We start from the raw sequence: 144,179 nt of genomic DNA, 5'->3' as shown, positions 1-144,179 counted from the left end.
TGTAGAAAATGCAAGTGGACATTCGGAGCACTAAGATTGTAATAGAGGAAAAAGGGATATCTCCAATTAAAAACTACACAGAAGCGTTCTCTGAAACCCCTTTCTGTTCTCCGAATTCAACTAACAGAGATGAGCCTTACTTTTGAAGGAGCAGTTCTGAAACACTCTTTGGGTAGAAACTGCCAGTGGATATTCGGAGCGCTAAGTGTGTAATAGTCCAAAAAGGAGTATCTTCAACTAAATACTACACAGAAGCATTCAGTGAAACTTCTTTCTGTTCTGTGCATTCAACTAAGAGAGTTGAACCTTACATTTGATTGAGCCGTTCTGAAACACTCTTTCTGTAGAAACTGCAATTGGACATTCTGAGCGCTAAGAGGCCTATATTGGGAAAAATAATATCTTCAAATAAAAATTACACGGAAGCATTGTTTGAAACTTATTTCTGATATGTGCATTCAGCTAACAGAGTTAAACCATACTTTTGATTGCACAGTTCAGGACACTCTTTCTGTAGAAAATGCAAGTGGACATTCGGAGCGCTAAGAGGGTAATAGTGGAAAAAGGGATATATTCAAATATAAACTACACAGTAGCATTCTGTGAAACTCCTTTCTCTTCTGTGCATTCAACTAACAGTGTTGAACCTTACTTTTGATTGAGCCGTTCTGAAACACTCTTTCTGTAGAAACTGCAATTGGACATTCTAAGCGTAAAGAGGCCTACATTGGGAAAAAGATTATCTTCAAATAAAAACTACACAGATGCATTCTGTGAAACTTATTTCTGATCTGTAAATTCAGTTAACAGAGCTAAACCATATTTTTGATTGAGCAGTTGTGAAACACTCTTTTTGTAGAAAATGCAAGTGGACATTCGGAGCGCTAAGATTGTAATAGAGGAAAAAGGAATATCTCCAATTAAAAACTACACAGAAGCATTCTCTGAAACCCCTTTCTGTTCTCCGCATTCAACTAACAGAGTTGAGCCTTACTTTTGAAGGAGCAGTTCTGAAACACTCTTTGTGTAGAAACTGCCAGTGGATATTCGGAGCGCTAAGTGGGTAATAGTCCAAAAAGTAGTATCTTCAACTAAATACTACACAGAAGCATTCTGTGAAACTTCTTTCTGTTCTGTGCATTCAACTAAGAAAGTTGAACCTTACATTTGATTGAGCCGTTCTGAAACACTCTTTCTGTAGAAACTGCTATTGGACATTCTGAGCGCTAAGAGGCCTATATTGGGAAAAATAATATCTTCAAATAAAAACTACACAGAAGCATTGTTTGAAACTTATTTCTGATATGTGCATTCAGCTAACAGAGTTAAGCCATACTTTTGATTGCGCAGTTCAGAACACTCTTTCTGTAGAAAATGCAAGTGGACATTCGGAGCGCTAAGAGGGTAATAGTGGAAAAAGGAATATATTCAAATATAAACTACACAGAAGCATTCTGTGAAACTTCCTTCTGTTCTGTGCATTCAACTACCAGGGTTGAACCTTACTTTTGATTGAGCCGTTCTGAAACACTCTTTCTGTAGAAACTGCAATTGGACATTCTGAGCGCTAAGAGGCCTATATTGGGAAAAAGAATATCTACAAATAAAAACTACACAGAAGCATTCTGTGAAACTTCTTTCTGTTCTGTTCATTCAACTAAAAGAGTTGAACCTTAGTTTTGATTGAGCCTTTCTGAAACACTCTTTCTGTAGAAAATGCAAGTGGAAATTGGGAGCGCTAAGAGGGTAATAGTGGAAAAAGGAATGTCTTCAAATATAAACTACACAGAATCATTCTGTGAAACTTCTTTCTGATCTGTGCATTCAGCTAACAGAGTTAAGCCATACTTTTGATTGAGCAGATCTGAAAACTCTTTCTGTAGAAAATGCAACTGGACATTTGGAGCGCTAAGAGGGTAGTAGTGGAAAAAGAATATATTCAAATATAAACTACAAAGAAGCGTTCTGTGAAACTTCTTTGTGATCTGAGCATTCAGCTAACAGAGTTAAACCATACTTTTGATTGAGCAGTTTTGAAACACTCTGTCTGTAGAAAATGCAACTGGACATTCGTAGCGCTAAGTGGGTAATAGTGGAAAAAAGAATATGTTCAAATATAAACTACACAGAAGCATTGTATGAAACTTCTTTCTGTTCTGTGCTTTCAACTAACAGAGTTGAACCTTACTTTTGATTTTTGCCGTTCTGAAACACTCTTTCTGTAGAAACTGCAATTGGACATTCTGAGCCCTAAGAGGCCTATATTGGGAAAAAAAATATCTTCAAATAAAAACTACACAGAAGCATTGTGTGAAACTTATTTCTGATATGTGCATTCAGCTAACAGAGTTAAACCATACTTTTGATTGCGCAGTTCCGAACACTCTTTCTGTAGAAAATGCAAGTGGACATTCGGAGCGCAAAGAGGGTAATATTGGAAAAAGGAATATATTCAAATATAAACTACAGAGTAGCATTCTGTGAAACTTCTTTCTGTTCTGTGCATTCAACTAACATCGTTGAACCTTACTTTTGATTGAGCCGTTCTGAAACACTCTTTCTGTAGAAACTGCAATTGGACATTCTAAGCGCTAAGAGGCCTACATTGGGAAAAATAATATCTTCAAATAAAAACTACACAGATGCATTCTGTGAAACTTATTTCTGATCTGTAAATTCAGTTAACAGAGCTAAACCATATTTTTGATTGAGCAGTTATGAAACAATCTTTTTGTAGAAAATGCAAGTGGACATTCGGAGCACTAAGATTGTAATAGAGGAAAAAGGGATATCTCCAATTAAAAACTACACAGAAGCGTTCTCTGAAACCCCTTTCTGTTCTCCGAATTCAACTAACAGAGATGAGCCTTACTTTTGAAGGAGCAGTTCTGAAACACTCTTTGTGTAGAAACTGCCAGTGGATATTCGGAGCGCTAAGTGTGTAATAGTCCAAAAAGGAGTATCTTCAACTAAATACTACACAGAAGCATTCAGTGAAACTTCTTTCTGTTCTGTGCATTCAACTAAGAGAGTTGAACCTTACATTTGATTGAGCCGTTCTGAAACACTCTTTCTGTAGAAACTGCAATTGGACATTCTGAGCGCTAAGAGGCCTATATTGGGAAAAATAATATCTTCAAATAAAAATTACACGGAAGCATTGTTTGAAACTTATTTCTGATATGAGCATTCAGCTAACAGAGTTAAACCATACTTTTGATTGCACAGTTCAGAACACTCTTTCTGTAGAAAATGCAAGTGGACATTCGGAGCGCTAAGAGGGTAATAGTGGAAAAAGGGATATATTCAAATATAAACTACACAGTAGCATTCTGTGAAACTCCTTTCTCTTCTGTGCATTCAACTAACAGTGTTGAACCTTACTTTTGATTGAGCCGTTCTGAAACACTCTTTCTGTAGAAACTGCAATTGGACATTCTAAGCGTAAAGAGGCCTACATTGGGAAAAAGATTATCTTCAAATAAAAACTACACAGATGCATTCTGTGAAACTTATTTCTGATCTGTAAATTCAGTTAACAGAGCTAAACCATATTTTTGATTGAGCAGTTGTGAAACACTCTTTTTGTAGAAAATGCAAGTGGACATTCGGAGCGCTAAGATTGTAATAGAGGAAAAAGGAATATCTCCAATTAAAAACTACACAGAAGCATTCTCTGAAACCCCTTTCTGTTCTCCGCATTCAACTAACAGAGTTGAGCCTTACTTTTGAAGGAGCAGTTCTGAAACACTCTTTGTGTAGAAACTGCCAGTGGATATTCGGAGCGCTAAGTGGGTAATAGTCCAAAAAGTAGTATCTTCAACTAAATACTACACAGAAGCATTCTGTGAAACTTCTTTCTGTTCTGTGCATTCAACTAAGAAAGTTGAACCTTACATTTGATTGAGCCGTTCTGAAACACTCTTTCTGTAGAAACTGCTATTGGACATTCTGAGCGCTAAGAGGCCTATATTGGGAAAAATAATATCTTCAAATAAAAACTACACAGAAGCATTGTTTGAAACTTATTTCTGATATGTGCATTCAGCTAACAGAGTTAAGCCATACTTTTGATTGCGCAGTTCAGAACACTCTTTCTGTAGAAAATGCAAGTGGACATTCGGAGCGCTAAGAGGGTAATAGTGGAAAAAGGAATATATTCAAATATAAACTACACAGAAGCATTCTGTGAAACTTCCTTCTGTTCTGTGCATTCAACTACCAGGGTTGAACCTTACTTTTGATTGAGCCGTTCTGAAACACTCTTTCTGTAGAAACTGCAATTGGACATTCTGAGCGCTAAGAGGCCTATATTGGGAAAAAGAATATCTACAAATAAAAACTACACAGAAGCATTCTGTGAAACTTCTTTCTGTTCTGTTCATTCAACTAAAAGAGTTGAACCTTAGTTTTGATTGAGCCTTTCTGAAACACTCTTTCTGTAGAAAATGCAAGTGGAAATTGGGAGCGCTAAGAGGGTAATAGTGGAAAAAGGAATGTCTTCAAATATAAACTACACAGAATCATTCTGTGAAACTTCTTTCTGATCTGTGCATTCAGCTAACAGAGTTAAGCCATACTTTTGATTGAGCAGATCTGAAAACTCTTTCTGTAGAAAATGCAACTGGACATTTGGAGCGCTAAGAGGGTAGTAGTGGAAAAAGAATATATTCAAATATAAACTACAAAGAAGCGTTCTGTGAAACTTCTTTGTGATCTGAGCATTCAGCTAACAGAGTTAAACCATACTTTTGATTGAGCAGTTTTGAAACACTCTGTCTGTAGGAAATGCAACTGGACATTCGTAGCGCTAAGTGGGTAATAGTGGAAAAAAGAATATGTTCAAATATAAACTACACAGAAGCATTGTATGAAACTTCTTTCTGTTCTGTGCTTTCAACTAACAGAGTTGAACCTTACTTTTGATTTTTGCCGTTCTGAAACACTCTTTCTGTAGAAACTGCAATTGGACATTCTGAGCCCTAAGAGGCCTATATTGGGAAAAAAAATATCTTCAAATAAAAACTACACAGAAGCATTGTGTGAAACTTATTTCTGATATGTGCATTCAGCTAACAGAGTTAAACCATACTTTTGATTGCGCAGTTCCGAACACTCTTTCTGTAGAAAATGCAAGTGGACATTCGGAGCGCAAAGAGGGTAATATTGGAAAAAGGAATATATTCAAATATAAACTACAGAGTAGCATTCTGTGAAACTTCTTTCTGTTCTGTGCATTCAACTAACATCTTTGAACCTTAATTTTGATTGAGCCGTTCTGAAACACTCTTTCTGTAGAAACTGCAATTGGACATTCTAAGCGCTAAGAGGCCTACATTGGGAAAAAGAATATCTTCAAATAAAAACTACACAGATGCATTCTGTGAAACTTATTTCTGATCTGTAAATTCAGTTAACAGAGCTAAACCATATTTTTGATTGAGCAGTTATGAAACAATCTTTTTGTAGAAAATGCAAGTGGACATTCGGAGCACTAAGATTGTAATAGAGGAAAAAGGGATATCTCCAATTAAAAACTACACAGAAGCATTCTCTGAAACCCCTTTCTGTTCTCCGCATTCAACTAACAGAGTTGAGCCTTACTTTTGAAGGAGCAGTTCTGAAACACTCTTTGTGTAGAAACTGCCAGTGGATATTCGGAGCGCTAAGTGTGTAATAGTCCAAAAAGGAGTATCTTCAACTAAATACTACACAGAAGCATTCAGTGAAACTTCTTTCTGTTCTGTGCATTCAACTAAGAGAGTTGAACCTTACATTTGATTCAGCCGTTCTGAAAAACTCTTTCTGTAGAAACTGCAATTGGACATTCTGAGCGCTAAGAGGCCTCTATTGGGAAAAATAATATCTTCAAATAAAAATTACCCAGAAGCATTGTTTGAAACTTATTTCTGATACGTGCATTCAGCTAACAGAGTTAAACCATACTTTTGATTGCGCAGTTCAGAACACTCTTTCTGTAGAAAATGCAAGTTGACATTCGGAGCGCTAAGAGGGTAATAGTGGAAAAAGGAATATATTCAAATATAAACTACACAGTAGCATTCTGTGAAACTTCTTTCTGTTCTGTGCATTCAACTAAGAGCGTTGAACCTTACTTTTGACTGAGCCGTTGTGAAACACTCTTTCTGTACAAACTGCAATTGGACATTCTAAGCGCTAAGAGGCCTACATTGGGAAAAAGAATATCTTCAAATAAAAACTACACAGATGCATTCTGTGAAACTTATTTCTGATCTGTAAATTCAATTAACAGAGCTAAAACATATTTTTGATTGAGCAGTTATGAAACACTCTTTTTGTAGAAAATGCAAGTGGACATTCGGAGCGCTAAGATTGTAATAGAGGAAAAAGGAATATCTCCAATTAAAAACTACACAGAAGCATTCTCTGAAACCCCTTTCTGTTCTCCGCATTCAACTAACAGAGTTGAGCCTTACTTTTGAAGGAGCAGTTCTGAAACACTCTTTGTGTAGAAACTGCCAGTGCATATTCGGAGCGCTAAGTGGGTAATAGTCCAAAAAGTAGTATCTTCAACTAAATACTACACAGAAGCATTCTGTGAAACTTCTTTCTGTTCTGTGCATTCAACTAAGAAAGTTAAACCTTACATTTGATTGAGCCGTTCTGAAACACTCTTTCTGTAGAAACTGCAATTGTACATTCTGAGCGCTAAGAGGCCTATATTGGGAAAAATAATATCTTCAAATAAAAACTACACAGAAGCATTGTTTGAAACTTATTTCTGATATGTGCATTCAGCTAACAGAGTTAAACCATACTTTTGATTGCGCAGTTCAGAACACTCTTGATGTAGAAAATGCAAGTTGACATTCGGAGCGCTAAGAGGGTAATAGTGGAAAAAGGAATATATTCAAATATAAACTACACAGAAGCATTCTGTGAAACTTCTTTCTGTTCTGTGCATTCAACTACCAGGGTTGAACCTTACTTTTGATTGAGCCGTTCTGAAACACTCTTTCTGTAGGAACTGCAATTGGACATTCTGAGCGCTAAGAGGCCTATATTGGGAAAAAGAATATCTACAAATAAAAACTACACAGAAGCATTCTGTGAAACTTCTTTCTGTTCTGTTCATTCAACTAAAAGAGTTGAACCTTAGTTTTGATTGAGCCGTTCTGAAACACTCTTTCTGTAGAAAATGCAAGTGGAGATTCGGAGCGCTAAGAGGGTAATAGTGGAAAAAGGAATGTCTTCAAATATAAACTACACAGAATCATTCTGTGAAACTTCTTTCTGATCTGTGCATTCAGCTAACAGAGTTAAACCAAACTTTTGATAGAGCAGATCTGAACACTCTTTCTGTAGAAAATGCAACTGGACATTTGGAGCGCTAAGAGGGTAGTAGTGGAAAAAGGAATATATTCAAATATAAATTACACAGAAGCATTCTGTGAAACTTCTTTCTGATCTGAGCATTCAGCTAACAGATTTAAACCATACTTTTGATTGAGCAGTTTTGAAACACTCTGTCTGTAGAAAATGCAACTGGACATTCGTAGCGCTAAGTGGGTAATAGTGGAAAAAAGAATATGTTCAAATATAAACTACACAGAAGCATTGTATGAAACATCTTTCTGTTGTGTGCATTCAGCTAACAGAGTTGAACCTTACTTTTGATTGAGCCGTTCTGGAACACTCTTTCTGTAGAAACTGCAATTGGACATTCTGAGCGCTAAGAGGCCTATATTGGGAAAAATAATATCTTCAAATAAAAACTACACAGAAGCATTGTGTGAAACTTATTTCTGATGTGTGCATTCAGCTAACAGAGTTAAACCATACTTTTGATTGCGCAGTTCCGAACACTCTTTCGGTAGAAAATGCTAGTGGACATTCGGAGCGCTAAGAGGGTAATAGTGGAAAAAGGAATATATTCAAATATAAACTACACAGTAGCATTCTGTGAAACTTCTTTCTGTTCTGTGCATTCAACTAAAAGAGTTGAACCTTAATTTTGATTGAGCCGTTCTGAAACATTCTTTTTGTAGAAACTGCAATTGGACATTCTAAGCGCTAAGAGGCCTACACTGGGAAAAAGAATATCTTCAAATAAAAACTACACAGATGCATTCTGTGAAACTTATTTCTGATCTGTAAATTCAGTTAACAGAGCTAAACAATATTTTTGATTGAGCCGTTATGAAACAATCTTTTTGTAGAAAATGCAAGTGGACATTCGGAGCACTAAGATTGTAATAGAGGAAAAAGGGATAACTCCAATTAAAAACTACACAGAAGCATTCTCTGAAACCCCTTTCTGTTCTCCGAATTCAACTAACAGTGTTGAGCCTTAGCATGCTCTGAAACCCCTTTCTGTTCTCCGGATTCAACTAACAGAGTTGAGCCTTACTTTTGAAGGAGCAGTTCTGAAACACTCTTTGTGTAGAAACCGCCAGTGGATATTCGGAGCGCTAAGTGTGTAATAGTCCAAAAAGGAGTATCTTCAACTAAATACTACACAGAAGCATTCAGTGAAACTCCTTTCTGTTCTGTGCATTCAACTAAGAGAGTTGAACCTTACATTTGATTGAGCCGTTCTGAAACACTCTTTCTGTAGAAACTGCAATTGGACATTCTGAGCGCTAAGAGGCCTATATTGGGAAAAATAATATCTTCAAATAAAAATTACACAGAAGCATTGTTTGAAACTTATTTCTGATATGTGCATTCAGCTAACAGAGTTAAACCATACTTTTGATTGCGCTGTTCAGAACACTCTTTCTGTAGAAAATGCAAGTGGACATTCGGAGCGGTAAAAGGGTAATAGTGGAAAAAGGGATATATTCAAATATAAACTACACAGTAGCATTCTGTGAAACTTCTTTCTCTTCTGTGCATTCAACTAACAGTGTTGAACCTTACTTTTGATTGAGCCGTTCTGAAACACTCTTTCTGTAGAAACTGCAATTGGACATTCTAAGCGTTAAGAGGCCTACATTGGGAAAAAAATATCTTCAAATAAAAACTACACAGATGCATTCTGTGAAACTTATTTCTGATCTGTAAATTGAGTTAACAGAGCTAAAACATATTTTTGATTGAGCAGTTATGAAACACTCTTTTTGTAGAAAATGCAAGTGGACATTCGGAGCGCTAAGATTGTAATAGAGGAAAAAGGAATATCTCCAATTAAAAACTACACAGAAGCATTCTCTGAAACCCCTTTCTGTTCTCCGCATTCAACTAACAGAGTTGAGCCTTACTTTTGAAGGAGCAGTTCTGAAACACTCTTTGTGTAGAAACTGCCAGTGGATATTCGGAGCGCTAAGTGGGTAATAGTCCAAAAAGGAGTATCTTCAACTAATTACTACACAGAAGCATTCTGTGAAACTTTTTTCTGTTCTGTGCATTCAACTAAGAAAGTTGAACCTTACATTTGATTGAGCCGTTCTGAAACACTCTTTCTGTAGAAACTGCTATTGGACATTCTGAGCGCTAAGCGGCCTATATTGGGAAAAATAATATCTTCAAATAAAAACTACACAGAAGCATTGTTTGAAACTTATTTCTGATATGTGCATTCAGCTAACAGAGTTAAACCATACTTTTGATTGTGCAGTTCAGAACACTCTTTCTGTAGAAAATGCAAGTGTACATTCGGAGCGCTAAGAGGGTAATAGTGGAAAAAGGAATATATTCAAATATAAACTACACAGAAGCATTCTGTGAAACTTCCTTCTGTTCTGTGCATTCAACTACCAGGGTTGAACCTTACTTTTGATTGAGCCATTCTGAAACACTCTTTCTGTAGAAACTGCAATTGGACATTCTGAGAGCTAAGAGGCCTATATTGGGAAAAAGAATATCTACAAATAAAAACTACACAGAAGCATTCTGTGAAACTTCTTTCTGTTCTGTTCATTCAACTAAAAGATCTGAACCTTAGTTTTGATTGAGCCGTTCTGAAACACTCTTTCTGTAGAAAATGCAAGTGGAGATTCGGAGCGCTAAGAGGGTAATAGTGGAAAAAGGAATGTCTTCAAATATAAACTACACGGAATCATTCTGTGAAACTTCTTTCTGATCTGTGCATTCAGCTAACAGAGTTAAACCATACTTTTGATAGAGCAGATCTGAACACTCTTTCTGTAGAAAATGCAACTGGACATTTGGAGCGCTAAGAGGGTAGTAGTGGAAAAAGGAATATATTTAAATATAAACTACACAGAAGCATTCTGTGAAACTTCTTTCTGATCTGAGCATTCAGCTAACAGAGTTAAACCATACTTTTGATTGAGCAGTTTTGAAACACTCTGTCTGTAGAAAATGCAACTGGACATTCGTAGCGCTAAGTGGGTAATAGTGGAAAAAAGAATATGTTCAAATATAAACTACACAGAAGCATTGTATGAAACATCTTTCTGTTCTGTGCATTCAGCTAACAGAGTTGAACCTTACATTTGATTGAGCCGTTCTGGAACACTCTTTCTGTAGAAACTGCAATTGGACATTCTGAGCGCTAAGAGGCCTATATTGGGAAAAATAATATCTTCAATTAAAAACTACACAGAAGCATTGTGTGAAACTTATTTCTGATGTGTGCATTCAGCTAACAGAGTTAAAACATACTTTTGATTGCGCAGTTCCGAACACTCTTTCTGTAGAAAATGCTAGTGGACATTCGGAGCGCTAAGAGGGTAATATTGGAAAAAGGAATATATTCAAATATAAACTACACAGTAGCATTCTGTGAAACTTCTTTCTGTTCTGTGCATTCAACTAACAGAGTTGAACCTTACTTTAGATTGAGCCGTTCTGAAACATTCTTTTTGTAGAAACTGCAATTGGACATTCTAAGCGCTAAGAGGCCTACACTGGGAAAAAGAATATCTTCAAATAAAAACTACACAGATGCATTCTGTGAAACTTATTTCTGATCTGTAAATTCAGTTAACAGAGCTAAACCATATTTTTGATTGAGCAGTTATGAAGCAATCTTTTTGTAGAAAATGCAAGTGGACATTCGGAGCACTAAAATTGTAATAGAGGAAAAAGGGATATCTCCAATTAAAAACTACACAGAAGCATTCTCTGAAACCCCTTTCTGTTCTCCGCATTCAACTAACAGATTTGAGCATTACTTTTGAAGGAGCAGTTCTGAAACTCTCTTTGTGTAGAAACTGCCAGTGGATATTCGGAGCGCTAAGTGGGTAATAGTCCAAAAAGTAGTATCTTCAACTAAATACTACACAGAAGCATTCTGTGAAACATTTTTCTGTTCTGTGCATTCAACTAAGAAAGTTGAACCTTACATTTGATTGAGCCGTTCTGAAACACTCTTTCTGTAGAAACTGCAATTGGACATTCTGAGCGCCAAGAGGCCAATATTGGGAAAAATAATATCTTCAAATAAAAACTACACAGAAGCATTGTTTGAAACTTATTTCTGTTATGTGCATTAAGCTAACAGAGTTAAACCATACTTTTGATTGCGCAGTTCAGAACACTCTTTCTGTAGAAAATGCAAGTGGACATTCGGAGCGCTAAGAGGGTAATAGTGGAAAAAGGAATATTTTCAAATATAAACTAAACAGAAGCATTCTGTGAAACTTCCTTCTGTTCTGTGCATTCAACTACCAGGGTTGAACCTTACTTTTAATTGAGCCGTTCTGAAACACTCTTTCTGTAGAAACTGCAATTGGACATTCTGAGCGCTAAGAGGCCTATATTGGGACAAAGAATATCTACAAATAAAAACTACACAGAAGCATTCTGTGAAACTTCTTTCTGTTCTGTTCATTCAACTAAAAGATTTGAACCTTAGTTTTGATTGAGCCGTTCTGAAACACTCTTTCTGTAGAAAATGCAAGTGGAGATTCGGAGCGCTAAGAGGGTAATAGTGGAAAAAGGAATGTCTTCAAATATAAACTACACAGAATCATTCTGTGAAACTTCTTTATTATCTGTGCATTCAGGTAACAGAGTTAAACCATACGTTTGATAGAGCAGATCTGAACACCCTTTCTGTTGAAAATGCAACTGGACATTTGGAGCGCTAAGAGGGTAGTAGTGGAAAAAGGAATATATTCAAATATAAACTACACAGAAGCATTCTGTGAAACTTCTTTCTGATCTGAGCATTCAGCTAACAGAGTTAAACCATACTTTTGATTGAGCAGTTTTGAAACACTCTGTCTGTAGAAAATGCAACTGGACATTCGTAGCGCTAAGTGGGTAATAGTGGAAAAAAGAATATGTTCAAATATAAACTACACAGAAGCATTGTATGAAACATCCTTCTGTTCTGTGCATTCAGCTAACAGATTTGAACCTTACTTTTGATTGAGCCGTTCTGGAACACTCTTTCTGTAGAAACTGCAATTGGACATTCTGAGCGCTAAGAGGCCTATATTGGGAAAAAAAATATCTTCAAATAAAAACTACACAAAAGTATTGTGTGAAACTTATTTCTGATGTGTGCATTCAGCTAACAGAGTTAAACCATACTTTTGATTGCGCAGTTCCGAACACTCTTTCTGTAGAAAATGCAAGTGGAGATTCGGAGCGCTAAGAGGGTAATAGTGGAAAAAGGAATATATTCAAATATAAACTACACAGTAGCATTTTGTGAAACTTCTTCCTGTTCTGTGCATTCAACTAACAGAGTTGAACCTTACTTTTCATTGAGCCGTTCTGAAAAATTCTTTTTGTAGAAACTGCAATTGGACATTCTAAGCGCTAAGAGGCCTACACTGGGAAAAAGAATATCTTCAAATAAAAACTACACAGATGCATTCTGTGAAACTTATTTCTGATCTGTAAATTCAGTTAACAGAACTAAACCATATTTTTGATTGAGCAGTTATGAAACAATCTTTTTGTAGATAATGCAAGTGGACATTCGGAGCACTAAGATTGTAATAGAGGAAAAAGGGATATCTCCAATTAAAAACTACACAGAAGCATTCTCTGAAACCCCTTTCTGTTCTCCGAATTCAACTAACAGAGTTGAGCCTTACTTTTGAAGGAGCAGTTCTGAAACACTCTTTGTGTAGAAAGTGCCAGTGGATATTCGGAGCGCTAAGTGTGTAATAGTCCAAAAAGGAGTATCTTCAACTAAATACTACACAGAAGCATTCAGTGAAACCTATTTCTGTTCTGTGCATTCAACTAAGAGAGTTGAACCTTATATTTGATTGAGACGTTCTGAAACACTCTTTCTGTAGAAACTGCAATTGGACCTTCTGAGCGCTAAGAGGCCTATATTGGGAAAAATAATATCTTCAAATAAAAATTACACAGAAGCATTGTTTGAAACTTATTTCTGATATGTGCATTCAGCTAACAGAGTTAAACCATACTTTTGATTGCGCAGTTCAGAACACTCTTTCTGTAGAAAATGCAAGTGGACATTCGGAGCGCTAAGAGGGTAATAGTGGAAAAAGGAATATATTCAAATATAAACTACACAGTAGCATTCTGTGAAACTTCTTTCTCTTCTGTGCATTCAATTAACAGTGTTGAACCTTACTTTTGATTGAGCCGTTCTGAAACACTCTTTCTGTAGAAATTGCAATTGGACATTCTAAGCGCTAAGAGGCCTACATGGGGAAAAAGAATATCTTCAAATAAAAACTACACAGATGCATTCTGTGAAACTTATTTCTGATCTGTAAATTCAGTTAACAGAGCTAAACCATGTTTTTGATTGAGCAGTTGTGAAATACTCTTTTTTGTTGAAAATGCAAGTGGACATTCGGAGCGCTAAGATTGTAATAGAGGAAAAAGGAATATCTCCAATTAAAAATTACACAGAAGCATTCTCTGAAACCCCTTTCTGTTCTCCGCATTCAACTAACAGAGTTGAGCCTTACTTTTGAAGGAGCAGTTATGAAACACTCTTTGTGTAGAAACTGCCAGTGGATATTCGGAGCGCTAAGTGTGTAATAGTCCAAAAAGGAGTATCTTCAACTAAATACTACACAGAAGCATTTTGTGAAACTTCTTTCTGTTCTGTGCATTCAACTAAGAGATTTGAACCTTACATTTGATTGAGCCGTTCTGAAACACTCTTTCTTTAGAAACTGCAATTGGACATTCTGAGCGCTAAGAGGCCTATATTGGGAAAAATAATATCTTCAAATAAAAACTACACAGAAGCATTGTTTGAAACTTATTTCTGAAATGTGCATTCAGCTAACAGAGTTAAACCATACTTTTGATTGCGCAGTTCAGAACACTCTTTCTGTAGAAAATGCAAGTGGACATTCGGAGCGCTAAGAGGGTAATAGTGGAAAAAGGAATATATTCAAATATAAACTACACAGAAGCATTCTGTGAAACTTCCTTCTGTTCTGTGCATTCAACTACCAGGGTTGAAACTTACTTTTGATTGAGCTGTTCTGAAACACTCTTTCTGTAGAAACTGCAATTGGACATTCTGAGCGCTAAGAGGCCTATATTGGGAAAAAGAATGTCTACAAATAAAAACTACACAGAAGAATTGTGTGAAACTTCTTTCTGTTCTGTTTGTTCAACTAAAAGAGTTGAACCTTAGTTTTGATTGAGCCGTTCTGAAACACTCTTTCTGTAGAAAATGCAAGTGGAGATTCGGAGCGCTAAGAGGGTAATAGTGGAAAAAGGAATGTCTTGAAATATAAACTACACAGAATCATTCTGTGAAACTTCTTTCTGATCTGTGCATTCAGCTAACAGAGTTAAACCATACTTTTGATAGAGCAGATCTGAACACTCTTTCTGTAGAAAATGCAACTGGACATTTGGAGCGCTAAGAGGGTAGTAGTGGAAAAAGGAATATATTCAAATATAAACTACACAGAAGCATTCTGTGAAACTTCTTTCTGATCTGAGCATTCAGCTAACAGAGTTAAACCATACTTTTGATTGAGCAGTTTTGAAACACTCTGTCTGTAGAAAATGCAACTGGACATTCGTAGCGCTAAGTGGGTAATAGTGGAAAAAAGAATATGTTCAAATATAAACTACACAGAAGCATTGTATGAAAATTCTTTCTGTTCTGTGCATTCAACTAACAGAGTTGAACCTTACTTTTGATTGAGCCGTTCTGAAACACTCTTTCTGTAGAAACTGCAATTGGACATTCTGAGCGCTAAGAGGCCTATATTGGGAAAAAGAATGTCTACAAATAAAAACTACACAGAAGAATTGTGTGAAACTTCTTTCTGTTCTGTTTGTTCAACTAAAAGAGTTGAACCTTAGTTTTGATTGAGCCGTTCTGAAACACTCTTTCTGTAGAAACTGCAATTGGACATTCTGAGCGCTAAGAGGCCTATATTGGGAAAAATAATATCTTCAATTAAAAACTACACAGAAGCATTGTGTGAAACTTATTTCTGATGTGTGCATTCAGCTAACAGAGTTAAACCATACTTTTGATTGCGCAGTTCCGAACACTCTTTCTGTAGAAAATGCAAGTGGAGATTCGGAGCGCTAAGAGGGTAATAGTGGAAAAAGGAATATATTCAAATATAAACTACACAGTAGCATTCTGTGAAACTTCTTTCTGTTCTGTGCATTCAACTAACAGAGTTGAACCTTACTTTTGATTGAGCCGTTCTGAAACATTCTTTATGTAGAACCTGCAATTGGACATTCTAAGCGCTAAGAGGCCTACACTGGGAAAAAGAATATCTTCAAATAAAAACTACACAGATGCATTCTGTGAAACTTATTTCTGATCTGTAAATTCAGTTAAGAGAGCTAAACCATATTTTTGATTGAGCAGTTATGAAACAATCTTTTTGTAGAAAATGCAAGTGGACATTCGGAGCACTAAGATTGTAATAGAGGAAAAAGGGATATCTCCAATTAAAAACTACACAGAAGCATTCTCTGAAACCCCTTTCTGTTCTCCGCATTCAACTAACAGATTTGAGCCTTACTTTTGAAGGAGCAGTTCTGAAACACTCTTTGTGTAGAAACTGCCAGTGGATATTCGGAGCGCTAAGTGGGTAATAGTCCAAAAAGTAGTATCTTCAACTAAATACTATACAGAAGCATTCTGTGAAACATTTTTCTGTTCTGTGCATTCAACTAAGAAAGTTGAACCTTACATTTGATTGAGCTGTTCTGAAACACTCTTTCTGTAGAAACTGCAATTGGACATTCTGAGCGCCAAGAGGCCAATATTGGGAAAAATAATATCTTCAAATAAAAACTACACAGAAGCATTGTTTGAAACTTATTTCTGATATGTGCATTCAGCAAACAGAGTTAAACCATACTTTTGATTGCGCAGTTCAGAACACTCTTTCTGTAGAAAATGCAAGTGGACATTCGGAGCGCTAAGAGGGTAATAGTGGAAAAAGGAATATTTTCAAATATAAACTACACAGAAGCATTCTGTGAAACTTCCTTCTGTTCTGTGCATTCAACTACCAGGGTTGAACCTTACTTTTAATTGAGCCGTTCTGAAACACTCTTTCTGTAGAAACTGCAATTGGACATTCTGAGCGCTAAGAGGCCTATATTGGGACAAAGAATATCTACAAATAAAAACTACACAGAAGCATTCTGTGAAACTTCTTTCTGTTCTGTTCATTCAACTAAAAGATTTGAACCTTAGTTTTGATTGAGCCGTTCTGAAACACTCTTTCTGTAGAAAATGCAAGTGGAGATTCGGAGCGCTAAGAGGGTAATAGTGGAAAAAGGAATGTCTTCAAATATAAACTACACAGAATCATTCTGTGAAACTTCTTTCTTATCTGTGCATTCAGCTAACAGAGTTAAACCATACGTTTGATAGAGCAGATCTGAACACCCTTTCTGTTGAAAATGCAACTGGACATTTGGAGCGCTAAGAGGGTAGTAGTGGAAAAAGGAATATATTCAAATATAAACTACACAGAAGCATTCTGTGAAACTTCTTTCTGATCTGAGCATTCAGCTAACAGAGTTAAACCATACTTTTGATTGAGCAGTTTTGAAACACTCTGTCTGTAGAAAATGCAACTGGACATTCGTAGCGCTCAGTGGGTAATAGTGGAAAAAAGAATATGTTCAAATATAAACTACACAGAAGCATTGTATGAAACATCCTTCTGTTCTGTGCATTCAGCTAACAGAGTTGAACCTTACTTTTGATTGAGCCGTTCTGGAACACTCTTTCTGTAGAAACTGCAATTGGACATTCTGAGCGCTAAGAGGCCTCTATTGGGAAAAAAAATATCTTCAAATAAAAACTACACAAAAGCATTGTGTGAAACTTATTTCTGATGTGTGCATTCAGCTAACAGAGTTAAACCATACTTTTGATTGCGCAGTTCCGAACACTCTTTCTGTAGAAAATGCTAGTGGACATTTGGAGCGCTAAGAGGGTAATAGTGGAAAAAGGAATATATTCAAATATAAACTACACAGTAGCATTTTGTGAAACTTCTTCCTGTTCTGTGCATTCAACTAACAGAGTTGAACCTTACTTTTCATTGAGCCGTTCTGAAACATTCTTTTTGTAGAAACTGCAATTGGACATTCTAAGCGCTAAGAGGCCTACACTGGGAAAAAGAATATCTTCAAATAAAAACTACACAGATGCATTCTGTGAAAGTTATTTCTGATCTGTAAATTCAGTTAACAGAGCTAAACCATATTTTTGATTGAGCAGTTATGAAACAATCTTTTTGTAGGAAATGCAAGTGGACATTCGGAGCACTAAGATTGTAATAGAGGAAAAAGGGATATCTCCAATTAAAAACTACACAGAAGCATTCTCTGAAACCCCTTTCTGTTCTCCGAATTCAACTAACAGAGTTGAGCCTTACTTTTGAAGGAGCAGTTCTGAAACACTCTTTGTGTAGAAACTGCCAGTGGATATTCGGAGCGCTAAGTGTGTAATAGTCCAAAAAGGAGTATCTTCAACTAAATACTACACAGAAGCATTCAGTGAAACCTATTTCTGTTCTGTGCATTCAACTAAGAGAGTTGAACCTTACTTTTGATTGAGCCTTTCTGAAACACTCTTTCTGTAGAAACTGCAATTGGACATTCTGAGCGCTAAGAGGCCTCTATTGGGAAAAATAATATCTTAAAATAAAAACTACACAGAAGCATTGTGTGAAACTTATTTCTGATATGTTGATTAAGCTAACAGAGTTAAACCATACTTTTGATTGCGCAGTTCTGAACACTCTTTCTGTAGAAAATGCAAGTGGACATTCGGAGCGCTAAGAGGGTAATAGTGGAAAAAGGAGTATATTCAAATATAAACTACACAATAGCATTCTGTGAAAATTCTTTCTGTTCTGTGCATTCAACTAACAGAGTTGAACCTTACTTTTGATTGAGCCGTTCTGAAACACTCTTTCTGTAGAAACTGCAATTGGACATGCTAAGCGCTAAGAGGCCTCTATTGGGAAAAATAATATCTTCAAATAAATCTACACAGAAGCATTGTGTGAAACTTATTTCTGATATGTTGATTAAGCTAACAGAGTTAAACCATACTTTTGATTGCGCAGTTCTGAACACTCTTTCTGTAGAAAATGCAAGTGGACATTCGGAGCGCTAAGAGGGTAATAGTGGAAAAAGGAGTATATTCAAATATAAACTACACAATAGCATTCTGTGAAAATTCTTTCTGTTCTGTGCATTAAACTAACAGAGTTGAACCTTACTTTTGATTGAGCCGTTCTGAAACACTCTTTCTGTAGAAACTGCAATTGGACATGCTAAGCGCTAAGAGGCCTACATTGGGAAAAAGAATATCTTCAAATAAAAACTACACAGATGCATTCTGTGAAACTTATTTCTGATCTGTAAATTCAGTTAACAGAGATAAAACATATTTTTGATTGAGCAGTTATGAAACACTCTTTTTGTAGAAAATGCAAGTGGAGATTCGGAGCGCTAAGAGGGTAATAGTGGAAAAAGGAATGTCTTCAAATATAAACTACACAGAATCATTCGATGAAACTTCCTTCTGATCTGTGCATTCAGCTAACAGAGTTAAACCATACTTTTGATTGAGCAGATCTGAACACTCTTTCTGTAGAAAATGCAACTGGACATTTGGAGCGCTAAGAGCGTAGTAGTGGAAAAAGGAATATATTCAAATATAAACTACACAGAAGCATTCTGTCAAACTTCTTTCTGATCTGAGCATTCAGCTAACAGAGTTAAACCATACTTTTGATTGAGCAGATTTGAAACACTCTGTCTGTAGAAAATGCAACTGGACATTCATAGCGCTAAGTGGGTAATAGTGGAAAAAAGAATATGTTCAAATATAAACTACACAGAAGCATTGTATGAAACTTCTTTCTGTTCTGTGCATTCAACTAACAGAGTTGAACCTTACTTTTGATTGAGCCGTTCTGAAACACTCTTTCTGTAGAAACTGCAATTGGACATTCTGAGCGCTAGGAGGCCTATATTGGGAAAAAGAATGTCTACAAATAAAAACTACACAGAAGAATTGTGTGAAACTTCTTTCTGTTCTGTTTGTTCAACTAAAAGAGTTGAACCTTAGTTTTTATTGAGGCGTTCTGAAACACTCTTTCTGTAGAAAATGCAAGTGGAGATTCGGAGCCCTAAGAGGGTAATAGGGGAAAAAGGAATGTCTCCAAATATAAACTACACAGAAACATTCTGTGAAATTTCTTTCTGATCTGTGCATTCAGCTAACAGAGTTAAACCATACTTTTCATTGAGCAGAACTGAACACTCTTTCTGTAGAAAATGCAACTGGACATTTGGAGCGCTAAGAGAGTAGTAGTGGAAAGAGGAATATATTCAAATATAAACTACACAGAAGCATTCTGTGAAACTTCTTTCTGATCTGAGCATTCAGCTAACAGAGTTAAACCATACTTTTGATTGAGCAGTTTTGAAACACTCTGTCTGTAGAAAATGCAACTGGACATTCGTAGCGCTAAGTGGGTAATAGTGGAAAAAAGAATATGTTCAAATATAAACTACACAGAAGCATTGTATGAAACTTCTTTCTGTTCTGTGCATTCAACTAACAGAGTTGAACCTTACTTTTGATTGAGCCGTTCTGAAACACTCTTTCTGTAGAAACTGCAATTGGACATTCTGAGCGCTAAGAGGCCTCTATTGGGAAAAATAATATCTTCAAATAAAAACTACACAGAAGCATTGTGTGAAACTTATTTCTGATATGTTCATTAAACTAACAGAGTTAAACCATACTTTTGATTGCGCAGTTCTGAACACTCTTTCTGTAGAAAATGCAAGAGGACATTCGGAGCGCTAAGAGGGTAATAGTGGAAAAAGGAATATATTCAAATATAAACTACACAGTAGCATTCTGTGAAAATACTTTCTGTTCTGTGCATTCAACTAACAGAGTTCAACCTTACTTTTGATTGAGCCGTTCTGAAACACTCTTTCTGTAGAAACTGCAATTGGACATACTAAGCGCTAAGAGGCCTACATTGGGAAAAAGAATATCTTCAAATAAAAACTACACAGATGCATTCTGTGAAACTTATTTCTGATCTGTAAATTCAGTTAACAGAGATAAAACATATTTTTGATTGAGCAGTTATGAAACACTCTTTTTGTAGAAAATGCAAGTGGAGATTCGGAGCGCTAAGAGGGTAATAGTGGAAAAAGGAATGTCTTCAAATATAAACTACACAGAATCATTCGATGAAACTTCCTTCTGATCTGTGAATTCAGCTAACAGAGTTAAACCATACTTTTGATTGAGCAGATCTGAACACTCTTTCTGTAGAAAATGCAACTGGACATTTGGAGCGCTAAGAGCGTAGTAGTGGAAAAAGGAATATATTCAAATATAAACTACACAGAAGCATTCTGTCAAACTTCTTTCTGATCTGAGCATTCAGCTAACAGAGTTAAACCATACTTTTGATTGAGCAGTTTTGAAACACTCTGTCTGTAGAAAATGCAACTGGACATTCATAGCGCTAAGTGGGTAATAGTGGAAAAAAGAATATGTTCAAATATAAACTACACAGAAGCATTGTATGAAACTTCTTTCTGTTCTGTGCATTCAACTAACAGAGTTGAACCTTACTTTTGATTGAGCCGTTCTGAAACACTCTTTCTGTAGAAACTGCAATTGGACATTCTGAGCGCTAGGAGGCCTATATTGGGAAAAAGAATGTCTACAAATAAAAACTACACAGAAGAATTGTGTGAAACTTCTTTCTGTTCTGTTTGTTCAACTAAAAGAGTTGAACCTTAGTTTTTATTGAGGCGTTCTGAAACACTCTTTCTGTAGAAAATGCAAGTGGAGATTCGGAGCCCTAAGAGGGTAATAGGGGAAAAAGGAATGTCTCCAAATATAAACTACACAGAAACATTCTGTGAAATTTCTTTCTGATCTGTGCATTCAGCTAACAGAGTTAAACCATACTTTTCATTGAGCAGAACTGAACACTCTTTCTGTAGAAAATGCAACTGGACATTTGGAGCGCTAAGGGAGTAGTAGTGGAAAAAGGAATATATTCAAATATAAACTACACAGAAGCATTCTGTGAAACTTCTTTCTGATCTGAGCATTCAGCTAACAGAGTTAAACCATACTTTTGATTGAGCAGTTTTGAAACACTCTGTCTGTAGAAAATGCAACTGGACATTCGTAGCGCTAAGTGGGTAATAGTGGAAAAAAGAATATGTTCAAATATAAACTACACAGAAGCATTGTATGAAACTTCTTTCTGTTCTGTGCATTCAACTAACAGAGTTGAACCTTACTTTTGATTGAGCCGTTCTGAAACACTCTTTCTGTAGAAACTGCAATTGGACATTCTGAGCGCTAAGAGGCCTCTATTGGGAAAAATAATATCTTCAAATAAAAACTACACAGAAGCATTGTGTGAAACTTATTTCTGATATGTTCATTAAGCTAACAGAGTTAAACCATACTTTTGATTGCGCAGTTCTGAACACTCTTTCTGTAGAAAATGCAAGAGGACATTCGGAGCGCTAAGAGGGTAATAGTGGAAAAAGGAATATATTCAAATATAAACTACACAGTAGCATTCTGTGAAAATACTTTCTGTTCTGTGCATTCAACTAACAGAGTTGAACCTTACTTTTGATTGAGCCGTTCTGAAACACTCTTTCTGTAGAAACTGCAATTGGACATACTAAGCGCTAAGAGGCCTACATTGGGAAAAAGAATATCTTCAAATAAAAACTACACAGATGCATTCTGTGAAACTTATTTCTGATCTGTATACTCAGTTAACAGAGATAAAACATATTTTTGATTGAGCAGTTATGAAACACTCTTTTTGTAGAAAATGCAAGTGGAGATTCGGAGCGCTAAGAGGGTAATAGTGGAAAAAGGAATGTCTTCAAATATAAACTACACAGAATCATTCGGTGAAACTTCTTTCTGATCTGTGCATTCAGCTAAAAGAGTTAAACCATACTTTTGATTGAGCAGATCTGAACACTCTTTCTGTAGAAAATGCAACTGGACATTTGGAGCGCTAAGAGCGTAGTAGTGGAAAAATTAATATATTCAAATATAAACTACACAGAAGCATTCTGTGAAACTTCTTTCTAATCTGAGCATTCAGCTAACAGAGTTAAACCATACTTTTGATTGAGCAGTTTTGAAACACTCTGTCTGAAGAAAATGCAACTGGACATTCGTAGCGCTAAGTGGGTAATAGTGGAAAAAAGAATATGTTCAAATATAAACTACACAGAAGCATTGTATGAAACTTCTTTCTGTTCTGTGCATTCAACTAACAGAGTTGAACCTTTCTTTTGATTGAGCCGTTCTGAAACACTCTTTCTGTAGAAACTGCAATTGGACATTCTGAGCGCTAGGAGGCCTATATTGGGAAAAAGAATGTCTACAAATAAAAACTACACAGAAGAATTGTGTGAAACTTCTTTCTGTTCTGTTTGTTCAACTAAAAGAGTTGAACCTTAGTTTTGATTGAGCCGTTCTGAATCACTCTTTCTGTAGAAAATGCAAGTGGAGATTCGGAGCTCTAAGAGGGTAATAGTGGAAAAAGGAATGTCTCCAAATATAAACTACACAGAATAATTCTGTGAAACTTCTTTCTGATCTGTGCATTCAGCTAACAGAGTTAAACCATACTTTTGATTGAGCAGATCTGAACACTCTTTCTGTAGAAAATGCAACTGGACATTTGGAGCGCTAAGAGAGTAGTAGTGGAAAAAGGAATATATTCAAATATAAACTACACAGAAGCATTCTGTGAAACTTCTTTCTGATCTGAGCATTCAGCTAACAGAGTTAAACCATACTTTGGATTGAGCAGTTTTGAAACACTCTGTCTGTAGAAAATGCAACTGGACATTCGTAGCGCTAAGTGGGTAATAGTGGAAAAAAGAATATGTTCAAATATAAACTACACAGAAGCATTGTATGAAACTTCTTTCTGTTCTGTGCATTCAACTAACAGAGTTGAACCTTACTTTTGATTGAGCCGTTCTGAAACACTCTTTCTGTAGAAACTGCAATTGGACATTCTGAGCGCTAGGAGGCCTATATTGGGAAAAAGAATGTCTACAAATAAAAACTACACAGAAGAATTGTGTGAAACTTCTTTCTGTTCTGTTTGTTCAACTAAAAGAGTTGAACCTTAGTTTTGATTGAGCCGTTCTGAATCACTCTTTCTGTAGAAAATGCAAGTGGAGATTCGGAGCGCTAAGAGGGTAATAGTGGAAAAAGGAATGTCTCCAAATATAAACTACACAGAATAATTCTGTGAAACTTCTTTCTGATCTGTGCATTCAGCTAACAGTGTTAAACCATACTTTTGATTGAGCAGATCTGAACACTGTTTCTGTAGAAAATGCAACTGGACATTTGGAGCCCTAAGAGAGTAGTAGTGGAAAAAGGAATATATTCAAATATAAACTACAAAGAAGCATTCTGTGAAACTTCTTTCTGATCTGAGCATTCAGCTAACAGAGTTAAACCATACTTTTGATTGAGCAGTTTTGAAACACTCTGTCTGTAGAAAATGCAACTGGACATTCGTAGCGCTAAGTGGGTAATAGTGGAAAAAAGAATATGTTCAAATATAAACTACACAGAAGCATTGTATGAAACTTCTTTCTGTTCTGTGCATTCAACTAACAGAGTTGAACCTTACTTTTGATTGAGCCGTTCTGAAACACTCTTTCTGTAGAAACTGCAATTGGACATTCTGAGCGCTAAGAGGCCTCTATTGGGAAAAATAATATCTTCAAATAAAAACTACACAGAAGCATTGTGTGAAACTTATTTCTGATATGTTCATTAAGCTAACAGAGTTAAACCATACTTTTGATTGCGCAGTTCTGAACACTCTTTCTGTAGAAAATGCAAGTGGACATTCGGAGCGCTAAGAGGGTAATAGTGGAAAAAGGAATATATTCAAATATAAACTACACAGTAGCATTCTGTGAAAATTCTTTCTGTTCTGTGCATTCAACTAACAGAGTTGAACCTTACTTTTGATTGAGCCGTTCTGAAACACTCTTTCTGTAGAAACTGCAATTGGACATGCTGAGCGCTAAGAGGCCTACATTGGGAAAAAGAATATCTTCAAATAAAAACTACACAGATGCATTCTGTGAAACTTATTTCAGATCTGTAAATTCAGTTAACAGAGATAAAACATATTTTTGATTGAGCAGTTATGAAACACTCTTTTTGTAGAAAATGCAAGTGGAGATTCGGAGCGCTAAGAGGGTAATAGTGGAAAAAGGAATGTCTTCAAATATAAACTACACAGAATCATTTGGTGAAACTTCTTTCTGATCTGTGCATTCAGCTAACAGAGTTAAACCATACTTTTGATTGAGCAGATCTGAACACTCTTTCTGTAGAAAATGCAACTGGACATTTGGAGCGCTAAGAGCGTAGTAGTGGAAAAAGGAATATATTCAAATATAAACTACACAGAAGCATTCTGTGAAACTTCTTTCTGATCTGAGCATTCAGCTAACAGAGTTAAACCATACTTTTGATTGAGCAGTTTTGAAACACTCTGTCTGTAGAAAATGCAACTGGACATTCGTAGCGCTAAGTGGGTAATAGTGGAAAAAAGTATATGTTCAAATATAAACTACACAGAAGCATTGTATGAAACTTCTTTCTGTTCTGTGCATTCAACTAACAGAGTTGAACCTTACTTTTGATTGAGCCGTTCTGAAACACTCTTTCTGTAGAAACTGCAATTGGACATTCTGAGCGCTAGGAGGCCTATATTGGGTAAAAGAATGTCTACAAATAAAAACTACACAGAAGAATTGTGTGAAACTTCTTTCTGTTCTGTTTGTTCAACTAAAAGAGTTGAACCTTAGTTTTTATTGAGGCGTTCTGAAACACTATTTCTGTAGAAAATGCAAGTGGAGATTCGGAGCGCTAAGAGGGTAATAGTGGAAAAAGGAATGTCTCCAAATATAAACTACACAGAATCATTCTGTGAAACTTCTTTCTGATCTGTGCATTCAGCTAACAGAGTTAAACCATACTTTTGATTGAGCAGATCTGAACACTCTTTCTGTAGAAAATGCAACTGGACATTTGGAGCGCTAAGAGAGTAGTAGTGGAAAAAGGAATATATTCAAATATAAACTACACAGAAGCATTCTGTGAAACTTCTTTCTGATCTGAGCATTCAGCTAACAGAGTTAAACCATACTTTTGATTGAGCAGATCTGAACACACTTTCTGTAGAAAATGCAACTGGACATTTGGAGCGCTAAGAGCGTAGTAGTGGAAAAAGGAATATATTCAAATATAAACTACACAGAAGCATTCTGTGAAAATTCTTTCTGATCTGAGCATTCAGCTAACAGAGTTAAACCATACTTTTGATTGAGCAGTTTTGAAACACTCTGTCTGTGGAAAATCCAACTGGACATTCGTAGCGCTAAGTGGGTAATAGTGGAAAAAAGAATATGTTAAAATATAAACTACACAGAAGCATTGTATGAAACCTCTTTCTGTTCTGTGCATTCAACTAACAGAGTTGAACCTTACTTTTGATTGAGCCGTTCTGAAACACTCTTTCTGTAGAAACTGCAATTGGACATTCTGAGCGCTAGGAGGCCTATATTGGGAAAAAGAATGTCTACAAATAAAAACTACACAGAAGAATTGTGTGAAACATCTTTCTGTTCTGTTTGTTCAACTAAAAGAGTTGAACCTTAGTTTTGATTGAGCCGTTCTGAAACAGTCTTTCTGTAGAAAATGCAAGTGGAGATTCGGAGCGCTAAGAGGGTAATAGTGGAAAAAGGAATGTCTCCAAATATAAAGTACACAGAATCATTCTGTGAAACTTCTTTCTGATCTGTGCATACAGCTAACAGAGTTAAACCATACTTTTGATTGAGCAGATCTGAACACTCTTTCTGTAGAAAATGCAACTGGACATTTTGAGCGCTAAGAGAGTAGTAGTGGAAAAAGGAATATATTCAAATATAAACTACACAGAAGCATTCTGTGAAACTTCTTTCTGATCTGAGCATTCAGCTAACAGAGTTAAACCATACATTTGATTGAGCAGTTTTGAAACACTCTGTCTGTAGAAAATGCAACTGGACATTCGTAGCGCTAAGTGGGTAATAGTGGAAAAAAGAATATGTTCAAATATAAACTACACAGAAGCATTGTATGAAACTTCTTTCTGTTCTGTGCATTCAACTAACAGAGTTGAACCTTACTTTTGATTGAGCCTTTCTGAAACACTCTTTCTGTAGAGACTGCAATTGGACATTCTGAGCGCTAAGAGGCCTATATTGGGAAAAATAATATCTTCAAATAAAAACTACACAGAAGCATTGTGTGAAACTTATTTCTGATATGTTCATTAAGCTAACAGAGTTAAACCATACTTTTGATTGCGCACTTCTGAACACTCTTTCTGTAGAAAATGCAAGTGGACATTCGGAGCGCTAAGAGGGTAATAGTGGAAAAAGGAATATATTCAAATATAAACTACACAGTAGCATTCTGTGAAAATTCTTTCTGTTCTGTGCATTCAACTAACAGAGTTGAACCTTACTTTTGATTGAGCCGTTCTGAAACACTCTTTCTGTAGAAACTGCAATTGGACAAGCTGAGCGCTAAGAGGCCTACATTGGGAAAATGAATATCTTCAAATAAAAACTACACAGATGCATTCTGTGAAACTTATTTCAGATCTGTAAATTCAGTTAACAGAGATAAAACATATTTTTGATTGAGCAGTTATGAAACACTCTTTTTGTAGAAAATGCAAGTGGAGATTCGGAGCGCTAAGAGGGTAATAGTGGAAAAAGGAATGTCTTCAAATATAAACTACACAGAATCATTCGGTGAAACTTCTTTCTGATCTGTGCATTCAGCTAACAGAGTTAAACCATACTTTTGATTGAGCAGATCTGAACACTCTTTCTGTAGAAAATGCAACTGGACATTTGGAGCGCTAAGAGCGTAGTAGTGGAAAAAGGAATATATTCAAATATAAACTACACAGAAGCATTCTGTGAAACTTCTTTCTGATCTGAGCATTCAGCTAACAGAGTTAAACCATACTTTTGATTGAGCAGTTTTGAAACACTCTGTCTGTAGAAAATGCAACTGGACATTCGTAGCGCTAAGTGGGTAATAGTGGAAAAAAGTATATGTTCAAATATAAACTACACAGAATCATTGTATGAAACTTCTTTCTGTTCTGTGCATTCAACTAACAGAGTTGAACCTTACTTTTGATTGAGCCGTTCTGAAACACTCTTTCTGTAGAAACTGCAATTGGACATTCTGAGCGCTAGGAGGCCTATATTGGGTAAAAGAATGTCTACAAATAAAAACTACACAGAAGAATTGTGTGAAACTTCTTCCTGTTCTGTTTGTTCAACTAAAAGAGTTGAACCTTAGTTTTTATTGAGGCGTTCTGAAACACTATTTCTGTAGAAAATGCAAGTGGAGATTCGGAGCGCTAAGAGGGTAATAGTGGAAAAAGGAATGTCTCCAAATATAAACTACACAGAATCATTCTGTGAAACTTCTTTCTGATCTGTGCATTCAGCTAACAGAGTTAAACCATACTTTTGATTGAGCAGATCTGAACACTCTTTCTGTAGAAAATGCAACTGGACATTTGGAGCGCTAAGAGAGTAGTAGTGGAAAAAGGAATATATTCAAATATAAACTACACAGAAGCATTCTGTGAAACTTCTTTCTGATCTGAGCATTCAGCTAACAGAGTTAAACCATACTTTTGATTGAGCAGTTTTGAAACACTCTGTCTGTAGAAAATGCAACTGGACATTCGTAGCGCTAAGTGGGTAATAGTGGAAAAAAGAATATGTTCAAATATAAACTACACAGAAGCATTGTATGAAACTTCTTTCTGTTCTGTGCATTCAACAAACAGAGTTGAACCTTACTTTTGATTGAGCCTTTCTGAAACACTCTTTCTGTAGAAACTGCAATTGGACATTCTGAGCGCTAAGAGGCCTATAATGGGAAAAATAATATCTTCAAATAAAAACTACACAGAAGCATTGTGTGAAACTTATTTCTGATATGTTCATTAAGCTAACAGAGTTAAGCCATACTTTTGATTGCGCAGTTCTGAACACTCTTTCTGTAGAAAATGCAAGTGGACATTCGGAGCGCTAAGAGGGTAATTGTGGAAAAAGAATATATTCAAATATAAACTACACAGTAGCATTCTGTGAAAATTCTTTCTGTTCTGTGCATTCAACTAACAGAGTTGAACCTTACTTTTGATTGAGCCTTTCTGAAACACTCTTTCTGAAGAAACTGCAATTGGACATACTAAGCGCTAAGAGGCCTACATTGGGAAAAAGAATATCTTCAAATAAAAACTACACAGATGCATTCTGTGAAACTTATTTCTGATCTGTAAACTCAGTTAACAGAGATAAAACATATTATTGATTGAGCAGTTATGAAACACTCTTTTTGTAGAAAATGCAAGTGGAGATTCGGAGCGCTAAGAGGGTAATAGTGGAAATCGGAATGTCTTCAAATATAAACTACACAGAATCATTCGGTGAAACTTCTTTCTGATCTGTGCATTCAGCTAAAAGGGTTCAACCATACTTTTGATTGAGCAGATCTGAACACTCTTTCTGTAGAAAATGCAACTGGACATTTGGAGCGCTAAGAGCGTAGTAGTGGAAAAATTAATATATTCAAATATAAACTACACAGAAGCATTCTGTGAAACTTCTTTCTGATCTGAGCATTCAGCTAACAGAGTTAAACCATACTTTTGATTGAGTAGTTTTGAAACACTCTGTCTGTAGAAAATGCAACTGGACATTCGTAGCGCTAAATGGGTAATAGTGGAAAAAAGAATATGTTCAAATATAAACTACACAGAAGCATTGTATGAAACATCTTTCTGTTCTGTGCATTCAACTGACAGAGTTGAACCTTACTTTTGATTGAGCCGTTCTGAAACAATCTTTCTGTAGAAACTGCAATTGGACATTCTGAGCGCTAGGAGGCCTATATTGGGAAAAAGAATGTCTACAAATAAAAACTACACAGAAGAATTGTGTGAAACTTCTTTCTGTTCTGTTTGTTCAACTAAAAGAGTTGAACCTTAGTTTTGATTGAGCCGTTCTGAAACACTCTTTCTGTAGATAATGCAAGTGGAGATTCGGAGTTCTAAGAGGGTAATAGTGGAAAAAGGAATGTCTCCAAATATAAACTACACAGAATCATTCTGTGAAATTTCTTTCTGATCTGTGCATTCAGCTAACAGAGTTAAACCATACTTTTGAATGAGCAGATCTGAACACTCTTTCTGTAGAAAATGCAACTGGACATTTGGAGCGCTAAGAGAGTAGTAGTGGAAAAAGGAATATATTCAAATATAAACTACACAGAAGCATTCTGTGAAACTTCTTTCTGAACTGAGCATTCAGCTAACAGAGTTAAACCATACTTTTGATTGAGCAGGTTTGAAACACTCTGTCTGTAGAAAAGGCAACTGGACATTCGTAGCGCTAAGTGGGTAATAATGGAAAAAAGAATATGTTCAAATATAAACTACACAGAAGCATTGTATGAAACTTCTTTCTGTTCTGTGCATTCAACTAACAGAGTTGAACCTTACATTTGATTGAGCCTTTCTGAAACACTCTTTCTGTAGAAACTGCAATTGGACATTCTGAGTGCTAAGAGGCCTCTATTGGGAAAAATAATATCTTCAAATAAAAACTACACAGAAGCATTGTGTGAAACTTATTTCTGATATGTTCATTAAGCTAACAGAGTTAAACCATACTTTTGATTGCGCAGTTCTGAACACTCTTTCTGTAGAAAATGCAAGTGGACATTCGGAGCGCTAAGAGGGTAATAGTGGAAAAAGGAGTATATTCAAATATAAACTACACAATAGCATTCTGTGAAAATTCTTTCTGTTCTGTGCATTCAACTAACAGAGTTGAACCTTACTTTTGATTGAGCCGTTCTGAAACACTCTTTCTGTAGAAACTGCAATTGGACATGCTAAGCGCTAAGAGGCCTACATTGGGAAAAAGAATATCTTCAAATAAAAACTACACAGATGCATTCTGTGAAACTTATTTCTGATCTGTAAATTCAGTTAACAGAGATAAAACATATTTTTGATTGAGCAGTTATGAAACACTCTTTTTGTAGAAAATGCAAGTGGAGATTCGGAGCGCTAAGAGGGTAATAGTGGAAAAAGGAATGTCTTCAAATATAAACTACACAGAATCATTCGGTGAAACTTCTTTCTGATCTGTGCATTCAGCTAACAGAGTTAAACCATACTTTTGATTGAGCAGATCTGAACACTCTTTCTGTAGAAAATGCAACTGGACATTTGGAGCGCTAAGAGCGTAGTAGTTGAAAAAGGAATATATTCAAATATAAACTACACAGAAGCATTCTGTGAAACTTCTTTCTGATCTGAGCATTCAGCTAACAGAGTTAAACCATACTTTTGATTGAGCAGTTTTGAAACACTCTGTCTGTAGAAAATGCAACTGGACATTCGTAGCGCTAAGTGGGTAATAGTGGAAAAAAGAATACGTTCAAATATAAACTACACAGAAGCATTGTATGAAACTAATTTCTGTTCTGTGCATTCAACTAACAGAGTTGAACCTTACTTTTGATTGAGCCGTTCTGAAACACTCTTTCTGTAGAAACTGCAATTGGACATTCTGAGCGCTAAGAGGCCTCTATTGGGAAAAATAATATCTTCAAATAAAAACTACACAGAAGCATTGTGTGAAACTTATTACTGATATGTACATTAAGCTAACAGAGTTAAACCATACTTTTGATTGCGCAGTTCTGAACACTCTTTCTGTAGAAAATGCAAGTGGACATTCGGAGCGCTAAGAGGGTAATAGTGGAAAAAGGAATATAATCAAATATAAACTACACAGTAGCATTCTGTGAAAATTCTTTCTGTTCTGTGCATTCAACTAACAGAGTTGAACCATACTTTTGATTGAGCCTTTCTGAAACACTCTTTCTGTAGAAACTGCAATAGGACATACTAAGCGCTAAGAGGCCTACATTGGGAAAAAGAATATCTTCAAATAAAAACTACACAGATGCATTCTGTGAAACTTATTTCTGATCTGTAAACTCAGTTAACAGAGATAAAACATATTTTTGATTGAGCAGTTATGAAACACTCTTTTTGTAGAAAATGCATGTGGAGATTCGGAGCGCTAAGTGGGTAATAGTGGAAAAAGGAATGTCTTCAAATATAAACTACACAGAATCATTCGGTGAAACTTCTTTCTGATCTGTGCATTCAGCTAAAAGAGTTAAACCATACTTTTGATTGAGCAGATCTGAACACTCTTTCTGTAGAAAATGCAACTGGACATTTGGAGCGCTAAGAGCGTAGTAGTGGAAAAATTAATATATTCAAATATAAACTACACAGAAGCATTCTGTGAAACTTCTTTCTGATCTGAGCATTCAGCTAACAGAGTTAAACCATACTTTTGATTGAGCAGTTTTGAAACACTCTGTCTGGAGAAAATGCAACTGTACATTCGTAGCGCTAAGTGGGTAATAGTGGAAAAAAGAATATGTTCAAATATAAACTACACAGAAGCATTGTATGAAACTTCTTTCTGTTCTTTGCGTTCAACTAACAGAGTTGAACCTTACTTTTGATTGAGCCGTTCTGAAACACTCTTTCTGTAGAAACTGCAATTGGACATTCTGAGCGCTAGGAGGCCTATATTGGGAAAAATAATGTCTACAAATAAAAACTACACAGAAGAATTGTGTGAAACTTCTTTCTGTTCTGTTTGTTCAACTAAAAGAGTTGAACCTTAGTTTTTATTGAGGCGTTCTGAAACAGTCTTTCTGTAGAAAATGCAAGTGGAGATTCGGAGCGCTAAGAGGGTAATAGTGGAAAAAGGAATGTCTCCAAATATAAACTACACAGAATCATTCTGTGAAACTTCTTTCTGATCTGTGCATTCAGCTAACAGAGTTAAACCATACTTTTGATTGAGCAGATCTGAACACTCTTTCTGTAGAAAATGCAACTGGACATTTGGAGCGCTAAGAGAGTAGTAGTGGAAAAAGGAATATATTCAAATATAAACTACACAGAAGCATTCTGTGAAACTTCTTTCTGATCTGAGCATTCAGCTAACAGAGTTAAACCATACTTTTGATTGAGCAGGTTTGAAACACTCTGTCTGTAGAAAAGGCAACTGGACATTCGTAGCGCTAAGTGGGTAATAATGGAAAAAAGAATATGTTCAAATATAAACTACACAGAAGCATTGTATGAATCTTCTTTCTGTTCTGTGCATTCAACTAACAGAGTTGAACCTTACATTTGATTGAGCCTTTCTGAAACACTCTTTCTGTAGAAACTGCAATTGGACATTCTGAGCGCTAAGAGGCCTCTATTGGGAAAAATAATATCTTCAAATAAAAACTACACAGAAGCATTGTGTGAAACTTATTTCTGATATGTTCATTAAGCTAACAGAGTTAAACCATACTTTTGATTGCGCAGTTCTGAACACTCTTTCTGTAGAAAATGCAAGTGGACATTCGGAGCGCTAAGAGGGTAATAGTGGAAAAAGGAGTATATTCAAATATAAACTACACAATAGCATTCTGTGAAAATTCTTTCTGTTCTGTGCATTCAACTAACAGAGTTGAACCTTACTTTTGATTGAGCCGTTCTGAAACACTCTTTCTGTAGAAACTGCAATTGGACATGCTAAGCGCTAAGAGGCCTACATTGGGAAAAAGAATATCTTCAAATAAAAACTACACAGATGCATTCTGTGAAACTTATTTCTGATCTGTAAATTCAGTTAACAGAGATAAAACATATTTTTGATTGAGCAGTTATGAAACACTCTTTTTGTAGAAAATGCAAGTGGAGATTCGGAGCGCTAAGAGGGTAATAGTGGAAAAAGGAATGTCTTCAAATATAAACTACACAGAATCATGCGGTGAAACTTCTTTCTGATCTGTGCATTCAGCTAACAGAGTTAAACCATACTTTTGATTGAGCAGATCTGAACACTCTTTCTGTAGAAAATGCAACTGGACATTTGGAGCGCTAAGAGCGTAGTAGTTGAAAAAGGAATATATTCAAATATAAACTACACAGAAGCATTCTGTGAAACTTCTTTCTGATCTGAGCATTCAGCTAACAGAGTTAAACCATACTTTTGATTGAGCAGTTTTGAAACACTCTGTCTGTAGAAAATGCAACTGGACATTCGTAGCGCTAAGTGGGTAATAGTGGAAAAAAGAATATGTTCAAATATAAACTACACAGAAGCATTGTATGAAACTAATTTCTGTTCTGTGCATTCAACTAACAGAGTTGAACCTTACTTTTGATTGAGCCGTTCTGAAACACTCTTTCTGTAGAAACTGCAATTGGACATTCTGAGCGCTAAGAGGCCTCTATTGGGAAAAATAATATCTTCAAATAAAAACTACACAGAAGCATTGTGTGAAACTTATTACTGATATGTTCATTAAGCTAACAGAGTTAAACCATACTTTTGATTGCGCAGTTCTGAACACTCTTTCTGTAGAAAATGCAAGTGGACATTCGGAGCGCTAAGAGGGTAATAGTGGAAAAAGGAATATATTCAAATATAAACTACACAGTAGCATTCTGTGAAAATTCTTTCTGTTCTGTGCATTCAACTAACAGAGTTGAACCTTACTTTTGATTGAGCCTTTCTGAAACACTCTTTCTGTAGAAACTGCAATAGGACATACTAAGCGCTAAGAGGCCTACATTGGGAAAAAGAATATCTTCAAGTAAAAACTACACAGATGCATTCTGTGAAACTTATTTCTGATCTGTAAACTCAGTTAACAGAGATAAAACATATTTTTGATTGAGCAGTTATGAAACACTCTTTTTGTAGAAAATGCATGTGGAGATTCGGAGCGCTAAGTGGGTAATAGTGGAAAAAGGAATGTCTTCAAATATAAACTACACAGAATCATTCGGTGAAACTTCTTTCTGATCTGTGCATTCAGCTAAAAGAGTTAAACCATACTTTTGATTGAGCAGATCTGAACACTCTTTCTGTAGAAAATGCAACTGGACATTTGGAGCGCTAAGAGCGTAGTAGTGGAAAAATTAATATATTCAAATATAAACTACACAGAAGCATTCTGTGAAACTTCTTTCTGATCTGAGCATTCAGCTAACAGAGTTAAACCATACTTTTGATTGAGTAGTTTTGAAACACTCTGTCTGTAGAAAATGCAACTGGACATTCGTAGCGCTAAATGGGTAATAGTGGAAAAAAGAATATGTTCAAATATAAACTACACAGAAGCATTGTATGAAACATCTTTCTGTTCTGTGCATTCAACTGACAGAGTTGAACCTTACTTTTGATTGAGCCGTTCTGAAACAATCTTTCTGTAGAAACTGCAATTGGACATTCTGAGCGCTAGGAGGCCTATATTGGGAAAAAGAATGTCTACAAATAAAAACTACACAGAAGAATTGTGTGAAACTTCTTTCTGTTCTGTTTGTTCAACTAAAAGAGTTGAACCTTAGTTTTGATTGAGCCGTTCTGAAACACTCTTTCTGTAGATAATGCAAGTGGAGATTCGGAGTTCTAAGAGGGTAATAGTGGAAAAAGGAATGTCTCCAAATATAAACTACACAGAATCATTCTGTGAAATTTCTTTCTGATCTGTGCATTCAGCTAACAGAGTTAAACCATACTTTTGAATGAGCAGATCTGAACACTCTTTCTGTAGAAAATGCAACTGGACATTTGGAGCGCTAAGAGAGTAGTAGTGGAAAAAGGAATATATTCAAATATAAACTACACAGAAGCATTCTGTGAAACTTCTTTCTGAACTGAGCATTCAGCTAACAGAGTTAAACCATACTTTTGATTGAGCAGGTTTGAAACACTCTGTCTGTAGAAAAGGCAACTGGACATTCGTAGCGCTAAGTGGGTAATAATGGAAAAAAGAATATGTTCAAATATAAACTACACAGAAGCATTGTATGAAACTTCTTTCTGTTCTGTGCATTCAACTAACAGAGTTGAACCTTACATTTGATTGAGCCTTTCTGAAACACTCTTTCTGTAGAAACTGCAATTGGACATTCTGAGTGCTAAGAGGCCTCTATTGGGAAAAATAATATCTTCAAATAAAAACTACACAGAAGCATTGTGTGAAACTTATTTCTGATATGTTCATTAAGCTAACAGAGTTAAACCATACTTTTGATTGCGCAGTTCTGAACACTCTTTCTGTAGAAAATGCAAGTGGACATTCGGAGCGCTAAGAGGGTAATAGTGGAAAAAGGAGTATATTCAAATATAAACTACACAATAGCATTCTGTGAAAATTCTTTCTGTTCTGTGCATTCAACTAACAGAGTTGAACCTTACTTTTGATTGAGCCGTTCTGAAACACTCTTTCTGTAGAAACTGCAATTGGACATGCTAAGCGCTAAGAGGCCTACATTGGGAAAAAGAATATCTTCAAATAAAAACTACACAGATGCATTCTGTGAAACTTATTTCTGATCTGTAAATTCAGTTAACAGAGATAAAACATATTTTTGATTGAGCAGTTATGAAACACTCTTTTTGTAGAAAATGCAAGTGGAGATTCGGAGCGCTAAGAGGGTAATAGTGGAAAAAGGAATGTCTTCAAATATAAACTACACAGAATCATTCGGTGAAACTTCTTTCTGATCTGTGCATTCAGCTAACAGAGTTAAACCATACTTTTGATTGAGCAGATCTGAACACTCTTTCTGTAGAAAATGCAACTGGACATTTGGAGCGCTAAGAGCGTAGTAGTTGAAAAAGGAATATATTCAAATATAAACTACACAGAAGCATTCTGTGAAACTTCTTTCTGATCTGAGCATTCAGCTAACAGAGTTAAACCATACTTTTGATTGAGCAGTTTTGAAACACTCTGTCTGTAGAAAATGCAACTGGACATTCGTAGCGCTAAGTGGGTAATAGTGGAAAAAAGAATACGTTCAAATATAAACTACACAGAAGCATTGTATGAAACTAATTTCTGTTCTGTGCATTCAACTAACAGAGTTGAACCTTACTTTTGATTGAGCCGTTCTGAAACACTCTTTCTGTAGAAACTGCAATTGGACATTCTGAGCGCTAAGAGGCCTCTATTGGGAAAAATAATATCTTCAAATAAAAACTACACAGAAGCATTGTGTGAAACTTATTACTGATATGTACATTAAGCTAACAGAGTTAAACCATACTTTTGATTGCGCAGTTCTGAACACTCTTTCTGTAGAAAATGCAAGTGGACATTCGGAGCGCTAAGAGGGTAATAGTGGAAAAAGGAATATAATCAAATATAAACTACACAGTAGCATTCTGTGAAAATTCTTTCTGTTCTGTGCATTCAACTAACAGAGTTGAACCATACTTTTGATTGAGCCTTTCTGAAACACTCTTTCTGTAGAAACTGCAATAGGACATACTAAGCGCTAAGAGGCCTACATTGGGAAAAAGAATATCTTCAAATAAAAACTACACAGATGCATTCTGTGAAACTTATTTCTGATCTGTAAACTCAGTTAACAGAGATAAAACATATTTTTGATTGAGCAGTTATGAAACACTCTTTTTGTAGAAAATGCATGTGGAGATTCGGAGCGCTAAGTGGGTAATAGTGGAAAAAGGAATGTCTTCAAATATAAACTACACAGAATCATTCGGTGAAACTTCTTTCTGATCTGTGCATTCAGCTAAAAGAGTTAAACCATACTTTTGATTGAGCAGATCTGAACACTCTTTCTGTAGAAAATGCAACTGGACATTTGGAGCGCTAAGAGCGTAGTAGTGGAAAAATTAATATATTCAAATATAAACTACACAGAAGCATTCTGTGAAACTTCTTTCTGATCTGAGCATTCAGCTAACAGAGTTAAACCATACTTTTGATTGAGCAGTTTTGAAACACTCTGTCTGGAGAAAATGCAACTGTACATTCGTAGCGCTAAGTGGGTAATAGTGGAAAAAAGAATATGTTCAAATATAAACTACACAGAAGCATTGTATGAAACTTCTTTCTGTTCTTTGCGTTCAACTAACAGAGTTGAACCTTACTTTTGATTGAGCCGTTCTGAAACACTCTTTCTGTAGAAACTGCAATTGGACATTCTGAGCGCTAGGAGGCCTATATTGGGAAAAATAATGTCTACAAATAAAAACTACACAGAAGAATTGTGTGAAACTTCTTTCTGTTCTGTTTGTTCAACTAAAAGAGTTGAACCTTAGTTTTTATTGAGGCGTTCTGAAACAGTCTTTCTGTAGAAAATGCAAGTGGAGATTCGGAGCGCTAAGAGGGTAATAGTGGAAAAAGGAATGTCTCCAAATATAAACTACACAGAATCATTCTGTGAAACTTCTTTCTGATCTGTGCATTCAGCTAACAGAGTTAAACCATACTTTTGATTGAGCAGATCTGAACACTCTTTCTGTAGAAAATGCAACTGGACATTTGGAGCGCTAAGAGAGTAGTAGTGGAAAAAGGAATATATTCAAATATAAACTACACAGAAGCATTCTGTGAAACTTCTTTCTGATCTGAGCATTCAGCTAACAGAGTTAAACCATACTTTTGATTGAGCAGGTTTGAAACACTCTGTCTGTAGAAAAGGCAACTGGACATTCGTAGCGCTAAGTGGGTAATAATGGAAAAAAGAATATGTTCAAATATAAACTACACAGAAGCATTGTATGAATCTTCTTTCTGTTCTGTGCATTCAACTAACAGAGTTGAACCTTACATTTGATTGAGCCTTTCTGAAACACTCTTTCTGTAGAAACTGCAATTGGACATTCTGAGCGCTAAGAGGCCTCTATTGGGAAAAATAATATCTTCAAATAAAAACTACACAGAAGCATTGTGTGAAACTTATTTCTGATATGTTCATTAAGCTAACAGAGTTAAACCATACTTTTGATTGCGCAGTTCTGAACACTCTTTCTGTAGAAAATGCAAGTGGACATTCGGAGCGCTAAGAGGGTAATAGTGGAAAAAGGAGTATATTCAAATATAAACTACACAATAGCATTCTGTGAAAATTCTTTCTGTTCTGTGCATTCAACTAACAGAGTTGAACCTTACTTTTGATTGAGCCGTTCTGAAACACTCTTTCTGTAGAAACTGCAATTGGACATGCTAAGCGCTAAGAGGCCTACATTGGGAAAAAGAATATCTTCAAATAAAAACTACACAGATGCATTCTGTGAAACTTATTTCTGATCTGTAAATTCAGTTAACAGAGATAAAACATATTTTTGATTGAGCAGTTATGAAACACTCTTTTTGTAGAAAATGCAAGTGGAGATTCGGAGCGCTAAGAGGGTAATAGTGGAAAAAGGAATGTCTTCAAATATAAACTACACAGAATCATGCGGTGAAACTTCTTTCTGATCTGTGCATTCAGCTAACAGAGTTAAACCATACTTTTGATTGAGCAGATCTGAACACTCTTTCTGTAGAAAATGCAACTGGACATTTGGAGCGCTAAGAGCGTAGTAGTTGAAAAAGGAATATATTCAAATATAAACTACACAGAAGCATTCTGTGAAACTTCTTTCTGATCTGAGCATTCAGCTAACAGAGTTAAACCATACTTTTGATTGAGCAGTTTTGAAACACTCTGTCTGTAGAAAATGCAACTGGACATTCGTAGCGCTAAGTGGGTAATAGTGGAAAAAAGAATATGTTCAAATATAAACTACACAGAAGCATTGTATGAAACTAATTTCTGTTCTGTGCATTCAACTAACAGAGTTGAACCTTACTTTTGATTGAGCCGTTCTGAAACACTCTTTCTGTAGAAACTGCAATTGGACATTCTGAGCGCTAAGAGGCCTCTATTGGGAAAAATAATATCTTCAAATAAAAACTACACAGAAGCATTGTGTGAAACTTATTACTGATATGTTCATTAAGCTAACAGAGTTAAACCATACTTTTGATTGCGCAGTTCTGAACACTCTTTCTGTAGAAAATGCAAGTGGACATTCGGAGCGCTAAGAGGGTAATAGTGGAAAAAGGAATATATTCAAATATAAACTACACAGTAGCATTCTGTGAAAATTCTTTCTGTTCTGTGCATTCAACTAACAGAGTTGAACCTTACTTTTGATTGAGCCTTTCTGAAACACTCTTTCTGTAGAAACTGCAATAGGACATACTAAGCGCTAAGAGGCCTACATTGGGAAAAAGAATATCTTCAAGTAAAAACTACACAGATGCATTCTGTGAAACTTATTTCTGATCTGTAAACTCAGTTAACAGAGATAAAACATATTTTTGATTGAGCAGTTATGAAACACTCTTTTTGTAGAAAATGCATGTGGAGATTCGGAGCGCTAAGTGGGTAATAGTGGAAAAAGGAATGTCTTCAAATATAAACTACACAGAATCATTCGGTGAAACTTCTTTCTGATCTGTGCATTCAGCTAAAAGAGTTAAACCATACTTTTGATTGAGCAGATCTGAACACTCTTTCTGTAGAAAATGCAACTGGACATTTGGAGCGCTAAGAGCGTAGTAGTGGAAAAATTAATATATTCAAATATAAACTACACAGAAGCATTCTGTGAAACTTCTTTCTGATCTGAGCATTCAGCTAACAGAGTTAAACCATACTTTTGATTGAGCAGTTTCGAAACACTCTGTCTGGAGAAAATGCAACTGTACATTCGTAGCGCTAAGTGGGTAATAGTGGAAAAAAGAATATGTTCAAATATAAACTACACAGAAGCATTGTATGAAACTTCTTTCTGTTCTTTGCGTTCAACTAACAGAGTTGAACCTTACTTTTGATTGAGCCGTTCTGAAACACTCTTTCTGTAGAAACTGCAATTGGACATTCTGAGCGCTAGGAGGCCTATATTGGGAAAAATAATGTCTACAAATAAAAACTACACAGAAGAATTGTGTGAAACTTCTTTCTGTTCTGTTTGTTCAACTAAAAGAGTTGAACCTTAGTTTTTATTGAGGCGTTCTGAAACAGTCTTTCTGTAGAAAATGCAAGTGGAGATTCGGAGCGCTAAGAGGGTAATAGTGGAAAAAGGAATGTCTCCAAATATAAACTACACAGAATCATTCTGTGAAACTTCTTTCTGATCTGTGCATTCAGCTAACAGAGTTAAACCATACTTTTGATTGAGCAGATCTGAACACTCTTTCTGTAGAAAATGCAACTGGACATTTGGAGCGCTAAGAGAGTAGTAGTGGAAAAAGGAATATATTCAAATATAAACTACACAGAAGCATTCTGTGAAACTTCTTTCTGATCTGAGCATTCAGCTAACAGAGTTAAACCATACTTTTGATTGAGCAGTTTTGAAACACTCTGTCTGTAGAAAATGCAACTGGACATTCGTAGCGCTAAGTGGGTAATAGTGGAAAAAAGAATATGTTCAAATATAAACTACACAGAAGCATTGTATGAAACTTCTTTCTGTTCTGTGCATTCAACTAACAGAGTTGAACCTTACTTTTGATTGAGCCTTTCTGAAACACTCTTTCTGTAGAAACTGCAATTGGACATTCTGAGCGCTAAGAGGCCTCTATTGGGAAAAATAATATCTTCAAATAAAAACTACACAGAAGCATTGTGTGAAACTTATTTCTGATATGTTCATTAAGCTAACAGAGTTAAACCATACTTTTGATTGCGCAGTTCTGAACACTCTTTCTGTAGAAAATGCAAGTGGACATTCGGAGCGCTAAGAGGGTAATAGTGGAAAAAGGAGTATATTCAAATATAAACTACACAATAGCATTCTGTGAAAATTCTTTCTGTTCTGTGCATTCAACTAACAGAGTTGAACCTTACTTTTGATTGAGCCGTTCTGAAACACTCTTTCTGTAGAAACTGCAATTGGACATGCTAAGCGCTAAGAGGCCTACATTGGGAAAAAGAATATCTTCAAATAAAAACTACACAGATGCATTCTGTGAAACTTATTTCTGATCTGTAAATTCAGTTAACAGAGATAAAACATATTTTTGATTGAGCAGTTATGAAACACTCTTTTTGTAGAAAATGCAAGTGGAGATTCGGAGCGCTAAGAGGGTAATAGTGGAAAAAGGAATGTCTTCAAATATAAACTACACAGAATCATTCGGTGAAACTTCTTTCTGATCTGTGCATTCAGCTAACAGAGTTAAACCATACTTTTGATTGAGCAGATCTGAACACTCTTTCTGTAGAAAATGCAACTGGACATTTGGAGCGCTAAGAGAGTAGTAGTGGAAAAAGGAATATATTCAAATATAAACTACACAGAAGCATTCTGTGAAACTTCTTTCTGATCTGAGCATTCAGCTAACCGAGTTAAACCATACTTTTGATTGAGCAGTTTTGAAACACTCTGTCTGTAGAAAATGCAACTGGACATTCGTAGCGCTAAGTGGGTAATAGTGGAAAAAAGAATATGTTCAAATATAAACTACACAGAAGCATTGTATGAAACTTCTTTCTGTTCTGTGCATTCAACTAACAGAGTTGAACCTTACTTTTGATTGAGCCTTTCTGAAACACTCTTTCTGTAGAAACTGCAATTGGACATTCTGAGCGCTAAGAGGCCTCTATTGGGAAAAATAATATCTTCAAATAAAAACTACACAGAAGCATTGTGTGAAACTTATTTCTGATATGTTCATTAAGCTAACAGAGTTAAACCATACTTTTGATTGCGCAGTTCTGAACACTCTTTCTGTAGAAAATGCAAGTGGACATTCGGAGCGCTAAGAGGGTAATAGTGGAAAAAGGAGTATATTCAAATATAAACTACACAATAGCATTCTGTGAAAATTCTTTCTGTTCTGTGCATTCAACTAACAGAGTTGAACCTTACTTTGGATTGAGCCGTTCTGAAACACTCTTTCTGTAGAAACTGCAATTGGACATGCTAAGCGCTAAGAGGCCTACATTGGGAAAAAGAATATCTTCAAATAAAAACTACACAGATGCATTCTGTGAAACTTATTTCTGATCTGTAAATTCAGTTAACAGAGATAAAACATATTTTTGATTGAGCAGTTATGAAACACTCTTTTTGTAGAAAATGCAAGTGGAGATTCGGAGCGCTAAGAGGGTAATAGTGGAAAAAGGAATGTCTTCAAATATAAACTACACAGAATCATTCGGTGAAACTTCTTTCTGATCTGTGCATTCAGCTAACAGAGTTAAACCATACTTTTGATTGAGCAGATCTGAACACTCTTTCTGTAGAAAATGCAACTGGACATTTGGAGCGCTAAGAGAGTAGTAGTGGAAAAAGGAATATATTCAAATATAAACTACACAGAAGCATTCTGTGAAACTTCTTTCTGATCTGAGCATTCAGCTAACAGAGTTAAACCATACTTTTGATTGAGCAGTTTTGAAACACTCTGTCTGTAGAAAATGCAACCGGACATTCGTAGCGCTAAGTGGGTAATAGTGGAAAAAAGAATATGTTCAAATATAAACTACACAGAAGCATTGTATGAAACTTCTTTCTGTTCTGTGCATTCAACTAACAGAGTTGAACCTTACTTTTGATTGAGCCTTTCTGAAACACTCTTTCTGTAGAAACTGCAATTGGACATTCTGAGCGCTAAGAGGCCTCTATTGGGAAAAATAATATCTTCAAATAAAAACTACACAGAAGCATTGTGTGAAACTTATTTCTGATATGTTCATTAAGCTAACAGAGTTAAACCATACTTTTGATTGCGCAGTTCTGAACACTCTTTCTGTAGAAAATGCAAGTGGACATTCGGAGCGCTAAGAGGGTAATAGTGGAAAAAGGAGTATATTCAAATATAAACTACACAATAGCATTCTGTGAAAATTCTTTCTGTTCTGTGCATTCAACTAACAGAGTTGAACCTTACTTTTGATTGAGCCGTTCTGAAACACTCTTTCTGTAGAAACTGCAATTGGACATGCTAAGCGCTAAGAGGCCTACATTGGGAAAAAGAATATCTTCAAATAAAAACTACACAGATGCATTCTGTGAAACTTATTTCTGATCTGTAAATTCAGTTAACAGAGATAAAACATATTTTTGATTGAGCAGTTATGAAACACTCTTTTTGTAGAAAATGCAAGTGGAGATTCGGAGCGCTAAGAGGGTAATAGTGGAAAAAGGAATGTCTTCAAATATAAACTACACAGAATCATTCGGTGAAACTTCTTTCTGATCTGTGCATTCAGCTAACAGAGTTAAACCATACTTTTGATTGAGCAGATCTGAACACTCTTTCTGTAGAAAATGCAACTGGACATTTGGAGCGCTAAGAGAGTAGTAGTGGAAAAAGGAATATATTCAAATATAAACTACACAGAAGCATTCTGTGAAACTTCTTTCTGATCTGAGCATTCAGCTAACAGAGTTAAACCATACTTTTGATGGAGCAGTTTTGAAACACTCTGTCTGTAGAAAATGCAACCTGACATTCGTAGCGCTAAGTGGGTAATAGTGGAAAAAAGAATATGTTCAAATATAAACTACACAGAAGCATTGTATGAAACTTCTTTCTGTTCTGTGCATTCAACTAACAGAGTTGAACCTTACTTTTGATTGAGCCTTTCTGAAACACTCTTTCTGTAGAAACTGCAATTGGACATTCTGAGCGCTAAGAGGCCTCTATTGGGAAAAATAATATCTTCAAATTAAAACTACACAGAAGCATTGTGTGAAACTTATTTCTGATATGTTCATTAAGCTAACAGAGTTAAACCATACTTTTGATTGCGCAGTTCTGAACACTCTTTCTGTAGAAAATGCAAGTGGACATTCGGAGCGCTAAGAGGGTAATAGTGGAAAAAGGAGTATATTCAAATATAAACTACACAATAGCATTCTGTGAAAATTCTTTCTGTTCTGTGCATTCAACTAACAGAGTTGAACCTTACTTTTGATTGAGCCGTTCTGAAACACTCTTTCTGTAGAAACTGCAATTGGACATGCTAAGCGCTAAGAGGCCTACATTGGGAAAAAGAATATCTTCAAATAAAAACTACACAGATGCATTCTGTGAAACTTATTTCTGATCTGTAAATTCAGTTAACAGAGATAAAACATATTTTTGATTGAGCAGTTATGAAACACTCTTTTTGTAGAAAATGCAAGTGGAGATTCGGAGCGCTAAGAGGGTAATAGTGGAAAAAGGAATGTCTTCAAATATAAACTACACAGAATCATTCGGTGAAACTTCTTTCTGATCTGTGCATTCAGCTAACAGAGTTAAACCATACTTTTGATTGAGCAGATCTGAACACTCTTTCTGTAGAAAATGCAACTGGACATTTGGAGCGCTAAGAGAGTAGTAGTGGAAAAAGGAATATATTCAAATATAAACTACACAGAAGCATTCTGTGAAACTTCTTTCTGATCTGAGCATTCAGCTAACAGAGTTAAACCATACTTTTGATTGAGCAGTTTTGAAACACTCTGTCTGTAGAAAATGCAACCGGACATTCGTAGCGCTAAGTGGTTAATAGTGGAAAAAAGAATATGTTCAAATATAAACTACACAGAAGCATTGTATGAAACTTCTTTCTGTTCTGTGCATTCAACTAACAGAGTTGAACCTTACTTTTGATTGAGCCTTTCTGAAACACTCTTTCTGTAGAAACTGCAATTGGACATTCTGAGCGCTAAGAGGCCTCTATTGGGAAAAATAATATCTTCAAATAAAAACTACACAGAAGCATTGTGTGAAACTTATTTCTGATATGTTCATTAAGCTAACAGAGTTAAACCATACTTTTGATTGCGCAGTTCTGAACACTCTTTCTGTAGAAAATGCAAGTGGACATTCGGAGCGCTAAGAGGGTAATAGTGGAAAAAGGAGTATATTCAAATATAAACTACACAATAGCATTCTGTGAAAATTCTTTCTGTTCTGTGCATTCAACTAACAGAGTTGAACCTTACTTTTGATTGAGCCGTTCTGAAACACTCTTTCTGTAGAAACTGCAATTGGACATGCTAAGCGCTAAGAGGCCTACATTGGGAAAAAGAATATCTTCAAATAAATACTACACAGATGCATTCTGTGAAACTTATTTCTGATCTGTAAATTCAGTTAACAGAGATAAAACATATTTTTGATTGAGCAGTTATGAAACACTCTTTTTGTAGAAAATGCAAGTGGAGATTCGGAGCGCTAAGAGGGTAATAGTGGAAAAAGGAATGTCTTCAAATATAAACTACACAGAATCATTCGGTGAAACTTCTTTCTGATCTGTGCATTCAGCTAACAGAGTTAAACCATACTTTTGATTGAGCAGATCTGAACACTCTTTCTGTAGAAAATGCAACTGGACATTTGGAGCGCTAAGAGAGTAGTAGTGGAAAAAGGAATATATTCAAATATAAACTACACAGAAGCATTCTGTGAAACTTCTTTCTGATCTGAGCATTCAGCTAACAGAGTTAAACCATACTTTTGATGGAGCAGTTTTGAAACACTCTGTCTGTAGAAAATGCAACTGGACATTCGTAGCGCTAAGTGGGTAATAGTGGAAAAAAGAATATGTTCAAATATAAACTACACAGAAGCATTGTATGAAACTTCTTTCTGTTCTGTGCATTCAACTAACAGAGTTGAACCTTACTTTTGATTGAGCCTTTCTGAAACACTCTTTCTGTAGAAACTGCAATTGGACATTCTGAGCGCTAAGAGGCCTCTATTGGGAAAAATAATATCTTCAAATAAAAACTACACAGAAGCATTGTGTGAAACTTATTTCTGATATGTTCATTAAGCTAACAGAGTTAAACCATACTTTTGATTGCGCAGTTCTGAACACTCTTTCTGTAGAAAATGCAAGTGGACATTCGGAGCGCTAAGAGGGTAATAGTGGAAAAAGGAGTATATTCAAATATAAACTACACAATAGCATTCTGTGAAAATTCTTTCTGTTCTGTGCATTCAACTAACAGAGTTGAACCTTACTTTTGATTGAGCCGTTCTGAAACACTCTTTCTGTAGAAACTGCAATTGGACATGCTAAGCGCTAAGAGGCCTACATTGGGAAAAAGAATATCTTCAAATAAAAACTACACAGATGCATTCTGTGAAACTTATTTCTGATCTGTAAATTCAGTTAACAGAGATAAAACATATTTTTGATTGAGCAGTTATGAAACACTCTTTTTGTAGAAAATGCAAGTGGAGATTCGGAGCGCTAAGAGGGTAATAGTGGAAAAAGGAATGTCTTCAAATATAAACTACACAGAATCATTCGGTGAAACTTCTTTCTGATCTGTGCATTCAGCTAACAGAGTTAAACCATACTTTTGATTGAGCAGATCTGAACACTCTTTCTGTAGAAAATGCAACTGGACATTTGGAGCGCTAAGAGAGTAGTAGTGGAAAAAGGAATATATTCAAATATAAACTACACAGAAGCATTCTGTGAAACTTCTTTCTGATCTGAGCATTCAGCTAACAGAGTTAAACCATACTTTTGATTGAGCAGTTTTGAAACACTCTGTCTGTAGAAAATGCAACTGGACATTCGTAGCGCTAAGTGGGTAATAGTGGAAAAAAGAATATGTTCAAATATAAACTACACAGAAGCATTGTATGAAACTTCTTTCTGTTCTGTGCATTCAACTAACAGAGTTGAACCTTACTTTTGATTGAGCCTTTCTGAAACACTCTTTCTGTAGAAACTGCAATTGGACATTCTGAGCGCTAAGAGGCCTCTATTGGGAAAAATAATATCTTCAAATAAAAACTACACAGAAGCATTGTGTGAAACTTATTTCTGATATGTTCATTAAGCTAACAGAGTTAAACCATACTTTTGATTGCGCAGTTCTGAACACTCTTTCTGTAGAAAATGCAAGTGGACATTCGGAGCGCTAAGAGGGTAATAGTGGAAAAAGGAGTATATTCAAATATAAACTACACAATAGCATTCTGTGAAAATTCTTTCTGTTCTGTGCATTCAACTAACAGAGTTGAACCTTACTTTTGATTGAGCCGTTCTGAAACACTCTTTCTGTAGAAACTGCAATTGGACATGCTAAGCGCTAAGAGGCCTACATTGGGAAAAAGAATATCTTCAAATAAATACTACACAGATGCATTCTGTGAAACTTATTTCTGATCTGTAAATTCAGTTAACAGAGATAAAACATATTTTTGATTGAGCAGTTATGAAACACTCTTTTTGTAGAAAATGCAAGTGGAGATTCGGAGCGCTAAGAGGGTAATAGTGGAAAAAGGAATGTCTTCAAATATAAACTACACAGAATCATTCGGTGAAACTTCTTTCTGATCTGTGCATTCAGCTAACAGAGTTAAACCATACTTTTGATTGAGCAGATCTGAACACTCTTTCTGTAGAAAATGCAACTGGACATTTGGAGCGCTAAGAGAGTAGTAGTGGAAAAAGGAATATATTCAAATATAAACTACACAGAAGCATTCTGTGAAACTTCTTTCTGATCTGAGCATTCAGCTAACAGAGTTAAACCATACTTTTGATTGAGCAGTTTTGAAACACTCTGTCTGTAGAAAATGCAACTGGACATTCGTAGCGCTAAGTGGGTAATAGTGGAAAAAAGAATATGTTCAAATATAAACTACACAGAAGCATTGTATGAAACTTCTTTCTGTTCTGTGCATTCAACTAACAGAGTTGAACCTTACTTTTGATTGAGCCTTTCTGAAACACTCTTTCTGTAGAAACTGCAATTGGACATTCTGAGCGCTAAGAGGCCTCTATTGGGAAAAATAATATCTTCAAATAAAAACTACACAGAAGCATTGTGTGAAACTTATTTCTGATATGTTCATTAAGCTAACAGAGTTAAACCATACTTTTGATTGCGCAGTTCTGAACACTCTTTCTGTAGAAAATGCAAGTGGACATTCGGAGCGCTAAGAGGGTAATAGTGGAAAAAGGAGTATATTCAAATATAAACTACACAATAGCATTCTGTGAAAATTCTTTCTGTTCTGTGCATTCAACTAACAGAGTTGAACCTTACTTTGGATTGAGCAGTTCTGAAACACTCTTTCTGTAGAAACTGCAATTGGACATGCTAAGCGCTAAGAGGCCTACATTGGGAAAAAGAATATCTTCAAATAAAAACTACACAGATGCATTCTGTGAAACTTATTTCTGATCTGTAAATTCAGTTAACAGAGATAAAACATATTTTTGATTGAGCAGTTATGAAACACTCTTTTTGTAGAAAATGCAAGTGGAGATTCGGAGCGCTAAGAGGGTAATAGTGGAAAAAGGAATGTCTTCAAATATAAACTACACAGAATCATTCGGTGAAACTTCTTTCTGATCTGTGCATTCAGCTAACAGAGTTAAACCATACTTTTGATTGAGCAGATCTGAACACTCTTTCTGTAGAAAATGCAACTGGACATTTGGAGCGCTAAGAGAGTAGTAGTGGAAAAAGGAATATATTCAAATATAAACTACACAGAAGCATTCTGTGAAACTTCTTTCTGATCTGAGCATTCAGCTAACAGAGTTAAACCATACTTTTGATGGAGCAGTTTTGAAACACTCTGTCTGTAGAAAATGCAACTGGACATTCGTAGCGCTAAGTGGGTAATAGTGGAAAAAAGAATATGTTCAAATATAAACTACACAGAAGCATTGTATGAAACTTCTTTCTGTTCTGTGCATTCAACTAACAGAGTTGAACCTTACTTTTGATTGAGCCTTTCTGAAACACTCTTTCTGTAGAAACTGCAATTGGACATTCTGAGCGCTAAGAGGCCTCTATTGGGAAAAATAATATCTTCAAATAAAAACTACACAGAAGCATTGTGTGAAACTTATTTCTGATATGTTCATTAAGCTAACAGAGTTAAACCATACTTTTGATTGCGCAGTTCTGAACACTCTTTCTGTAGAAAATGCAAGTGGACATTCGGAGCGCTAAGAGGGTAATAGTGGAAAAAGGAGTATATTCAAATATAAACTACACAATAGCATTCTGTGAAAATTCTTTCTGTTCTGTGCATTCAACTAACAGAGTTGAACCTTACTTTTGATTGAGCCGTTCTGAAACACTCTTTCTGTAGAAACTGCAATTGGACATGCTAAGCGCTAAGAGGCCTACATTGGGAAAAAGAATATCTTCAAATAAAAACTACACAGATGCATTCTGTGAAACTTATTTCTGATCTGTAAATTCAGTTAACAGAGATAAAACATATTTTTGATTGAGCAGTTATGAAACACTCTTTTTGTAGAAAATGCAAGTGGAGATTCGGAGCGCTAAGAGGGTAATAGTGGAAAAAGGAATGTCTTCAAATATAAACTACACAGAATCATTCGGTGAAACTTCTTTCTGATCTGTGCATTCAGCTAACAGAGTTAAACCATACTTTTGATTGAGCAGATCTGAACACTCTTTCTGTAGAAAATGCAACTGGACATTTGGAGCGCTAAGAGAGTAGTAGTGGAAAAAGGAATATATTCAAATATAAACTACACAGAAGCATTCTGTGAAACTTCTTTCTGATCTGAGCATTCAGCTAACAGAGTTAAACCATACTTTTGATTGAGCAGTTTTGAAACACTCTGTCTGTAGAAAATGCAACTGGACATTCGTAGCGCTAAGTGGGTAATAGTGGAAAAAAGAATATGTTCAAATATAAACTACACAGAAGCATTGTATGAAACTTCTTTCTGTTCTGTGCATTCAACTAACAGAGTTGAACCTTACTTTTGATTGAGCCTTTCTGAAACACTCTTTCTGTAGAAACTGCAATTGGACATTCTGAGCGCTAAGAGGCCTCTATTGGGAAAAATAATATCTTCAAATAAAAACTACACAGAAGCATTGTGTGAAACTTATTTCTGATATGTTCATTAAGCTAACAGAGTTAAACCATACTTTTGATTGCGCAGTTCTGAACACTCTTTCTGTAGAAAATGCAAGTGGACATTCGGAGCGCTAAGAGGGTAATAGTGGAAAAAGGAGTATATTCAAATATAAACTACACAATAGCATTCTGTGAAAATTCTTTCTGTTCTGTGCATTCAACTAACAGAGTTGAACCTTACTTTTGATTGAGCCATTCTGAAACACTCTTTCTGTAGAAACTGCAATTGGACATGCTAAGCGCTAAGAGGCCTACATTGGGAAAAAGAATATCTTCAAATAAAAACTACACAGATGCATTCTGTGAAACTTATTTCTGATCTGTAAATTCAGTTAACAGAGATAAAACATATTTTTGATTGAGCAGTTATGAAACACTCTTTTTGTAGAAAATGCAAGTGGAGATTCGGAGCGCTAAGAGGGTAATAGTGGAAAAAGGAATGTCTTCAAATATAAACTACACAGAATCATTCGGTGAAACTTCTTTCTGATCTGTGCATTCAGCTAACAGAGTTAAACCATACTTTTGATTGAGCAGATCTGAACACTCTTTCTGTAGAAAATGCAACTGGACATTTGGAGCGCTAAGAGAGTAGTAGTGGAAAAAGGAATATATTCAAATATAAACTACACAGAAGCATTCTGTGAAACTTCTTTCTGATCTGAGCATTCAGCTAACAGAGTTAAACCATACTTTTGATTGAGCAGTTTTGAAACACTCTGTCTGTAGAAAATGCAACTGGACATTCGTAGCGCTAAGTGGGTAATAGTGGAAAAAAGAATATGTTCAAATATAAACTACACAGAAGCATTGTATGAAACTTCTTTCTGTTCTGTGCATTCAACTAACAGAGTTGAACCTTACGTTTGATTGAGCCTTTCTGAAACACTCTTTCTGTAGAAACTGCAATTGGACATTCTGAGCGCTAAGAGGCCTCTATTGGGAAAAATAATATCTTCAAATAAAAACTACACAGAAGCATTGTGTGAAACTTATTTCTGATATGTTCATTAAGCTAACAGAGTTAAACCATACTTTTGATTGCGCAGTTCTGAACACTCTTTCTGTAGAAAATGCAAGTGGACATTCGGAGCGCTAAGAGGGTAATAGTGGAAAAAGGAGTATATTCAAATATAAACTACACAATAGCATTCTGTGAAAATTCTTTCTGTTCTGTGCATTCAACTAACAGAGTTGAACCTTACTTTTGATTGAGCCGTTCTGAAACACTCTTTCTGTAGAAACTGCAATTGGACACGCTAAGCGCTAAGAGGCCTACATTGGGAAAAAGAATATCTTCAAATAAAAACTACACAGATGCATTCTGTGAAACTTATTTCTGATCTGTAAATTCAGTTAACAGAGATAAAACATATTTTTGATTGAGCAGTTATGAAACACTCTTTTTGTAGAAAATGCAAGTGGAGATTCGGAGCGCTAAGAGGGTAATAGTGGAAAAAGGAATGTCTTCAAATATAAACTACACAGAATCATTCGGTGAAACTTCTTTCTGATCTGTGCATTCAGCTAACAGAGTTAAACCATACTTTTGATTGAGCAGATCTGAACACTCTTTCTGTAGAAAATGCAACTGGACATTTGGAGCGCTAAGAGAGTAGTAGTGGAAAAAGGAATATATTCAAATATAAACTACACAGAAGCATTCTGTGAAACTTCTTTCTGATCTGAGCATTCAGCTAACAGAGTTAAACCATACTTTTGATTGAGCAGTTTTGAAACACTCTGTCTGTAGAAAATGCAACTGGACATTCGTAGCGCTAAGTGGGTAATAGTGGAAAAAAGAATATGTTCAAATATAAACTACACAGAAGCATTGTATGAAACTTCTTTCTGTTCTGTGCATTCAACTAACAGAGTTGAACCTTACTTTTGATTGAGCCTTTCTGAAACACTCTTTCTGTAGAAACTGCAATTGGACATTCTGAGCGCTAAGAGGCCTCTATTGGGAAAAATAATATCTTCAAATAAAAACTACACAGAAGCATTGTGTGAAACTTATTTCTGATATGTTCATTAAGCTAACAGAGTTAAACCATACTTTTGATTGCGCAGTTCTGAACACTCTTTCTGTAGAAAATGCAAGTGGACATTCGGAGCGCTAAGAGGGTAATAGTGGAAAAAGGAGTATATTCAAATATAAACTACACAATAGCATTCTGTGAAAATTCTTTCTGTTCTGTGCATTCAACTAACAGAGTTGAACCTTACTTTTGATTGAGCCGTTCTGAAACACTCTTTCTGTAGAAACTGCAATTGGACATGCTAAGCGCTAAGAGGCCTACATTGGGAAAAAGAATATCTTCAAATAAATACTACACAGATGCATTCTGTGAAACTTATTTCTGATCTGTAAATTCAGTTAACAGAGATAAAACATATTTTTGATTGAGCAGTTATGAAACACTCTTTTTGTAGAAAATGCAAGTGGAGATTCGGAGCGCTAAGAGGGTAATAGTGGAAAAAGTAATGTCTTCAAATATAAACTACACAGAATCATTCGGTGAAACTTCTTTCTGATCTGTGCATTCAGCTAACAGAGTTAAACCATAATTTTGATTGAGCAGATCTGAACACTCTTTCTGTAGAAAATGCAACTGGACATTTGGAGCGCTAAGAGAGTAGTAGTGGAAAAAGGAATATATTCAAATATAAACTACACAGAAGCATTCTGTGAAACTTCTTTCTGATCTGAGCATTCAGCTAACAGAGTTAAACCATACTTTTGATTGAGCAGTTTTGAAACACTCTGTCTGTAGAAAATGCAACTGGACATTCGTAGCGCTAAGTGGGTAATAGTGGAAAAAAGAATATGTTCAAATATAAACTACACAGAAGCATTGTATGAAACTTCTTTCTGTTCTGTGCATTCAACTAACAGAGTTGAACCTTACTTTTGATTGAGCCTTTCTGAAACACTCTTTCTGTAGAAACTGCAATTGGACATTCTGAGCGCTAAGAGGCCTCTATTGGGAAAAATAATATCTTCAAATAAAAACTACACAGAAGCATTGTGTGAAACTTATTTCTGATATGTTCATTAAGCTAACAGAGTTAAACCATACTTTTGATTGCGCAGTTCTGAACACTCTTTCTGTAGAAAATGCAAGTGGACATTCGGAGCGCTAAGAGGGTAATAGTGGAAAAAGGAGTATATTCAAATATAAACTACACAATAGCATTCTGTGAAAATTCTTTCTGTTCTGTGCATTCAACTAACAGAGTTGAACCTTACTTTTGATTGAGCCGTTCTGAAACACTCTTTCTGTAGAAACTGCAATTGGACACGCTAAGCGCTAAGAGGCCTACATTGGGAAAAAGAATATCTTCAAATAAAAACTACACAGATGCATTCTGTGAAACTTATTTCTGATCTGTAAATTCAGTTAACAGAGATAAAACATATTTTTGATTGAGCAGTTATGAAACACTCTTTTTGTAGAAAATGCAAGTGGAGATTCGGAGCGCTAAGAGGGTAATAGTGGAAAAAGGAATGTCTTCAAATATAAACTACACAGAATCATTCGGTGAAACTTCTTTCTGATCTGTGCATTCAGCTAACAGAGTTAAACCATACTTTTGATTGAGCAGATCTGAACACTCTTTCTGTAGAAAATGCAACTGGACATTTGGAGCGCTAAGAGAGTAGTAGTGGAAAAAGGAATATATTCAAATATAAACTACACAGAAGCATTCTGTGAAACTTCTTTCTGATCTGAGCATTCAGCTAACAGAGTTTAACCATACTTTTGATTGAGCAGTTTTGAAACACTCTGTCTGTAGAAAATGCAACTGGACATTCGTAGCGCTAAGTGGGTAATAGTGGAAAAAAGAATATGTTCAAATATAAACTACACAGAAGCATTGTATGAAACTTCTTTCTGTTCTGTGCATTCAACTAACAGAGTTGAACCTTACTTTTGATTGAGCCTTTCTGAAACACTCTTTCTGTAGAAACTGCAATTGGACATTCTGAGCGCTAAGAGGCCTCTATTGGGAAAAATAATATCTTCAAATAAAAACTACACAGAAGCATTGTGTGAAACTTATTTCTGATATGTTCATTAAGCTAACAGAGTTAAACCATACTTTTGATTGCGCAGTTCTGAACACTCTTTCTGTAGAAAATGCAAGTGGACATTCGGAGCGCTAAGAGGGTAATAGTGGAAAAAGGAGTATATTCAAATATAAACTACACAATAGCATTCTGTGAAAATTCTTTCTGTTCTGTGCATTCAACTAACAGAGTTGAACCTTACTTTTGATTGAGCCGTTCTGAAACACTCTTTCTGTAGAAACTGCAATTGGACATGCTAAGCGCTAAGAGGCCTACATTGGGAAAAAGAATATCTTCAAATAAAAACTACACAGATGCATTCTGTGAAACTTATTTCTGATCTGTAAATTCAGTTAACAGAGATAAAACATATTTTTGATTGAGCAGTTATGAAACACTCTTTTTGTAGAAAATGCAAGTGGAGATTCGGAGCGCTAAGAGGGTAATAGTGGAAAAAGGAATGTCTTCAAATATAAACTACACAGAATCATTCGGTGAAACTTCTTTCTGATCTGTGCATTCAGCTAACAGAGTTAAACCATACTTTTGATTGAGCAGATCTGAACACTCTTTCTGTAGAAAATGCAACTGGACATTTGGAGCGCTAAGAGAGTAGTAGTGGAAAAAGGAATATATTCAAATATAAACTACACAGAAGCATTCTGTGAAACTTCTTTCTGATCTGAGCATTCAGCTAACAGAGTTAAACCATACTTTTGATTGAGCAGTTTTGAAACACTCTGTCTGTAGAAAATGCAACTGGACATTCGTAGCGCTAAGTGGGTAATAGTGGAAAAAAGAATATGTTCAAATATAAACTACACAGAAGCATTGTATGAAACTTCTTTCTGTTCTGTGCATTCAACTAACAGAGTTGAACCTTACTTTTGATTGAGCCTTTCTGAAACACTCTTTCTGTAGAAACTGCAATTGGACATTCTGAGCGCTAAGAGGCCTCTATTGGGAAAAATAATATCTTCAAATAAAAACTACACAGAAGCATTGTGTGAAACTTATTTCTGATATGTTCATTAAGCTAACAGAGTTAAACCATACTTTTGATTGCGCAGTTCTGAACACTCTTTCTGTAGAAAATGCAAGTGGACATTCGGAGCGCTAAGAGGGTAATAGTGGAAAAAGGAGTATATTCAAATATAAACTACACAATAGCATTCTGTGAAAATTCTTTCTGTTCTGTGCATTCAACTAACAGAGTTGAACCTTACTTTTGATTGAGCCGTTCTGAAACACTCTTTCTGTAGAAACTGCAATTGGACATGCTAAGCGCTAAGAGGCCTACATTGGGAAAAAGAATATCTTCAAATAAAAACTACACAGATGCATTCTGTGAAACTTATTTCTGATCTGTAAATTCAGTTAACAGAGATAAAACATATTTTTGATTGAGCAGTTATGAAACACTCTTTTTGTAGAAAATGCAAGTGGAGATTCGGAGCGCTAAGAGGGTAATAGTGGAAAAAGGAATGTCTTCAAATATAAACTACACAGAATCATTCGGTGAAACTTCTTTCTGATCTGTGCATTCAGCTAACAGAGTTAAACCATACTTTTGATTGAGCAGATCTGAACACTCTTTCTGTAGAAAATGCAACTGGACATTTGGAGCGCTAAGAGAGTAGTAGTGGAAAAAGGAATATATTCAAATATAAACTACACAGAAGCATTCTGTGAAACTTCTTTCTGATCTGAGCATTCAGCTAACAGAGTTAAACCATACTTTTGATTGAGCAGTTTTGAAACACTCTGTCTGTAGAAAATGCAACTGGACATTCGTAGCGCTAAGTGGGTAATAGTGGAAAAAAGAATATGTTCAAATATAAACTACACAGAAGCATTGTATGAAACTTCTTTCTGTTCTGTGCATTCAACTAACAGAGTTGAACCTTACTTTTGATTGAGCCTTTCTGAAACACTCTTTCTGTAGAAACTGCAATTGGACATTCTGAGCGCTAAGAGGCCTCTATTGGGAAAAATAATATCTTCAAATAAAAACTACACAGAAGCATTGTGTGAAACTTATTTCTGATATGTTCATTAAGCTAACAGAGTTAAACCATACTTTTGATTGCGCAGTTCTGAACACTCTTTCTGTAGAAAATGCAAGTGGACATTCGGAGCGCTAAGAGGGTAATAGTGGAAAAAGGAGTATATTCAAATATAAACTACACAATAGCATTCTGTGAAAATTCTTTCTGTTCTGTGCATTCAACTAACAGAGTTGAACCTTACTTTTGATTGAGCCGTTCTGAAACACTCTTTCTGTAGAAACTGCAATTGGACATGCTAAGCGCTAAGAGGCCTACATTGGGAAAAAGAATATCTTCAAATAAAAACTACACAGATGCATTCTGTGAAACTTATTTCTGATCTGTAAATTCAGTTAACAGAGATAAAACATATTTTTGATTGAGCAGTTATGAAACACTCTTTTTGTAGAAAATGCAAGTGGAGATTCGGAGCGCTAAGAGGGTAATAGTGGAAAAAGGAATGTCTTCAAATATAAACTACACAGAATCATTCGGTGAAACTTCTTTCTGATCTGTGCATTCAGCTAACAGAGTTAAACCATACTTTTGATTGAGCAGATCTGAACACTCTTTCTGTAGAAAATGCAACTGGACATTTGGAGCGCTAAGAGAGTAGTAGTGGAAAAAGGAATATATTCAAATATAAACTACACAGAAGCATTCTGTGAAACTTCTTTCTGATCTGAGCATTCAGCTAACAGAGTTAAACCATACTTTTGATTGAGCAGTTTTGAAACACTCTGTCTGTAGAAAATGCAACTGGACATTCGTAGCGCTAAGTGGGTAATAGTGGAAAAAAGAATATGTTCAAATATAAACTACACAGAAGCATTGTATGAAACTTCTTTCTGTTCTGTGCATTCAACTAACAGAGTTGAACCTTACTTTTGATTGAGCCTTTCTGAAACACTCTTTCTGTAGAAACTGCAATTGGACATTCTGAGCGCTAAGAGGCCTCTATTGGGAAATTGAATATCTTCAAATAAAAACTACACAGAAGCATTGTGTGAAACTTATTTCTGATATGTTCATTAAGCTAACAGAGTTAAACCATACTTTTGATTGCGCAGTTCTGAACACTCTTTCTGTAGAAAATGCAAGTGGACATTCGGAGCGCTAAGAGGGTAATAGTGGAAAAAGGAGTATATTCAAATATAAACTACACAATAGCATTCTGTGAAAATTCTTTCTGTTCTGTGCATTCAACTAACAGAGTTGAACCTTACTTTTGATTGAGCCGTTCTGAAACACTCTTTCTGTAGAAACTGCAATTGGACATGCTAAGCGCTAAGAGGCCTACATTGGGAAAAAGAATATCTTCAAATAAAAACTACACAGATGCATTCTGTGAAACTTATTTCTGATCTGTAAATTCAGTTAACAGAGATAAAACATATTTTTGATTGAGCAGTTATGAAACACTCTTTTTGTAGAAAATGCAAGTGGAGATTCGGAGCGCTAAGAGGGTAATAGTGGAAAAAGGAATGTCTTCAAATATAAACTACACAGAATCATTCGGTGAAACTTCTTTCTGATCTGTGCATTCAGCTAACAGAGTTAAACCATACTTTTGATTGAGCAGATCTGAACACTCTTTCTGTAGAAAATGCAACTGGACATTTGGAGCGCTAAGAGAGTAGTAGTGGAAAAAGGAATATATTCAAATATAAACTACACAGAAGCATTCTGTGAAACTTCTTTCTGATCTGAGCATTCAGCTAACAGAGTTAAACCATACTTTTGATTGAGCAGTTTTGAAACACTCTGTCTGTAGAAAATGCAACTGGACATTCGTAGCGCTAAGTGGGTAATAGTGGAAAAAAGAATATGTTCAAATATAAACTACACAGAAGCATTGTATGAAACTTCTTTCTGTTCTGTGCATTCAACTAACAGAGTTGAACCTTACTTTTGATTGAGCCTTTCTGAAACACTCTTTCTGTAGAAACTGCAATTGGACATTCTGAGCGCTAAGAGGCCTCTATTGGGAAATTGAATATCTTCAAATAAAAACTACACAGAAGCATTGTGTGAAACTTATTTCTGATATGTTCATTAAGCTAACAGAGTTAAACCATACTTTTGATTGCGCAGTTCTGAACACTCTTTCTGTAGAAAATGCAAGTGGACATTCGGAGCGCTAAGAGGGTAATAGTGGAAAAAGGAGTATATTCAAATATAAACTACACAATAGCATTCTGTGAAAATTCTTTCTGTTCTGTGCATTCAACTAACAGAGTTGAACCTTACTTTTGATTGAGCCGTTCTGAAACACTCTTTCTGTAGAAACTGCAATTGGACATGCTAAGCGCTAAGAGGCCTACATTGGGAAAAAGAATATCTTCAAATAAAAACTACACAGATGCATTCTGTGAAACTTATTTCTGATCTGTAAATTCAGTTAACAGAGATAAAACATATTTTTGATTGAGCAGTTATGAAACACTCTTTTTGTAGAAAATGCAAGTGGAGATTCGGAGCGCTAAGAGGGTAATAGTGGAAAAAGGAATGTCTTCAAATATAAACTACACAGAATCATTCGGTGAAACTTCTTTCTGATCTGTGCATTCAGCTAACAGAGTTAAACCATACTTTTGATTGAGCAGATCTGAACACTCTTTCTGTAGAAAATGCAACTGGACATTTGGAGCGCTAAGAGAGTAGTAGTGGAAAAAGGAATATATTCAAATATAAACTACACAGAAGCATTCTGTGAAACTTCTTTCTGATCTGAGCATTCAGCTAACAGAGTTAAACCATACTTTTGATTGAGCAGTTTTGAAACACTCTGTCTGTAGAAAATGCAACTGGACATTCGTAGCGCTAAGTGGGTAATAGTGGAAAAAAGAATATGTTCAAATATAAACTACACAGAAGCATTGTATGAGACTTCTTTCTGTTCTGTGCATTCAACTAACAGAGTTGAACCTTACTTTTGATTGAGCCTTTCTGAAACACTCTTTCTGTAGAAACTGCAATTGGACATTCTGAGCGCTAAGAGGCCTCTATTGGGAAATTGAATATCTTCAAATAAAAACTACACAGAAGCATTGTGTGAAACTTATTTCTGATATGTTCATTAAGCTAACAGAGTTAAACCATACTTTTGATTGCGCAGTTCTGAACACTCTTTCTGTAGAAAATGCAAGTGGACATTCGGAGCGCTAAGAGGGTAATAGTGGAAAAAGGAGTATATTCAAATATAAACTACACAATAGCATTCTGTGAAAATTCTTTCTGTTCTGTGCATTCAACTAACAGAGTTGAACCTTACTTTTGATTGAGCCGTTCTGAAACAATCTTTCTGTAGAAACTGCAATTGGACATGCTAAGCGCTAAGAGGCCTACATTGGGAAAAAGAATATCTTCAAATAAATACTACACAGATGCATTCTGTGAAACTTATTTCTGATCTGTAAATTCAGTTAACAGAGATAAAACATATTTTTGATTGAGCAGTTATGAAACACTCTTTTTGTAGAAAATGCAAGTGGAGATTCGGAGCGCTAAGAGGGTAATAGTGGAAAAAGGAATGTCTTCAAATATAAACTACACAGAATCATTCGGTGAAACTTCTTTCTGATCTGTGCATTCAGCTAACAGAGTTAAACCATACTTTTGATTGAGCAGATCTGAACACTCTTTCTGTAGAAAATGCAACTGGACATTTGGAGCGCTAAGAGAGTAGTAGTGGAAAAAGGAATATATTCAAATATAAACTACACAGAAGCATTCTGTGAAACTTCTTTCTGATCTGAGCATTCAGCTAACACAGTTAAACCATACTTTTGATTGAGCAGTTTTGAAACACTCTGTCTGTAGAAAATGCAACTGGACATTCGTAGCGCTAAGTGGGTAATAGTGGAAAAAAGAATATGTTCAAATATAAACTACACAGAAGCATTGTATGAAACTTCTTTCTGTTCTGTGCATTCAACTAACAGAGTTGAACCTTACTTTTGATTGAGCCTTTCTGAAACACTCTTTCTGTAGAAACTGCAATTGGACATTCTGAGCGCTAAGAGGCCTCTATTGGGAAAAATAATATCTTCAAATAAAAACTACACAGAAGCATTGTGTGAAACTTATTTCTGATATGTTCATTAAGCTAACAGAGTTAAACCATACTTTTGATTGCGCAGTTCTGAACACTCTTTCTGTAGAAAATGCAAGTGGACATTCGGAGCGCTAAGAGGGTAATAGTGGAAAAAGGAGTATATTCAAATATAAACTACACAATAGCATTCTGTGAAAATTCTTTCTGTTCTGTGCATTCAACTAACAGAGTTGAACCTTACTTTTGATTGAGCCGTTCTGAAACACTCTTTCTGTAGAAACTGCAATTGGACATGCTAAGCGCTAAGAGGCCTACATTGGGAAAAAGAATATCTTCAAATAAAAACTACACAGATGCATTCTGTGAAACTTATTTCTGATCTGTAAATTCAGTTAACAGAGATAAAACATATTTTTGATTGAGCAGTTATGAAACACTCTTTTTGTAGAAAATGCAAGTGGAGATTCGGAGCGCTAAGAGGGTAATAGTGGAAAAAGGAATGTCTTCAAATATAAACTACACAGAATCATTCGGTGAAACTTCTTTCTGATCTGTGCATTCAGCTAACAGAGTTAAACCATACTTTTGATTGAGCAGATCTGAACACTCTTTCTGTAGAAAATGCAACTGGACATTTGGAGCGCTAAGAGAGTAGTAGTGGAAAAAGGAATATATTCAAATATAAACTACACAGAAGCATTCTGTGAAACTTCTTTCTGATCTGAGCATTCAGCTAACAGAGTTAAACCATACTTTTGATTGAGCAGTTTTGAAACACTCTGTCTGTAGAAAATGCAACTGGACATTCGTAGCGCTAAGTGGGTAATAGTGGAAAAAAGAATATGTTCAAATATAAACTACACAGAAGCATTGTATGAAACTTCTTTCTGTTCTGTGCATTCAACTAACAGAGTTGAACCTTACTTTTGATTGAGCCTTTCTGAAACACTCTTTCTGTAGAAACTGCAATTGGACATTCTGAGCGCTAAGAGGCCTCTATTGGGAAAAATAATATCTTCAAATAAAAACTACACAGAAGCATTGTGTGAAACTTATTTCTGATATGTTCATTAAGCTAACAGAGTTAAACCATACTTTTGATTGCGCAGTTCTGAACACTCTTTCTGTAGAAAATGCAAGTGGACATTCGGAGCGCTAAGAGGGTAATAGTGGAAAAAGGAGTATATTCAAATATAAACTACACAATAGCATTCTGTGAAAATTCTTTCTGTTCTGTGCATTCAACTAACAGAGTTGAACCTTACTTTTGATTGAGCCGTTCTGAAACACTCTTTCTGTAGAAACTGCAATTGGACATGCTAAGCGCTAAGAGGCCTACATTGGGAAAAAGAATATCTTCAAATAAAAACTACACAGATGCATTCTGTGAAACTTATTTCTGATCTGTAAATTCAGTTAACAGAGATAAAACATATTTTTGATTGAGCAGTTATGAAACACTCTTTTTGTAGAAAATGCAAGTGGAGATTCGGAGCGCTAAGAGGGTAATAGTGGAAAAAGGAATGTCTTCAAATATAAACTACACAGAATCATTCGGTGAAACTTCTTTCTGATCTGTGCATTCAGCTAACAGAGTTAAACCATACTTTTGATTGAGCAGATCTGAACACTCTTTCTGTAGAAAATGCAACTGGACATTTGGAGCGCTAAGAGAGTAGTAGTGGAAAAAGGAATATATTCAAATATAAACTACACAGAAGCATTCTGTGAAACTTCTTTCTGATCTGAGCATTCAGCTAACAGAGTTAAACCATACTTTTGATTGAGCAGTTTTGAAACACTCTGTCTGTAGAAAATGCAACTGGACATTCGTAGCGCTAAGTGGGTAATAGTGGAAAAAAGAATATGTTCAAATATAAACTACACAGAAGCATTGTATGAAACTTCTTTCTGTTCTGTGCATTCAACTAACAGAGTTGAACCTTACTTTTGATTGAGCCTTTCTGAAACACTCTTTCTGTAGAAACTGCAATTGGACATTCTGAGCGCTAAGAGGCCTCTATTGGGAAAAATAATATCTTCAAATAAAAACTACACAGAAGCATTGTGTGAAACTTATTTCTGATATGTTCATTAAGCTAACAGAGTTAAACCATATTTTGATTGCGCAGTTCTGAACACTCTTTCTGTAGAAAATGCAAGTGGACATTCGGAGCGCTAAGAGGGTAATAGTGGAAAAAGGAGTATATTCAAATATAAACTACACAATAGCATTCTGTGAAAATTCTTTCTGTTCTGTGCATTCAACTAACAGTGTTGAACCTTACTTTTGATTGAGCCGTTCTGAAACACTCTTTCTGTAGAAACTGCAATTGGACATGCTAAGCGCTAAGAGGCCTACATTGGGAAAAAGAATATCTTCAAATAAAAACTACACAGATGCATTCTGTGAAACTTATTTCTGATCTGTAAATTCAGTTAACAGAGATAAAACATATTTTTGATTGAGCAGTTATGAAACAGTCTTTTTGTAGAAAATGCAAGTGGAGATTCGGAGCGCTAAGAGGGTAATAGTGGAAAAAGGAATGTCTTCAAATATAAACTACACAGAATCATTCGGTGAAACTTCTTTCTGATCTGTGCATTCAGCTAACAGAGTTAAACCATACTTTTGATTGAGCAGATCTGAACACTCTTTCTGTAGAAAATGCAACTGGACATTTGGAGCGCTAAGAGAGTAGTAGTGGAAAAAGGAATATATTCAAATATAAACTACACAGAAGCATTCTGTGAAACTTCTTTCTGATCTGAGCATTCAGCTAACAGAGTTAAACCATACTTTTGATTGAGCAGTTTTGAAACACTCTGTCTGTAGAAAATGCAACTGGACATTCGTAGCGCTAAGTGGGTAATAGTGGAAAAAAGAATATGTTCAAATATAAACTACACAGAAGCATTGTATGAAACTTCTTTCTGTTCTGTGCATTCAACTAACAGAGTTGAACCTTACTTTTGATTGAGCTTTTCTGAAACACTCTTTCTGTAGAAACTGCAATTGGACATTCTGAGCGCTAAGAGGCCTCTATTGGGAAAAATAATATCTTCAAATAAAAACTACACAGAAGCATTGTGTGAAACTTATTTCTGATATGTTCATTAAGCTAACAGAGTTAAACCATACTTTTGATTGCGCAGTTCTGAACACTCTTTCTGTAGAAAATGCAAGTGGACATTCGGAGCGCTAAGAGGGTAATAGTGGAAAAAGGAGTATATTCAAATATAAACTACACAATAGCATTCTGTGAAAATTCTTTCTGTTCTGTGCATTCAACTAACAGAGTTGAACCTTACTTTTGATTGAGCCGTTCTGAAACACTCTTTCTGTAGAAACTGCAATTGGACATGCTAAGCGCTAAGAGGCCTACATTGGGAAAAAGAATATCTTCAAATAAAAACTACACAGATGCATTCTGTGAAACTTATTTCTGATCTGTAAATTCAGTTAACAGAGATAAAACATATTTTTGATTGAGCAGTTATGAAACACTCTTTTTGTAGAAAATGCAAGTGGAGATTCGGAGCGCTAAGAGGGTAATAGTGGAAAAAGGAATGTCTTCAAATATAAACTACACAGAATCATTCGGTGAAACTTCTTTCTGATCTGTGCATTCAGCTAACAGAGTTAAACCATACTTTTGATTGAGCAGATCTGAACACTCTTTCTGTAGAAAATGCAACTGGACATTTGGAGCGCTAAGAGAGTAGTAGTGGAAAAAGGAATATATTCAAATATAAACTACACAGAAGCATTCTGTGAAACTTCTTTCTGATCTGAGCATTCAGCTAACAGAGTTAAACCATACTTTTGATTGAGCAGTTTTGAAACACTCTGTCTGTAGAAAATGCAACTGGACATTCGTAGCGCTAAGTGGGTAATAGTGGAAAAAAGAATATGTTCAAATATAAACTACACAGAAGCATTGTATGAAACTTCTTTCTGTTCTGTGCATTCAACTAACAGAGTTGAACCTTACTTTTGATTGAGCCTTTCTGAAACACTCTTTCTGTAGAAACTGCAATTGGACATTCTGAGCGCTAAGAGGCCTCTATTGGGAAAAATAATATCTTCAAATAAAAACTACACAGAAGCATTGTGTGAAACTTATTTCTGATATGTTCATTAAGCTAACAGAGTTAAACCATACTTTTGATTGCGCAGTTCTGAACACTCTTTCTGTAGAAAATGCAAGTGAACATTCGGAGCGCTAAGAGGGTAATAGTGGAAAAAGGAGTATATTCAAATATAAACTACACAATAGCATTCTGTGAAAATTCTTTCTGTTCTGTGCATTCAACTAACAGAGTTGAACCTTACTTTTGATTGAGCCGTTCTGAAACACTCTTTCTGTAGAAACTGCAATTGGACATGCTAAGCGCTAAGAGGCCTACATTGGGAAAAAGAATATCTTCAAATAAAAACTACACAGATGCATTCTGTGAAACTTATTTCTGATCTGTAAATTCAGTTAACAGAGATAAAACATATTTTTGATTGAGCAGTTATGAAACACTCTTTTTGTAGAAAATGCAAGTGGAGATTCGGAGCGCTAAGAGGGTAATAGTGGAAAAAGGAATGTCTTCAAATATAAACTACACAGAATCATTCGGTGAAACTTCTTTCTGATCTGTGCATTCAGCTAACAGAGTTAAACCATACTTTTGATTGAGCAGATCTGAACACTCTTTCTGTAGAAAATGCAACTGGACATTTGGAGCGCTAAGAGAGTAGTAGTGGAAAAAGGAATATATTCAAATATAAACTACACAGAAGCATTCTGTGAAACTTCTTTCTGATCTGAGGATTCAGCTAACAGAGTTAAACCATACTTTTGATTGAGCAGTTTTGAAACACTCTGTCTGTAGAAAATGCAACTGGACATTCGTAGCGCTAAGTGGGTAATAGTGGAAAAAAGAATATGTTCAAATATAAACTACACAGAAGCATTGTATGAAACTTCTTTCTGTTCTGTGCATTCAACTAACAGAGTTGAACCTTACTTTTGATTGAGCCTTTCTGAAACACTCTTTCTGTAGAAACTGCAATTGGACATTCTGAGCGCTAAGAGGCCTCTATTGGGAAAAATAATATCTTCAAATAAAAACTACACAGAAGCATTGTGTGAAACTTATTTCTGATATGTTCATTAAGCTAACAGAGTTAAACCATACTTTTGATTGCGCAGTTCTGAACACTCTTTCTGTAGAAAATGCAAGTGGACATTCGGAGCGCTAAGAGGGTAATAGTGGAAAAAGGAGTATATTCAAATATAAACTACACAATAGCATTCTGTGAAAATTCTTTCTGTTCTGTGCATTCAACTAACAGAGTTGAACCTTACTTTTGATTGAGCCGTTCTGAAACACTCTTTCTGTAGAAACTGCAATTGGACATGCTAAGCGCTAAGAGGCCTACATTGGGAAAAAGAATATCTTCAAATAAAAACTACACAGATGCATTCTGTGAAACTTATTTCTGATCTGTAAATTCAGTTAACAGAGATAAAACATATTTTTGATTGAGCAGTTATGAAACACTCTTTTTGTAGAAAATGCAAGTGGAGATTCGGAGCGCTAAGAGGGTAATAGTGGAAAAAGGAATGTCTTCAAATATAAACTACACAGAATCATTCGGTGAAACTTCTTTCTGATCTGTGCATTCAGCTAACAGAGTTAAACCATACTTTTGATTGAGCAGATCTGAACACTCTTTCTGTAGAAAATGCAACTGGACATTTGGAGCGCTAAGAGAGTAGTAGTGGAAAAAGGAATATATTCAAATATAAACTACACAGAAGCATTCTGTGAAACTTCTTTCTGATCTGAGCATTCAGCTAACAGAGTTAAACCATACTTTTGATTGAGCAGTTTTGAAACACTCTGTCTGTAGAAAATGCAACTGGACATTCGTAGCGCTAAGTGGGTAATAGTGGAAAAAAGAATATGTTCAAATATAAACTACACAGAAGCATTGTATGAAACACCTTTCTGTTCTGTGCATTCAACTAACAGAGTTGAACCTTACTTTTGATTGAGCCTTTCTGAAACACTCTTTCTGTAGAAACTGCAATTGGACATTCTGAGCGCTAAGAGGCCTCTATTGGGAAAAATAATATCTTCAAATAAAAACTACACAGAAGCATTGTGTGAAACTTATTTCTGATATGTTCATTAAGCTAACAGAGTTAAACCATACTTTTGATTGCGCAGTTCTGAACACTCTTTCTGTAGAAAATGCAAGTGGACATTCGGAGCGCTAAGAGGGTAATAGTGGAAAAAGGAGTATATTCAAATATAAACTACACAATAGCATTCTGTGAAAATTCTTTCTGTTCTGTGCATTCAACTAACAGAGTTGAACCTTACTTTTGATTGAGCCGTTCTGAAACACTCTTTCTGTAGAAACTGCAATTGGACATGCTAAGCGCTAAGAGGCCTACATTGGGAAAAAGAATATCTTCAAATAAAAACTACACAGATGCATTCTGTGAAACTTATTTCTGATCTGTAAATTCAGTTAACAGAGATAAAACATATTTTTGATTGAGCAGTTATGAAACACTCTTTTTGTAGAAAATGCAAGTGGAGATTCGGAGCGCTAAGAGGGTAATAGTGGAAAAAGGAATGTCTTCAAATATAAACTACACAGAATCATTCGGTGAAACTTCTTTCTGATCTGTGCATTCAGCTAACAGAGTTAAACCATACTTTTGATTGAGCAGATCTGAACACTCTTTCTGTAGAAAATGCAACTGGACATTTGGAGCGCTAAGAGAGTAGTAGTGGAAAAAGGAATATATTCAAATATAAACTACACAGAAGCATTCTGTGAAACTTCTTTCTGATCTGAGCATTCAGCTAACAGAGTTAAACCATACTTTTGATTGAGCAGTTTTGAAACACTCTGTCTGTAGAAAATGCAACTGGACATTCGTAGCGCTAAGTGGGTAATAGTGGAAAAAAGAATATGTTCAAATATAAACTACACAGAAGCATTGTATGAAACTTCTTTCTGTTCTGTGCATTCAACTAACAGAGTTGAACCTTACTTTTGATTGAGCCTTTCTGAAACACTCTTTCTGTAGAAACTGCAATTGGACATTCTGAGCGCTAAGAGGCCTCTATTGGGAAAAATAATATCTTCAAATAAAAACTACACAGAAGCATTGTGTGAAACTTATTTCTGATATGTTCATTAAGCTAACAGAGTTAAACCATACTTTTGATTGCGCAGTTCTGAACACTCTTTCTGTAGAAAATGCAAGTGGACATTCGGAGCGCTAAGAGGGTAATAGTGGAAAAAGGAGTATATTCAAATATAAACTACACAATAGCATTCTGTGAAAATTCTTTCTGTTCTGTGCATTCAACTAACAGAGTTGAACCTTACTTTTGATTGAGCCGTTCTGAAACACTCTTTCTGTAGAAACTGCAATTGGACATGCTAAGCGCTAAGAGGCCTACATTGGGAAAAAGAATATCTTCAAATAAAAACTACACAGATGCATTCTGTGAAACTTATTTCTGATCTGTAAATTCAGTTAACAGAGATAAAACATATTTTTGATTGAGCAGTTATGAAACACTCTTTTTGTAGAAAATGCAAGTGGAGATTCGGAGCGCTAAGAGGGTAATAGTGGAAAAAGGAATGTCTTCAAATATAAACTACACAGAATCATTCGGTGAAACTTCTTTCTGATCTGTGCATTCAGCTAACAGAGTTAAACCATACTTTTGATTGAGCAGATCTGAACACTCTTTCTGTAGAAAATGCAACTGGACATTTGGAGCGCTAAGAGAGTAGTAGTGGAAAAAGGAGTATATTCAAATATAAACTACACAGAAGCATTCTGTGAAACTTCTTTCTGATCTGAGCATTCAGCTAACAGAGTTAAACCATACTTTTGATTGAGCAGTTTTGAAACACTCTGTCTGTAGAAAATGCAACTGGACATTCGTAGCGCTAAGTGGGTAATAGTGGAAAAAAGAATATGTTCAAATATAAACTACACAGAAGCATTGTATGAAACTTCTTTCTGTTCTGTGCATTCAACTAACAGAGTTGAACCTTACTTTTGATTGAGCCTTTCTGAAACACTCTTTCTGTAGAAACTGCAATTGGACATTCTGAGCGCTAAGAGGCCTCTATTGGGAAAAATAATATCTTCAAATAAAAACTACACAGAAGCATTGTGTGAAACTTATTTCTGATATGTTCATTAAGCTAACAGAGTTAAACCATACTTTTGATTGCGCAGTTCTGAACACTCTTTCTGTAGAAAATGCAAGTGGACATTCGGAGCGCTAAGAGGGTAATAGTGGAAAAAGGAGTATATTCAAATATAAACTACACAATAGCATTCTGTGAAAATTCTTTCTGTTCTGTGCATTCAACTAACAGAGTTGAACCTTACTTTTGATTGAGCCGTTCTGAAACACTCTTTCTGTAGAAACTGCAATTGGACATGCTAAGCGCTAAGAGGCCTACATTGGGAAAAAGAATATCTTCAAATAAAAACTACACAGATGCATTCTGTGAAACTTATTTCTGATCTGTAAATTCAGTTAACAGAGATAAAACATATTTTTGATTGAGCAGTTATGAAACACTCTTTTTGTAGAAAATGCAAGTGGAGATTCGGAGCGCTAAGAGGGTAATAGTGGAAAAAGGAATGTCTTCAAATATAAACTACACAGAATCATTCGGTGAAACTTCTTTCTGATCTGTGCATTCAGCTAACAGAGTTAAACCATACTTTTGATTGAGCAGATCTGAACACTCTTTCTGTAGAAAATGCAACTGGACATTTGGAGCGCTAAGAGAGTAGTAGTGGAAAAAGGAATATATTCAAATATAAACTACACAGAAGCATTCTGTGAAACTTCTTTCTGATCTGAGCATTCAGCTAACAGAGTTAAACCATACTTTTGATTGAGCAGTTTTGAAACACTCTGTCTGTAGAAAATGCAACTGGACATTCGTAGCGCTAAGTGGGTAATAGTGGAAAAAAGAATATGTTCAAATATAAACTACACAGAAGCATTGTATGAAACTTCTTTCTGTTCTGTGCATTCAACTAACAGAGTTGAACCTTACTTTTGATTGAGCCTTTCTGAAACACTCTTTCTGTAGAAACTGCAATTGGACATTCTGAGCGCTAAGAGGCCTCTATTGGGAAAAATAATATCTTCAAATAAAAACTACACAGAAGCATTGTGTGAAACTTATTTCTGATATGTTCATTAAGCTAACAGAGTTAAACCATACTTTTGATTGCGCAGTTCTGAACACTCTTTCTGTAGAAAATGCAAGTGGACATTCGGAGCGCTAAGAGGGTAATAGTGGAAAAAGGAGTATATTCAAATATAAACTACACAATAGCATTCTGTGAAAATTCTTTCTGTTCTGTGCATTCAACTAACAGAGTTGAACCTTACTTTTGATTGAGCCGTTCTGAAACACTCTTTCTGTAGAAACTGCAATTGGACATGCTAAGCGCTAAGAGGCCTACATTGGGAAAAAGAATATCTTCAAATAAAAACTACACAGATGCATTCTGTGAAACTTATTTCTGATCTGTAAATTCAGTTAACAGAGATAAAACATATTTTTGATTGAGCAGTTATGAAACACTCTTTTTGTAGAAAATGCAAGTGGAGATTCGGAGCGCTAAGAGGGTAATAGTGGAAAAAGGAATGTCTTCAAATATAAACTACACAGAATCATTCGGTGAAACTTCTTTCTGATCTGTGCATTCAGCTAACAGAGTTAAACCATACTTTTGATTGAGCAGATCTGAACACTCTTTCTGTAGAAAATGCAACTGGACATTTGGAGCGCTAAGAGAGTAGTAGTGGAAAAAGGAGTATATTCAAATATAAACTACACAGAAGCATTCTGTGAAACTTCTTTCTGATCTGAGCATTCAGCTAACAGAGTTAAACCATACTTTTGATTGAGCAGTTTTGAAACACTCTGTCTGTAGAAAATGCAACTGGACATTCGTAGCGCTAAGTGGGTAATAGTGGAAAAAAGAATATGTTCAAATATAAACTACACAGAAGCATTGTATGAAACTTCTTTCTGTTCTGTGCATTCAACTAACAGAGTTGAACCTTACTTTTGATTGAGCCTTTCTGAAACACTCTTTCTGTAGAAACTGCAATTGGACATTCTGAGCGCTAAGAGGCCTCTATTGGGAAAAATAATATCTTCAAATAAAAACTACACAGAAGCATTGTGTGAAACTTATTTCTGATATGTTCATTAAGCTAACAGAGTTAAACCATACTTTTGATTGCGCAGTTCTGAACACTCTTTCTGTAGAAAATGCAAGTGGACATTCGGAGCGCTAAGAGGGTAATAGTGGAAAAAGGAGTATATTCAAATATAAACTACACAATAGCATTCTGTGAAAATTCTTTCTGTTCTGTGCATTCAACTAACAGAGTTGAACCTTACTTTTGATTGAGCCGTTCTGAAACACTCTTTCTGTAGAAACTGCAATTGGACATGCTAAGCGCTAAGAGGCCTACATTGGGAAAAAGAATATCTTCAAATAAAAACTACACAGATGCATTCTGTGAAACTTATTTCTGATCTGTAAATTCAGTTAACAGAGATAAAACATATTTTTGATTGAGCAGTTATGAAACACTCTTTTTGTAGAAAATGCAAGTGGAGATTCGGAGCGCTAAGAGGGTAACAGTGGAAAAAGGAATGTCTTCAAATATAAACTACACAGAATCATTCGGTGAAACTTCTTTCTGATCTGTGCATTCAGCTAACAGAGTTAAACCATACTTTTGATTGAGCAGATCTGAACACTCTTTCTGTAGAAAATGCAACTGGACATTTGGAGCGCTAAGAGAGTAGTAGTGGAAAAAGGAATATATTCAAATATAAACTACACAGAAGCATTCTGTGAAACTTCTTTCTGATCTGAGCATTCAGCTAACAGAGTTAAACCATACTTTTGATTGAGCAGTTTTGAAACACTCTGTCTGTAGAAAATGCAACTGGACATTCGTAGCGCTAAGTGGGTAATAGTGGAAAAAAGAATATGTTCAAATATAAACTACACAGAAGCATTGTATGAAACTTCTTTCTGTTCTGTGCATTCAACTAACAGAGTTGAACCTTACTTTTGATTGAGCCTTTCTGAAACACTCTTTCTGTAGAAACTGCAATTGGACATTCTGAGCGCTAAGAGGCCTCTATTGGGAAAAATAATATCTTCAAATAAAAACTACACAGAAGCATTGTGTGAAACTTATTTCTGATATGTTCATTAAGCTAACAGAGTTAAACCATACTTTTGATTGCGCAGTTCTGAACACTCTTTCTGTAGAAAATGCAAGTGGACATTCGGAGCGCTAAGAGGGTAATAGTGGAAAAAGGAGTATATTCAAATATAAACTACACAATAGCATTCTGTGAAAATTCTTTCTGTTCTGTGCATTCAACTAACAGAGTTGAACCTTACTTTTGATTGAGCCGTTCTGAAACACTCTTTCTGTAGAAACTGCAATTGGACATGCTAAGCGCTAAGAGGCCTACATTGGGAAAAAGAATATCTTCAAATAAAAACTACACAGATGCATTCTGTGAAACTTATTTCTGATCTGTAAATTCAGTTAACAGAGATAAAACATATTTTTGATTGAGCAGTTATGAAACACTCTTTTTGTAGAAAATGCAAGTGGAGATTCGGAGCGCTAAGAGGGTAATAGTGGAAAAAGGAATGTCTTCAAATATAAACTACACAGAATCATTCGGTGAAACTTCTTTCTGATCTGTGCATTCAGCTAACAGAGTTAAACCATACTTTTGATTGAGCAGATCTGAACACTCTTTCTGTAGAAAATGCAACTGGACATTTGGAGCGCTAAGAGAGTAGTAGTGGAAAAAGGAATATATTCAAATATAAACTACACAGAAGCATTCTGTGAAACTTCTTTCTGATCTGAGCATTCAGCTAACAGAGTTAAACCATACTTTTGATTGAGCAGTTTTGAAACACTCTGTCTGTAGAAAATGCAACTGGACATTCGTAGCGCTAAGTGGGTAATAGTGGAAAAAAGAATATGTTCAAATATAAACTACACAGAAGCATTGTATGAAACTTCTTTCTGTTCTGTGCATTCAACTAACAGAGTTGAACCTTACTTTTGATTGAGCCTTTCTGAAACACTCTTTCTGTAGAAACTGCAATTGGACATTCTGAGCGCTAAGAGGCCTCTATTGGGAAAAATAATATCTTCAAATAAAAACTACACAGAAGCATTGTGTGAAACTTATTTCTGATATGTTCATTAAGCTAACAGAGTTAAACCATACTTTTGATTGCGCAGTTCTGAACACTCTTTCTGTAGAAAATGCAAGTGGACATTCGGAGCGCTAAGAGGGTAATAGTGGAAAAAGGAGTATATTCAAATATAAACTACACAATAGCATTCTGTGAAAATTCTTTCTGTTCTGTGCATTCAACTAACAGAGTTGAACCTTACTTTTGATTGAGCCGTTCTGAAACACTCTTTCTGTAGAAACTGCAATTGGACATGCTAAGCGCTAAGAGGCCTACATTGGGAAAAAGAATATCTTCAAATAAAAACTACACAGATGCATTCTGTGAAACTTATTTCTGATCTGTAAATTCAGTTAACAGAGATAAAACATATTTTTGATTGAGCAGTTATGAAACACTCTTTTTGTAGAAAATGCAAGTGGAGATTCGGAGCGCTAAGAGGGTAATAGTGGAAAAAGGAATGTCTTCAAATATAAACTACACAGAATCATTCGGTGAAACTTCTTTCTGATCTGTGCATTCAGCTAACAGAGTTAAACCATACTTTTGATTGAGCAGATCTGAACACTCTTTCTGTAGAAAATGCAACTGGACATTTGGAGCGCTAAGAGAGTAGTAGTGGAAAAAGGAATATATTCAAATATAAACTACACAGAAGCATTCTGTGAAACTTCTTTCTGATCTGAGCATTCAGCTAACAGAGTTAAACCATACTTTTGATTGAGCAGTTTTGAAACACTCTGTCTGTAGAAAATGCAACTGGACATTCGTAGCGCTAAGTGGGTAATAGTGGAAAAAAGAATATGTTCAAATATAAACTACACAGAAGCATTGTATGAAACTTCTTTCTGTTCTGTGCATTCAACTAACAGAGTTGAACCTTACTTTTGATTGAGCCTTTCTGAAACACTCTTTCTGTAGAAACTGCAATTGGACATTCTGAGCGCTAAGAGGCCTCTATTGGGAAAAATAATATCTTCAAATAAAAACTACACAGAAGCATTGTGTGAAACTTATTTCTGATATGTTCATTAAGCTAACAGAGTTAAACCATACTTTTGATTGCGCAGTTCTGAACACTCTTTCTGTAGAAAATGCAAGTGGACATTCGGAGCGCTAAGAGGGTAATAGTGGAAAAAGGAGTATATTCAAATATAAACTACACAATAGCATTCTGTGAAAATTCTTTCTGTTCTGTGCATTCAACTAACAGAGTTGAACCTTACTTTTGATTGAGCCGTTCTGAAACACTCTTTCTGTAGAAACTGCAATTGGACATGCTAAGCGCTAAGAGGCCTACATTGGGAAAAAGAATATCTTCAAATAAAAACTACACAGATGCATTCTGTGAAACTTATTTCTGATCTGTAAATTCAGTTAACAGAGATAAAACATATTTTTGATTGAGCAGTTATGAAACACTCTTTTTGTAGAAAATGCAAGTGGAGATTCGGAGCGCTAAGAGGGTAATAGTGGAAAAAGGAATGTCTTCAAATATAAACTACACAGAATCATTCGGTGAAACTTCTTTCTGATCTGTGCATTCAGCTAACAGAGTTAAACCATACTTTTGATTGAGCAGATCTGAACACTCTTTCTGTAGAAAATGCAACTGGACATTTGGAGCGCTAAGAGAGTAGTAGTGGAAAAAGGAATATATTCAAATATAAACTACACAGAAGCATTCTGTGAAACTTCTTTCTGATCTGAGCATTCAGCTAACAGAGTTAAACCATACTTTTGATTGAGCAGTTTTGAAACACTCTGTCTGTAGAAAATGCAACTGGACATTCGTAGCGCTAAGTGGGTAATAGTGGAAAAAAGAATATGTTCAAATATAAACTACACAGAAGCATTGTATGAAACTTCTTTCTGTTCTGTGCATTCAACTAACAGAGTTGAACCTTACTTTTGATTCAGCCTTTCTGAAACACTCTTTCTGTAGAAACTGCAATTGGACATTCTGAGCGCTAAGAGGCCTCTATTGGGAAAAATAATATCTTCAAATAAAAACTACACAGAAGCATTGTGTGAAACTTATTTCTGATATGTTCATTAAGCTAACAGAGTTAAACCATACTTTTGATTGCGCAGTTCTGAACACTCTTTCTGTAGAAAATGCAAGTGGACATTCGGAGCGCTAAGAGGGTAATAGTGGAAAAAGGAGTATATTCAAATATAAACTACACAATAGCATTCTGTGAAAATTCTTTCTGTTCTGTGCATTCAACTAACAGAGTTGAACCTTACTTTTGATTGAGCCGTTCTGAAACACTCTTTCTGTAGAAACTGCAATTGGACATGCTAAGCGCTAAGAGGCCTACATTGGGAAAAAGAATATCTTCAAATAAAAACTACACAGATGCATTCTGTGAAACTTATTTCTGATCTGTAAATTCAGTTAACAGAGATAAAACATATTTTTGATTGAGCAGTTATGAAACACTCTTTTTGTAGAAAATGCAAGTGGAGATTCGGAGCGCTAAGAGGGTAATAGTGGAAAAAGGAATGTCTTCAAATATAAACTACACAGAATCATTCGGTGAAACTTCTTTCTGATCTGTGCATTCAGCTAACAGAGTTAAACCATACTTTTGATTGAGCAGATCTGAACACTCTTTCTGTAGAAAATGCAACTGGACATTTGGAGCGCTAAGAGAGTAGTAGTGGAAAAAGGAATATATTCAAATATAAACTACACAGAAGCATTCTGTGAAACTTCTTTCTGATCTGAGCATTCAGCTAACAGAGTTAAACCATACTTTTGATTGAGCAGTTTTGAAACACTCTGTCTGTAGAAAATGCAACTGGACATTCGTAGCGCTAAGTGGGTAATAGTGGAAAAAAGAATATGTTCAAATATAAACTACACAGAAGCATTGTATGAAACTTCTTTCTGTTCTGTGCATTCAACTAACAGAGTTGAACCTTACTTTTGATTGAGCCTTTCTGAAACACTCTTTCTGTAGAAACTGCAATTGGACATTCTGAGCGCTAAGAGGCCTCTATTGGGAAAAATAATATCTTCAAATAAAAACTACACAGAAGCATTGTGTGAAACTTATTTCTGATATGTTCATTAAGCTAACAGAGTTAAACCATACTTTTGATTGCGCAGTTCTGAACACTCTTTCTGTAGAAAATGCAAGTGGACATTCGGAGCGCTAAGAGGGTAATAGTGGAAAAAGGAGTATATTCAAATATAAACTACACAATAGCATTCTGTGAAAATTCTTTCTGTTCTGTGCATTCAACTAACAGAGTTGAACCTTACTTTTGATTGAGCCGTTCTGAAACACTCTTTCTGTAGAAACTGCAATTGGACATGCTAAGCGCTAAGAGGCCTACATTGGGAAAAAGAATATCTTCAAATAAAAACTACACAGATGCATTCTGTGAAACTTATTTCTGATCTGTAAATTCAGTTAACAGAGATAAAACATATTTTTGATTGAGCAGTTATGAAACACTCTTTTTGTAGAAAATGCAAGTGGAGATTCGGAGCGCTAAGAGGGTAATAGTGGAAAAAGGAATGTCTTCAAATATAAACTACACAGAATCATTCGGTGAAACTTCTTTCTGATCTGTGCATTCAGCTAACAGAGTTAAACCATACTTTTGATTGAGCAGATCTGAACACTCTTTCTGTAGAAAATGCAACTGGACATTTGGAGCGCTAAGAGAGTAGTAGTGGAAAAAGGAATATATTCAAATATAAACTACACAGAAGCATTCTGTGAAACTTCTTTCTGATCTGAGCATTCAGCTAACAGAGTTAAACCATACTTTTGATTGAGCAGTTTTGAAACACTCTGTCTGTAGAAAATGCAACTGGACATTCGTAGCGCTAAGTGGGTAATAGTGGAAAAAAGAATATGTTCAAATATAAACTACACAGAAGCATTGTATGAAACTTCTTTCTGTTCTGTGCATTCAACTAACAGAGTTGAACCTTACTTTTGATTGAGCCTTTCTGAAACACTCTTTCTGTAGAAACTGCAATTGGACATTCTGAGCGCTAAGAGGCCTCTATTGGGAAAAATAATATCTTCAAATAAAAACTACACAGAAGCATTGTGTGAAACTTATTTCTGATATGTTCATTAAGCTAACAGAGTTAAACCATACTTTTGATTGCGCAGTTCTGAACACTCTTTCTGTAGAAAATGCAAGTGGACATTCGGAGCGCTAAGAGGGTAATAGTGGAAAAAGGAGTATATTCAAATATAAACTACACAATAGCATTCTGTGAAAATTCTTTCTGTTCTGTGCATTCAACTAACAGAGTTGAACCTTACTTTTGATTGAGCCGTTCTGAAACACTCTTTCTGTAGAAACTGCAATTGGACATGCTAAGCGCTAAGAGGCCTACATTGGGAAAAAGAATATCTTCAAATAAAAACTACACAGATGCATTCTGTGAAACTTATTTCTGATCTGTAAATTCAGTTAACAGAGATAAAACATATTTTTGATTGAGCAGTTATGAAACACTCTTTTTGTAGAAAATGCAAGTGGAGATTCGGAGCGCTAAGAGGGTAATAGTGGAAAAAGGAATGTCTTCAAATATAAACTACACAGAATCATTCGGTGAAACTTCTTTCTGATCTGTGCATTCAGCTAACAGAGTTAAACCATACTTTTGATTGAGCAGATCTGAACACTCTTTCTGTAGAAAATGCAACTGGACATTTGGAGCGCTAAGAGAGTAGTAGTGGAAAAAGGAATATATTCAAATATAAACTACACAGAAGCATTCTGTGAAACTTCTTTCTGATCTGAGCATTCAGCTAACACAGTTAAACCATACTTTTGATTGAGCAGTTTTGAAACACTCTGTCTGTAGAAAATGCAACTGGACATTCGTAGCGCTAAGTGGGTAATAGTGGAAAAAAGAATATGTTCAAATATAAACTACACAGAAGCATTGTATGAAACTTCTTTCTGTTCTGTGCATTCAACTAACAGAGTTGAACCTTACTTTTGATTGAGCCTTTCTGAAACACTCTTTCTGTAGAAACTGCAATTGGACATTCTGAGCGCTAAGAGGCCTCTATTGGGAAAAATAATATCTTCAAATAAAAACTACACAGAAGCATTGTGTGAAACTTATTTCTGATATGTTCATTAAGCTAACAGAGTTAAACCATACTTTTGATTGCGCAGTTCTGAACACTCTTTCTGTAGAAAATGCAAGTGGACATTCGGAGCGCTAAGAGGGTAATAGTGGAAAAAGGAGTATATTCAAATATAAACTACACAATAGCATTCTGTGAAAATTCTTTCTGTTCTGTGCATTCAACTAACAGAGTTGAACCTTACTTTTGATTGAGCCGTTCTGAAACACTCTTTCTGTAGAAACTGCAATTGGACATGCTAAGCGCTAAGAGGCCTACATTGGGAAAAAGAATATCTTCAAATAAAAACTACACAGATGCATTCTGTGAAACTTATTTCTGATCTGTAAATTCAGTTAACAGAGATAAAACATATTTTTGATTGAGCAGTTATGAAACACTCTTTTTGTAGAAAATGCAAGTGGAGATTCGGAGCGCTAAGAGGGTAATAGTGGAAAAAGGAATGTCTTCAAATATAAACTACACAGAATCATTCGGTGAAACTTCTTTCTGATCTGTGCATTCAGCTAACAGAGTTAAACCATACTTTTGATTGAGCAGATCTGAACACTCTTTCTGTAGAAAATGCAACTGGACATTTGGAGCGCTAAGAGAGTAGTAGTGGAAAAAGGAATATATTCAAATATAAACTACACAGAAGCATTCTGTGAAACTTCTTTCTGATCTGAGCATTCAGCTAACAGAGTTAAACCATACTTTTGATTGAGCAGTTTTGAAACACTCTGTCTGTAGAAAATGCAACTGGACATTCGTAGCGCTAAGTGGGTAATAGTGGAAAAAAGAATATGTTCAAATATAAACTACACAGAAGCATTGTATGAAACTTCTTTCTGTTCTGTGCATTCAACTAACAGAGTTGAACCTTACTTTTGATTGAGCCTTTCTGAAACACTCTTTCTGTAGAAACTGCAATTGGACATTCTGAGCGCTAAGAGGCCTCTATTGGGAAAAATAATATCTTCAAATAAAAACTACACAGAAGCATTGTGTGAAACTTATTTCTGATATGTTCATTAAGCTAACAGAGTTAAACCATACTTTTGATTGCGCAGTTCTGAACACTCTTTCTGTAGAAAATGCAAGTGGACATTCGGAGCGCTAAGAGGGTAATAGTGGAAAAAGGAGTATATTCAAATATAAACTACACAATAGCATTCTGTGAAAATTCTTTCTGTTCTGTGCATTCAACTAACAGAGTTGAACCTTACTTTTGATTGAGCCGTTCTGAAACACTCTTTCTGTAGAAACTGCAATTGGACATGCTAAGCGCTAAGAGGCCTACATTGGGAAAAAGAATATCTTCAAATAAAAACTACACAGATGCATTCTGTGAAACTTATTTCTGATCTGTAAATTCAGTTAACAGAGATAAAACATATTTTTGATTGAGCAGTTATGAAACACTCTTTTTGTAGAAAATGCAAGTGGAGATTCGGAGCGCTAAGAGGGTAATAGTGGAAAAAGGAATGTCTTCAAATATAAACTACACAGAATCATTCGGTGAAACTTCTTTCTGATCTGTGCATTCAGCTAACAGAGTTAAACCATACTTTTGATTGAGCAGATCTGAACACTCTTTCTGTAGAAAATGCAACTGGACATTTGGAGCGCTAAGAGAGTAGTAGTGGAAAAAGGAATATATTCAAATATAAACTACACAGAAGCATTCTGTGAAACTTCTTTCTGATCTGAGCATTCAGCTAACAGAGTTAAACCATACTTTTGATTGAGCAGTTTTGAAACACTCTGTCTGTAGAAAATGCAACTGGACATTCGTAGCGCTAAGTGGGTAATAGTGGAAAAAAGAATATGTTCAAATATAAACTACACAGAAGCATTGTATGAAACTTCTTTCTGTTCTGTGCATTCAACTAACAGAGTTGAACCTTACTTTTGATTGAGCCTTTCTGAAACACTCTTTCTGTAGAAACTGCAATTGGACATTCTGAGCGCTAAGAGGCCTCTATTGGGAAAAATAATATCTTCAAATAAAAACTACACAGAAGCATTGTGTGAAACTTATTTCTGATATGTTCATTAAGCTAACAGAGTTAAACCATACTTTTGATTGCGCAGTTCTGAACACTCTTTCTGTAGAAAATGCAAGTGGACATTCGGAGCGCTAAGAGGGTAATAGTGGAAAAAGGAGTATATTCAAATATAAACTACACAATAGCATTCTGTGAAAATTCTTTCTGTTCTGTGCATTCAACTAACAGAGTTGAACCTTACTTTTGATTGAGCCGTTCTGAAACACTCTTTCTGTAGAAACTGCAATTGGACATGCTAAGCGCTAAGAGGCCTACATTGGGAAAAAGAATATCTTCAAATAAAAACTACACAGATGCATTCTGTGAAACTTATTTCTGATCTGTAAATTCAGTTAACAGAGATAAAACATATTTTTGATTGAGCAGTTATGAAACACTCTTTTTGTAGAAAATGCAAGTGGAGATTCGGAGCGCTAAGAGGGTAATAGTGGAAAAAGGAATGTCTTCAAATATAAACTACACAGAATCATTCGGTGAAACTTCTTTCTGATCTGTGCATTCAGCTAACAGAGTTAAACCATACTTTTGATTGAGCAGATCTGAACACTCTTTCTGTAGAAAATGCAACTGGACATTTGGAGCGCTAAGAGAGTAGTAGTGGAAAAAGGAATATATTCAAATATAAACTACACAGAAGCATTCTGTGAAACTTCTTTCTGATCTGAGCATTCAGCTAACAGAGTTAAACCATACTTTTGATTGAGCAGTTTTGAAACACTCTGTCTGTAGAAAATGCAACTGGACATTCGTAGCGCTAAGTGGGTAATAGTGGAAAAAAGAATATGTTCAAATATAAACTACACAGAAGCATTGTATGAAACTTCTTTCTGTTCTGTGCATTCAACTAACAGAGTTGAACCTTACTTTTGATTGAGCCTTTCTGAAACACTCTTTCTGTAGAAACTGCAATTGGACATTCTGAGCGCTAAGAGGCCTCTATTGGGAAAAATAATATCTTCAAATAAAAACTACACAGAAGCATTGTGTGAAACTTATTTCTGATATGTTCATTAAGCTAACAGAGTTAAACCATACTTTTGATTGCGCAGTTCTGAACACTCTTTCTGTAGAAAATGCAAGTGGACATTCGGAGCGCTAAGAGGGTAATAGTGGAAAAAGGAGTATATTCAAATATAAACTACACAATAGCATTCTGTGAAAATTCTTTCTGTTCTGTGCATTCAACTAACAGAGTTGAACCTTACTTTTGATTGAGCCGTTCTGAAACACTCTTTCTGTAGAAACTGCAATTGGACATGCTAAGCGCTAAGAGGCCTACATTGGGAAAAAGAATATCTTCAAATAAAAACTACACAGATGCATTCTGTGAAACTTATTTCTGATCTGTAAATTCAGTTAACAGAGATAAAACATATTTTTGATTGAGCAGTTATGAAACACTCTTTTTGTAGAAAATGCAAGTGGAGATTCGGAGCGCTAAGAGGGTAATAGTGGAAAAAGGAATGTCTTCAAATATAAACTACACAGAATCATTCGGTGAAACTTCTTTCTGATCTGTGCATTCAGCTAACAGAGTTAAACCATACTTTTGATTGAGCAGATCTGAACACTCTTTCTGTAGAAAATGCAACTGGACATTTGGAGCGCTAAGAGAGTAGTAGTGGAAAAAGGAATATATTCAAATATAAACTACACAGAAGCATTCTGTGAAACTTCTTTCTGATCTGAGCATTCAGCTAACAGAGTTAAACCATACTTTTGATTGAGCAGTTTTGAAACACTCTGTCTGTAGAAAATGCAACTGGACATTCGTAGCGCTAAGTGGGTAATAGTGGAAAAAAGAATATGTTCAAATATAAACTACACAGAAGCATTGTATGAAACTTCTTTCTGTTCTGTGCATTCAACTAACAGAGTTGAACCTTACTTTTGATTGAGCCTTTCTGAAACACTCTTTCTGTAGAAACTGCAATTGGACATTCTGAGCGCTAAGAGGCCTCTATTGGGAAAAATAATATCTTCAAATAAAAACTACACAGAAGCATTGTGTGAAACTTATTTCTGATATGTTCATTAAGCTAACAGAGTTAAACCATACTTTTGATTGCGCAGTTCTGAACACTCTTTCTGTAGAAAATGCAAGTGGACATTCGGAGCGCTAAGAGGGTAATAGTGGAAAAAGGAGTATATTCAAATATAAACTACACAATAGCATTCTGTGAAAATTCTTTCTGTTCTGTGCATTCAACTAACAGAGTTGAACCTTACTTTTGATTGAGCCGTTCTGAAACACTCTTTCTGTAGAAACTGCAATTGGACATGCTAAGCGCTAAGAGGCCTACATTGGGAAAAAGAATATCTTCAAATAAAAACTACACAGATGCATTCTGTGAAACTTATTTCTGATCTGTAAATTCAGTTAACAGAGATAAAACATATTTTTGATTGAGCAGTTATGAAACACTCTTTTTGTAGAAAATGCAAGTGGAGATTCGGAGCGCTAAGAGGGTAATAGTGGAAAAAGGAATGTCTTCAAATATAAACTACACAGAATCATTCGGTGAAACTTCTTTCTGATCTGTGCATTCAGCTAACAGAGTTAAACCATACTTTTGATTGAGCAGATCTGAACACTCTTTCTGTAGAAAATGCAACTGGACATTTGGAGCGCTAAGAGAGTAGTAGTGGAAAAAGGAATATATTCAAATATAAACTACACAGAAGCATTCTGTGAAACTTCTTTCTGATCTGAGCATTCAGCTAACAGAGTTAAACCATACTTTTGATTGAGCAGTTTTGAAACACTCTGTCTGTAGAAAATGCAACTGGACATTCGTAGCGCTAAGTGGGTAATAGTGGAAAAAAGAATATGTTCAAATATAAACTACACAGAAGCATTGTATGAAACTTCTTTCTGTTCTGTGCATTCAACTAACAGAGTTGAACCTTACTTTTGATTGAGCCTTTCTGAAACACTCTTTCTGTAGAAACTGCAATTGGACATTCTGAGCGCTAAGAGGCCTCTATTGGGAAAAATAATATCTTCAAATAAAAACTACACAGAAGCATTGTGTGAAACTTATTTCTGATATGTTCATAAAGCTAACAGAGTTAAACCATACTTTTGATTGCGCAGTTCTGAACACTCTTTCTGTAGAAAATGCAAGTGGACATTCGGAGCGCTAAGAGGGTAATAGTGGAAAAAGGAGTATATTCAAATATAAACTACACAATAGCATTCTGTGAAAATTCTTTCTGTTCTGTGCATTCAACTAACAGAGTTGAACCTTACTTTTGATTGAGCCGTTCTGAAACACTCTTTCTGTAGAAACTGCAATTGGACATTCTGAGCGCTAAGAGGCCTATATTGGGAAAAAGAATGTCTACAAATAAAAACTACACAGAAGAATTGTGTGAAACTTCTTTCTGTTCTGTTTGTTCAACTAAAAGAGTTGAGCCTTAGTTTTGATTGAGCCGTTCTGAAACACTCTTTCTGTAGATAATGCAAGTGGAGATTCGGAGCGCTAAGAGGGTAATAGTGGAAAAAGGAATGTCTCCAAATATAAACTACACAGAATCATTCTGTGAAACTTCTTTCTGATCTGTGCATTTAGCTAACAGAGTTAAACCACACTTTTGATTGAGCAGATCTGAACACTCTTTCTGTAGAAAATGCAAGTGGACATTCGGAGCGCTAAGAGGGTAATAGTGGAAAAAGGAGTATATTCAAATATAAACTACACAATAGCATTCTGTGAAAATTCTTTCTGTTCTGTGCATTCAACTAACAGAGTTGAACCTTACTTTTGATTGAGCCTTTCTGAAACACTCTTTCTGTAGAAACTGCAATAGGACATACTAAGCGCTAAGAGGCCTACATTGGGAAAAAGAATATCTTCAAATAAAAACTACACAGATGCATTCTGTGAAACTTATTTCTGATCTGTAAACTCAGTTAACAGAGATAAAACATATTTTTGATTGAGCAGTTATGAAACACTCTTTTTGTACAAAATGCAAGTGGAGATTCGGAGCGCTAAGTGGGTAATAGTGGAAAAAGGAATGTCTTCAAATATAAACTACACAGAATCATTCGGTGAAACTTCCTTCTGATCTGTGCATTCAGCTAACAGAGTTAAACCGTACTTTTGATTGAGCTGATCTGAACACTCTTTCTGTAGAAAATGCAACTGGACATTTTGAGCGCTAAGAGCGTAGTAGTGGAAAAAGGAATATATTCAAATATAAACTACACAGAAGCATTCTGTGAAACTTCTTTCTGATCTGAGCATTCAGCTAACAGAGTTAAACCATACTTTTGATTGAGCAGTTTTGAAACACTCTGTCTGTAGAAAATGCAACTGGACATTCGTAGCGCTAAGTGGGTAATAGTGGAAAAAAGAATATGTTCAAATATAAACTACACAGAAGCATTGTATGAAACTTCTTTCTGTTCTGTGCATTCAACTAACAGAGTTGAACCTTACTTTTGATTGAGCCGTTCTGAAACACTCTTTCTGTAGAAACTGCAATTGGACATTCTGAGCGCTAGGAGGCCTATATTGGGAAAAAGAATGTCTACAAATAAAAACTACACAGAAGAATTGTGTGAAACTTCTTTCTGTTCTGTTTGTTCAACTAAAAGAGTTGAACCTTAGTTTTTATTGAGGCGTTCTGAAACACTCTTTCTGTAGAAAATGCAAGTGGAGATTCGGAGCGCTAAGAGGGCAATAGTGGAAAAAGGAATGTCTCCAAATATAAACGACACAGAATCATTCTGTGAAACTTCTTTCTGATCTGTGCATTCAGCTAACAGAGTTAAACCATACTTTTGATTGAGCAGATCTGAACACTCTTTCTGTAGAAAATGCAACTGGACATTTGGGGCGCTAAGAGAGTAGTAGTGGAAAAAGGAATATATTCAAATATAAACTACACAGAAGCATTCTGTGAAACTTCTTTCTGATCTGAGCATTCAGCTAACAGAGTTAAACCATACTTTTGATTGAGCAGTTTTGAAACACTCTGTCTGTAGAAAATGCAACTGGACATTCGTAGCACTAAGTGGGTAAGAGTGGAAAAAAGAATATGTTCAAATATAAACTACACAGAAGCATTGTATGAAACTTCTTTCTGTTCTGTGCATTCAACTAACAGAGTTGAACCTTACTTTTGATTGAGCCGTTCTGAAACACTCTTTCTGTAGAAACTGCAATTGGACCTTCTGAGCGCTAAGAGGCCTATATTGGGAAAAAGAATGTCTACAAATAAAAACTACACAGAAGAATTGTGTGAAACTTCTTTCTGATATGTTCATTAAGCTAACAGAGTTAAACCATACTTTTGATTGCGCAGTTCTGAACACTCTTTCTGTAGAAAATGCAAGTGGACATTCGGAGCGCTAAGAGGGTAATAGTGGAAAAAGGAGTATATTCAAATATAAACTACACAATAGCATTCTGTGAAAATTCTTTCTGTTCTGTGCATTCAACTAACAGAGTTGAACCTTACTTTTGATTGAGCCGTTCTGAAACACTCTTTCTGTAGAAACTGCAATTGGACATGCTAAGCGCTAAGAGGCCTACATTGGGAAAAAGAATATCTTCAAATAAAAACTACACAGATGCATTCTGTGAAACTTATTTCTGATCTGTAAATTCAGTTAACAGAGATAAAACATATTTTTGATTGAGCAGTTATGAAACACTCTTTTTGTAGAAAATGCAAGTGGAGATTCGGAGCGCTAAGAGGGTAATAGTGGAAAAACGAATGTCTTCAAATATAAACTACACAGAATCATTCGGTGAAACTTCCTTCTGATCTGTGCATTCAGCTAACAGAGTTAAACCATACTTTTGATTGAGCAGATCTGAACACTCTTTCTGTAGAAAATGCAACTGGACATTTTGAGCGCTAAGAGCGTAGTAGTGGAAAAAGGAATATATTCAAATATAAACTACACAGAAGCATTCTGTGAAACTTCTTTCTGATCTGAGCATTCAGCTAACAGAGTTAAACCATACTTTTGATTGTGCAGTTTTGAAACACTCTGTCTGTAGAAAATGCAACTGGACATTCGTAGCGCTAAGTGGGTAATAGTGGAAAAAAGAATATGTTCAAATATAAACTACACAGAAGCATTGTATGAAACTTCTTTCTGTTCTGTGCATTCAACTAACAGAGTTGAACCTTACTTTTGATTGAGCCGTTCTGAAACACTCTTTCTGTAGAAACTGCAATTGGACATTCTGAGCGCTAGGAGGCCTATATTGGGAAAAAGAATGTCTACAAATAAAAACTACACAGAAGAATTGTGTGAAACTTCTTTCTGTTCTGTTTGTTCAACTAAAAGAGTTGAACCTTAGTTTTGATTGAGCCGTTCTGAAACACTCTTTCTGTAGATAATGCAAGTGGAGATTCGGAGCGCTAAGAGGGTAATAGTGGAAAAAGGAATGTCTCCAAATATAAACTACACAGAATCATTCTGTGAAACTTCTTTCTGATCTGTGCATTCAGCTAACAGAGTTAAACCACACTTTTGATTGAGCAGATCTGAACACTCTTTCTGTAGAAAATGCAAGTGGACATTCGGAGCGCTAAGAGGGTAATAGTGGAAAAAGGAGTATATTGAAATATAAACTACACAATAGCATTCTGTGAAAATTCTTTCTGTTCTGTGCATTCAACTAACAGAGTTGAACCTTACTTTTGATTGAGCCTTTCTGAAACACTCTTTCTGTAGAAACTGCAATAGGACATACTAAGCGCTAAGAGGCCTACATTGGGAAAAAGAATATCTTCAAATAAAAACTACACAGATGCATTCTGTGAAACTTATTTCTGATCTGTAAACTCAGTTAACAGAGATAAAACATATTTTTGATTGAGCAGTTATGAAACACTCTTTTTGTAGAAAATGCATGTGGAGATTCGGAGCGCTAAGTGGGTAATAGTGGAAAAAGGAATGTCTTCAAATATAAACTACACAGAATCATTCGGTGAAACTTCCTTCTGATCTGTGCATTCAGCTAACAGAGTTAAACCATACTTTTGATTGAGCAGATCTGAACACTCTTTCTGTAGAAAATGCAACTGGACATTTTGAGCGCTAAGAGCGTAGTAGTGGAAAAAGGAATATATTCAAATATAAACTACACAGAAGCATTCTGTGAAACTTCTTTCTGATCTGAGCATTCAGCTAACAGAGTTAAACCATACTTTTGATTGTGCAGTTTTGAAACACTCTGTCTGTAGAAAATGCAACTGGACATTCGTAGCGCTAAGTGGGTAATAGTGGAAAAAAGAATATGTTCAAATATAAACTACACAGAAGCATTGTATGAAACTTCTTTCTGTTCTGTGCATTCAACTAACAGAGTTGAACCTTACTTTTGATTGAGCCGTTCTGAAACACTCTTTCTGTAGAAACTGCAATTGGACATTCTGAGCGCTAGGAGGCCTATATTGGGAAAAATAATGTCTACAAATAAAAACTACACAGAAGAATTGTGTGAAACTTCTTTCTGTTCTGTTTGTTCAACTAAAAGAGTTGAACCTTAGTTTTGATTGAGCCGTTCTGAAACACTCTTTCTGTAGATAATGCAAGTGGAGATTCGGAGCGCTAAGAGGGTAATAGTGGAAAAAGGAATGTCTCCAAATATAAACTACACAGAATCATTCTGTGAAACTTCTTTCTGATCTGTGCATTCAGCTAACAGAGTTAAACCATACTTTTGATTGAGCAGATCTGAACACTCTTTCTGTAGAAAATGCAACTGGACATTTCGAGCGCTAAGAGAGTAGTAGTGTAAAAAGGAATATATTCAAATATAAACTACACAGAAGCATTCTGTGAAACTTCTTTCTGATCTGAGCATTCAGCTAACAGAGTTAAACCATACTTTTGATTGAGCAGTTTTGAAACACTCTGTCTGTAGAAAATGCAACTGGACATTTGTAGCGCTAAGTGGGTAATATTGGAAAAAAGAATATGTTCAAATATAAACTACACAGAAGCATTGTATGAAACTTCTTTCTGTTCTGTGCATTCAACTAACAGAGTTGAACCTTACTTTTGATTGAGCCTTTCTGAAACACTCTTTCTGTAGAAACTGCAATTCGACATTCTGAGCGCTAAGAGGTCTATATTGGGAGAAAGAATGTCTACAAATAAAAACTACACAGAAGAATTGTGTGAAACTTCTTTCTGATATGTTCATTAAGCTAACAGAGTTAAACCATACTTTTGATTGCGCAGTTCTGAACACTCTTTCTGTAGAAAATGCAAGTGGACATTCGGAGCGCTAAGAGGGTAATAGTGGAAAAAGGAGTATATTCAAATATAAACTACACAATAGCATTCTGTGAAAATTCTTTCTGTTCTGTGCATTCAACTAACAGAGTTGAACCTTACTTTTGATTGAGCCGTTCTGAAACACTCTTTCTGTAGAAACTGCAATTGGACATGCTAAGCGCTAAGAGGCCTACATTGGGAAAAAGAATATCTTCAAATAAAAACTACACAGATGCATTCTGTGAAACTTATTTCTGATCTGTAAATTCAGTTAACAGAGATAAAACATATTTTTGATTGAGCAGTTATGAAACACTCTTTTTGTACAAAATGCAAGTGGAGATTCGGAGCGCTAAGAGGGTAATAGTGGAAAAAGGAATGTCTTCAAATATAAACTACACAGAATCATTCGGTGAAACTTCCTTCTGATCTGTGCATTCAGCTAACAGAGTTAAACCGTACTTTTGATTGAGCAGATCTGAACACTCTTTCTGTAGAAAATGCAACTGGACATTTTGAGCGCTAAGAGCGTAGTAGTGGAAAAAGGAATATATTCAAATATAAACTACACAGAAGCATTCTGTGAAACTTCTTTCTGATCTGAGCATTCAGCTAACAGAGTTAAACCATACTTTTGATTGAGCAGTTTTGAAACACTCTGTCTGTAGAAAATGCAACTGGACATTCGTAGCGCTAAGTGGGTAATAGTGGAAAAAAGAATATGTTCAAATATAAACTACACAGAAGCATTGTATGAAACTTCTTTCTGTTCTGTGCATTCAACTAACAGAGTTGAACCTTACTTTTGATTGAGCCGTTCTGAAACACTCTTTCTGTAGAAACTGCAATTGGACATTCTGAGCGCTAGGAGGCCTATATTGGGAAAAAAAATGTCTACAAATAAAAACTATACAGAAGAATTGTGTGAAACTTCTTTCTGTTCTGTTTGTTCAACTAAAAGAGTTGAACCTTAGTTTTTATTGAGGCGTTCTGAAACACTCTTTCTGTAGAAAATGCAAGTGGAGATTCGGAGCGCTAAGAGGGTAATAGTGGAAAAAGGAATGTCTCCAAATATAAACGACACAGAATCATTCTGTGAAACTTCTTTCTGATCTGTGCATTCAGCTAACAGAGTTAAACCATACTTTTGATTGAGCAGATCTGAACACTCTTTCTGTAGAAAATGCAACTGGACATTTGGGGCGCTAAGAGAGTAGTAGTGGAAAAAGGAATATATTCAAATATAAACTACACAGAAGCATTCTGTGAAACTTCTTTCTGATCTGAGCATTCAGCTAACAGAGTTAAACCATACTTTTGATTGAGCAGTTTTGAAACACTCTGTCTGTAGAAAATGCAACTGGACATTCGTAGCGCTAAGTGGGTAATAGTGGAAAAAAGAATATATTCAAATATAAACTACACAGTAGCATTCTGTGAAACTACTTTCTGTTCTGTTCATTGAACTAAAAGAGTTGAACCTTAGTTTTGATTGAGCCGTTCTGAAACACTCTTTCTGTAGAAACTGCAATTGGACATTCTGAGCGCTAAGAGGCCCATATTGGGAAAAAGAATGTCTACAAATAAAAACTACACAGAAGAATTGTGTGAAACTTCTTTCTGATATGTTCATTAAGCTAACAGAGTTAAACCATACTTTTGATTGCGCAGTTCTGAACACTCTTTCTGTAGAAAATGCAAGTGGACATTCGGAGCGCTAAGAGGGTAATAGTGGAAAAAGGAGTATATTCAAATATAAACTACACAATAGCATTCTGTGAAAATTCTTTCTGTTCTGTGCATTCAACTAACAGAGTTGAACCTTACTTTTGATTGAGCCGTTCTGAAACACTCTTTCTGTAGAAACTGCAATTGGACATGCTAAGCGCTAAGAGGCCTACATTGGGAAAAAGAATATCTTCAAATAAAAACTACACAGATGCATTCTGTGAAACTTATTTCTGATCTGTAAATTCAGTTAACAGAGATAAAACATATTTTTGATTGAGCAGTTATGAAACACTATTTTTGTAGAAAATGCAAGTGGAGATTCGGAGCGCTAAGAGGGTAATAGTGGAAAAAGGAATGTCTTCAAATATAAACTACACAGAATCATTCGGTGAAACTTCCTTCTGATCTGTGCATTCAGCTAACAGAGTTAAACCATACTTTTGATTGAGCAGATCTGAACACTCTTTCTGTAGAAAATGCAACTGGACATTTTGAGCGCTAAGAGCGTAGTAGTGGAAAAAGGAATATATTCAAATATAAACTACACAGAAGCATTCTGTGAAACTTCTTTCTGATCTGAGCATTCAGCTAACAGAGTTAAACCATACTTTTGATTGAGCAGTTTTGAAACACTCTGTCTGTAGAAAATGCAACTGGACATTCGTAGCGCTAAGTGGGTAATAGTGGAAAAAAGAATATGTTCAAATATAAACTACACAGAAGCATTGTATGAAACTTCTTTCTGTTCTGTGCATTCAACTAACAGAGTTGAACCTTACTTTTGATTGAGCCGTTCTGAAACACTCTTTCTGTAGAAACTGCAATTGGACATTCTGAGCGCTAGGAGGCCTATATTGGGAAAAATAATGTCTACAAATAAAAACTACACAGAAGAATTGTGTGAAACTTCTTTCTGTTCTGTTTGTTCAACTAAAAGAGTTGAACCTTAGTTTTTATTGAGGCGTTCTGAAACACTCTTTCTGTAGAAAATGCAAGTGGAGATTCGGAGCGCTAAGAGGGTAATAGTGGAAAAAGGAATGTCTCCAAATATAAACGACACAGAATCATTCTGTGAAACTTCTTTCTGATCTGTGCATTCAGCTAACAGAGTTAAACCATACTTTTGATTGAGCAGATCTGAACACTCTTTCTGTAGAAAATGCAACTGGACTTTTGGGGCGCTAAGAGAGTAGTAGTTGAAAAAGGAATATATTCAAATATAAACTACACAGAAGCATTCTATGAAACTTCTTTCTGATCTGAGCATTCAGCTAACAGAGTTAAACCATACTTTTGATTGAGCAGTTTTGAAACACTCTGTCTGTAGAAAATGCAACTGGACATTCGTAGCGCTAAGTGGGTAATAGTGGAAAAAAGAATGTGTTCAAATATAAACTACACAGAATCATTGTATGAAACTTCTTTCTGTTCTGTGCATTCAACTAACAGAGTTGAACCTTACTTTTGATTGAGCCTTTCTGAAACACTCTTTCTGTAGAAACTGCAATTGGACATTCTGAGCGCTAAGAGGCCTCTATTGGGAAATTGAATATCTTCAAATAAAAACTACACAGAAGCATTGTGTGAAACTTATTTCTGATATGTTCATTAAGCTAACAGAGTTAAACCATACTTTTGATTGCGCAGTTCTGAACACTCTTTCTGTAGAAAATGCAAGTGGACATTCGGAGCGCTAAGAGGGTAATAGTGGAAAAAGGAGTATATTCAAATATAAACTACACAATAGCATTCTGTGAAAATTCATTCTGTTCTGTGCATTCAACTAACAGAGTTGAACCTTACTTTTGATTGAGCCGTTCTGAAACACTCTTTCTGTAGAAACTGCAATTGGACATGCTAAGCGCTAAGAGGCCTACATTGGGAAAAAGAATATCTTCAAATAAAAACTACACAGATGCATTCTGTGAAACTTATTTCTGATCTGTAAATTCAGTTAACAGAGATAAAACATATTTTTGATTGAGCAGTTATGAAACACTCTTTTTGTAGAAAATGCAAGTGGAGATTCGGAGCGCTAAGTGGGTAATAGTGGAAAAATGAATGTCTTCAAATATAAACTACACAGAATCATTCGGTGAAACTTCTTTCTGATCTGTGCATTCAGCTAACAGAGTTAAACCATACTTTTGATTGAGCAGATCTGAACACTCTTTCTGTAGAAAATGCAACTGTATATTTGGAGCGCTAAGAGCGTAGTAGTGGAAAAAGGAATATATTCAAATATAAACTACACAGAAGCATTCTGTGAAACTTCTTTCTGATCTGAGCATTCAGCTAACAGAGTTAAACCATACTTTTGATTGAGCAGTTTTGAAACACTCTGTAGAAAATGCAACTTGACATTCGTAGCGCTAAGTGGGTAATAGTGGAAAAAAGAATATGTTCAAATAAAAACTACACCGAAGCATTGTATGAAACTTCTTTCTGTTCTGTGCATTCAACTAACAGAGTTGAACCTTACTTTTGATTGAGCCGTTCTGAAACACTCTTTCTGTAGAAACTGCAATTGGACATTCTGAGCGCTAAGAGGCCTATATTGGGAAAAAGAATGTCTACAAATAAAAACTACACAGAAGAATTTTGTGAAACTTCTTTCTGTTCTGTTTGTTCAACTAAAAGAGTTGAACCTTAGTTTTGATTGAGCCGTTCTGAAACACTCTTTCTGTAGAAAATGCAAGTGGAGATTCGGAGCGCTAAGAGGGTAATAGTGGAAAAAGGAATGTCTCCAAATATAAACTACACAGAATCATTCTGTGAAACTTCTTTCTGATCTGTGCATTCAGCTAACAGAGTTAAACCATACTTTTGATTGAGCAGATCTGAACACTCTTTCTGTAGAAAATGCAACTGGACATTTGGAGCGCTAAGAGAGTAGTAGTGGAAAAAATAATATATTCATATATAAACTACACAGAAGCATTCTGTGAAACTTCTTTCTGATCTGAGCATTCAGCTAACTGAGTTAAACCATACTTTTGATTGAGCAGTTTTGAAACACTCTGTCTGTAGAAAAGGCAACTGGACATTCGTAGCGCTAAGTGGGTAAAAGAGGAAAAGAGAATATGTTCAAATATAAACTACACAGAAGCATTGTATGAAACTTCTTTCTGTTCAGTGCATTCAACTAACAGAGTTGAACCTTACTTTTGATTGAGCCGTTCTGAAACACTCTTTCTGTAGAAACTGCAATTGGACATTCTGAGTGCTAAGAGGCCTCTATTGGGAAAAATAATATCTTCAAATAAAAACTACACAGAAGCATTGTGTGAAACATATTTCTGATATGTTCATTAAGCTAACAGATTTAAACCATACTTTTGATTGCGCAGTTCTGAACACTCTTTCTGTAGAAAATGCAAGTGGACATTCGGAGCGCTAAGAGGGTAATAGTGGAAAAAGGAGTATATTCAAATATAAACTACACAATAGAATTCTGTGAAAATTCTTTCTGTTCTGTGCATTCAACTAACAGAGTTGAACCTTACTTTTGATTGAGCCGTTCTGAAACACTCTTTCTGTAGAAACTGCAATTGGACATGCTAAGCGCTAAGAGGCCTACATTGGGAAAAAGAATATCTTCAAATAAAAACTACACAGATGCATTCTGTGAAACTTATTTCTGATCTGTAAATTCAGTTAACAGAGATAAAACATATTTTTGATTGAGCAGTTATGAAACACTCTTTTTGTAGAAAATGCAAGTGGAGATTCGGAGCGCTAAGAGGGTAATAGTGGAAAAAGGAATGTCTCCAAATATAAACTACACAGAATCATTCTGTGAAACTTCTTTCTGATCTGTGCATTCAGCTAACAGAGTTAAACCATACTTTTGATTGAGCAGATCTGAACACTCTTTCTGTAGAAAATGCAACTGGACATTTGGAGCGCTAAGAGAGTAGTAGTGGAAAAAGGAATATATTCAAATATAAACTACACAGAAGCATTCTGTGAAACTTCTTTCTGATCTGAGCATTCAGCTAACAGAGTTAAACCATACTTTTGATTGAGCAGTTTTGAAACACTCTGTCTGTAGAAAATGCAACTGGACATTCGTAGCGCTAAGTGGGTAATAGTGGAAAAAAGAATATGTTCAAATATAAACTACACAGAAGCATTGTATGAAACTTCTTTCTGTTCTGTGCATTCAACTAACAGAGTTGAACCTTACTTTTGATTGAGCCTTTCTGAAACACTCTTTCTGTAGAAACTGCAATTGGACATTCTGAGCGCTAAGAGGCCTCTATTGGGAAAAATAATATCTTCAAATAAAAACTACACAGAAGCATTGTGTGAAACTTATTTCTGATATGTTCATTAAGCTAACAGAGTTAAACCATACTTTTGATTGCGCAGTTCTGAACACTCTTTCTGTAGAAAATGCAAGTGGATATTCGGAGCGCTAAGAGGGTAATAGTGGAAAAAGGTGTATATTCAAATATAAACTACACAATAGCATTCTGTGAAAATTCTTTCTGTTCTGTGCATTCAACTAACAGAGTTGAACCTTACTTTTGATTGAGCCGTTCTGAAACACTCTTTCTGTAGAAACTGCAATTGGACATGCTAAGCGCTAAGAGGCCTACATTGGGAAAAAGAATATCTTCAAATAAAAACTACACAGATGCATTCTGTGAAACTTATTTCTGATCTGTAAATTCAGTTAACAGAGATAAAACATATTTTTGATTGAGCAGTTATGAAACAGTCTTTTTGTAGAAAATGCAAGTGGAGATTCGGAGCGCTAAGAGGGTAATAGTGGAAAAAGGAATGTCTTCAAATAAAAACTACACAGAATCATTCGGTGAAACTTCTTTCTGATCTGTGCATTCAGCTAACAGAGTTAAACCATACTTTTGATTGAGCAGATCTGAACAATCTTTCTGTAGAAAATGCAACTGTACATTTGGAGCGCTAAGAGCGTAGTAGTGGAAAAAGGAATATATTCAAATATAAACTACACAGAAGCATTCTGTGAAACTTCTTTCTGATCTGAGCATTCAGCTAACAGAGTTAAACCATACTTTTGATTGAGCAGTTTTGAAACACTCTGTCTGTAGAAAATGCAACTGGACATTCGTAGCGCTAAGTGGGTAATAGTGGAAAAAAGAATATGTTCAAATATAAACTACACAGAATCATTGTATGAAACTACTTTCTGTTCTGTGCATTCAACTAACAGAGTTGAACCTTACTTTTGATTGAGCCTTTCTGAAACACTCTTTCTGTAGAAACTGCAATTGGACATTCTGAGCGCTAAGAGGCCTCTATTGGGTAAAATAATATCTTCAAATAAAAACTACACAGAAGCATTGTGTGAAACTAATTTCTGATATGTTCATTAAGCTAACAGAGTTAAACCATACTTTTGATTGCGCAGTTCTGAACACTCTTTCTGTAGAAAATGCAAGTGGACATTCGGAGCGCTAAGAGGGTAATAGTGGAAAAAGGAGTATATTCAAATATAAACTACATAATAGCAATCTGTGAAAATACTTTCTGTTCTGTGCATTCAACTAACAGAGTTGAACCTTACTTTTGATTGAGCCGTTCTGAAACACTCTTTCTGTAGAAACTGCAATTGGACATGCTGAGCGCTAAGAGGCCTACATTGGGAAAATGAATATCTTCAAATGAAAACTACACAGATGCATTCTGTGAAACTTATTTCTGATCTGTAAATTCAGTTAACAGAGATAAAACATATTTTTGATTGAGCAGTTATGAAACACTCTTTTTGTAGAAAATGCAAGTGGAGATTCGGAGCGCTAAGAGGGTAACAGTGGAAAAAGGAATGTCTTCAAATATAAACTACACAGAATCATTCGGTGAAACTTCTTTCTGCTCTGTGCATTCAGCTAACAGAGTTAAACCATACTTTTGATTGAGCAGATCTGAACACTCTTTCTGTAGAAAATGCAACTGGACATTTGGAGCGCTAAGAGCGTAGTAGTGGAAAAAGGAATATATTCAAATATAAACTACACAGAAGCATTCTGTGAAACTTCTTCCTGATCTGAGCATTCAGCTAACAGAGTTAAACCATACTTTTGATTGAGCAGTTTTGAAACACTCTGTCTGTAGAAAATGCAACTGGACATTCGTAGCGCTAAGTGGGTAATAGTGGAAAAAAGAATATGTTCAATTATAAACTACACAGAAGCATTGTATGAAACTACTTTCTGTTCTGTGCATTCAACTAACAGAGTTGAACCTTACTTTTGATTGAGCCGTTCTGAAACACTCTTTCTGTAGAAACTGCAATTGGACATTCTGAGCGCTAAGAGGCCTATATTGGGAAAAAGAATGTCTACAAATAAAAACTACACAGAAGAATTGTGTGAAACTTCTTTCTGTTCTGTTTGTTCAACTAAAAGAGTTGAACCTTAGTTTTGATTGAGCCGTTCCGAAACACTCTTTCTGTAGAAAATGCAAGTGGAGATTCGGAGCGCTAAGAGGGTAATAGTGGAAAAAGGAATGTCTCCAAATATAAACTACACAGAATCATCCTGTGAAACTTCTTTCTGATCTGTGCATTCAGCTAACAGAGTTAAACCATACTTTTGATTGAGCAGATCTGAACACTCTTTCTGTAGAAAATGCAACTGGACATTTGGGGCGCTAAGAGAGTAGTAGTGGAAAAAGGAATATATTCAAATATAAACTACACAGAAGCATTCTGTGAAACTTCTTTCTGATCTGAGCATTCAGCCAACAGAGTTAAACCATACTTTTGATTGAGCAGTTTTGAAACACTCTGTCTGTAGAAAATGCAACTGGACATTCGTAGCGCTAAGTGGGTAATAGTGGAAAAAAGAATATGTTCAAATATAAACTACACAGAAGCATTGTATGAAACATCTTTCTGTTCTGTGCATTCAACTAACAGAGTTGAACATTACTTTTGATTGAGCCGTTCTGAAACACTCTTTCTGTAGAAACTGCAATTGGACATTCTGAGCGCTAAGAGGCCTATATTGGGAAAAAGAATGTCTACAAATAAAAACTACACAGAAGAATTGTGTGAAACTTCTTTCTGTTCTGTTTGTTCAACTAAAAGAGTTGAACCTTAGTTTTGATTGAGCCGTTCTGAAACACTCTTTCTGTAGAAAATGCAAGTGGAGATTCGGAGCGCTAAGAGGGTAATAGTGGAAAAAGGAATGTCTCCAAATATAAACTACACAGAATCATTCGGTGAAACTTCTTTCTGATCTGTGCATTCAGCTAACAGAGTTAAACCATACTTTTGATTGAGCAGATCTGAACACTCTTTCTGTAGATAATGCAACTGGACATTTGGAGCGCTAAGAGAGTAGTAGTGGAAAAAGGAATATATTCAAATATAAGCTACACAGAAGCATTCTGTGAAACTTCTTTCTGATCTGAGCATTCAGCTAACAGAGTTAAACCATACTTTTGATTGAGCAGTTTTGAAACACTCTGTCTGTAGAAAATGCAACTGGACATTCGTAGCGCTAAGTGGGTAATAGTGGAAAAAAGAATATGTTCAAATATAAACGACACAGAAGCATTGTATGAAACTTCTTTCTGTTCTGTGCATTCAACTAACAGAATTGAACCTTACTTTTGATTGAGCCTTTCTGAAACACTCTTTCTGTAGAAACTGCAATTGGACATTCTGAGCGCTAAGAGTCCTCTATTGGGAAAAATAATATCTTCAAATAAAAACTACACAGAAGCATTGTGTGAAACTTATTTCTGATATGTTCATTAAGCTAACAGAGTTAAACCATACTTTTGATTGCGCAGTTCTGAACACTCTTTCTGTAGAAAATGCAAGTGGACATTCGGAGCGCTAAGAGGGTAATAGTGGAAAAAGGAATATATTCAAATATATACTACACAGTAGCATTCTGTGAAAATTCTTTCTGTTCTGTGCATTCAACTAACAGAGTTGAACCTTACCTTTGATTGAGCCGTTCTGAAACACTCTTTCTGTAGAAACTGCAATTGGACATGCTAAGCGCTAAGAGGCCTACATTGGGAAAATGAATATCTTCAAATAAAAACTACACAGATGCATTCTGTGAAACTTATTTCTGATCTGTAAATTCAGTTAACAGAGATAAAACATATTTTTGATTGAGCAGTTATGAAACACTCTTTTTGTAGAAAATGCAAGTGGAGATTCGGAGCGCTAAGAGGGTAATAGTGGAAAAAGGAATGTCTTCAAATATAAACTACACAGAATTATTCGGTGAAACTTCCTTCTGATCTGTGCATTCAGCTAACAGAGTTAAACCATACTTTTGATTGAGCAGATCTGAACACTCTTTCTGTAGAAAATGCAACTGGACATTTGGAGCGCTAAGAGCGTAGTAGTGGAAAAATTAATATATTCAAATATAAACTACACAGAAGCATTCTGTGAAACTTCTTTCTGATCTGAGCATTCAGCTAACAGAGTTAAACCATACTTTTGATTGAGCAGTTTTGAAACACTCTGTCTGTAGAAAATGCAACTGGACATTCGTAGCACTAAGTGGGTAATAGTGGAAAAAATAATATGTTCAAATATAAACTACACAGAAGCATTGTATGAAACTTCTTTCTGTTCTGTGCATTCAACTAACAGAGTTGAACCTTACTTTTGATTGAGCCGTTCTGAAACACTCTTTCTGTAGAAACTGCAATTGGACATTCTGAGCGCTAAGAGGCCTATATTGGGAAAAACAATATCTACAAATAAAAACTACACAGAAGAATTGTGTGAAACTTCTTTCTGTTCTGTTTGCTCAACTTAAAGAGTTGAACCTAAGTTTTGATTTAGCCGTTCTGAAACACTCTTTCTGTAGAAAATGCAAGTGGAGATTCGGAGCGCTATGAGGGTAATTGTGGAAAAAGGAATGTCTCCAAATATAAACTACACAGAATCATTCGGTGAAACTTCTTTCTGATCTGTGCATTCAGCTAACAGAGTTAAACCATACTTTTGATTGAGCAGATCTGAACACTCTTTCTGTAGAAAATGCAACTGGACATTTGGAGCGCTAAGAGAGTAGTAGTGGAGAAAGGAATATATTCAAATATAAACTACACAGAAGCATTCTGTGAAACTTCTTTCTGATCTGAGCATTCAGCTAACAGAGTTAAACCATACTTTTGATTGAGCAGTTTTGAAACACTCTGTCTGTAGAAAATGCAACTGGACATTCGTAGCGCTAAGTGGGTAATAGTGGAAAAAAGAATATGTTCAAATATAAACTACACAGAAGCATTGTATGAAACTTCTTTCTGTTCTGTGCATTCAACTAACAGAGTTGAACCTTACTTTTGATTGAGCCTTTCTGAAACACTCTTTCTGTAGAAACTGCAATTGGACATTCTGAGCGCTAAGAGTCCTCTCTTGGGAAAAATAATATCTTCAAATAAAAACTACACAGAAGCATTGTGTGAAACTTATTTCTGATATGTTCATTAAGCTAACAGTGTTAAACCATACTTTTGATTGCGCAGTTCTGAACATTCTTTCTGTAGAAAATGCAAGTGGACATTCGGAGCGCTAAGACGGTAATAGTGGAAAAAGGAATATATTCAAATATAAACTACACAGTAGCATTCTGTGAAAATTCTTTCTGTTCTGTGCATTCAACTAACAGAGTTGAACCTTACTTTTGATTGAGCCGTTCTGAAACACTCTTTCTATAGAAACTGCAATTGGACATGCTAAGCTCTAAGAGGCCTACATTGGGAAAATGAATATCTTCAAATAAAAACTACACAGATGCATTCTGTGAAACATATTTCTGATCTGTAAATTCAGTTAACAGAGATAAAACATATTTTTGATTGAGCAGTTATGAAACACTCTTTTTGTAGAAAATGCAAGTGGAGATTCGGAGCGCTAAGAGGGTAATAGTGGAAAAAGGAATGTCTTCAAATGTAAACTACACAGAATCATTCGGTGAAACTTCCTTCTGATCTGTGCATTCAGCTAACAGAGTTAAACCATACTTTTGATTGAGCAGTTTTGAAACACTCTGTCTGTAGAAAATGCAACTGGACATTCGTAGCGCTAAGTGGGTAATAGTGGAAAAAAGAATATGTTCAATTATAAACTACACAGAAGCATTGTATGAAACTTCTTTCTGTTCTGTGCATTCAACTAACAGAGTTGAACCTTACTTTTGATTGAGCCGTTCTGGAACACTCTTTCTGTAGAAACTGCAATTGTACATTCTGAGCGCTAAGAGGCCTATATTGGGAAAAAGAATGTCTACAAATAAAAACTACACAGAAGAATTGTGTGAAACAACTTTCTGTTCTGTTTGTTCAACTAAAAGAGTTGAACCTTAGTTTTGATTGAGCCGTTCTGAAACACTCTTTCTGTAGAAAATGCAAGTGGAGATTCGGAGCGCTAAGAGGGTAATAGTGGAAAAAGGAATGTCTCCAAATATAAACTACACAGAATCATTCGGTGAAACTTCTTTCTGATCTGTGCATTCAGCTAACAGAGTTAAACCATACTTTTGATTGAGCAGATCTGAACACTCTTTCTGTAGATAATGCAACTGGACATTTGGAGCGCTAAGAGGGTAGTAGTGGAAAAAGGAATATATTCAAATATAAGCTACACAGAAGCATTCTGTGAAACTTTTTCTGATCTGAGCATTCAGCTAACAGAGTTAAACCATACTTTTGATTGAGCAGTTTTGAAACACTCTGTCTGTAGAAAATGCAACTGGACATTCGTAGCGCTAAGTGGGTAATAGTGGAAAAAAGAATATGTTCAAACATAAACTACACAGAAGCATTGTATGAAACTTCTTTCTGTTCTGTGCATTCAACTAACAGAGTTGAACCTTACTTTTGATTGAGCCTTTCTGAAACACTCTTTCTGTAGAAAGTGCAATTGGACATTCTGAGCGCTAAGAGGCCTATATTGGGAAAAATAATATCTTCAAATAAAAACTACACAGAAGCATTGTGTGAAACTTATTTCTGATATGTTCATTAAGCTAACAGAGTTAAACCATACTTTTGATTGCGCAGTTCTGAACACTCTTTCTGTAGAAAATGCAAGTGGACATTCGGAGCGCTAAGAGGGTAATAGTGGAAAAAGGAATATATTCAAATATAAACTACACAGTAGCATTCTGTGAAAATTCTTTCTGTTCTGTGCATTCAACTAACAGAGTTGAACCTTACTTTTCATTGAGCCGTTCTGAAACACTCTTTCTGTAGAAACTGCAATTGGACATGCTGAGCGCTAAGAGGACTACATTGGGAAAATGAATATCTTCAAATAAAAACTACACAGATGTATTCTGTGAAACTTATTTCTGATCTGTAAATTCAGTTAACAGAGATAAAACATATTTTTGATTGAGCAGTTATGAAACACTCTTTTTGTAGAAAATGCAAGTGGAGATTCGGAGCGCTAAGAGGGTAATAGTGGAAAAAGGAATGTCTTCAAATATAAACTACACAGAATCATTCGGTGAAACTTCTTTCTGCTCTGTGCATTCAGCTAACAGAGTTAAACCATACTTTTGATTGAGCAGATCTGAACACTCTTTCTGTAGAAAATGCAACTGGACATTTGGAGCGCTAAGAGCGTAGTAGTGGAAAAAGGAATATATTCAAATATAAACTACACAGAAGCATTCTGTGAAACTTCTTTCTGATCTGAGCATTCAGCTAACAGAGTTAAACCATACTTTTGATTGAGCAGTTTTGAAACACTCTGTCTGTAGAAAATGCAACTGGACATTCGTAGCGCTAAGTGGGTAATAGTGGAAAAAAGAATATGTTCAATTATAAACTACACAGAAGCATTGTATGAAACTTCTTTCTGTTCTGTGCATTCAACTAACAGAGTTGAACCTTACTTTTGATTGAGCCGTTCTGAAACACTCTTTCTGTAGAAACTGCAATTGGACATTCTGAGCGCTAAGAGGCCTATATTGGGAAATAGAATGTCTACAAATAAAAACTACACAGAAGAATTGTGTGAAACTTCTTTCTGTTCTGTTTGTTCAACTAAAAGAGTTGAACCTTAGTTTTGATTGAGCCGTTCTTAAACACTCTTTCTGTAGAAAATGCAAGTGGAGATTCGGAGCGCTAAGAGGGTAATAGTGGAAAAAGGAATGTCTCCAAATATAAACTACACAGAATCATTCGGTGAAACTTCTTTCTGATCTGTGCATTCAGCTAACAGAGTTAAACCATACTTTTGATTGAGCAGATCTGAACACTCTTTCTGTAGATAATGCAACTGGACATTTGGAGCGCTAAGAGAGTAGTAGTGGAAAAAGGAATATATTCAAATATAAGCTACACAGAAGCATTCTGTGAAACTTTTTCTGATCTGAGCATTCAGCTAACAGAGTTAAACCATACTTTTGATTGAGCAGTTTTGAAACACTCTGTCTGTAGAAAATGCAACTGGACATTCGTAGCGCTAAGTGGGTAATAGTGGAAAAAAGAATATGTTCAAACATAAACTACACAGAAGCATTGTATGAAACTTCTTTCTGTTCTGTGCATTCAAGTAACAGAGTTGAACCTTACTTTTGATTGAGCCTTTCTGAAACACTCTTTCTGTAGAAAGTGCAATTGGACATTCTGAGCGCTAAGAGGCCTATATTGGGAAAAATAATATCTTCAAATAAAAACTACACAGAAGCATTGTGTGAAACTTATTTCTGATATGTTCATTAAGCTAACAGAGTTAAACCATACTTTTGATTGCGCAGTTCTGAACACTCTTTCTGTAGAAAATGCAAGTGGACATTCGGAGCGCTAAGAGGGTAATAGTGGAAAAAGGAATATATTCAAATATAAACTACACAGTAGCATTCTGTGAAAATTCTTTCTGTTCTGTGCATTCAACTAACAGAGTTGAACCTTACTTTTGATTGAGCCATTCTGAAACACTCTTTCTGTAGAAACTGCAATTGGACATGCTGAGCGCTAAGAGGCCTACATTGGGAAAATGAATATCTTCAAATAATAACTACACAGATGTATTCTGTGAAACTTATTTCTGATCTGTAAATTCAGTTAACAGAGATAAAACATATTTTTGATTGAGCAGTTATGAAACACTCTTTTTGTAGAAAATGCAAGTGGAGATTCGGAGCGCTAAGAGGGTAATAGTGGAAAAAGGAATGTCTTCAAATATAAACTACACAGAATCATTCGGTGAAACTTCTTTCTGCTCTGTGCATTCAGCTAACAGAGTTAAACCATACTTTTGATTGAGCAGATCTGAACACTCTTTCTGTAGAAAATGCAACTGGACATTTGGAGCGCTAAGAGCGTAGTAGTGGAAAAAGGAATATATTCAAATATAAACTACACAGAAGCATTCTGTGAAACTTCTTTCTGATCTGAGCATTCAGCTAACAGAGTTAAACCATACTTTTGATTGAGCAGTTTTGAAACACTCTGTCTGTAGAAAATGCAACTGGACATTCGTAGCGCTAAGTGGGTAATAGTGGAAAAAAGAATATGTTCAATTATAAACTACACAGAAGCATTGTATGAAACTTCTTTCTGTTCTGTGCATTCAACTAACAGAGTTGAACCTTACTTTTGATTGAGCCGTTCTGAAACACTCTTTCTGTAGAAACTGCAATTGGACATTCTGAGCGCTAAGAGGCCTATATTGGGAAATAGAATGTCTACAAATAAAAACTACACAGAAGAATTGTGTGAAACTTCTTTCTGTTCTGTTTGTTCAACTAAAAGAGTTGAACCTTAGTTTTGATTGAGCCGTTCTTAAACACTCTTTCTGTAGAAAATGCAAGTGGAGATTCGGAGCGCTAAGAGGGTAATAGTGGAAAAAGGAATGTCTCCAAATATAAACTACACAGAATCATTCGGTGAAACTTCTTTCTGATCTGTGCATTCAGCTAACAGAGTTAAACCATACTTTTGATTGAGCAGATCTGAACACTCTTTCTGTAGATAATGCAACTGGACATTTGGAGCGCTAAGAGAGTAGTAGTGGAAAAAGGAATATATTCAAATATAAGCTACACAGAAGCATTCTGTGAAACTTTTTCTGATCTGAGCATTCAGCTAACAGAGTTAAACCATACTTTTGATTGAGCAGTTTTGAAACACTCTGTCTGTAGAAAATGCAACTGGACATTCGTAGCGCTAAGTGGGTAATAGTGGAAAAAAGAATAATTTCAAACATAAACTACACGGAAGCATTGTATGAAACTTCTTTCTGTTCTGTGCATTCAACTAACAGAGTTGAACCTTACTTTTGATTGAGCCTTTCTGAAACACTCTTTCTGTAGAAAGTGCAATTGGACATTCTGAGCGCTAAGAGGCCTATATTGGGAAAAATAATATCTTCAAATAAAAACTACACAGAAGCATTGTGTGAAACTTCTTTCTGATCTGTGCATTCAGCTAACAGAGTTAAACCATACTTTTGATTGAGCAGATCTGAACACTCTTTCTGTAGAAAATGCAACTGTACATTTGGAGCGCTAAGAGCGTAGTAGTGGAAAAAGGAATATATTCAAATATAAACTACACAGAAGCATTCTGTGAAACTTCTTTCTGATCTGAGCATTCAGCTAACAGAGTTAAACCATACTTTTGATTGAGCAGTTTTGAAACACTCTGTAGAAAATGCAACTTGACATTCGTAGCGCTAAGTGGGTAATAGTGGAAAAAAGAATATGTTCAAATAAAAACTACACCGAAGCATTGTATGAAACTTCTTTCTGTTCTGTGCATTCAACTAACAGAGTTGAACCTTACTTTTGATTGAGCCGTTCTGAAACACTCTTTCTGTAGAAACTGCAATTGGACATTCTGAGCGCTAAGAGGCCTATATTGGGAAAAAGAATGTCTACAAATAAAAACTACACAGAAGAATTTTGTGAAACTTCTTTCTGTTCTGTTTGTTCAACTAAAAGAGTTGAACCTTAGTTTTGATTGAGCCGTTCTGAAACACTCTTTCTGTAGAAAATGCAAGTGGAGATTCGGAGCGCTAAGAGGGTAATAGTGGAAAAAGGAATGTCTCCAAATATAAACTACACAGAATCATTCTGTGAAACTTCTTTCTGATCTGTGCATTCAGCTAACAGAGTTAAACCATACTTTTGATTGAGCAGATCTGAACACTCTTTCTGTAGAAAATGCAACTGGACATTTGGAGCGCTAAGAGAGTAGTAGTGGAAAAAGGAATATATTCAAATATAAACTACACAGAAGCATTCTGTGAAACTTCTTTCTGATCTGAGCATTCAGCTAACAGAGTTAAACCATACTTTTGATTGAGCAGTTTTGAAACACTCTGTCTGTAGAAAATGCAACTGGACATTCGTAGCGCTAAGTGGGTAATAGTGGAAAAAAGAATATGTTCAAATATAAACTACACAGAAGCATTGTATGAAACTTCTTTCTGTTCTGTGCATTCAACTAACAGAGTTGAACCTTACTTTTGATTTAGCCTTTCTGAAACACTCTTTCTGTAGAAACTGCAATTGGACATTCTGAGTGCTAAGAGGCCTCTATTGGGAAAAATAATATCTTCAAATAAAAACTACACAGAAGCATTGTGTGAAACTTATTTCTGATATGTTCATTAAGCTAACAGAGTTAAACCATACTTTTGATTGCGCAGTTCTGAACACTCTTTCTGTAGAAAATGCAAGTGGACATTCGGAGCGCTAAGAGGGTAATAGTGGAAAAAGGTGTATATTCAAATATAAACTACACAATAGCATTCTGTGAAAATTCTTTCTGTTCTGTGCATTCAACTAACAGAGTTGAACCTTACTTTTGATTGAGCCGTTCTGAAACACTCTTTCTGTAGAAACTGCAATTGGACATGCTAAGCGCTAAGAGGCCTACATTGGGAAAAAGAATATCTTCAAATAAAAACTACACAGATGCATTCTGTGAAACTTATTTCTGATCTGTAAATTCAGTTAACAGAGATAAAACATATTTTTGATTGAGCAGTTATGAAACAGTCTTTTTGTAGAAAATGCAAGTGGAGATTCGGAGCGCTAAGAGGGTAATAGTGGAAAAAGGAATGTCTTCAAATATAAACTACACAGAATCATTCGGTGAAACTTCTTTCTGATCTGTGCATTCAGCTAACAGAGTTAAACCATACTTTTGATTGAGCAGATCTGAACAATCTTTCTGTAGAAAATGCAACTGTACATTTGGAGCGCTAAGAGCGTAGTAGTGGAAAAAGGAATATATTCAAATATAAACTACACAGAAGCATTCTGTGAAACTTCTTTCTGATCTGAGCATTCAGCTAACAGAGTTAAACCATACTTTTGATTGAGCAGTTTTGAAACACTCTGTCTTTAGAAAATGCAACTGGACATTCGTAGCGCTAAGTGGGTAATAGTGGAAAAAAGAATATGTTCAAATATAAACTACACCGAAGCATTGTATGAAACTTCTTTCTGTTCTGTGCATTCAACTAACAGAGTTGAACCTTACTTTTGATTGAGCCGTTCTGAAACACTCTTTCTGTAGAAACTGCAATTGGACATTCTGAGCGCTAAGAGGCCTATATTGGGAAAAAGAATGTCTACAAATAAAAACTACACAGAAGAATTGTGTGAAACTTCTTTCTGTTCTGTTTGTTCAACTAAAAGAGTTGAACCTTAGTTTTGATTGAGCCGTTCTGAAACACTCTTTCTGTAGAAAATGCAAGTGGAGATTCGGAGCGCTAAGAGGGTAATAGTGGAAAAAGGAAAGTCTCCAAATATAAACTACACAGAATCATTCTGTGAAACTTCTTTCTGATCTGTGCATTCAGCTAACAGAGTTAAACCATACTTTTGATTGAGCAGATCTGAACACTCTTTCTGTAGAAAATGCAACTGGACATTTGGAGCGCTAAGAGAGTAGTAGTGGAAAAAGTAATATATTCAAATATAAACTACACAGAAGCATTCTGTGAAACTTCTTTCTGATCTGAGCATTCAGCTAACAGAGTTAAACCATACTTTTGATTGAGCAGTTTTGAAACACTCTGTCTGTAGAAAAGGCAACTGGACATTCGTAGCGCTAAGTGGGTAATAGAGGAAAAAAGAATATGTTCAAATATAAACTACACAGAAGCATTGTATGAAACTTCTTTCTGTTCAGTGCATTCAACTAACAGAGTTGAACCTTACTTTTGATTGAGCCTTTCTGAAACACTCTTTCTGTAGAAACTGCAATTGGACATTCTGAGCGCTAAGAGGCCTCCATTGGGAAAAATAATATCTTCAAATAAAAACTACACAGAAGCATTGTGTGAAACTTATTTCTGATATGTTCATTAAGCTAACAGAGTTAAACCATACTTTTGATTGCGCAGTTCTGAACACTCTTTCTGTAGAAAATGCAAGTGGACATTCGGAGCGCTAAGAGGGTAATAGTGGAAAAAGGAGTATATTCAAATATAAACTACACAATAGCATTCTGTGAAAATTCTTTCTGTTCTGTGCATTCAACTAACAGAGTTGAACCTTACTTTTGATTGAGCCGTTCTGAAACACTCTTTCTGTAGAAACTGCAATTGGACATGCTAAGCGCTAAGAGGCCTACATTGGGAAAAAGAATACCTTCAAATAAAAACTACACAGATGCATTCTGTGAAACTTATTTCTGATCTGTAAATTCAGTTAACAGAGATAAAACATATTTTTGATTGAGCAGTTATGAAACACACTTTTTGTAGAAAATTCAAGTGGAGATTCGGAGCGCTAAGAGGGTAATAGTGGAAAAAGGAATGTCTTCAAATATAAACTACACAGAATCATTCGGTGAAACTTCTTTCTGATCTGTGCATTCAGCTAAAAGAGTTAAACCATACTTTTGATTGAGCAGATCTGAACACTCTTTCTGTAGAAAATGCAACTGGACATTTGGAGCGCTAAGAGCGTAGTAGTGGAAAAAGGAATATATTCAAATATAAACTAAACAGAAGCATTCTGTGAAACTTCTTTCTGATCTGAGCATTCAGCTAACAGAGTTAAACCATACTTTTGATTGAGCAGTTTTGAAACACTCTGTCTGTAGAAAATGCAACTGGACATTCGTAGCGCTAAGTGGGTAATAGTGGAAAAAAGAATATGTTCAAATATAAACTACACAGAAGCATTGTATGAAACTTCTTTCTGTTCTGTGCATTCAACTAACAGAGTTGAACCTTACTTTTGATTGAGCCGTTCTGAAACACTCTTTCTGTAGAAACTGCAATTGGACATTCTGAGCGCTAAGAGGCCTCTATTGGGAAAAATAATATCTTCAAATAAAAACTACACAGAAGCATTGTGTGAAACTTATTTCTGATATGTTCATTAAGCTAACAGAGTTAAACCATACTTTTGATTGCGCAGTTCTGAACACTCTTTCTGTAGAAAATGCAAGTGGACATTCGGAGCGCTAAGAGGGTAATACTGGAAAAAGGAATATATTCAAATATAAACTACACAGTAGCATTCTGTGAAAATTCTTTCTGTTCTGTGCATTCAACTAACAGAGTTGAACCTTACTTTTGATTGAGCCTTTCTGAAACACTCTTTCTGTAGAAACTGCAATTGGACATACTAAGCGGTAAGAGACCTACATTGGGAAAAAGAATATCTTCAAATAAAAACTACACAGATGCATTCTGTGAAACTTATTTCTGATCTGTAAACTCAGTTAACAGAGATAAAACATATTTTTGATTGAGCAGTTTTGAAACACTCTGTCTGTAGAAAATGCAACTGGACATTCGTAGCGCTAAGTGGGTAATAGTGGAAAAAAGAATATGTTCAAATATAAACTACACAGAAGCATTGTATGAAACTTCTTTCTGTTCTGTGCATTCAACTAACAGAGTTGAACCTTACTTTTGATTGAGCCTTTCTGAAACACTCTTTCTGTAGAAACTGCAATTGGACATTCTGAGCGCTAAGAGGCCTCTATTGGGAAAAATAATATCTTCAAATAAAAACTACACAGAAGCATTGGGTGAAACTTATTTCTGATATGTTCATTAAGCTAACAGAGTTAAACCATACTTTTGATTGCGCAGTTCTGAACACTCTTTCTGTAGAAAATGCAAGTGGACATTCGGAGCGCTAAGAGGGTAATAGTGGAAAAAGGAGTATATTCAAATATAAACTACACAATCGCATTCTTTGAAACTTCTTTCTGTTCTGTGCATTCAACTAACAGAGTTGAACCTTACTTTTGATTGAGCCATTCTGAAACACTCTTTCTGTAGAAACTGCAATTGGACCTTCTGAGCGCTAAGAGGCCTATATTGGGAAAAAGAATGTCTACAAATAAAAACTACACAGAAGAATTGTGTGAAACTTCTTTCTGTTCTGTTTGTTCAACTAAAAGAGTTGAACTTTAGTTTTGATTGAGCCGTTCTGAAACACTCTTTCTGTAGGAAATGCAAGTGGAGATTCGGAGCGCTAAGAGGGTAATAGTGGAAAAAGGAATGTCTCCAAATATAAACTACACAGAATCATTCGGTGAAACTTCTTTCTGATCTGTGCATTCAGCCAACAGAGTTAAACCATACTTTTGATTGAGCAGATCTGAACACTCTTTCTGTAGATAATGCAACTGGACATTTGGAGCGCTAAGAGAGTAGTAGTGGAAAAAGGAATATATTCAAATATAAACTACACAGAAGCATTCTGTGAAACTTCTTTCTGATCTGAGCATTCAGCTAACAGAGTTAAACCATACTTTTGATTGAGCAGTTTTGAAACACTCTGTCTGTAGAAAATGCAACTGGACATTCGTAGCGCTAAGTGGGTAATAGTGGAAAAAAGAATATGTTCAAATATAAACTACACAGAATCATTGTATGAAACTACTTTCTGTTCTGTGCATTCAACTAACAGAGTTGAACCTTACTTTTGATTGAGCCTTTCTGAAACACTCTTTCTGTAGAAACTGCAATTGGACATTCTGAGCGCTAAGAGGCCTCTATTGGGTAAAATAATATCTTCAAATAAAAACTACACAGAAGCATTGTGTGAAACTAATTTCTGATATGTTCATTAAGCTAACAGAGTTAAACCATACTTTTGATTGCGCAGTTCTGAACACTCTTTCTGTAGAAAATGCAAGTGGACATTCGGAGCGCTAAGAGGGTAATAGTGGAAAAAGGAGTATATTCAAATATAAACTACATAATAGCATTCTGTGAAAATACTTTCTGTTCTGTGCATTCAACTAACAGAGTTGAACCTTACTTTTGATTGAGCCGTTCTGAAACACTCTTTCTGTAGAAACTGCAATTGGACATGCTGAGCGCTAAGAGGCCTACATTGGGAAAATGAATATCTTCAAATGAAAACTACACAGATGCATTCTGTGAAACTTATTTCTGATCTGTAAATTCAGTTAACAGAGATAAAACATATTTTTGATTGAGCAGTTATGAAACACTCTTTTTGTAGAAAATGCAAGTGGAGATTCGGAGCGCTAAGATGGTAACAGTGGAAAAAGGAATGTCTTCAAATATAAACTACACAGAATCATTCGGTGAAACTTCTTTCTGCTCTGTGCATTCAGCTAACAGAGTTAAACCATACTTTTGATTGAGCAGATCTGAACACTCTTTCTGTAGAAAATGCAACTGGACATTTGGAGCGCTAAGAGCGTAGTAGTGGAAAAAGGAATATATTCAAATATAAACTACACAGAAGCATTCTGTGAAACTTCTTTCTGATCTGAGCATTCAGCTAACAGAGTTAAACCATACTTTTGATTGAGCAGTTTTGAAACACTCTGTCTGTAGAAAATGCAACTGGACATTCGTAGCGCTAAGTGGGTAATAGTGGAAAAAAGAATATGTTCAATTATAAACTACACAGAAGCATTGTATGAAACTACTTTCTGTTCTGTGCATTCAACTAACAGAGTTGAACCTTACTTTTGATTGAGCCGTTCTGAAACACTCTTTCTGTAGAAACTGCAATTGGACATTCTGAGCGCTAAGAGGCCTATATTGGGAAAAAGAATGTCTACAAATAAAAACTACACAGAAGAATTGTGTGAAACTTCTTTCTGTTCTGTTTGTTCAACTAAAAGAGTTGAACCTTAGTTTTGATTGAGCCGTTCCGAAACACTCTTTCTGTAGAAAATGCAAGTGGAGATTCGGAGCGCTAAGAGGGTAATAGTGGAAAAAGGAATGTCTCCAAATATAAACTACACAGAATCATCCTGTGAAACTTCTTTCTGATCTGTGCATTCAGCTAACAGAGTTAAACCATACTTTTGATTGAGCAGATCTGAACACTCTTTCTGTAGAAAATGCAACTGGACATTTGGGGCGCTAAGAGAGTAGTAGTGGAAAAAGGAATATATTCAAATATAAACTACACAGAAGCATTCTGTGAAACTTCTTTCTGATCTGAGCATTCAGCCAACAGAGTTAAACCATACTTTTGATTGAGCAGTTTTGAAACTCTCTGTCTGTAGAAAATGCAACTGGACATTCGTAGCGCTAAGTGGGTAATAGTGGAAAAAAGAATATGTTCAAATATAAACTACACAGAAGCATTGTATGAAACATCTTTCTGTTCTGTGCATTCAACTAACAGAGTTGAACATTACTTTTGATTGAGCCGTTCTGAAACACTCTTTCTGTAGAAACTGCAATTGGACATTCTGAGCGCTAAGAGGCCTATATTGGGAAAAAGAATGTCTACAAATAAAAACTACACAGAAGAATTGTGTGAAACTTCTTTCTGTTCTGTTTGTTCAACTAAAAGAGTTGAACCTTAGTTTTGATTGAGCCGTTCTGAAACACTCTTTCTGTAGAAAATGCAAGTGGAGATTCGGAGCGCTAAGAGGGTAATAGTGGAAAAAGGAATGTCTCCAAATATAAACTACACAGAATCATTCGGTGAAACTTCTTTCTGATCTGTGCATTCAGCTAACAGAGTTAAACCATACTTTTGATTGAGCAGATCTGAACACTCTTTCTGTAGATAATGCAACTGGACATTTGGAGCGCTAAGAGAGTAGTAGTGGAAAAAGGAATATATTCAAATATAAGCTACACAGAAGCATTCTGTGAAACTTCTTTCTGATCTGAGCATTCAGCTAACAGAGTTAAACCATACTTTTGATTGAGCAGTTTTGAAACACTCTGTCTGTAGAAAATGCAACTGGACATTCGTAGCGCTAAGTGGGTAATAGTGGAAAAAAGAATATGTTCAAATATAAACGACACAGAAGCATTGTATGAAACTTCTTTCTGTTCTGTGCATTCAACTAACAGAATTGAACCTTACTTTTGATTGAGCCTTTCTGAAACACTCTTTCTGTAGAAACTGCAATTGGACATTCTGAGCGCTAAGAGTCCTCTATTGGGAAAAATAATATCTTCAAATAAAAACTACACAGAAGCATTGTGTGAAACTTATTTCTGATATGTTCATTAAGCTAACAGAGTTAAACCATACTTTTGATTGCGCAGTTCTGAACACTCTTTCTGTAGAAAATGCAAGTGGACATTCGGAGCGCTAAGAGGGTAATAGTGGAAAAAGGAATATATTCAAATATATACTACACAGTAGCATTCTGTGAAAATTCTTTCTGTTCTGTGCATTCAACTAACAGAGTTGAACCTTACCTTTGATTGAGCCGTTCTGAAACACTCTTTCTGTAGAAACTGCAATTGGACATGCTAAGCGCTAAGAGGCCTACATTGGGAAAATGAATATCTTCAAATAAAAACTACACAGATGCATTCTGTGAAACTTATTTCTGATCTGTAAATTCAGTTAACAGAGATAAAACATATTTTTGATTGAGCAGTTATGAAACACTCTTTTTGTAGAAAATGCAAGTGGAGATTCGGAGCGCTAAGAGGGTAATAGTGGAAAAAGGAATGTCTTCAAATATAAACTACACAGAATTATTCGGTGAAACTTCCTTCTGATCTGTGCATTCAGCTAACAGAGTTAAACCATACTTTTGATTGAGCAGATCTGAACACTCTTTCTGTAGAAAATGCAACTGGACATTTGGAGCGCTAAGAGCGTAGTAGTGGAAAAATTAATATATTCAAATATAAACTACACAGAAGCATTCTGTGAAACTTCTTTCTGATCTGAGCATTCAGCTAACAGAGTTAAACCATACTTTTGATTGAGCAGTTTTGAAACACTCTGTCTGTAGAAAATGCAACTGGACATTCGTAGCACTAAGTGGGTAATAGTGGAAAAAATAATATGTTCAAATATAAACTACACAGAAGCATTGTATGAAACTTCTTTCTGTTCTGTGCATTCAACTAACAGAGTTGAACCTTACTTTTGATTGAGCCGTTCTGAAACACTCTTTCTGTAGAAACTGCAATTGGACATTCTGAGCGCTAAGAGGCCTATATTGGGAAAAACAATATCTACAAATAAAAACTACACAGAAGAATTGTGTGAAACTTCTTTCTGTTCTGTTTGCTCAACTTAAAGAGTTGAACCTAAGTTTTGATTTAGCCGTTCTGAAACACTCTTTCTGTAGAAAATGCAAGTGGAGATTCGGAGCGCTATGAGGGTAATTGTGGAAAAAGGAATGTCTCCAAATATAAACTACACAGAATCATTCGGTGAAACTTCTTTCTGATCTGTGCATTCAGCTAACAGAGTTAAACCATACTTTTGATTGAGCAGATCTGAACACTCTTTCTGTAGAAAATGCAACTGGACATTTGGAGCGCTAAGAGAGTAGTAGTGGAGAAAGGAATATATTCAAATATAAACTACACAGAAGCATTCTGTGAAACTTCTTTCTGATCTGAGCATTCAGCTAACAGAGTTAAACCATACTTTTGATTGAGCAGTTTTGAAACACTCTGTCTGTAGAAAATGCAACTGGACATTCGTAGCGCTAAGTGGGTAATAGTGGAAAAAAGAATATGTTCAAATATAAACTACACAGAAGCATTGTATGAAACTTCTTTCTGTTCTGTGCATTCAACTAACAGAGTTGAACCTTACTTTTGATTGAGCCTTTCTGAAACACTCTTTCTGTAGAAACTGCAATTGGACATTCTGAGCGCTAAGAGTCCTCTCTTGGGAAAAATAATATCTTCAAATAAAAACTACACAGAAGCATTGTGTGAAACTTATTTCTGATATGTTCATTAAGCTAACAGTGTTAAACCATACTTTTGATTGCGCAGTTCTGAACATTCTTTCTGTAGAAAATGCAAGTGGACATTCGGAGCGCTAAGACGGTAATAGTGGAAAAAGGAATATATTCAAATATAAACTACACAGTAGCATTCTGTGAAAATTCTTTCTGTTCTGTGCATTCAACTAACAGAGTTGAACCTTACTTTTGATTGAGCCGTTCTGAAACACTCTTTCTGTAGAAACTGCAATTGGACATGCTAAGCTCTAAGAGGCCTACATTGGGAAAATGAATATCTTCAAATAAAAACTACACAGATGCATTCTGTGAAACATATTTCTGATCTGTAAATTCAGTTAACAGAGATAAAACATATTTTTGATTGAGCAGTTATGAAACACTCTTTTTGTAGAAAATGAAAGTGGAGATTCGGAGCGCTAAGAGGGTAATAGTGGAAAAAGGAATGTCTTCAAATGTAAACTACACAGAATCATTCGGTGAAACTTCCTTCTGATCTGTGCATTCAGCTAACAGAGTTAAACCATACTTTTGATTGAGCAGTTTTGAAACACTCTGTCTGTAGAAAATGCAACTGGACATTCGTAGCGCTAAGTGGGTAATAGTGGAAAAAAGAATATGTTCAATTATAAACTACACAGAAGCATTGTATGAAACTTCTTTCTGTTCTGTGCATTCAACTAACAGAGTTGAACCTTACTTTTGATTGAGCCGTTCTGAAACACTCTTTCTGTAGAAACTGCAATTGTACATTCTGAGCGCTAAGAGGCCTATATTGGGAAAAAGAATGTCTACAAATAAAAACTACACAGAAGAATTGTGTGAAACAACTTTCTGTTCTGTTTGTTCAACTAAAAGAGTTGAACCTTAGTTTTGATTGAGCCGTTCTGAAACACTCTTTCTGTAGAAAATGCAAGTGGAGATTCGGAGCGCTAAGAGGGTAATAGTGGAAAAAGGAATGTCTCCAAATATAAACTACACAGAATCATTCGGTGAAACTTCTTTCTGATCTGTGCATTCAGCTAACAGAGTTAAACCATACTTTTGATTGAGCAGATCTGAACACTCTTTCTGTAGATAATGCAACTGGACATTTGGAGCGCTAAAAGAGTAGTAGTGGAAAAAGGAATATATTCAAATATAAGCTACACAGAAGCATTCTGTGAAACTTTTTCTGATCTGAGCATTCAGCTAACAGAGTTAAACCATACTTTTGATTGAGCAGTTTTGAAACACTCTGTCTGTAGAAAATGCAACTGGACATTCGTAGCGCTAAGTGGGTAATAGTGGAAAAAAGAATATGTTCAAACATAAACTACACAGAAGCATTGTATGAAACTTCTTTCTGTTCTGTGCATTCAACTAACAGAGTTGAACCTTACTTTTGATTGAGCCTTTCTGAAACACTCTTTCTGTAGAAAGTGCAATTGGACATTCTGAGCGCTAAGAGGCCTATATTGGGAAAAATAATATCTTCAAATAAAAACTACACAGAAGCATTGTGTGAAACTTATTTCTGATATGTTCATTAAGCTAACAGAGTTAAACCATACTTTTGATTGCGCAGTTCTGAACACTCTTTCTGTAGAAAATGCAAGTGGACATTCGGAGCGCTAAGAGGGTAATAGTGGAAAAAGGAATATATTCAAATATAAACTACACAGTAGCATTCTGTGAAAATTCTTTCTGTTCTGTGCATTCAACTAACAGAGTTGAACCTTACTTTTGATTGAGCCGTTCTGAAACACTCTTTCTGTAGAAACTGCAATTGGACATGCTGAGCGCTAAGAGGCCTACATTGGGAAAATGAATATCTTCAAATAAAAACTACACAGATGTATTCTGTGAAACTTATTTCTGATCTGTAAATTCAGTTAACAGAGATAAAACATATTTTTGATTGAGCAGTTATGAAACACTCTTTTTGTAGAAAATGCAAGTGGAGATTCGGAGCGCTAAGAGGGTAATAGTGGAAAAAGGAATGTCTTCAAATATAAACTACACAGAATCATTCGGTGAAACTTCTTTCTGCTCTGTGCATTCAGCTAACAGAGTTAAACCATACTTTTGATTGAGCAGATCTGAACACTCTTTCTGTAGAAAATGCAACTGGACATTTGGAGCGCTAAGAGCGTAGTAGTGGAAAAAGGAATATATTCAAATATAAACTACACAGAAGCATTCTGTGAAACTTCTTTCTGATCTGAGCATTCAGCTAACAGAGTTAAACCATACTTTTGATTGAGCAGTTTTGAAACACTCTGTCTGTAGAAAATGCAACTGGACATTCGTAGCGCTAAGTGGGTAATAGTGGAAAAAAGAATATGTTCAATTATAAACTACACAGAAGCATTGTATGAAACTTCTTTCTGTTCTGTGCATTCAACTAACAGAGTTGAACCTTACTTTTGATTGAGCCGTTCTGAAACACTCTTTCTGTAGAAACTGCAATTGGACATTCTGAGCGCTAAGAGGCCTATATTGGGAAATAGAATGTCTACAAATAAAAACTACACAGAAGAATTGTGTGAAACTTCTTTCTGTTCTGTTTGTTCAACTAAAAGATTTGAACCTTAGTTTTGATTGAGCCGTTCTTAAACACTCTTTCTGTAGAAAATGCAAGTGGAGATTCGGAGCGCTAAGAGGGTAATAGTGGAAAAAGGAATGTCTCCAAATATAAACTACACAGAATCATTCGGTGAAACTTCTTTCTGATCTGTGCATTCAGCTAACAGAGTTAAACCATACTTTTGATTGAGCAGATCTGAACACTCTTTCTGTAGATAATGCAACTGGACATTTGGAGCGCTAAGAGAGTAGTAGTGGAAAAAGGAATATATTCAAATATAAGCTACACAGAAGCATTCTGTGAAACTTTTTCTGATCTGAGCATTCAGCTAACAGAGTTAAACCATACTTTTGATTGAGCAGTTTTGAAACACTCTGTCTGTAGAAAATGCAACTGGACATTCGTAGCGCTAAGTGGGTAATAGTGGAAAAAAGAATATGTTCAAACATAAACTACACAGAAGCATTGTATGAAACTTCTTTCTGTTCTGTGCATTCAACTAACAGAGTTGAACCTTACTTTTGATTGAGCCTTTCTGAAACACTCTTTCTGTAGAAAGTGCAATTGGACATTCTGAGCGCTAAGAGGCCTATATTGGGAAAAATAATATCTTCAAATAAAAACTACACAGAAGCATTGTGTGAAACTTATTTCTGATATGTTCATTAAGCTAACAGAGTTAAACCATACTTTTGATTGCGCAGTTCTGAACACTCTTTCTGTAGAAAATGCAAGTGGACATTCGGAGCGCTAAGAGGGTAATAGTGGAAAAAGGAATATATTCAAATATAAACTACACAGTAGCATTCTGTGAAAATTCTTTCTGTTCTGTGCATTCAACTAACAGAGTTGAACCTTACTTTTGATTGAGCCATTCTGAAACACTCTTTCTGTAGAAACTGCAATTGGACATGCTGAGCGCTAAGAGGCCTACATTGGGAAAATGAATATCTTCAAATAAAAACTACACAGATGTATTCTGTGAAACTTATTTCTGATCTGTAAATTCAGTTAACAGAGATAAAACATATTTTTGATTGAGCAGTTATGAAACACTCTTTTTGTAGAAAATGCAAGTGGAGATTCGGAGCGCTAAGAGGGTAATAGTGGAAAAAGGAATGTCTTCAAATATAAACTACACAGAATCATTCGGTGAAACTTCTTTCTGATCTGTGCATTCAGCTAACAGAGTTAAACCATACTTTTGATTGAGCAGATCTGAACACTCTTTCTGTAGAAAATGCAACTGGACATTTGGAGCGCTAAGAGCGTAGTAGTGGAAAAAGGAATATATTCAAATATAAACTACACAGAAGCATTCTGTGAAACTTCTTTCTGATCTGAGCATTCAGCTAACAGAGTTAAACCATACTTTTGATTGAGCAGTTTTGAAACACTCTGTCTGTAGAAAATGCAACTGGACATTCGTAGCGCTAAGTGGGTAATAGTGGAAAAAAGAATATGTTCAATTATAAACTACACAGAAGCATTGTATGAAACTTCTTTCTGTTCTGTGCATTCAACTAACAGAGTTGAACCTTACTTTTGATTGAGCCGTTCTGAAACACTCTTTCTGTAGAAACTGCAATTGGACATTCTGAGCGCTAAGAGGCCTATATTGGGAAATAGAATGTCTACAAATAAAAACTACACAGAAGAATTGTGTGAAACTTCTTTCTGTTCTGTTTGTTCAACTAAAAGAGTTGAACCTTAGTTTTGATTGAGCCGTTCTTAAACACTCTTTCTGTAGAAAATGCAAGTGGAGATTCGGAGCGCTAAGAGGGTAATAGTGGAAAAAGGAATGTCTCCAAATATAAACTACACAGAATCATTCGGTGAAACTTCTTTCTGATCTGTGCATTCAGCTAACAGAGTTAAACCATACTTTTGATTGAGCAGATCTGAACACTCTTTCTGTAGATAATGCAACTGGACATTTGGAGCGCTAAGAGAGTAGTAGTGGAAAAAGGAATATATTCAAATATAAGCTACACAGAAGCATTCTGTGAAACTTTTTCTGATCTGAGCATTCAGCTAACAGAGTTAAACCATACTTTTGATTGAGCAGTTTTGAAACACTCTGTCTGTAGAAAATGCAACTGGACATTCGTAGCGCTAAGTGGGTAATAGTGGAAAAAAGAATAATTTCAAACATAAACTACACGGAAGCATTGTATGAAACTTCTTTCTGTTCTGTGCATTCAACTAACAGAGTTGAACCTTACCTTTGATTGAGCCTTTCTGAAACACTCTTTCTGTAGAAAGTGCAATTGGACATTCTGAGCGCTAAGAGGCCTATATTGGGAAAAATAATATCTTCAAATAAAAACTACACAGAAGCATTGTGTGAAACTTATTTCTGATATGTTCATTAAGCTAACAGAGTTAAACCATACTTTTGATTGCGCAGTTCTGAACACTCTTTCTGTAGAAAATGCAAGTGGACATTCGGAGCGCTAAGAGGGTAATAGTGGAAAAAGGAATATATTCAAATATAAACTACACAGTAGCATTCTGTGAAAATTCTTTCTGTTCTGTGCATTCAACTAACAGAGTTGAACCTTACTTTTGATTGAGCCGTTCTGAAACACTCTTTCTGTAGAAACTGCAATTGGACATGCTGAGCGCTAAGAGGCCTACATTGGGAAAATGAATATCTTCAAATAAAAACTACACAGATGCATTCTGTGAAACTTATTTCTGATCTGTAAATTCAGTTAACAGAGATAAAACATATTTTTGATTGAGCAGTTATGAAACACTCTTTTTGTAGAAAATGCAAGTGGAGATTCGGAGCGCTAAGAGGGTAATAGTGGAAAAAGGAATGTCTTCAAATATAAACTACACAGAATCATTCGGTGAAACTTCTTTATGCTCTGTGCATTCAGCTAACAGAGTTAAACCATACTTTTGATTGAGCAGATCTGAACACTCTTTCTGTAGAAAATGCAACTGGACATTTGGAGCGCTAAGAGCGTAGTAGTGGAAAAAGGAATATATTCAAATATAAACTACACAGAAGCATTCTGTGAAACTTCTTTCTGATCTGAGCATTCAGCTAACAGAGTTAAACCATACTTTTGATTGAGCAGTTTTGAAACACTCTGTCTGTAGAAAATGCAACTGGACATTCGTAGCGCTAAGTGGGTAATAGTGGAAAAAAGAATATGTTCAATTATAAACTACACAGAAGCATTGTATGAAACATCTTTCTGTTCTGTGCATTCAACTAACAGAGTTGAACCTTACTTTTGATTGAGCCGTTCTGAAACACTCTTTCTGTAGAAACTGCAATTGGACATTCTGAGCGCTAAGAGGCCTATATTGGGAAAAAGAATGTCTACAAATAAAAACTACACAGAAGAATTGTGTGAAACATCTTTCTGTTCTGTTTGTTCAACTAAAAGAGTTGAACCTTAGTTTTGATTGAGCCGTTCTGAAACACTCTTGCTGTAGAAAATGCAAGTGGAGATTCGGAGCGCTAAGAGGGTAATAGTGGAAAAAGGAATGTCTCCAAATATAAACTACACAGAATCATCCTGTGAAACTTCTTTCTGATCTGTGCATTCAGCTAACAGAGTTAAACCATACTTTTGATTGAGCAGATCTGAACACTCTTTCTGTAGAAAATGCAACTGGACATTTGGGGCGCTAAGAGAGTAGTAGTGGAAAAAGGAATATATTCAAATATAAACTACACAGAAGCATTCTGTGAAACTTCTTTCTGATCTGAGCATTCAGCCAACAGAGTTAAACCATACTTTTGATTGAGCAGTTTTGAAACACTCTGTCTGTAGAAAATGCAACTGGACATTCGTAGCGCTAAGTGGGTAATAGTGGAAAAAAGAATATGTTCAAATATAAACTACACAGAAGCATTGTATGAAACATCTTTCTGTTCTGTGCATTCAAATAACAGAGTTGAACCTTACTTTTGATTGAGCCGTTCTGAAACACTCTTTCTGTAGAAACTGCAATTGGACATTCTGAGCGCTAAGAGGCCTATATTGGGAAAAAGAATGTCTACAAATAAAAACTACACAGAAGAATTGTGTGAAACTTCTTTCTGTTCTGTTTGTTCAACTAAAAGAGTTGAACCTTAGTTTTGATTGAGCCGTTCTGAAACACTCTTTCTGTAGAAAATGCAAGTGGAGATTCGGAGCGCTAAGAGGGTAATAGTGGAAAAAGGAATGTCTCCAAATATAAACTACACAGAATCATTCGGTGAAACTTCTTTCTGATCTGTGCATTCAGCTAACAGAGTTAAACCATACTTTTGATTGAGCAGATCTGAACACTCTTTCTGTAGATAATGCAACTGGACATTTTTAGCGCTAAGAGAGTAGTAGTGGAAAAAGGAATATATTCAAATATAAGCTACACAGAAGCATTCTGTGAAACTTCTTTCTGATCTGAGCATTCAGCTAACAGAGTTAAACCATACTTTTGATTGAGCAGTTTTGAAACACTCTGTCTGTAGAAAATGCAACTGGACATTCGTAGCGCTAAGTGGGTAATAGTGGAAAAAAGAATATGTTCAAATATAAACTACACAGAAGCATTGTATGAAACTTCTTTCTGTTCTGTGCATTCAACTAACAGAATTGAACCTTACTTTTGATTGAGCCTTTCTGAAACACTCTTTCTGTAGAAACTGCAATTGGACATTCTGAGCGCTAAGAGTACTCTATTGGGAAAAATAATATCTTCAAATAAAAACTACACAGAAGCATTGTGTGAAACTTATTTCTGATATGTTCATTAAGCTAACAGAGTTAAACCATACTTTTGATTGCGCAGTTCTGAACACTCTTTCTGTAGAAAATGCAAGTGGACATTCGGAGCGCTAAGAGGGTAATAGTGGAAAAAGGAATATATTCAAATATATACTACACAGTAGCATTCTGTGAAAATTCTTTCTGTTCTGTGCATTCAACTAACAGAGTTGAACCTTACCTTTGATTGAGCCGTTCTGAAACACTCTTTCTGTAGAAACTGCAATTGGACATGCTAAGCGCTAAGACGCCTACATTGGGAAAATGAATATCTTCAAATAAAAACTACACAGATGCATTCTGTGAAACTTATTTCTGATCTGTAAATTCAGTTAACAGAGATAAAACATATTTTTGATTGAGCAGTTATGAAACACTCTTTTTGTAGAAAATGCAAGTGGAGATTCGGAGCGCTAAGAGGGTAATAGTGGAAAAAGGAATGTCTTCAAATATAAACTACACAGAATTATTCGGTGAAACTTCCTTCTGATCTGTGCATTCAGCTAACAGAGTTAAACCATACTTTTGATTGAGCAGATCTGAACACTCTTTCTGTAGAAAATGCAACTGGACATTTGGAGCGCTAAGAGCGTAGTAGTGGAAAAAGGAATATATTCAAATATAAACTACACAGAAGCATTCTGTGAAACTTCTTTCTGATCTGAGCATTCAGCTAATAGAGTTAAACCATACTTTTGATTGAGCAGTTTTGAAACACTCTGTCTGTAGAAAATGCAACTGGACATTCGTAGCGCTAAGTGGTTAATAGTGGAAAAAAGAATATGTTCAAATATAAACTACACAGAAGCATTGTATGAAACTTCTTTCTGTTCTGTGCATTCAACTAACAGAGTTGAACCTTACTTTTGATTGAGCCGTTCTGAAACACTCTTTCTGTAGAAACTGCAATTGGACATTCTGAGCGCTAAGAGGCCTATATTGGGAAAAACAATATCTACAAATAAAAACTACACAGAAGAATTGTGTGAAACTTCTTTCTGTTCTGTTTGCTCAACTTAAAGAGTTGAACCTAAGTTTTGATTTAGCCGTTCTGAAACACTCTTTCTGTAGAAAATGCAAGTGGAGATTCGGAGCGCTATGAGGGTAATAGTGGAAAAAGGAATGTCTCCAAATATAAACTACACAGAATCATTCGGTGAAACTTCTTTCTGATCTGTGCATTCAGCTAACAGAGTTAAACCATACTTTTGATTGAGCAGATCTGAACACTCTTTCTGTAGAAAATGCAACTGGACATTTGGAGCGCTAAGAGAGTAGTAGTGGAAAAAGGAATATATTCAAATATAAACTACACAGAAGCATTCTGTGAAACTTCTTTCTGATCTGAGCATTCAGCTAACAGAGTTAAACCATACTTTTGATTGAGCAGTTTTGAAACACTCTGTCTGTAGAAAATGCAACTGGACATTCGTAGCGCTAAGTGGGTAATAGTGGAAAAAAGAATATGTTCAAATATAAACTACACAGAAGCATTGTATGAAACTTCTTTCTGTTCTGTGCATTCAACTAACAGAGTTGAACCTTACTTTTGATTGAGCCTTTCTGAAACACTCTTTCTGTAGAAACTGCAATTGGACATTCTGAGCGCTAAGAGTCCTCTATTGGGAAAAATAATATCTTCAAATAAAAACTACACAGAAGCATTGTGTGAAACTCATTTCTGATATGTTCATTAAGCTAACAGAGTTAAACCATACTTTTGATTGCGCAGTTCTGAACATTCTTTCTGTAGAAAATGCAAGTGGACATTCGGAGCGCTAAGAGGGTAATAGTGGAAAAAGGAATATATTCAAATATAAACTACACAGTAGCATTCTGTGAAAATTCTTTCTGTTCTGTGCATTCAACTAACAGAGTTGAACCTTACTTTTGATTGAGCCGTTCTGAAACACTCTTTCTGTAGAAACTGCAATTGGACATGCTAAGCGCTAAGAGGCCTACATTGGGAAAATGAATATCTTCAAATAAAAACTACACAGATGCATTCTGTGAAACTTATTTCTGATCTGTAAATTCAGTTAACAGAGATAAAACATATTTTTGATTGAGCAGTTATGAAACACTCTTTTTGTAGAAAATGCAAGTGGAGATTCGGAGCGCTAAGAGGGTAATAGTGGAAAAAGGAATGTCTTCAAATGTAAACTACACAGAATCATTCGGTGAAACTTCCTTCTGATCTGTGCATTCAGCTAACAGAGTTAAACCATACTTTTGATTGAGCAGATCTGAACACTCTTTCTGTAGAAAATGCAACTGGACATTTGGAGCGCTAAGAGCGTAGTAGTGGAAAAAGGAATATATTCAAATATAAACTACACAGAAGCATTCTGTGAAACTTCTTTCTGATCTGAGAATTCAGCTAACAGAGTTAAACCATACTTTTGATTGAGCAGTTTTGAAACACTCTGTCTGTAGAAAATGCAACTGGACATTCGTAGCGCTAAGTGGGTAATAGTGGAAAAAATAATATGTTCAAATATAAACTACACAGAAGCATTGTATGAAACTTCTTTCTGTTCTGTGCATTCAACTAACAGAGTTGAACCTTACTTTTGATTGAGCCATTCTGAAACACTCTTTCTGTAGAAACTGCAATTGGACATTCTGAGAGCTAGGAGGCCTATATTGGGAAAAAGAATGTCTACAAATAAAAACTACACAGAAGAATTGTGTGAAACTTCTTTCTGTTCTGTTTGTTCAACTAAAAGAGTTGAACCTTAGTTTTGATTGAGCCGTTCTGAAACACTCTTTCTGTAGAAAATGCAAGTGGAGATTCGGAGCGCTAAGAGGGTAATAGTGGAAAAAGGAATGTCTTCAAATATAAACTACACAGAATCATTCTGTGAAACTTCTTTCTGATCTGTGCATTCAGCTAACAGAGTTAAACCATACTTTTTATTGAGCAGATCTGAACACTCTTTCTGTAGAAAATGCAACTGGACATTTGGAGCGCTAAGAGTGTAGTAGTGGAAAAAGGAATATATTCAAATATAAACTACACAGAAGCATTCTGTGAAACTTGTTTCTGATCTGAGCATTCAGCTAACAGAGTTAAACCATACTTTTGATTGAGCAGTTTTGAAACACTCTGTCTGTAGAAAATGCAACTGGACATTCGTAGCGCTAAGTGGGTAATAGTGGAAAAAAGAATATGTTCAAATATAAACTACACAGAAGCATTGTATGAAACTTCTTTCTGTTCTGTGCATTCAACTAACAGAGTTGAACCTTACTTTTGATTGAGCCGTTCTGAAACACTCTTTCTGTAGAAACTGCAATTGGACATTCTGAGCGCTAAGAGGCCTATATTGGGAAAAACAATATCTACAAATAAAAACTACACAGAAGAATTGTGTGAAACTTCTTTCTGTTCTGTTTGCTCAACTTAAAGAGTTGAACCTAAGTTTTGATTTAGCCGTTCTGAAACACTCTTTCTGTAGAAAATGCAAGTGGAGATTCGGAGCGCTATGAGGGTAATAGTGGAAAAAGGAATGTCTCCAAATATAAACTACACAGAATCATTCGGTGAAACTTCTTTCTGATCTGTGCATTCAGCTAACAGAGTTAAACCATACTTTTGATTGAGCAGATCTGAACACTCTTTCTGTAGAAAATGCAACTGGACATTTGGAGCGCTAAGAGAGTAGTAGTGGAAAAAGGAATATATTCAAATATAAACTACACAGAAGCATTCTGTGAAACTTCTTTCTGATCTGAGCATTCAGCTAACAGAGTTAAACCATACTTTTGATTGAGCAGTTTTGAAACACTCTGTCTGTAGAAAATGCAACTGGACATTCGTAGCGCTAAGTGGGTAATAGTGGAAAAAAGAATATGTTCAAATATAAACTACACAGAAGCATTGTATGAAACTTCTTTCTGTTCTGTGCATTCAACTAACAGAGTTGAACCTTACTTTTGATTGAGCCTTTCTGAAACACTCTTTCTGTAGAAACTGCAATTGGACATTCTGAGCGCTAAGAGTCCTCTATTGGGAAAAATAATATCTTCAAATAAAAACTACACAGAAGCATTGTGTGGAACTTATTTCTGATATGTTCATTAAGCTAACAGAGTTAAACCATACTTTTGATTGCGCAGTTCTGAACATTCTTTCTGTAGAAAATGCAAGTGGAAATTCGGAGCGCTAAGAGGGTAATAGTGGAAAAAGGAATATATTCAAATATAAACTACACAGTAGCATTCTGTGAAAATTCTTTCTGTTATGTGCATTCAACTAACAGAGTTGAACCTTACTTTTGATTGAGCCGTTCTGAAACACTCTTTCTGTAGAAACTGCAATTAGACATGCTAAGCGCTAAGAGGCCTACATTGGGAAAATGAATATCTTCAAATAAAAACTACACAGATGCATTCTGTGAAACTTATTTCTGATCTGTAAATTCAGTTAACAGAGATAAAACATATTTTTGATTGAGCAGTTATGAAACACTCTTTTTGTAGAAAATGCAAGTGGAGATTCGGAGCGCTAAGAGGGTAATAGTGGAAAAAGGAATGTCTTCAAATGTAAACTACACAGAATCATTCGGTGAAACTTCCTTCTGATCTGTGCATTCAGCTAACAGAGTTAAACCATACTTTTGATTGAGCAGATCTGAACACTCTTTCTGTAGAAAATGCAACTGGACATTTGGAGCGCTAAGAGCGTAGTAGTGGAAAAAGGAATATATTCAAATATAAACTACACAGAAGCATTCTGTGAAACTTCTTTCTGATCTGAGAATTCAGCTAACAGAGTTAAACCATACTTTTGATTGAGCAGTTTTGAAACACTCTGTCTGTAGAAAATGCAACTGGACATTCGTAGCGCTAAGTGGGTAATAGTGGAAAAAATAATATGTTCAAATATAAACTACACAGAAGCATTGTATGAAACTTCTTTCTGTTCTGTGCATTCAACTAACAGAGTTGAACCTTACTTTTGATTGAGCCGTTCTGAAACACTCTTTCTGTAGAAACTGCAATTGGACATTCTGAGCGCTATTAGGCCTATATTGGGAAAAAGAATATCTACAAATAAAAACTACACAGAAGAATTGTGTGAAACTTCTTTCTGTTCTGTTTGTTCAACTAAAAGAGTTGAACCTTAGTTTTGATTGAGCCGTTCTGAAACACTCTTTCTGTAGAAAATGCAAGTGGAGATTCGGAGCGCTATGAGGGTAATAGTGGAAAAAGGAATGTCTCCAAATATAAACTACACAGAATCATTCTGTGAAACTTCTTTCTGATCTGTGCATTCAGCTAACAGAGTTAAACCATACTTTTGATTGAGCAGATCTGAACACTCTTTCTGTAGAAAATGCAACTGGACATTTGGAGTGCTAAAAGAGTAGTAGTGGAAAAAGGAATATATTCAAATATAAACTACACAGAAGCATTCTGTGAAACTTCTTTCTGATCTGAGCATTCAGCTAACAGAGTTAAACCATACTTTTGATTGAGCAGTTTTGAAACACTCTGTCTGTAGAAAATGCAACTGGACATTCGTAGCGCTAAGTGGGTAATAGTGGAAAAAAGAATATGTTCAAATATAAACTACACAGAAGCATTGTATGAAACTTCTTTCTGTTCTGTGCATTCAACTAACAGAGTTGAACCTTACTTTTGATTGAGCCGTTCTGAAACACTCTTTCTGTAGAAACTGCAATTGGACATTCTGAGCGCTAAGAGGCCTACATTGGGAAAAACAATGTCTACAAATAAAAACTACAAAGAAGAATTGTGTGAAACTTCTTTCTGTTCTGTTTGCTCAACTAAAAGAGTTGAACTTTTGTTTTGATTGAGCCGTTCTGAAACAATCTTTCTGTAGAAAATGCAAGTGGAGATTCGGAGCGCTAAGAGGGTAATAGTGGAAAAAGGAATGTCTCCAAATATAAACTACACAGAATCATTCTGTGAAACTTCTTTCTGATCTGTGCATTCAGCTAACAGAGTTAAACCATACTTTTGATTGAGCAGATCTGAACACTCTTTCTGTAGAAAATGCAACTGGACATTTCGAGCGCTAAGAGAGTATTAGTGGAAAAAGGAATATATTCAAATATAAACTACACAGAAGCATTCTGTGAAACTTCTTTCTGATCTGAGCATTCAGCTAACAGAGTTAAACCGTACTTTTGATTGAGCAGTTTTGAAACACTCTGTCTGAAGAAAATGCAACTGGACATTCGTAGCGCTAAGTGGGTAATAGTGGAAAAAAGAATATGTTCAAATATAAACTACACAGAAGCATTGTATGAAACTTCTTTCTGTTCTGTGCATTCAACTAACAGAGTTGAACCTTACTTTTGATTGAGCCTTTCTGAAACACTCTTTCTGTAGAAACTGCAATTGGACATTCTGAGCGCTAAGAGGCCTATATTGGGAAAAATAATATCTTCAAATAAAAACTACACAGAAGCATTGTGTGAAACTTATTTCTGATATGTTCATTAAGATAACAGAGTTAAACCATACTTTTGATTGCGCAGTTCTGAACACTCTTTCTGTAGAAAATGCAAGTGGACATTCGGAGCGCTAAGAGGGTAATAGTGGAAAAAGGAATATATTCAAATATAAACTACACAGTAGCATTCTGTGAAAATTCTTTCTGTTCTGTGCATTCAACTAACAGAGTTGAACCTTACTTTTGATTGAGCCGTTCTGAAACACTCTTACTGTAGAAACTGCAATTGGACATGCTAAGCGCTAAGAGGCCTACATTGGGAAAAAGAATATCTTCAAATAAAAACTACACAGATGCATTCTGTGAAACTTATTTCTGATCTGTAAATTCAGTTAACAGAGATAAAACATATTTTTGATTGAGCAGTTATGAAACACTCTTTTTGTAGAAAATGCAAGTGGAGATTCGGAGCGCTAAGAGGGTACTAGTGGAAAAAGGAATGTCTTCAAATATAAACTACACAGAATCATTCTGTGAAACTTCTTTCTGATCTGTGCATTCAGCTAACAGAGTTAAACCATACTTTTGATTGAGCAGATCTGAACACTCTTTCTGTAGAAAATGCAACTGGACATTTGGAGCGCTAAGAGCGTAGTAGTGGAAAAAGGAATATATTCAAATATAAACTACACAGAAGCATTCTGTGAAACTTCTTTCTGATCTGAGCATTCAGCTAACAGAGTTAAACCATACTTTTCATTGAGCAGTTTTGAAACACTCTGTGTGTAGAAAATGCAACTGGACATTCGTAGCGCTAAGTGGGTAATAGTGGAAAAAATAATATGTTCAAATATAAACTACACAGAAGCATTGTATGAAACTTCTTTCTGTTCTGTGCATTCAACTAACAGAGTTGAACCTTACTTTTGATTGAGCCGTTCTGATACACTCTTTCTGTAGAAACTGCAATTGGACATTCTGAGTGCTAGGAGGCCTATATTGGGAAAAAGAATGTCTACAAATAAAAACTACACAGAAGAATTGTGTGAAACTTCTTTCTGTTCTGTTTGTTCAACTAAAAGAGTTGAACCTTAGTTTTGATTGAGCCGTTCTGAAACAGTCTTTCTGTAGAAAATGCAAGTGGAGATTCGGAGCGCTAAGAGGGTAATAGTGGAAAAAGGAATGTCTCCAAATATAAACTACACAGAATCATTCTGTGAAACTTCTTTCTGATCTGTGCATTCAGCTAACAGAGTTAAACCATACTTTTGATTGAGCAGATCTGAACACTCTTTCTGTAGAAAATGCAACTGGACATTTGGAGTGCTAAAAGAGTAGTAGTGGAAAAAGGAATATATTCAAATATAAACTACACAGAAGCATTCTGTGAAACTTCTTTCTGATCTGAGCATTCAGCTAACAGAGTTAAACCATACTTTTGATTGAGCAGTTTTGAAACACTCTGTCTGTAGAAAATGCAACTGGACATTCGTAGCGCTAAGTGGGTAATAGTGGAAAAAAGAATATGTTCAAATATAAACTACACAGAAGCATTGTATGAAACTTCTTTCTGTTCTGTGCATTCAACTAACAGAGTTGAACCTTACTTTTGATTGAGCCGTTCTGAAACACTCTTTCTGTAGAAACTGCAATTGGACATTCTGAGCGCTAAGAGGCCTACATTGGGAAAAACAATGTCTACAAATAAAAACTACAAAGAAGAATTGTGTGAAACTTCTTTCTGTTCTGTTTGCTCAACTAAAAGAGTTGAACTTTTGTTTTGATTGAGCCGTTCTGAAACAATCTTTCTGTAGAAAATGCAAGTGGAGATTCGGAGCGCTAAGAGGGTAATAGTGGAAAAAGGAATGTCTCCAAATATAAACTACACAGAATCATTCTGTGAAACTTCTTTCTGATCTGTGCATTCAGCTAACGGAGTTAAACCATACTTTTGATTGAGCAGATCTGAACACTCTTTCTGTAGAAAATGCAACTGGACATTTCGAGCGCTAAGAGAGTATTAGTGGAAAAAGGAATATATTCAAATATAAACTACACAGAAGCATTCTGTGAAACTTCTTTCTGATCTGAGCATTCAGCTAACAGAGTTAAACCGTACTTTTGATTGAGCAGTTTTGAAACACTCTGTCTGAAGAAAATGCAACTGGACATTCGTAGCGCTAAGTGGGTAATAGTGGAAAAAAGAATATGTTCAAGTATAAACTACACAGAAGCATTGTATGAAACTTCTTTCTGTTCTGTGCATTCAACTAACAGAGTTGAACCTTACTTTTGATTGAGCCTTTCTGAAACACTCTTTCTGTAGAAACTGCAATTGGACATTCTGAGCGCTAAGAGGCCTATATTGGGAAAAATAATATCTTCAAATAAAAACTACACAGAAGCATTGTGTGAAACTTATTTCTGATATGTTCATTAAGCTAACAGAGTTAAACCATACTTTTGATTGCGCAGTTCTGAACACTCTTTCTGTAGAAAATGCAAGTGGACATTCGGAGCGCTAAGAGGGTAATAGTGGAAAAAGGAATATATTCAAATATAAACTACACAGTAGCATTCTGTGAAAATTCTTTCTGTTCTGTGCATTCAACTAACAGAGTTGAACCTTACTTTTGATTGAGCCGTTCTGAAACACTCTTACTGTAGAAACTGCAATTGGACATGCTAAGCGCTAAGAGGCCTACATTGGGAAAAAGAATATCTTCAAATAAAAACTACACAGATGCATTCTGTGAAACTTATTTCTGATCTGTAATTTCAGTTAACAGAGATAAAACATATTTTTGATTGAGCAGTTATGAAACACTCTTTTTGTAGCAAATGCAAGTGGAGATTCGGAGCGCTAAGAGGGTAATAGTGGAAAAAGGAATGTCTTCAAATGTAAACTACACAGAATCATTCGGTGAAATTTCCTTCTGATCTGTGCATTCAGCTAACAGAGTTAAACCATACTTTTGATTGAGCAGATCTGAACACTCTTTCTGTAGAAAATGCAACTGGACATTTGGAGCGCTAAGAGCGTAGTAGTGGAAAAAGGAATATATTCAAATATAAACTACACAGAAGCATTCTGTGAAACTTCTTTCTGATCTGAGCATTCAGCTAACAGAGTTAAACCATACTTTTGATTGAGCAGTTTTGAAACACTCTGTCTGTAGAAAATGCAACTGGACATTCGTAGCGCTAAGTGGGTAATAGTGGAAAAAAGAATATGTTCAAATATAAACTACACAGAAGCATTGTATGAAACTTCTTTCTGTTCTGTGCATTCAACTAACAGAGTTGAATCTTACTTTTGATTGAGCCGTTCTGAAACACTCTTTCTGTAGAAACTGCAATTGGACATTCTGAGCGCTAGGAGGCCTATATTGGGAAAAAGAATGTCTACAAATAAAAACTACACAGAAGAATTGTGTGAAACTTCTTTCTGTTCTGTTTGTTCAACTAAAACAGTTGAACCTTAGTTTTGATTGAGCCGTTCTGAAACAGTCTTTCTGTAGAAAATGCAAGTGGAGATTCGGAGCGCTAAGAGGGTAATAGTGGAAAAAGGAATGTCTCCAAATATAAACTACACAGAATCATTCTGTGAAAGTTCTTTCTGATCTGTGCATTCAGCTAACAGAGTTAAACCATACTTTTGATTGAGCAGATCTGAACACTCTTTCTGTAGAAAATGCAACTGGACATTTGGAGCGCTAAGAGAGTAGTAGTGGAAAAAGGAATATATTCAAATATAAACTACACAGAAGCATTCTGTGAAACTTCTTTCTGATCTGAGCATTCAGCTAACAGAGTTAAACCATACTTTTGATTGAGCAGTTTTGAAACACTCTGTCTGTAGAAAATGCAACTGGACATTCGTAGCGCTAAGTGGGTAATAGTGGAAAAAAGAATATGTTCAAATATAAACTACACAGAAGCATTGTATGAAACTTCTTTCTGTTCTGTGCATTCAACTAACAGAGTTGAACCTTACTTTTGATTGAGCCGTTCTGAAACACTCTTTCTGTAGAAACTGCAATTGGACATTCTGAACGCTAAGAGGCCTATATTGGGAAAAACAATATCTACAAATAAAAACTACACAGAAGAATTGTGTGAAGATTCTTTCTGTTCTGTTTGCTCAACTAAAAGAGTTGAACCTTAGTTTTGATTGAGCCATTCTGAAACACTCTTTCTGTAGAAAATGCAAGTGGAGATTCGGAGCGCTATGAGGGTAATAGTGGAAAAAGGAATGTCTCCAAATATAAACTACACAGAATCATTCGGTGAAACTTCTTTCTGATCTGTGCATTCAGCTAACAGAGTTAAACCATACTTTTGATTGAGCAGATCTGAACACTCTTTCTGTAGAAAATGCAACTGGACATTTGGAGCGCTAAGAGAGTAGTAGTGGAAAAAGGAATATATTCAAATATAAACTACACAGAAGCATTCTGTGAAACTTCTTTCTGATCTGAGCATTCAGCTAACAGAGTTAAACCATACTTTTGATTGAGCAGTTTTGAAACACTCTGTCTGTAGAAAATGCAACTGGACATTCGTAGCGCTAAGTGGGTAATAGTGGAAAAAAGAATATGTTCAAATATAAACTACACAGAAGCATTGTATGAAACTTCTTTCTGTTCTGTGCATTCAACTAACAGAGTTGAACCTTACTTTTGATTGAGCCATTCTGAAACACTCTTTCTGTAGAAACTGCAATTGGACATTCTGAGCGCTAAGAGGCCTATATTGGGAAAAAAAATATCTACAAATAAAAACTACACAGAAGAATTGTGTGAAACTTCTTTCTGTTCTGTTTGCTCAACTAAAAGAGTTGAACCTTAGTTTTGATTGAGCCGTTCTGAAACACTCTTTCTGTAGAAAATGCAAGTGGAGATTCGGAGTGCTATGAGGGTAATAGTGGAAAAAGGAATGTCTCCAAATATAAACTACACAGAATCATTCGGTGAAACTTCTTTCTGATCTGTGCATTCAGCTAACAGAGTTAAACCATACTTTTGATTGAGCAGATCTGAACACTCTTTCTGTAGAAAATGCAACTGGACATTTGGAGCGCTAAGAGAGTAGTAGCGGCAAAAGGAATATATACAAATATAAACTACACAGAAGCATTCTGTGAAACTTCTTTCTGATCTGAGCATTCAGCTAACAGAGTTAAACCATACTTTTGATTGAGCAGTTTTGAAACACTCTGTCTGTAGAAAATGCAACTGGACATTCGTAGCGCTAAGTGGGTAATAGTGGAAAAAAGAATATGTTCAAATATAAACTACACAGAAGCATTGTATGAAACTTCTTTCTGTTCTGTGCATTCAACTAACAGAGTTGAACCTTACTTTTGATTGAGCCGTTCTGAAACACTCTTTCTGTAGAAACTGCAATTGGACATTCTGAGCGCTAAGAGGCCTATATTGGGAAAAACAATATCTACAAATAAAAACTACACAGAAGAATTGTGTGAAACTTCTTTCTGTTCTGTTTGCTCAACTAAAAGAGTTGAACTTTAGTTTTGATTGAGCCGTTCTGAAACACTCTTTCTGTAGAAAATGCAAGTGGAGATTCGGAGCGCTATGAGGGTAATAGTGGAAAAAGGAATGTCTCCAAATATAAACTACACAGAATCATTCGGTGAAACTTCTTTCTGATCTGTGCATTCAGCTAACAGAGTTAAACCATACTTTTGATTGAGCAGATCTGAACACTCTTTCTGTAGAAAATGCAACTGGACATTTGGAGCGCTAAGAGAGTAGTAGTGGAAAAAGGAATATATTCAAATATAAACTACACAGAAGCATTCTGTGAAACTTCTTTCTGATCTGAGCATTCAGCTAACAGAGTTAAACCATACTTTTGATTGAGCAGTTTTGAAACACTCTGTCTGTAGAAAATGCAACTGGACATTCGTAGCGCTAAGTGGGTAATAGTGGAAAAAAGAATATGTTCAAATATAAACTACACAGAAGCATTGTATGAAACTTCTTTCTGTTCTGTGCATTCAACTAACAGAGTTGAACCTTACTTTTGATTGAGCCTTTCTGAAACACTCTTTCTGTAGAAACTGCAATTGGACATTCTGAGCGCTAAGAGGCCTCTATTGGGAAAAATAATATCTTCAAATAAAAACTACACAGAAGCATTGTGTGAAACTTATTTCTGATATGTTCATTAAGCTAACAGAGTTAAACCATACTTTTGATTGCGCAGTTCTGAACACTCTTTCTGTAGAAAATGCAAGTGGACATTCGGAGCGCTAAGAGGGTAATAGTGGAAAAAGGAATATATTCAAATATAAACTACACAGTAGCATTCTGTGAAAATTCTTTCTGTTCTGTGCATTCAACTAACAGAGTTGAACCTTACTTTTGATTGAGCCGTTCTGAAACACTCTTTCTGTAGAAACTGCAATTGGACATGCTGAGCGCTAAGAGGCCTACATTGGGAAAAAGAATATCTTCAAATAAAAACTACACAGATGCATTCTGTGAAACTTATTTCTGATCTGTAAATTCAGTTAACAGAGATAAAACATATTTTTGATTGAGCAGTTATGAAACACTCTTTTTGTAGCAAATGCAAGTGGAGATTCGGAGCGCTAAGAGGGTAATAGTGGAAAAAGGAATGTCTTCAAATGTAAACTACACAGAATCATTCGGTGAAACTTCCTTCTGATCTGTGCATTCAGCTAACAGAGTTAAACCATACTTTTGATTGAGCAGATCTGAACACTCTTTCTGTAGAAAATGCAACTGGACATTTTGAGCGCTAAGAGCGTAGTAGTGGAAAAAGGAATATATTCAAATATAAACTACACAGAAGCATTCTGTGAAACTTCTTTCTGATCTGAGCATTCAGCTAACAGAGTTAAACCATACTTTTGATTGAGCAGTTTTGAAACACTCTGTCTGTAGAAAATGCAACTGGACATTCGTAGCGCTAAGTGGGTAATAGTGGAAAAAAGAATATGTTCAAATATAAACTACACAGAAGCATTGTATGAAACTTCTTTCTGTTCTGTGCATTGAACTAACAGAGTTGAACCTTACTTTTGATTGAGCCGTTCTGAAACACTCTTTCTGTAGAAACTGCAATTGGACATTCTGAGCGCTAAGAGGCCTACATTGGGAAAAACAATGTCTACAAATAAAAACTACAAAGAAGAATTGTGTGAAACTTCTTCCTGTTCTGTTTGCTCAACTAAAAGAGTTGAACTTTTGTTTTGATTGAGCCGTTCTGAAACAGTCTTTCTGTAGAAAATGCAAGTGGAGATTCGGAGCGCTAAGAGGGTAATAGTGGAAAAAGGAATGTCTCCAAATATAAACTACACAGAATCATTCTGTGAAACTTCTTTCTGATCTGTGCATTCAGCTAACAGAGTTAAACCATACTTTTGATTGAGCAGATCTGAACACTCTTTCTGTAGAAAATGCAACTGGACATTTCGAGCGCTAAGAGAGTATTAGTGGAAAAAGGAATATATTCAAATATAAACTACACAGAAGCATTCTGTGAAACTTCTTTCTGATCTGAGCATTCAGCTAACAGAGTTAAACCGTACTTTTGATTGAGCAGTTTTGAAACACTCTGTCTGTAGAAAATGCAACTGGACATTCGTAGCGCTAAGTGGGTAATAGTGGAAAAAAGAATATGTTCAAATATAAACTACACAGAAGCATTGTATGAAACTTCTTTCTGTTCTGTGCATTCAACTAACAGAGTTGAACCTTACTTTTGATTGAGCCTTTCTGAAACACTCTTTCTGTAGAAACTGCAATTGGACATTCTGAGCGCTAAGAGGCCTATATTGGGAAAAATAATATCTTCAAATAAAAACTACACAGAAGCATTGTGTGAAACTTATTTCTGATATGTTCATTAAGCTAACAGAGTTAAACCATACTTTTGATTGCGCAGTTCTGAACACTCTTTCTGTAGAAAATGCAAGTGGACATTCGGAGCGCTAAGAGGGTAATAGTGGAAAAAGGAATATATTCAAATATAAACTACACAGTAGCATTCTGTGAAAATTCTTTCTGTTCTGTGCATTCAACTAACAGAGTTGAACCTTACTTTTGATTGAGCCGTTCTGAAACACTCTTACTGTAGAAACTGCAATTGGACATGCTAAGCGCTAAGAGGCCTACATTGGGAAAAAGAATATCTTCAAATAAAAACTACACAGATGCATTCTGTGAAACTTATTTCTGATCTGTAATTTCAGTTAACAGAGATAAAACATATTTTTGATTGAGCAGTTATGAAACACTCTTTTTTTAGCAAATGCAAGTGGAGATTCGGAGCGCTAAGAGGGTAATAGTGGAAAAAGGAATGTCTTCAAATGTAAACTACACAGAATCATTCGGTGAAACTTCCTTCTGATCTGTGCATTCAGCTAACGGAGTTAAACTATACTTTTGATTGAGCAGATCTGAACACTCTTTCTGTAGAAAATGCAACTGGATATTTGGAGCGCTAAGAGCGTAGTAGTGGAAAAAGGAATATATTCAAATATAATCTACACAGAAGCATTCTGTGAAACTTCTTTCTGATCTGAGCATTCAGCTAACAGAGTTAAACCATACTTTTGATTGAGCAGTTTTGAAACACTCTGTCTGTAGAAAATGCAACTGGACATTCGTAGCGCTAAGTGGGTAATAGTGGAATAAAGAATATGTTCAAATATAAACTACACAGAAGCATTGTATGAAACTTCTTTCTGTTCTGTGCATTCAACTAACAGAGTTGAACCTTACTTTTGATTGAGCCGTTCTGAAACACTCTTTCTGTAGAAACTGCAATTGGACATTCTGAGCGCTTGGAGGCCTATATTGGGAAAAAGAATGTCTACAAATAAAAACTACACAGAAGAATTGTGTGAAACTTCTTTCTGTTCTGTTTGTTCAACTAAAACAGTTGAACCTTAGTTTTGATTGAGCCGTTCTGAAACAGTCTTTCTGTAGAACATGCAAGTGGAGATTCGGAGTGCTAAGAGGGTAATAGTGGAAAAAGGAATGTCTCCAAATATAAACTACACAGAATCATTCTGTGAAAGTTCTTTCTGATCTGTGCATTCAGCTAACAGAGTTAAACCATACTTTTGATTGAGCAGATCTGAACACTCTTTCTGTAGAAAATGCAACTGGACATTTGGAGCGCTAAGAGAGTAGTAGTGGAAAAAGGAATATATTCAAATATAAACTACACAGAAGCATTCTGTGAAACTTGTTTCTGATCTGAGCATTCAGCTAACAGAGTTAAACCATACTTTTGATTGAGCAGTTTTGAAACACTCTGTCTGTAGAAAATGCAACTGGACATTCCTAGCGCTAAGTGGGTAATAGTGGAAAAAAGAATATGTTCAAATATAAACTACACAGAAGCATTGTATGAAACTTCTTTCTGTTCTGTGCATTCAACTAACAGAGTTGAACCTTACTTTTGATTGAGCCGTTCTGAAACACTCTTTCTGTAGAAACTGCAATTGGACATTCTGAGTGCTAGGAGGCCTATATTGGGAAAAAGAATGTCTACAAATAAAAACTACACAGAAGAATTGTGTGAAACTTCTTTCTGTTCTGTTTGTTCAACTAAAACAGTTGAACCTTAGTTTTGATTGAGCCGTTCTGAAACAGTCTTTCTGTAGAAAATGCAAGTGGAGATTCGGAGCGCTAAGAGGGTAATAGTGGAAAAATTAATGTCTCCAAATATAAACTACACAGAATCATTCTGTGAAAGTTCTTTCTGGTCTGTGCATTCAGCTAACAGAGTTAAACCATACTTTTGATTGAGCAGATCTGAACACTCTTTCTGTAGAAAATGCAACTGGACATTTGGAGCGCTAAGAGAGTAGTAGTGGAAAAAGGAATATATTCAAATATAAACTACACAGAAGCATTCTGTGAAACTTGTTTCTGATCTGAGCATTCAGCTAACACAGTTAACCCATACTTCTGATTGAGCGGTTTTGAAACACTCTGTCTGTAGAAAATGCAACTGGACATTCGTAGCGCTAAGTGGGTAATAGTGGAAAAAAGAATATGTTCAAATATAAACTACACAGAAGCATTGTATGAAACTTCTTTCTGTTCTGTGCATTCAACTAACAGAGTTGAACCTTACTTTTGATTGAGCCGTTCTGAAACACTCTTTCTGTAGAAACTGCAATTGGACATTCTGAGCGCTAAGAGGCCTATATTGGGAAAAACAATATCTACAAATAAAAACTACACAGAAGAATTGTGTGAAACTTCTTTCTGTTCTGTTTGCTCAACTAAAAGAGTTGAACCTTAGTTTTGATTGAGCCGTTCTGAAACACTCTTTCTGTAGAAAATGCAAGTGGAGATTCGGAGCGCTATGAGGGTAATAGTGGAAAAAGGAATGTCTCCAAATATAAACTACACAGAATCATTCGGTGAAACTTCTTTCTGATCTGTGCATTCAGCTAACAGAGTTAAACCATACTTTTGATTGAGCAGATCTGAACACTCTTTCTGTAGAAAATGCAACTGGACATTTGGAGCGCTAAGAGCGTAGTAGTGGAAAAAGGAATATATTCAAATATAAACTACACAGAAGCATTCTGTGAAACTTCTTTCTGATCTGAGCATTCAGCTAACAGAGTTAAACCATACTTTTGATTGAGCAGTTTTGAAACACTCTGTCTGTAGAAAATGCAACTGGACATTCGTAGCGCTAAGTGGGTAATAGTGGAAAAAATAATATGTTCAAATATAAACTACACAGAAGCATTGTATGAAACTTCTTTCTGTTCTGTGCATTCAACTAACAGAGTTGAACCTTACTTTTGATTGAGCCGTTCTGAAACACTCTTTCTGTAGAAACTGCAATTGGACATTCTGAGCGCTAGGAGGCCTATATTGGGAAAAAGAATGTCTACAAATAAAAACTACACAGAAGAATTGTGTGAAACTTCTTTCTGTTCTGTTTGTTCAACTAAAAGAGTTGAACCTTAGTTTTGATTGAGCCGTTCTGAAACACTCTTTCTGTAGAAAATGCAAGTGGAGATTCGGAGCGCTAAGAGGGTAATAGTGGAAAAAGGAAAGTCTGCAAATATAAACTACACAGAATCATTCTGTGAAACTTCTTTCTGATCTGTGCATTCAGCTAACAGTGTTAAACCATACTTTTGATTGAGCAGATCTGAACACTCTTTCTGTAGAAAATGCAACTGGGCCTTTGGAGCGCTAAGAGAGTAGTAGTGGAAAAAGGAATATATTCAAATATAAACTACACAGAAGCATTCTGTGAAACTTCTTTCTGATCTGAGCATTCAGCTAACAGAGTTAAACCATACTTTTGATTGAGCAGTTTTGAAACACTCTGTCTGTAGAAAATGCAACTGGACATTCGTAGCGCTAAGTGGGTAATAGTGGAAAAAAGTATATGTTCAAATATGAACTACACAGAAGCATTGTATGAAACTTCTTTCTGTTCTGTGCATTCAACTAACAGAGTTGAACCTTACTTTTGATTGAGCCGTTCTGAAACACTCTTTCTGTAGAAACTGCAATTGGACATTCTGAGCGCTAAGAGGCCTATATTGGGAAAAACAATATCTACAAATAAAAACTACACAGAAGAATTGTGTGAAACTTCTTTCTGTTCTGTTTGCTCAACTAAAAGAGTTGAACCTTAGTTTTGATTGAGCCGTTCTGAAACACTCTTTCTGTAGAAAATGCAAGTGGAGATTCGGAGCGCTATGAGGGTAATAGTGGAAAAAGGAATGTCTCCAAATATAAACTACACAGAATCATTCGGTGAAACTTCTTTCTGATCTGTGCATTCAGCTAACAGAGTTAAACCATACTTTTGATTGAGCAGATCTGAACACTCTTTCTGTAGAAAATGCAACTGGACATTTGGAGCGCTAAGAGAGTAGTAGTGGAAAAAGGAATATATTCAAATATAAACTACACAGAAGCATTCTGTGAAACTTCTTTCTGATCTGAGCATTCAGCTAACAGAGTTAAACCATACTTTTGATTGAGCAGTTTTGAAACACTCTGTCTGTAGAAAATGCAACTGGACATTCGTAGCGCTAAGTGGGTAATAGTGGAAAAAAGAATATGTTCAAATATAAACTACACAGAAGCATTGTATGAAACTTCTTTCTGTTCTGTGCATTCAACTAACAGAGTTGAACCTTACTTTTGATTGAGCCTTTCTGAAACACTCTTTCTGTAGAAACTGCAATTGGACATTCTGAGCGCTAAGAGGCCTCTATTGGGAAAAATAATATCTTCAAATAAAAACTACACAGAAGCATTGTGTGAAACTTATTTCTGATATGTTCATTAAGCTAACAGAGTTAAACCATACTTTTGATTGCGCAGTTCTGAACACTCTTTCTGTAGAAAATTCAAGTGGACATTCGGAGCGCTAAGAGGGTAATAGTGGAAAAAGGAATATATTCAAATATAAACTACACAGTAGCATTCTGTGAAAATTCTTTCTGTTCTGTGCATTCAACTAACAGAGTTGAACCTTACTTTTGATTGAGCCGTTCTGAAACACTCTTTCTGTAGAAACTGCAATTGGACATGCTGAGCGCTAAGAGGCCTACATTGGGAAAAAGAATATCTTCAAATAAAAACTACACAGATGCATTCTGTGAAACTTATTTCTGATCTGTAAATTCAGTTAACAGAGATAAAACATATTTTTGATTGAGCAGTTATGAAACACTCTTTTTGTAGAAAATGCAAGTGGAGATTCTGAGCGCTAAGAGGGTACTAGTGGAAAAAGGAATGTCTTCAAATATAAACTACACAGAATCATTCGGTGAAACTTCTTTCTGATCTGTGCATTCAGCTAACAGAGTTAAACCATACTTTTGATTGAGCAGATCTGAACACTCTTTCTGTAGAAAATGCAACTGGACATTTGGAGCGCTAAGAGCGTAGTAGTGGAAAAAGGAATATATTCAAATATAAACTACACAGAAGCATTCTGTGAAACTTCTTTCTGATCTGAGCATTCAGCTAACAGAGTTAAACCATACTTTTGATTGAGCAGTTTTGAAACAATCTGTCTGTAGGAAATGCAACTGGACATTCGTAGCGCTAAGTGGGTAATAGTGGAAAAAATAATATGTTCAAATATAAACTACACAGAAGCATTGTATGAAACTTCTTTCTGTTCTGTGCATTCAACTAACAGAGTTGAACCTTACTTTTGATTGAGCCGTTCTGAAACACTCTTTCTGTAGAAACTGCAATTGGACATTCTGAGCGCTAGGAGGCCTATATTGGGAAAAAGAATGTCTACAAATAAAAACTACACAGAAGAATTGTGTGAAACTTCTTTCTGTTCTGTTTGTTCAACTAAAAGAGTTGAACCTTAGTTTTGATTGAGCCGTTCTGAAACACTCTTTCTGTAGAAAATGCAAGTGGAGATTCGGAGCGCTAAGAGGGTAATAGTGGAAAAAGGAATGTCTGCAAATATAAACTACACAGAATCATTCTGTGAAACTTCTTTCTGATCTGTGCATTCAGCTAACAGTGTTAAACCATACTTTTGATTGAGCAGATCTGAACACTCTTTCTGTAGAAAATGCAACTGGACATTTGGAGCGCTAAGAGAGTAGTAGTGGAAAAAGGAATATATTCAAATATAAACTACACAGAAGCATTCTGTGAAACTTCTTTCTGATCTGAGCATTCAGCTAACAGAGTTAAACCATACTTTTGATTGAGCAGTTTTGAAACACTCTGTCTGTAGAAAATGCAACTGGACATTCGTAGCGCTAAGTGGGTAATAGTGGAAAAAATATATGTTCAAATATGAACTACACAGAAGCATTGTATGAAACTTCTTTCTGTTCTGTGCATTCAACTAACAGAGTTGAACCTTACATTTGATTGAGCCGTTCTGAAACACTCTTTCTGTAGAAACTGCAATTGGACATTCTGAGCGCTAAGAGGCCTATATTGGGAAAAACAATATCTACAAATAAAAACTACACAGAAGAATTGTGTGAAACATCTTTCTGTTCTGTTTGCTCAACTAAAAGAGTTGAACCTTAGTTTTGATTGAGCCGTTCTGAAACACTCTTTCTGTAGAAAATGCAAGTGGAGATTCGGAGCGCTATGAGGGTAATAGTGGAAAAAGGAATGTCTCCAAATATAAACTACACAGAATCATTCGGTGAAACTTCTTTCTGATCTGTGCATTCAGCTAACAGAGTTAAACCATGCTTTTGATTGAGCAGATCTGAACACTCTTTCTGTAGAAAATGCAACTGGACATTTGGAGCGCTAAGAGAGTAGTAGTGGAAAAAGGAATATATTCAAATATAAACTACACAGAAGCATTCTGTGAAACTTCTTTCTGATCTGAGCATTCAGCTAACAGAGTTAAACCATACTTTTGATTGAGCAGTTTTGAAACACTCTGTCTGTAGAAAATGCAACTGGACATTCGTAGCGCTAAGTGGGTAATAGTGGAAAAAAGAATATGTTCAAATATAAACTACACAGAAACATTGTATGAAACTACGTTCTGTTCTGTGCATTCAACTAACAGAGTTGAACCTTACTTTTGATTGAGCCTTTCTGAAACACTCTTTCTGTAGAAACTGCAATTGGACATTCTGAGCGCTAAGAGGCCTCTATTGGGAAAAATAATATCTTCAAATAAAAACTACACAGAAGCATTGTGTGAAACTTATTTCTGATATGTTCATTAAGCTAACAGAGTTAAACCATACTTTTGATTGCGCAGTTCTGAACCCTCTTTCTGTAGAAAATGCAAGTGGACATTCGGAGCGCTAAGAGGGTAATAGTGGAAAAAGGAATATATTCAAATATAAACTACACAGTAGCATTCTGTGAAAATTCTTTCTGTTCTGTGCATTCAACTAACAGAGTTGAACCTTACTTTTGATTGAGCCGTTCTGAAACACTCTTTCTGTAGAAACTGCAATTGGACATGCTGAGCGCTAAGAGGCCTACATTGGGAAAAAGAATATCTTCAAATAAAAACTACACAGATGCATTCTGTGAAACTTATTTCTGATCTGTAAATTCAGTTAACAGAGATAAAACATATTTTTGATTGAGCAGTTATGAAACACTCTTTTTGTAGAAAATGCAAGTGGAGATTCTGAGCGCTAAGAGGGTACTAGTGGAAAAAGGAATGTCTTCAAATATAAACTACACAGAATCATTCGGTGAAACTTCTTTCTGATCTGTGCATTCAGCTAACAGAGTTAAACCATACTTTTGATTGAGCAGATCTGAACACTCTTTCTGTAGAAAATGCAACTGGACATTTGGAACGCTAAGAGCGTAGTAGTGGAAAAAGGAATATATTCAAATATAAACTACACAGAAGCATTCTGTGAAACTTCTTTCTGATCTGAGCATTCAGCTAACAGAGTTAAACCATACTTTTGATTGAGCAGTTTTGAAACACTCTGTCTGTAGAAAATGCAACTGGACATTCGTAGCGCTAAGTGGGTAATAGTGGAAAAAATAATATGTTCAAATATAAACTACACAGAAGCATTGTATGAAACTTCTTTCTGTTCTGTGCATTCAACTAACAGAGTTGAACCTTACTTTTGATTGAGCCGTTCTGAAACACTCTTTCTGTAGAAACTGCAATTGGACATTCTGAGCGCTAGGAGGCCTATATTGGGAAAAAGAATGTCTACAAATAAAAACTACACAGAAGAATTGTGTGAAACTTCTTTCTGTTCTGTTTGTTCAACTAAAACAGTTGAACCTTAGTTTTGATTGAGCCGTTCTGAAACACTCTTTCTGTAGAAAATGCAAGTGGAGATTCGGAGCGCTAAGAGGGTAATAGTGGAAAAAGGAATGTCTGCAAATATAAACTACACAGAATCATTCTGTGAAACTTCTTTCTGATCTGTGCATTCAGCTAACAGTGTTAAACCATACTTTTGATTGAGCAGATCTGAACACTCTTTCTGTAGAAAATGCAACTGGACATTTGGAGCGCTAAGAGAGTAGTAGTGGAAAAAGGAATATATTCAAATATAAACTACACAGAAGCATTCTGTGAAACTTCTTTCTGATCTGAGCATTCAGCTAACAGAGTTAAACCATACTTTTGATTGAGCAGTTTGGAAACACTCTGTCTGTAGAAAATGCAACTGGACATTCGTAGCGCTAAGTGGGTAATAGTGGAAAAAAGTATATGTTCAAATATG

The sequence above is a fragment of the Symphalangus syndactylus genome, chromosome 16 (genome assembly GCF_028878055.3).
Source record: "Symphalangus syndactylus isolate Jambi chromosome 16, NHGRI_mSymSyn1-v2.1_pri, whole genome shotgun sequence".
NCBI classification, from domain to species: domain Eukaryota; kingdom Metazoa; phylum Chordata; class Mammalia; order Primates; family Hylobatidae; genus Symphalangus; species Symphalangus syndactylus.
This window is presented reverse-complemented; position numbering follows the sequence as displayed.